Source organism: Schistocerca piceifrons, chromosome X (genome assembly GCF_021461385.2).
Source record: "Schistocerca piceifrons isolate TAMUIC-IGC-003096 chromosome X, iqSchPice1.1, whole genome shotgun sequence".
In the NCBI taxonomy this organism is placed as follows: domain Eukaryota; kingdom Metazoa; phylum Arthropoda; class Insecta; order Orthoptera; family Acrididae; genus Schistocerca; species Schistocerca piceifrons.
Genome location: NC_060149.1, coordinates 2776556 through 2920734, shown reverse-complemented (window position 1 = coordinate 2920734; position 144179 = coordinate 2776556). Strand labels below are relative to the sequence as shown.

Here is a 144179-nt window from a genome sequence, read left to right as displayed (position 1 = left end):
CCTTGGAGCATCTGCACTCTACAAATAGGTCTTCGGTCCTGTCCGGTCACGTCATCAATGGCGCCTAGGCGATCACTTATTTCGAGAGGAATTTCTGAGGTGTCAAGTATGAAGCAGATGCCACCACCACATGCTTGAGGGACCCAAATGGGCACCTGTGCATGACTTGGCAGTTGACGGCCACGTCACTTCGAGGGGGCTGCCACCAGCCTCCTGTGCGGTCCAGTGGACAGGTGGTGGCGGAGGGTACCTGCATACGTTGTTTGCGTGTGTGTGTCTGTTGCGTTATTTTGTGCGCACGTCTGTAGGCTGTGCTATGCGTTATTTGGACAGTTTACGAGTTGATTTCGTGTCTGCATAAGAGTGTACTGCATCATTTATGAGGAGATTGCATGACTGTACTGAAATTATTTTGGTAAATTAGGAGTTGTTTGCATGTCTGCAGAGCGTTTAGTTTACAGGTCTGTTGGCTGTGTGGCATGACGCCAAGCATGTGTTTTGTATCAGTGTGATAAATATACTAACTGAAATTGGACCCTAAATAAATTGTTTGAGAATAAAGTATACTCCTTCCTTACTGTCTCCAGCAGCCCAGCAGAGGTTGTGTCATTTCCTGCTCCAGACAGTCATCTTGGGTTATGTCACAGAAAGGACGACGGCTCCCCCTGGTGATAGTACTGTGTACTAGGTCCAGACTTCGTAGTGACCACACTGTTTCCCACCATTTTCCCACCATCTTGGCTTACGTCACGGAACGGACGACAGCGCTCTCTGGTGGCAGTACTGTGTAATAGGTCCAGACCTCGTGGTGGACACAGTTTCCCGTCATCTTGGATAATGGTACTTGTGTCATCAGTTGAAATTGACGTCGTGGCCACAATCTTGGATTTCATCACGGAATGAACGGCAGCGCCCTCTGGTGGTGGTACTGTGTGCTAGGTCATTTGTACTCTGGACCTCATGGAGAACACACTGGATGGAGGTTGTGCCTCAAATTGTTTAAAGACTAGATAATGATTTCGCCAGTTAACGATTAGCAAGCATATTTGCAGAATCTTTTAGATGGATTATTATTCTGACGATTTACGAGTTGTTTGGCTCTCTGGACAAAAATGTATTGCATAATTTATGACTGGTTTACAGTTCAGTAGGCTGTGTGTAGTGTCCGAGCTTGTGTTCTGTATCACTGTGATAAATATACTGTCTTTCAAAATCCATCCCTAAATAAATTACTCCAAAATAAATAAAGTACACTCCTTCCTCTTCCCAGCAGTCCAGCTCTGGCTGTCTTTTTCTACCCAATCCCTAGGAAAAGGTGGCGGTTGGGTGACTTGGGTTAGTTGAGGGAGTACAAGTGCCCTTTCTTTTGCACCATTTTCTTAGGTTAATAGAGACACGCAAATTGACCTATCTTCCCTCCAAAATTCGAACTTCCAGTCAGTTCGCAGGATGAGGTGGCCGTCAGATGACAGGTTAGTGGAGGTAGTCCGAGTGACCTATCTTCCTGTGAAAATTCAAACTTCCAAAAAAACAGCCATCTTAGATTACGTCATCGCCGCTATCTTGGATGACGTCATCGTTCCCATCTCAGATGACGTCATCGTTGCCATCTCGGTTGACGTCATCGCCGCCATCTTCGTTGACATCATCGCCTCCATCTCGGTCGATGGTGCTTTGGCGTATGACCGCCCTTTTCCCAATACTGACAGATACACTTGCTACCTTATCCACCCTTCTGGATTCCAGTCAGCAGTTGTAACAGCACACAGTATCAGCCACACCTGATGAGAGCAGTGAGCACTTACGGTGAATTACTCCCTTAACAAATTTAACTAATTCTACTAATATCGTTCGTCATCTCTGATGAAGTAAATTTTGTTCTACGATTCTGAAGAAAGCGGGAACGTATTGAAATTCTAACTTTAAATTATTTTTAGCGAACATTGGATGACTTTACTCACATTTTATATTCCTGAAAATTTACTTGCTCCCTGTTCTGCACTCATAGGCAGCACACTGCGCCTGGTACGTGCGGCGCTCGGGGACCACAGCACAGCTAAGACACATGAGGATGGGATTATAACAGTCCGAAACTGGTCGTGTGAAAATGAAGTAATTTACAACTGAAGCACTATTTTCAACCTCATCTCCAATTTTTTAAACAATTGATCTATGAAAAGCGACCATATTGTCTTTTCACTAATAGAGCTGTTCTCAAGGACCATATAACATTGTAATGTAACTCCACTTAAAATGACAAGATTTTGCTTTCATATTATGCTTATAATGCACTTAGTTGTTTATACTGATATTTCAATTGAATTTACTTTAGGAAAGAAGAATTCTGTTTAAGGTAAAATGACTTTACAAGAACGTCAATGACTTGTTATATGGTCTCTATATGATCACAAACTGAAATTACTGACTGGTGGTTTTCTGAACCTATCTGAAAGTTATTAAATAAGTTTTCTGCCTCGAATTTCGTTGTTACGAGTTGAGATGCCGTAGTTGAGGTGGACTGGTGGCTGGATGATCTCTTCGAATCTTCGTGCTGGCAGCCATTGTTACATGTACGACTTCGTACATTTAGACGCCATTACGACGTGATTAGGCACACGCCTAGTTGCCATCAAGGTGGTCGTAAATTGTTGCACTCCAACTATTTGCTTAGGGAGACAACTTTTTCTGTCATTAAATACAACAATCTTCTGTCCTGACGCCACTCACATTAAAAAAGGAACACTTAACAAAATTGTTAAGGCTTTCGTGGCCACTTGTTGACAAACTGCCTATTGGCTTCTGTCTCGGGTTCTTCAGGCCGACGTTCAACTAATGATTTTTCTGACGTTTCGCCAGCACGAGTGGCTGGCATTGTCAAAGCTTCACCCTCCATTGCTGGCGAAACGTCAGAAAAATCATTAGATGAATGTCGGCCGAAGAACCCGAGACAGAAGCCAATAGGCAGTTTGTGAACACTTAACATTTTGGCCAAGACGGATCTCGCTCGCTTTCACACTTGTGCGTCTACCATAAAGACTCTCCCACGTCTGACCACTACTACCCTGTCTCCGCCTTTGTTGGCTCTCTTTGCACAGGCACAACTCAGTCGCAAGGTCACTCAAACCTAACACCAGTACATTATTTTTATGAATTGGAATGCATTAAAAATAAGAAAGTGTCATCCTTTACGTTCTCATCAAAACAGTGTCTGAGCAAGTGAGTGCACTTAACCAAATTTTGGTTTAACACATCCACATTTTGACATGAATGACACCTTACAGCCAAGTGTCATGGTTTCCTCAGGTGCGACCATATGTACAGTTCGAAAAATTTTTCACACGATAAGTCACATACTATAAAAAATGTGACACTCAAAGCCAGGTTACGTTACAACCAGAAGTCTGAATAACCAGTCGTTACTGCCGGTGCCTTCCGCGTTACGTCGCGAGTATGGTAAGATGCACCATCGTTGCAATTGCTAATTCCTTAGAGGGGTGATATTAGTTCACTCCTTTCAGGAGCTAGTTATTCCGGTTCAATATTTTGCAGCCAGCTAAATTTGCTTTCAATATGAGCTTTGACAATCTCACTGTTGTCTGATCCTATTTGTCCGCATTCTTCTTGTAATTTATTAACCACACTGACACTGGTCGTATTCGTGTATCACCTGCCTAACTTTGCATTTCTCACGCCCACCCACCTGTGCTAACGTTATAGTTCACTGTCAGAACGCTGTTGTCCAGATATTTAATGTTCAGTTGTTGATGTCAGTGGGTAACTCACGTATTTTACTTTACAGTAATGAATGTAATTGTCATAATGAGCACTTGCTTCCGTTATAGAGTACATGATCCCGCCCTATGTCTCATCGGGCCACCTCTATTAATTTCTATCCAGTAAGAAGTTTGCGTTACACAACATTACATGGAATTGCAACACATTGTGACAGGTACTCGACAAGTCCCCCCTCAAGTACTGGCTCTATCGCAAGATTGTGGACGGGTTGCCGGTGCAGGATTTCGTGTACAAACTGACCTGTCGATTATGTCTCATAATGTTCGATGGGATTCGTGTCGGACGATCTGGGTGGCCAAATCATTCACTCGAATTGCCCAGACTGTCGTTCAGACCAATCGCGAACAATTGTGGCCTGGTGACAGGCCGTTATACATCCATCAAAATCTCATTGCTGTTTGGGAACTTCAAGTCCACGAATGGCTCCAAATGGTCTGCAAGTAGTCCAACATAACCATTTCCAGTCAATGATCGGTTCAGTCGGATCAGAGAATAAAGTCCATTCCATGTAAACACACCCTACACAAGATTATGGAGCCACCAAGAATTTGCACAGAGCCCTGTTGACAACTTAGGTCGACGGCTTTATGCGGTCTGTGCCACTCTCGAACCCTACTGTCTGCTCTTACGAACTGAAACTGGGACTCGTACGACCAGCCCACGATTTGCTGGTCGTCTAGGGTAGAGCCGACATGGCCACGGGCCCCCGAGAAGCGCTGCAGGCGGTGTCGGGTTTTAGCAAAGGCACTCGTGCCGCTCCTCACATTTGGCCGTGCTGTCCTAACGGATACGTCACACATGCATTTCTACGGTTATTTCACGCAATGTTGCTTATCTGTTAGGACTCACAACTCTACGAAAACGCTCCTGCTGATGGTCGTTAAGTGAAAGCCGTCGGCCACTGCGTTGTCCGTGGTGAGAGGTAATGACTGAGATTTGGTATTCTCGGCACACTCTTGACACTTTGGATCGAGGAATACTGAATTCCCTAACGATTTCCGCAATGGAATGTCCCATTCTTGTAGCTACAACTACCATTTCGTATTCCAAGTGTGTTAATTCCCGAGGTGCGGCGGTAATAATGTCGGAAAGCTTTTCACATGGGGGGATCACCTGAGTGCAAGTGAGAGACCTGCCAGTGCACTGCCTTCTGTACTCGATACTACCGCCATCTGCATATGTGCATATCGCTGTCCCGTCACTTTTGTCACCTCACCGTATTATTCCTTTAATTAAATTTCGTGGCTATTGGTGGTGCCTCCCTTCTCTGTAGGTCATCAAACATCGAACGCATCATTATAGCGGTGTGCAAATCAGCACAACCGATGCCCCACATAAGATTTTGTCGACTCTGGCCCATGGTTCCGCAACCCCGGCAGTTTTCTCACATATCCATTCGCCTGATGAGGCACCACAATAAGATTCTGGTCAGGATTAATTTCCGAAATCTCGTGATTTCCCGATTTTCGTGGTCAAAGTTTCTTTTGACTCATAGAAATTTTAACCGGAAAGATAAGGACGAACTCTTAATAATAAATGAAGATCAAGACTATTTAACTGCAAGCTGCATGCACTTTCACTAATTTGTACTTCTTCCTAGGATGTGTTAGTGAGTAAGAATCTAGCGTTGTCCTGAATTATCGTGGTTGAAATTTGGGGGAAGTATTTTTGTGCGTTTGTGTGATTAGGGTTTTTGGCCATCTGGACTGGCCGAGCGGTTCTAGGCGCTACAGTCGCAGGTTCGAATCCTGTTTCGGGCATGGATGTGTGTATTGTCCTTAGGTTAGTTAGTTTTAAGTAGTTCTAAGTTCTAGGGGACTGATGACCTCAGCGGTTAAGTCCCATAGTGGTCAGAGCCATTTGAACCATTTTTTATGAGGGGAGAGTTAGAAACTTGGCTAGCAGGGAGAGTTTGTCGTATTTGTGATCTGAAAGTGCAGTGCTATAGTGAAATGCCATTGGTAGAAACTTTTCAAGGATTGTGGTTAGTGAGGCGATAAAGGTCTTTTTACGATTCTCTGCCAGACTACGATTCCGTATTACGTGAAAGTATGTGCTTGTGACTCGCGTTATGAGAAAGAGAGAAGGATGTCAGGTTATTACACACTGCAGACATCATTCTTTTCATTCAATTTCGTGCAGTTTTTATGTAGGAAACATCTTTAATTTATGAAGTTTGTACGACATATTGTTACTATTTTATAGCGTGAAGGAGGACAGGACTAAGCATAAGCCCGTATTAGACGATGCGCCTACACCGCACACCTGTGCACCAGCACCCCTAACGTGCTTACCTGTAACTACAGACTGGTTCACTTCGGATCTATTACCCCATCCACGCGGGATATAAACAGACCACACGCACAGCGGCAGACGATACGCGCGAAATGGAAATAGAACTGTCTGATGTCTTGTACAGTTGACCTTCTACCGCGTGCAACTCAAGGGCTACTGTATGATATACTAGAAAGTCATACGTTCCAGTTGTTTCTGTGAGCTCAAGGTTCCCATTTAATAAGAAATTTTTTTTACCATTATTTATTAAATAATTCTTTTTCTCTTATGTAGGTTAGTACTGTTCTGAATTACAGACTCAACAGTTTTATATTACGACACTTCGTTACAGAGGTATATGTATATCGAAATTTACATTTATACAGCATATTGCACATGGAGGATCCATTTGCATTAATAAACTAAAAAACCGCCTCGACTGCGAAAAAAGCACCTAGTGTTAAGTGTTAACCCAGGTTTCGGCGTAGATAACTACACCTTCTTCAGAACAACAATAAAACCCACAAGTGCCTAACAAGACCTTTGTCAATGATTAAAAGAACACCATAGCTATACATTTATGAACGAAAAAGAAAAGGAAAACACAAACAGTACATACGTACAAAATCAAAACCACTACTTAACTTAATTGTGTGCGCTCCACGTCACACTGGCCTATGTTCGATGGGCCATGACCCGCCATAAACTGCAGCTACAAACGGTCGCTCACTTACAAGCGTGACCCACTATCTGTGCACATGCGCAAGACAAGGGCAGTTACTTGAATGCGCATTCAAAGAATTGGCTAGGAACCAGTGATTAATGTCCACAAATATTCTATTACCTGATCTTTCTAAGACTACACTTAATTTGCCATTTATTGCAATGTTTGTACCATCGGCAAACAAAACGAACTCGGCATCTGGTAATGTTACTGATGAAAGGTCATTGATATACACAAGAAAAGGTAAGGGCCCTAAAACGGAATCTTGTGGGACCCCACATGTAATTAGTTCCCAGTTGGATGATGCCTGATGGCTTAATACATGTCTCTTTCCTAATAACACACTTTGTTTCCTGCCAGAGATATAAGTTTAAATCATTATGTATTATTTCCTGTTACACCATAATATTCTAAGTTACTTAAAAGGATATTGTGATTTACACAGTCAAATGCCTTTGACAGATCACTAAACATACCAGTTGCCTGCAACTTTTTGCCTAATGAATTAAGCCCATTTTCACTGTAAGTGTAGATAGCCTTGTCAATATCAGCACCCTTTAGAAATCCAAACTGCGACTTTCACAGTATGTTACTTGAGATAAGATGGTTATAAACCCAATTGTACATTACTTTTTCTAAAATTTTTGAGAGTGCTGGCAAAAGTGAAATTGGACAGAAATTTTATGCTATTTCTTTATCTCCCTTCCTAAACCATGGCTTAACTTCAGCATATTTCAACCATTCAGGAAATATTCCACTAATAAAGGACTGGTTACACAGATAGCTTAATATCTTACTTAACTCAGAATCACATTCTTTAATTAACTTTGTTGATATTTCATCATACCCACTAGATGTTTTTGATTTTAAAGATTTTATGATGGACATTATTTCTGCTGGGGAAGTGAGGGTCAAATTCATACTGTGGAAGTTACTTGAAATGTCTGTTGTGAGGTATTTCATAGCTGCATCTACAGAACCTGACAACCCCATCTTTTCAGTAATAGTTCTAAAATGTTTGTTAAAAAGTTCTGCAACACTATACACATCTGTCACCAATGTATCATTTACTCTTAATGCTATTTGTCCCTCTTCATGTCTGGTTCTACCGGTCTCCTTCACTATATACCATATTGTCTTTACATTGTTATCTGATATGACTATCTTTTCCTTGTAATATATTTGCTTTGATGTCCATATTACAGTCTTTAATATTTTGCAGTATTTCTTGTAATGTGCTGTAGCACCAACATCAGAACTGTTTTGGATTGACAGATACCGTTTTATTCTTTTTGTTTTACAAGAAACCCGTTTCCTTGAGTAATCGACAGCGTAATTGTAGACTTTGCTCTAACCTTGGCTAGTTTGGGGCAAAAAAGTGTTCAAATAAGGTAAGCACTTTATTAACAAAAGTGTTATATTTTTCATTTGTGCCATGAGCACTGTAAACATCAGTCCAGTGAATGCCTCTCAGGAGTGTCCTAAGATAATCAATTTCTGGCTTATTGATTACCCTCTTGAGCTCAGATTTAACACATTTCATATTCTGTTCAGTATTAACATTTAACAGAAGGAGCTGCATGTCTTGGTCTGAGAAGCCATTGAATATTGGTTTTGTAACATAATTTTGTTCATTAGACTTTTCTATAAAGATATTATCAATGGCTGTTTGTGAGCAATTGGCTACCTAGTGGGGAACTTTACAGTGTGAATTAAGTTGAATGACAGTGCTACTAACTCAGATAAGTTCTTATTGGGAGAGTCTTTAAGGAAATCTACATTGAAATCTCCAGCAACCACTGTTTCTTTGTTCTTGGTTGTTAAATGGGCCAGTACAGCTTCAAGGTGCTTTCTGAACAGATTAAAGTTACCTGCAGGTGCTCAATATACACTTAATATTACGAAGGACTTTTTGTGATATTCTACTTCTGTTACACATGCTTCCATATGCTGTTCTAGGCAAAATTTGTGAATGTCTATGTTCTTAAATTTATGACAGTTCCTGATGAATGTGGCAACTTCTCCTTTCTCCATTTCAGCTCTACAAAAGTGAGATGCTAACCTAAATCCTGTAACACTTAAAAGTTCTATACCAGTGGTCACATGATATTCAGAGAGGCAGATTATGTCAGCTTGGTTTGAGGACTCTAATTCATCTATGCAGATAATTAATTCATTAATTTTCTTTCTCAGTTCTCGAATATTTTGATGCAATAAAGATAGCTGTCATTTCACATTGACTGAGTTAAAATTGGGTAGAGTTGAAATATCTGCTGACTGTTGAAAATTCTTAACCAATAGCTGTTTATGCTGATGTAATAAGAAATTGTGTTTTTACCATTATTTATTAAATAATATTTTTCTCTTATGTAGGTTAGTACTGTTCTGAATTACAGACTCAATAGTTTCATATTGCGACACTTAGTTACACAGGTATATGTATATCGAAATTTACAGTTATACAGCATATTGCACATATGCCTGTATATAAGAAGGGTAGAAGGATGGATCCTAAAAATTACAGACAAAAACCATTAACATCGGATTGTTGCAGGATTCTCGAACATATTCTCAGTTCGAATAAAATGAATTTCGTTGAGATAGAGAAGTTGCTGTCCATGCATCAGCACGGCTTTAGAAAGCATCACTCCTGCGAAACGCAACTCGCCCTTTTTTCACATGATATCTTGCAAACCATGGATGAAGGGTATCAGACGGATGCCATATTCCTTGACTTCTGGAAAGCGTTTGACTCGGTGCTCCACTGCAGACTCCTAACTGCGGTACGAGCATATGGGATTGGTTCCCAAGTATGTGAGTGGCTCGAAGACTTCTTAAGTAATAGAACCCAGTATGTTGTCCTCGATGGTGAGTATTCATCGGAGGTGAGGGTATCATCTGGAGTGCCCCAGGGAAGTGTGGTAGGTCCGCTGTTGTTTTCTATCTACATATATAATCTTTTGGATAAGGTGCATAGCAATGTGTGGCTGTTTGCTGATGATCCTGTGGTGTACGGGAAGGTGTCGTCGTTGAGTGACTGTAGGAGGATACAAGATGACTTGGACAGGATTTGTGATTGGTGTAAAGAATGGCAGCTAACTCTAAATATAGATAAATGTAGATTAATGCAGATGAATAGGAAAAAGAATCTCGTAATGTTTGAATATTCCATTAGTAGTGTAGCGCTTGACACAGTCACGTCGATTAAATATTTGGGCGTAACACTGCAGAGCGATATGAAGTGGGACAAGCATGTAATGGCAGTTGTGGGGAAGGCGGATGGTCGTCTTCGGTTCATTGGTAGAATTTTGGGAAGATGTGGTTCATCTGTAAAGAAGACCGCTTATAAAACACTAACACGACCTATTCTTGAGTACTGCTCGAGCGTTTGGCATCCCTGTCAGGTCGGATTGAGGGAGGACATAGAAGCAATTCAGAGGCGGGCTGCTAGATTTGTTACTGGTAGGTTTGATCATCATGCAAGTGTTACAGAAATGCTTCAGGAACTCTGGTGGGGGTCTCTGGAGGAAAGGAGGCGTTCTTTTCGTGATTCGCTACTGAGAAAATTTAGAGAACCAGCATTTGAGGCTGACTGCAGTACAATTATATTTCGCGAAAAGACCACAAAGATTAGATAAGAGAGATTAGGGCTCGTACAGAGGCATATAGGCACTCATTTTTCCCTCGTTCTGTTTGGGAGTGGAACAGGGAGAGAAGATGCTAGTTGTGGTACGAGGTACCCCCGCCACGCACCGTATGGTGTATTGCGGAGTATTTATGTAGATGTAGAGGATCCATTTGTTTTTGGAGCTATTGCCCTGGCAGTGACAGTAAATCTTCAAATTAGGGCAGAACGGCGGAGAAAACGAAAAGTCAGACTTAGATTAGATTTACTTTCATTCCAATTTATCTGTAGTGAGGAGGTCCTCCAGAACGTGTCAGACAAACAATAATTCATAACAAATATTTATAACTGAAACAAATAAGCTAATGTACCTTCCACAGGTCCAAAGTGGAATGTATAACTTTCCTTAACCACTCGTAATAATGGGGTTGTTCATAGTTACTCATGAGCTACTGTACTCGTCGGCCTGACTACATTGACAGTCACTGTAACACAACTACTGGTGAATTGATTTAGTTTAATCTTGTATTAAGTTTATTCATTTTTATTATGCTTTGAAAACAAAATAAAAGTATTATTACAAAGGCAAACAATACTTACAATACAAAAGGAGCAGCTACATGCTCACTGCTCAAAAAACCAAAACCAAACTGACCCTCTTTGCCAACATGGCTGTAACTATTTATACTTTCTTAACAATCCCGAATATTCCTTGGTATTGTTTAAAATTATTATTTCTTTAATTAAAAGTTAAAACTCACTTAGGTATCAAATGTTAACAATACACTTGTTATATTTAGTAATTACAGAGGATTCATATCATATAAAATATTCCTACTAATTAACAGACTTCTACACATTAGTGTAATTAAGATCCTGTAATTATTTTCTTTGTAACTTTTTCACAAGTATATATTTCCATACACCTCTACGTAAGAAATTACTGTTTATGGTTAAAATTTACGTGTTTAAATTGGTTTTTGTGTAGACTGTTACATTTCAACAACCCCAAAAGGGATTTGTGCAACTGAAAGTTGAACAAAACCTTTTCTGACAGATCTACGCAACAGTCCTCATTTTACAATAAACTAGAGGAACAAGCACTTTACTTATGGTATGAGATAAATCCTATGTTTGATTAAAAATGTAAATTAATTATGAAGCATTATGCAAAAATTATTACTCAATAGTACAAGGAAAGAACAAATTATTTCTTAACTGTATGAGCTAACATGTAACTTAGAGTTTCAAACTAGTACAAAATTCCTAAACATAAATGCACTAATCTCTGTACATTACATAAATGTAAATAGTTTTGATGTTTACAGTACTCAAGCTGCTCCATAGTGAATCTTGAAGTGTGCAGAACGCAGACTGCTTTTTGGCATGAAATGTCTGACCAATGACCAATCCTACTATTTTTCATTTGTCAAGACACTTCCAACGCCACTTTCCCACCTCTACAATCATTCAAACATTAATTAAAAGAATGATATGTAAGAGTGCAGGTACATATAACTCTGAGTGACAATATAAGTGACTAATACATTATGTTGGTTGTGTTTTATAAGTAATTGAAACAGCACCAAGAACTATGTGGTTGGGCCTTATATACAGGTATGTGTTCACCACTTGGGTGTGAATACACAACAAATGAATCATAAATGATTGGTACATCATGACGAAACATGGTTAGGTATTATACATTGGTAAGTGTTCACCACTTAGGTGTGAATACACGATAAATGAATCATAAATAATTGGTACACCACGACAATTACGTGGTTGAATATTGTACATTGATAATTGGTTCATAAGTAATAGATACATCACGAGAACTATGGTTGAGTATTATACATTGCTAAATTGGCACATAAGTGACAGATACATCATGACAATAATATGAATAGGTTTCGTACATTGGTAAGTTGGTCTGAGCATTAGATGTATATAACATATTTCAGTAAATTCAGTATCTTCAATAGTGTACAAATACTAGCTTGTTTCCCGCATTCTCCTATAAAATAGGTTATAGTCTTTTAATAAAGCTGACATGGAAAATTAGAAGGGTCTCAGCAATAGAGACATATGCATGTGGACTGAGGGAATGACAGCTTGGTACTCTAATGAGAAATAAGAAATGAAATAGAAGGTTTGGAATGTTGGAGCTGAAGAAGATAAGACAACAGAACCCAAAGACAGGAAACCCCCCTACCCCTATACCCAGAACCCCCACTGTTCCAGTACTTCACTGTGGCACCGGAGGGAGAAGAGTGTTCGGCATTTCCTGCAGAATGGACTTGCCACAGCTTCACCTTCCCAGTCCCCAAAAATTAACCCCAACAATCCCTACTGATTGACCAATGAAGGGTGAACAGAGCAAATGACAAATATAATGCTGTATTGATTGACCAAGTAACAAATGCTAGATCCTATCAGCTGACTTACAAGCAGTCCCTCCAGTATCTGTGTTTGATCAAACATAATCAATTACATAAACATATAATATTCAAAACCTGTGACATATCTGAGACATATACATGAAAATTACTAAGGCGAGGTACAGAATTACTATGTTCCTCTGATATCTGTTGCTGCTCAAACGTAAATTATGACATAAACATAAAAATATGGAAATAAGGTAGCCAAATGCATCTAGTTACAGCATATTTTATATCCAAAAAAAAATAAACAAAGTCACCTGCCTCATAGGGCAGATCATCCAAATGTTACAATGTTCACATTGTGTGAAGTACTTTCATATGCATCAATATTTTAGAAAAACACCACAGAGTCAAGTGTAATAATGACAAAAGAATTATTGTTACATTTTCAAAATTAAGCAAGAGGCAGGTGTGAGATATAAAATTAAAGTTACTGGAATGTCAGACAAGTGATGTAGAAGTCCCCTTTCCAAATGTCATGGCAACAAAGATGATGTGACTTACCAAATGAAAGTGCTGGCAGGTCGACAGACACACAAACAAACACAAACATACCCACAAAATTCAAGCTTTCGCAACAAACTGTTGCCTCATCAGGAAAGAGTGAAGTAGAGGGAAAAGACGAAAGGATGTGGGTTTTAAGGGAGAGGGTAAGGAGTCATTCCAATCCCAGGAGCGGAAAGACTTACCTTAGGGGGAAAAAAGGACGGGTATACACTCGCACACACACACACACACACACACACATATCCATCCACACATATACAGACACACACATATAATAATTGGGGTAGGCTGTATGCCACAAGAAAGCAGTTAACCACAAATACAATGAATAATTACAGAGAATTAGGTTGCATGTGACAGCACATCATATTATATGTTAATACATCAGTAGTTCTAATTTTGTGCCTGTAAGTTGTAGATGAATTATAGTGAGTGCATTTCTTGTGAAAGGAATAGAGCATTGATAATAAGTGATTACTGAGAACCATATTACATGTAACAGTATATCATTGTATTAAGTATAGGCACAAAATATTACTAGCAGCAGTGAGTATGAATAAACACTCATAAGTTTGAAATTACATTGACAATAGATGATTATAAAGGAATATATTTCATGTAACAGTATATCATTGTATTAATTCTAGACAGACCAGATTAAACAGATGATTATAGTATGCATCTTATCATGTAAAGGTAGTTGCCAAGCATTTTACAAGAAACAGTAATTGTTATAATTTTTCCATGAAAATAGATGTCTGAAAGGCTGTCAGTTTTCAACTGTTGAAATGCACATAGACATAATAACTGTACCACTTGTAGAACCACATGTCCTCATTTATTTACAAGTCAAACTCAGACTTTAGAACAACTGAACCGACATGAACATTTCAGGTCAGGAAACCACAAGGGTGGATAAAGGGATTTGCCCACAATAACTGTCAAAGCACCTTGTTCTCATACCTTGAAAGTCATCATCTCAAATTTTTCAGCATCTTCTTGTAGAGACTGAGAACCACCATGACCACATGCTACTGTAGAATCAGACTTACATTGGCAAATTAAGTACCAGCAAGTTATTTCCAGAATACATACTGCTCAACAACTAGTTGACAGATTTCCCATCGGTCATCACCACATTAGACTTGATGTAGTAACATCAGATCATATAGTAAATAAAATTGGGCACTGATAAGGTAAATTCCAACATAGGTTAATTATATGGTGAAGTACTAGTGGTTAAATATGAATGAGTTAAGATTAGGAGTAAAATGGTTAGTTCAGCCACTCTAAAGATATGATAAATATATATTTCCTCATCAGTTACATATTAATGAATCAACTAGACTTCAATTGAAAGTAGATGTCTGCAAGAACCATAACTATACCATGAATACGAATCCTCAGTCTTTAGTTTTTCCTTTGCCACTCATTACACATGAATCATTAGTGGTCATCAGAATATTTTCAATAAGATATTGGAGAAATTTAACCAGTTTTCGTTAAGAATGAGATTGTAAGCTAACATTTGTGTATATTGAAATGCATTGACTTGCTGTAACATGCAACAGTATTGAACAGTTCAGATTTGTGTAGACATTGCGACAAAGAACACCTCGTATCTATATTAAGGAGAAATAATGACTTATACAGATAACAGACATGTAGAAAACATTATCCATATTTTATTGTACTTAGCAAACATTATCCCTATTTTATTGTACTAGGATGGCAAAGAATAATTAAATACGACTACCAATGGTTCGGTCATTGAAGTGGTAGAAAATTACATCAAAATAAAACTGTGTGAGTCTTAAATCCTGGGAATCAGAACACTTTTGCCCCAATAACTATTTCCAACATAAAATTCCATTTTCTTTATGCTCCACAGATGGAGTCGTTCTACTAATTCAAACATAGTAAATTTTTTCTTATAATTTTTCCTTTTCCACTTACACGGTAGATCAAATGCATGTTAAGGACAAGATTATGATAAAGTATTTTCATACTTGATAGTAAATCAATGTCTATCCAGTGACTTTCACGTAATAGGCATAGTAACAGGTCAAACTAAATGAGAATACATATATAAGGGAACAAACAGTATAATCTAATTGTAACCACATCTCAGTTGTAAAGTAATAAATTGTCTCCATAACAGCACAGATATATTAAGTAAACTTCACACCAACTCTGAACATTTTCTCAACTTTTAACAAAGTCATCAGCACAATGAGAGTATGTCATCATCATCACAGTGAGAGTATCACATCCACAATGTAAAATAACAGAACCTCATTATAACTATACAGACATGATAAGTAAATATTACACAACTCTCCTCATAATTTTTACTCTTGTTGTATTATTAAACCACACATTATTAAACCCACCTAAAGTTTGTACTCGTATCCAGATAACCAGAAAAAAGACAGCTTGCTTAGTATAAAATATGTGCACCAGTTCCTTTTGGCATCCAGTCTCTAACTATTTGTCCGAACCAGAAAGTGGATGGGGTCGAGTTTGTACCGAAGAGTAAGAGAGGATGTGACTTAAAAAGGAAAGAGTCACACTAGCTCAGAGGCTCGGGTTTGCCACCCCCAAATTGCAAAAAGAGCTTGCAACCTCCTGGGAAAAATTTCGTTTGAATTATTTGAGGCTGTCATCATTTGAAATAGTATCTGTTCTTAGTGTCCTCACACAATTTTTATGCTTGTCACTATATGTTTCATCAGAATTCATAGCTTTGATAGAATCACAATATTTTTGAACATCATCTGTTGGATATTTAATATCCATACCACACAAACAGTCAGTCACATCATCTGCTTTTTCATTAAACGTTTCATGTAATAGCCAGCCGTGGTGGCTGAGCGGTTCTAGGCGCCTCAGTCTGGAACTGCGCAACCGCTACAGTCGCAGATTCGAATCATGCCTCGGGCGTGGATGTGTGGGTGGTCCTTAGGTTAGTTAGGTTTAAGTAGTTCTAAGTTCTAGGGAACTGATGACCTCAGATGTTACGTCCCATAGTGCTCAGAGCCATTTGAACCATTTTTCATCTAATAGATCCTGTTCCTTCACTTTGAATGACCATATACTAAATTACTCTGTTCATAATTTACTGGTACACAGTGGCAAAGCACTAGATGATGAATGTTAATTTAAAAAATGGATATCATATTGAAAATACTGGTTACCAAAAATAATTGAAATTGGTGTTGTTTTGTTCTTTCACACTCTAAGTTAAGTGTCTCGTCAAGATATAGACTTGTGTCTCTTACAAATCACACACTGTATACTCTAGGATATTAGAAGGATCCTAACTGCTCTTACTAAATAGGATAGTGAAAGGGAATTGGTTCCAGAAAATAAATATGGAGTCTCTGGCTGGGCAAGGCACTATATGCCACATGGTGTATCTATGAAAGTACCACAGATCCCCTACCTGTTAAATTTCGCCACAAAACTACTGGAGAAATGCTTCTGAGAGTATGTTCACCCCCAGATTTTGCCTTGACTATACAGTGCACAGAATATATTCTCGACTATTTCAACTCCTCAAATCACTATTTAATTCATAATTTATGATGGAGATAAGAATTCAAAAAAAAAGTTGAAGTATTCCGTGATAACAAAAATGAAAATAAATTTCCTCTTATTGGTTATTTCACTTTCACCGGGTTGAAGTGCTCACTGTAGAGTTTGCTAAAGTATCAGTATGACCTTGACTGTGTAAAGTAAGATGCATAACAAATAAATTTCCAATAGTATGTCAAATATCAAAGAAAAAATATCATGATGCTAAACAGGTGATAAAGGTTATCTGCTCAATTTCAGCTGTGTCATGTTCCTCCAAATAACAACAAATTCAAATGGTCCTTCATAAAATCAAACAACCCCCAATCTGTGCCAGGTAAAAGCATACACAAATGTTCAAATATACTCTTTCCAACCCTCACTCTATGAATAAACAAAATATAGGTAAAAATATGCAAATATTCACACATAAAAGAAATATGAATGTAAACTACTAAAGATATTTTACAGCATTAGCTTCAAATGTGTTAAGTTATCCGATTTCTCACTTGTCAGTGTTTGTATTTACAAAAAGCAGTGGAAATTAATTGAGCTTTTTATGAGTTGTAATTTTCTTTCAATTAGTATTTTCTTGACTACTGGATCAAAGTATTCATAGCGTGGCATGACAAGGTGTACAACATGGCTTTTTCTTTGTGACATAGAGTGTACATTCTTCAACACAAGTTTACTATTTGCTGGTTGTTTATTTGGTTTTGTGAAACTTTCATTAACTAGGTAATTGTTTTTGCAAAACTCCCTCAATTCTGTCTGCAAGCTACTGATTTCAACACACACACTCTCTCTTCCTTCACTACTTGTACACATTCACTAATTGAGTTACTATTAGATGCCTGTTCCAAATTTCAAAAACAACTTTCCTTTCCTACATGCACATTTTGACAAATTTCATTTATGGTTTCAAACTTTTGGCCACTATGGTTACATCTGTCACCATAGTCACTAACTATTTTCACCACTTTATGACAATCACTACCTTTTATTACAGATTCAACACATTTACTAATCATATTATCACCAGGCGACTGTTCCATATTTTTCATGGTAATTTTACCATCTTGACACTTTGACAAATTTCACTTAAGACCTTACAATTTTGATCACCATACTGACATTTGCTGCTATAGTCATTGACTACACTTAATACTCTGTCACTAATTAGATCTTCTTTTCCATTTTCACAAACACATTCAGACACAATACCACTAAAACCAACTGGTAACATAAATCTATCAGGCACTGGTCTACTGGTTTCTAACTCATTACTCAAACACACACCAGAAATTACAGAATCATTCAGCATCAAATCATCAACTTTAACTTCTACATATATCATCCCATCTAGTTCTGTAAGTAACATATCATCATCAACATCATTATCATCATCATCTGAAACACTCTCATCAGAAACATTATCATCACACTTAATATTATTTAAACACCAAACTCATATCTCTCTTCACACACTTCAACAACCTCAACACTGTGACTACTGTGTTCTACCACATCCTCATTTTCCTGTCTATTATCTACTGCAGTTTCATCTGGAATTACTCTGTCATTCTCACTTCCATTGCCTCTCACATGAACATCAGCTTACACAAATACACCACCAGTATCAGCATTTTCACTCATTTCACAGTCACTCAACATCCTCACGCAACCATACTCATCAGATATGTTCTCATCACAACTACTAATACATTACTATTGTTAAATAAATTTGTCAAAGTGTGTTCTTCTAATTCACATTCAGATTTTTTTACTTTTTCGTTGATCTTTCGTTTGCAGATAAAAAATTTTCCCAAAATTCCCTATCAAACTTCACTCTACTTACTTCAGGCTGTATTCTGGGTACAAAATTTTGATATGTTCTACTTGTTCTGCCCCTTCCCATTCTGAATTTACTACGATGTGCTTGATTGTAATTCCCATGACTATTTGTCCCATTTCGCCAGGCTCCAAAAGAGGCAGGTCTTAGTGTACCAGACCATTTCTTCTGTTTTCAAAATTGTTACTATTGTTTCCCTGATTTTGCCCCCACTGCCTATTTCTTGGTTCAAAATTCCTGTTCTCAGGTCTCTGCCTATCATTCTTCTCCCCATTTCTTCTGTCATCATTTCTAGATCTGCTATTGAAATGATCATTGTAAGCTCTGTTATTGTTATTGTTATTCCTGCTATCATCAGGTTTGCCATTACATCTCATTTCTCTCCCATGCTAAGTCCAGTTTATCTATATATCTAAGAAATTGTTCAATTGTATCATCAGGTCTGTAGACAAGACTCCACTGAACCCTGTTTGGCAATCTACGTTTTAAAGCATCTATTTGGATCATTTCATCGAGTGGTTTATCAAGATGTACTTAAGTTCTTAACTGTTGTTCACAAAAGGTTTTCATGCGTCCACTACCCGGTTTGAAATTTGGCCCATTCAAAAATTCTGACTTGATTCTGGCTTGTTTAGTTTCTGACCAAAATTTGTTCATGAAAGCTCGTTCTACCTCATTAAACTACAGTTCGGGCTTAATTGCTCAGTTCGCCCATGACAAAGCCTCCCCATCTAAAAACTTTTTTAAAAATTTAATTTTCAAATTATCGCTCATTATACTTTCGACGTTATCGTTAATCTGGTACATGAAATCAGCTGGATGTATATTGCCTTCCCCTGAAAATGTTTTTATGTTAACATTACTCCACAATGGACTGTAACTACATAAAGATTTCACGGCAACGGAATCTTCGATTTCTTGAAATTTAGATTTTAAGTTGGCAATTTCGCCTAAACAAGTGCCTACATCATCTTTTAATTTTAGTGAAATTTTGTATACTTTGGTTTGTTCCTGCGAGTTTCTTTATGAAATCTTTTTTGAGCTTTTTTAATTGTAACACTTCAACAGTAGCAACTTTTTCGAAATTTTCCACAGAATCTAGTCTCTCTTCGAATTTTTGGTATTCCTGTTTCAAGGTGACAATTTCCCATTCTATAGTCGACACATTTCTGGAAATTTCGTCTACTTTTCCCCAGCACTTTTCTAAACTCTCTTTTGTCTCCTGAATTTGAGTAAGTTGTTTGTCTAATTTTTTATCGATCAAATCAAGCTTTTGATCAAGAGTGATTCTATGCTCGTCAGTTGACCGTTTTTGTTCATACATCGATCGTTTTTGTTCTTCCATAAATTGAACTAACCTATCCAAAGCTGATACGTTGGGTTCAACATCACGAAAGGGTGAACATACACTACTGTGATCACTATCCTCTCCGATTCCATTGTCTCGATTGACTACATTCTTATCAGTAATATCTACGCTGTTTTGCAAATTTCCATTAATCTCCCTGTTATCGTCAACTTCCCTATTGTTGTTAGCTGGCCGAGGTGGTGGAGCGGTTCTAGGCGCTACAGTCTGGAACCGTGCGGCCGCTGCGGTCGCAGGTTCGAATGCTGCCTCGGGCATGGATGTGTGTGATTTCCTTAGGTTAGTTAGGTTTAAGTAGTTCTAAGTTCTAGGGGACTGATGACCTCAGAAGTTAAGTCCCATAGTGCTCAGAGCCATTTGAACCATTTGAACCTATTGTTGTTAACTTCTCTATTGACCTCCATAATGACAAAGCAGACGAAAAACAGTTTACAAAAGTAAAAATTCAAATAAATTTTGTACTTAGAATTGGTTCTCCAAGTTGCGTTTTCACATAAGTATCATTATGTCCTATGTAGTGTTACTCACTTTCTTTTCTGTCCCATTCTCGAAAAAATGGAATATTATTTCAACAAGTGGGTTAATTCTGAAACAAAATACAAGATTAGTTTACAGAAATACACCATATCCCAGTTCCATACACCAATTATAACTGTTCTTAACTACTTGTAATAATGGGGTTGTTCATAGTTACTCATGATTTGCTGCAGTTGTCGGCCTGAGTACATTGAGAGTCACGGTAACACAAATACTGGAGAGCTGATTTAGTTTAATCTTGTATTACGTTTATTCATTTTTATTATACTTTCAAAACAAAATAAAAGTATTATTACAAAGGCAAACAATACTTACAATACAAAAGGAGCAGCTGCTCAAAAACCAAAACCAAACTGACATTCTTTGCCAATATGGCTGTAACGATTTATACTTTCGTAACAATCCTCGGCATTGTTTAAAATTATTATTTCATTAATTAAAAATTAAAAACCACTTAGGTATAAAATGTTAACAATACACTTGTTATGCTTACTAATTACGGAGGATTCATATCATATAAAATGTTCCTACCAATTAACAGACTTCTACACATTAGCATAATTAAGATTCCGTAATTATTTTCTTCGTAACTTTTTCACAAGTACATATTTCCATACATCTCTATGTCAGAAATTACTGTTTATGGTTAAAATTTACGTGTTTAAATTGGTTTTTGATTAGACAGTTATGTTTCAAATACTCGCCATTTTTTTAATGAACATTATACGAAAGAATCATTTTACAAACACTAATGCATTGAATTTAAAATAAAAATGTTGTTTTTATTTATAAGGTAATAAACATGTAATAGAACTACTATAATACTTATTTACAATGAACACATTTCTGCACTGAAATGGTGCAAAAGTTAAATTGTACTTAAACACAAACACACACACACACTTATTTACAATGAACACATTACTGCACTGAAATTGTGCAAAAGTTATATTGTACTTATATATCTACACACAAACATAAATCAGTTGGTTCTACTGAGAAATTCATCAATGGAGTAGGAGTTGGCCACCAATAAATCCTTTAGGCTTCTCTTAAACTGAATTTCATTGGTTGTTAAGCTATTTATGGCTACTGGCAAGTTATTGAAAATGAGTGTTCCTGAATAATGCACACATTTTTGTACAAGAGTGACTTCAAATCCTTGTGAAGATTATTATTATTAGTAGTATTGATTACATGAGTTGAGCTGTTGGTTTGAAAAAGTTGTTGTTAGCTGGCGGAGGTGGTCGAGCGGTTCTAGGCGCTACAGTCTGGAACCGTGCGGCCGCTATAATGACAAATTTCATTAAGGAATAAATATATTAGGAAGCAGTAGTTAGTATCCCTGGTTCCCTAAACAGGCTTCTGCAGGATGTTCATGAGTTCACAACACATATAACTCTTACTGCACGTTTTTGTGCCCAGGAAACTTTGGCTTGGCTTGATGAAATATTCCAAAAAATAATACCATATGACATTATGGAATGAAAGTAAGCATAGTATGCCAGCTTTTTCATTTTTTTAACCCCTATGTCTTACATAATTAACATTGCAAATAGAGATTTTTTAAGACACTTCAGCATTTCTGTGGTGTGCTCGTCCCAGTCGAATTTATTATCCAGCTGTAATCCCAAAAAATTAACACTGTCCACTTCTTCTATCTGCTTGTCATCGTATGTTAGGCATATACTCATTGGACACCCCTTACAAGTTCTGAACTGCATGTAGTGTGTTTTTCAAAGTATAGTGACAAAGAATTGGCTAGGAACCAGTGATTAATGTCCACAAATATTCTATTAGCCAATCTTTCTAAGACTACACTTAATTTGCTATTTTTTGTAATGTTTGCACCATCGGCAAACAAAATGAACTCGGCATCTGGTAATGTTACTGATGAAAGGTCATTGATATATACAAGAAAAGGTAAGGGCCCTAAAATGGAACCTTGTGGGACCCCACATGTAATTAGTTCCCAGTTGGATGATGCCTGATAGCTTAATACATGTCTCTTTCCTAATAACACACTTTGTTTCCTGCCAGAGATATAAGTTTAAATCATTATGTATTATTTCCTGTTACACCATAATATTCTAATTTACTTAAGAGGATATTGTGATTTACACAGTCAAATGCCTTTGACAGATCACTAAACATACAAGTTGCCTGCAACTTTTTGTCTAATGAATTAAGCACATTTTCACTGTAAGTGTAGATAGCCTTGTCAATATCAGCACCCTTTAGAAATCCAAACTGCGACTTTGACAGTATGTTAGTTGAGATAAGATGGTTATAAACCCGATTGTACATTACTTTTTCTAAAATTTTTGAGAGTGCTGGCAAAAGTGAAATTGGATGGAAATTTGATGCTACAGGGTGATTCAAAAAGAATACCACAACTTTAAAAATGTGTATTTAATGAAAGAAACATAATATAACCTTCTGTTATACATCATTACAAAGAGTATTTAAAAAGGTTTTTTTTTTCACTCAAAAACAAGTTCAGAGATGTTCAATATGGCCCCCTCCAGACACACGAGCAATGTCAACCCGATACTCCAACTCGTTCCACACTCTCTGTAGCATATCAGGCATAACAGTTTGGATAGCTGCTGTTATTTCTCGTTTCAAATCATCAATGGTGGCTGGGAGAGGTGGCCGAAACACCATATCCTTAACATACCCCCATAAGAAAAAATCGCAGGGGGTAAGATCAGGGCTTCTTGGAGGCCAGTGATGAAGTGCTCTGTCACGGGTTGCCTGGCGGCCGATCCATCGCCTCGGGTAGTTGACGTTCAGGTTTCATAACTAACCTTTTTCGTAGGACTCTCAATACAGTTCATTGTGGAATTTGTAGCTCTCTGCTAGCTCTGTGAGTCGATTTTCATCACTCGTTCTCGGCCGTCCAGAACTTTTCCCTTTGCACAAACACCCATTCTCTGTAAACTGTTTATACAAACGTTTAATACCCCACCTATCAGGAGGTTTAACACCATACTTCGTTCGAAATGCACGCTGAACAACTGTCGTCGATTCACTTCTGCCGTACTCAATAACACAAAAAGCTTTCTGTTGAGCGGTCCCCATCTTAGCATCAACTGACGCTGACGCCTAGTCAACAGCGCCTCAAGCGAACAAATGAACAACTAAATGAAACTTTATAGCTCCCTTAATTCGCCGACAGATAGTGCTTAGCTCTGCCTTTTGTCGTTGCAGAGTTTTAAATTCCTAAAGTTGTGGTATTCTTTTTGAATCACCCTGTATTTCTTTATCTCCCTTCCTAAACCATGGCTTAACTTCAACATATTTCAACCATTCAGGAAATATTCCACTAATAAAGGACTGGTTACACAGATAGCTTAATATCTTACTTAACTCAGAATCACATTCTTTAATTAACTTTGTTGATATTTCATCATACCCACTAGATGTTTTTGATTTTAAAGATTTTATGATGGACATTATTTCTGCTGGGGTAGTGAGGGTCAAATTCATATTGTGGAAGTTACTTGAAATGTCTGTTCTGAGGTATTTCATAGCAGCATCTACAGAACCTGACAACCCCATCTTTTCAGTAACAGTTCTAAAATGTTTGTTAAAAACTTCTGCAACACTACACACATCTGTCACCAACGTATCATTTACTCTTAATGCTATTTGTCCCTCTTCATGTCCAGTTCTACCAGTCTCCTTCACTATATCCCATATTGTCTTTACTTTGTTATCTGATATGACTATCTTTTCCTTGTAATATATTTGCTTTGATATCCGTATTACAGTCTTTAATATTTTGCAGTATTTCTTGTAATGTGCTGTAGCATCAACATCAGAACTGTTTTGGGTTGACAGACACAGTTTTATTCTTTTTGTTTTACAAGATACCCCTATTACTTGAGTAATCGACAGCTTGATTACTTCCTGGCAGATTAAAACTGTGTGCCCGACCGAGACTCGAACTCGGGACCTTTCGCTTTCGCGGGCAAGTGCTCTACCAACTGAGCTACCGAAGCACGACTCACGCCCGCTACTCACAGCTTTACTTCTGCCAGTATCTCGTCTCCCACCTTCCAAACTTTACAGAAGCTTTCCTGTGAACCTTGCAGAACTAGCACTCCTGAAAGAAAGGATATTGCGGAGACATGGCTTAGCCACAGCCTGGGGGATGTTTCCAGAATGAGATTTTCACTCTGCAGCGGAGTGTGCGCTGATATGAAACTTCCTGGCAGATTAAAACTGTGTGCCCGACCGAGACTCGAACTCAAGACCTTTGCCTTTCGCGGGCAAGTGTTCTACCAACTGAGCTACCGAAGCACGACTCACGCCCGGTACTCACAGCTTTACTTCTGCCAGTATCTCGTCTCCCACCTTCCAAACTTTACAGAAGCTCTCCTGCGAACCTTGCAGAACTAGCACTCCTGAAAGAAAGGATATTGCGGAGACATGGCTTAGCCACAGCCTGGGGGATGTTTCCAGAATGAGATTTTCACTCTGCAGCGGAGTGTGCGCTGATATGAAACTTTCTGGTAAAGTTTGGAAGGTGGGAGACGAGATACTGGCAGAAGTAAAGCTGTGAGTACCGGGCGTGAGTCGTGCTTCGGTAGCTCAGTTGGTAGAGCACTTGCCCGCGAAAGGCAAAGGTCCCGAGTTCGAGTCTCAGTCGGGCACACAGTTTTAATCTGCCAGGAAGTTTCATATCAGCGCACACTCCGCTGCAGAGTGAAAATCTCATTCTGACAGCTTGATTGTAGACTTTGCTCTAACCTTGGTTAGTTTTGGGGCAAAAAAAGTGTTCAAATAAGGTAAGCACTTTATTAACAAAAGTGTTATATTTTTCATTTGTGCCATGAGCACTGTAAACATCAGTCCAGTGAATGCCTCTCAGGAGTGTCCTTAGATAATCAATTTCTGGCTTATTGATTACCCTCTTGAGCTCAGATTTAACACATTTCATATTCTGTTCAGTATTAACATTTAACAGAAGGAGCTGCATGTCATGGTCTGAGAAGCCATTGACTATTGGTTTTGTAACATAATTTTGTTCATTAGACTTTTCTATAAAGATATTATCAATGGCTGTTTGTGAGCAATTGGCTACCTAGTGGGGAACTTTACAGTGTGAATTAAGTTGAATGACAGTGCTACTAACTCAGATAAGTTCTTATTGGGAGAGTCTTTAAGGAAATCTACATTGAAATCACCAGCAACCACTGTTTCTTTGTTCTTGGTTGTTAAATGGGCCAGTACAGCTTCAAGGTGCTTTCTGAACAGATTAAAGTTACCTGCAGGTGCTCAATATACACTTAATATTACGAAGGACTTTTTGTGATATTCTACTTCTATTGCACATGCTTCCATATGCTGTTCTAGGCAAAATTTGTGAATGTCTATGTTCTTAAATTTATGACAGTTCCTGATGAATGTGGCAACTTCTCCTTTCTCCATTTCAGCTCTACAAAAGTGAGATGCTAACCTAAACCCCGTAACACTTAAAAGTTCTATACCAGTGGTCACATGATATTCAGAAAGGCAGATTATGTCAGCTGGGTTTGAGGACTCTAATTTATCTATGCATACATTTAATTCATTAATTTTATTTCTCAGTCCTGGAATATTTTGATGCAATAAGGATAACTGACATTTCACATTGACTGAGTTAAAATTGGGTAGAGTTGAAATATCTGCTGACTGTTGAAAATTCTTAACCAATAGCTGTTTATGCTGATGTAATAAGCTAGAATTATGTTTTTTGGTTTCTTTCTCAAACTGAAGGTTTGTCTGAGTCCTGACCTCTCTTAAAATTTGGTTTCTTTCTGTCCTCCCTACCCTAGAAGAGGGTCTTTTCCGAACCGTATAACCAGTGGTATTTTATCACTCGTAGCAGTGCCTGTCCCCTTTAACTTTCCTGCTATTTTCCCAGCCAGTTTACCCTTTCCTTTCCTGTTGAGGTGAAGGTCATGCCTAGTATAATCCCACCTATTGAGTGAATCGACAGGAACCAGACCAATGTGTGACCCTGCACCTGACATTAGCAGCTGTTCTAACTCCAAATTAACTCTCTTGACAGAAGAGTTCAAATGAGGTCGGTCATGGCGCCCAAGAACAGATACAAACTCAACGCTAGTATGCTTCAATGCTGATGCAATCTTGGCCAGGTCACATTCTATACTGTACCCAGGATCTCCGTCAATACTATTACCTGCCCCCACCCACTATAACCATGGTGTCTTCCTTAGTGAAATCTTTGCAAAGTGATCTTAAATCCTCTGGCACCTACACCAGACCAGCACTAGGTTTGTTGGGTTCGACCCTGGCTGAAAAGAAGGGACAAAGGTAGGGGAATATATTCATTGTTAACGAAAGAACTGTGGCCCGAAGATCCGCAAGAATTTCGGAACTTCGTTAGGATGGACATGGCCTGTTTCGAGGAGCTGCTGTCTATGATAGAAGATGGAATCAGAAATTGTGACACAGTCGTGGGGGAGGCTATCCAACCTTCTCGAAGGTAAGAATTATACGTTTTGTGATCATACTGATAAAATACCGGTAAACGCCCTGTTATGTTGCATGCTGGTTGTGACATTATGTTTCCTGATGAATGGGAGCTCTTAAGAGTCTGGCTTTTAGCCACAGAATAGCACAGCCCACCATTTCAAAAGTTGTTGTCGATGTATGCACTGCAATTTGCAGTACTTGACAGGACCAATACCTAAATGTGTACTTGTGTAATTTTTCCAAGTTTTGAAGATACGGTATATAGGTGCTCCTCAGAGGTGTACAGTGAGGGCCGTTACTGAATGGGTTTACTGGTATAAAAATTTGATTTTTATTTTTCACTCGACGTTCGTCAATGTCTTCTGCCTGGCGGTAAGTTGCAGCATCTCAGTCACGTTACCCAAAACCGGATAGAACCACCCTGAAACTCACGTGTTGAACCATCAGCAGGTAAATTCACGTGTTGCTGACGAACTGCGCGTCTTACGATCTGACAGAACAATAGGGAGGCTTGGAGGTGGTCGAGTGAGAGCGGAACGGCGGCCAGCTGCTGGCTCTCTTCTGCTGGCAGCTTCCAAACCGCCCAGACGCCCCCCTCCCCTGCCCATTCAGCCCCGCCGGCTTCTAGGCCTGCCACTTTCGGCATTAAACTTTCACGCATATAAAAACATGTTTTCTTTCCGGGTGCCTACAGCTTTCCCCTCCTGGCCAACCCTGCAGCATTAACAGAGTTGTTCAGTCCTCGTCTATCGCACTAGGCGAAACTGCGCAGACTTAGTCCCCAATCACTGCCGGTTTCTCTTTTCTGGCATGCTGAAATAAACAAGAGATGCAATCGAAACAACCACGAACCTTGTTAAGGTAAGGCATTACGATACAAATCGAAAATCACAGTGTGGCGTTATACGCATATTGCTCAGAAAGAAACGATTGCCGACTTATCGTATTATGATACAGCGAGTCACGTGTACACCTTTCCTCGCTGTATGCCTGAATTAGATGCTTAACGCATCTTTGCTCCATTTCATTTCCAGAATACGAAGTAATCGATAGAAATAATACTTTGACAAACAGCTAGTATAAAAGAAAGTCACTGGCAAAAAAGTTTTTTCTCTGCATTTATGAAAACCTACTTACTGAAAAAACAACGCTGAAAATCCCCAACACGAAAATCTGAAATGAGCTACTAGACACCAACCAGTAAGCAAATACAAGCAGCGAACACTGCGGTAGCCCCTTCAGCACGTGCGCGAGCAATCGCTGCCGACTGACGGCAGTTCAGAACTGCTCTCAATTCCGTTGCGCGAATAATATGTTTGCTAATTTTCATAGTTCACACGTTCTACCGCTAGATGGCTGTTGCGCTAGACCAGTACCGTTCGCGGCAGATCGTCGTGTAATAAAGGTTTTCACGAGCTACGTGCTGCTTGTGTCTGCAAGGCGCCACTCATTAAAAGCTTGTTTGAGCAATTTTTGGATTCTGTAGGGGAGGAAGAGGCTACAGTACTGCAAGACCAAATTATAAAACTTTACACGGAGCTAGAAGAAGATAACAGACTGATAACACTCGAGAAGGCTAGACAGGCAGAATTGCCAGAAACGAGGCCAGATATAGCAAAAGAACAGAAGCTAACGTTAATAAAATACTATATCTGCCGAGGCCCAAAGTCGTCCCACTTTGGCGAGCACAGTACGTACCGGCATTCAAATGGTGCGCTGTACGACAACTGAGGCCAACTCGGGCGTACTGGAGCCTCCGAGCTCTCGGTTGTCAAATTTATTCTAGTTATGTGATTAGCCTCTGTACACAGCAGTCATCCACTTGACAATGGCAGAGGAGATATCCACCAAAAGCTCGTGGGCAGTAAACCACTTGACGTGGCTTGAAACCCGAGAATGTTTTATTAACGGATATCACCGCGATAGCATGCATTCGTACATAAGGTACCTCTACGGGGAGGAGGCGTGGTGCAGTATCAAACGCCTGGGAAAGCGGCGTGTTAACAAGGTTCATTTACTAAGCTCGCTCGCCTTCCTACAGCGCTGCTCTGATGAGAAGACGGTTCCACGTTTTGCCATCGTTAACCGTCACATCGACACCGCGGCAGCCAGAAGAAGTTTTCGACGTGCTAGCTTCGCCCTGCTGCTAGAAAGGATATATTTCACCAGAAAACAGCTCCATACAAAAGGTCGTGAGCTTTTGGCTGTTCACCTGCAACTGACAAGGTCACTTTCAGCTTTGGATTGGGACTGGATCGACGCAGCAACAGTTGCACAGCAAACGTCATCGAGACGGAAAGCATCGGAGAAGCAGAAAGGGAAATTCAGTAGGCTTCTGCTGCAACAACATGGAGCAGAACATAAAATTACGGAATGTGCTGCGATCGACGTGACAGCGAGAAACACCGATGCAGGTGCCATCTCAGCACTTAAGAAGGGACTTAACTTTGCTCCTTCGCCACGAAGCATCCTCTTCACTGTCATATTGAGTGGTGTCGAACAAGCGGCTAGTAAATTTTCCAAGTGATGTGGCTGAGAAAATTCGTAGAGAAACGAGCCGTATTCTTTTAAAATCCAAACCACCAGCTTCAAACACGACTAGAGCTGACCGCAGTCGCCTCCGTGCTCTCTGGAATGATCCTCTCACCGTCGTCCTACCAGCTGACGAGGGCAATGCTGCCGTCTTAGTGGAACGAGCCGACTATGACGCAAAAATCAGACGGACGTTGGAGGAAGACACATACCAAAAATTACCTCGTGACCCGACATCCAGAATAGTGAGGAAGACTTCAGAGCTTCTCAAACGGTCATTGCTGGAAGAGAATACTATTAAGAACCTCCTCCCCAAGGCACCGAGACCGCCCACGTTCTACGGTCTGCTGAAGGTGCATAAGAAGGACACACCGTTGAGGGTGATAGTGAGTACCGTCGGATCGCCGACCTATAAACTTGCTAAACATCTGGCCAGCCTCCTCTCTACGCACGTTGGACACTGTGGACACCATACAAAGAATATGGCGGACTTCATCAATCGGATAAAAGGTCTGCGACTTGTTGAAGGGGATATTACGGTTAGCTTCGATGTGATTTCTTTATTCGTGGGTGTCCTCACCTCAGACTCTATTGACTTGCTGTCCCAGCTCTTTGACGACACCATCGTGGATTTATTTAAGCACACTCTGATATCATCATATTTCTTACACGACGGAGAATATTTTAACCAAACTGACGGCACGGCGATGGGATGTCCATTAGCTCCAGTAGTAGCCAACCTCTTTATGGAGCATTTCGAAGACATCGCCTCGGACACGGCTCCTGCAAAGCGTAGCTGCTTCTATTGTTACGTCGACGATACCTTCGTCATTTGGCCACATGGACAAGAAAAGTTAGAAGAGTTCCTGGAGCACCTCAACAGCATCCACGACCACATCAACTTCACAATGGAAGTAGAGAAGGGGGGTTCCCTGGCGTGCTTGTCCGCCATAAAGCCAACGGGTCTCTAGGTCATAGCGCTTACCGCAAGCCCACCCACACGGATCGGTATCTGCACGTCACCAGCTTCCATCACCCAGCACAGAAACAGTCAGTTCTGAGGACCTCAGTACATCGAGCTGAAACCGTCTCAGATGCTGAAAACTTGCCGAGAGAATTGAGGCACTTACGCAAAGTTTTTAAGGAAAACGGTTACAACAACAAACAGATCTCACAAGCAGTGTCATCCGAGCCTCAAAGGAAGAAGACCTCTGAAGAAGACACCGAGCAGGTTGCACTCTTAACGTTTTGTGGTTCGACAACAGGGAAGATTAGTCGGCTCCTGAAGAGGCATAAAATAAACACAATCTTCAGGTCGCCGGCAAATATCCGGCAACTAATGAAATCTGTGAAAGACGATGTAGGCCTCAGAACGCCAGGAATTTACGAGATACCGTGTGGATGTAGGCAGTTCTATGTCGGCCTGACTGTTCGCACTGTTGAACAGCGCCGCATAGAACGTGAAAGGTGTTACCGTCTGTGCTGTCCCGAAAAGTCAGCTGTAGCAGAACATGCTCTGGAAAACGCACACCGAATTGCATTCGATGAGACGTCTATTATTAAACGGACTAATAGCTTCTGGGATAGAGTAATAAACGAGGCCATAAAGATTAGAATTTCTGACAACACCTTCAATAGAGACGGTGGACTGCAGCTGAGTACAGCGTGGGATCCGGTGTTGAGTGAGCTGAAGCGGGCCCGGCGGTTGCGCGGCCAAAACATTACCGTATGTGGTGCGGGACCGAGCACCAGTGACATCACGAGCGACGGCGCGGCTATATAAGCACGGCCGTGACAACCACACGACAGTCATCCACTTGACAATGGCAGAGGAGATCTCTGTCGAAAGCTCGTGGGCAGTAAACCACTTGACGCGGCTTGAAACCCGAGAATGTTTTATTAACGGATATTGCCACAAAACCATGCATTCGTACATTGGCTCTACCATCAGTTGCTCAGCCGCCAGTTGCTCACTTGCTACCCCATCCCACCCCACCCCCCCCCCTACCCCCTTCCTTCGACGAATCTGTGGAAGACTGGGATACTTATGAGAAGCACCTTTGCCAACATTTTGCGGTGTTCTGCATCGTCGACAAGGAGATTTGTAAGGCTTTTTTCTTATCCTGGATATCCCTTTTTATATGTTACTTACTGAGGCAGTTAGCTCCTCTGCTGCAAGAGCCAGCATCATTTTCCTTTGATGTCCTCCTATCACCAAAAGCATATGCATGTTGTCACTGCACATGTTGGATTATACCAATGTTGCAAACAGCCGCAGCAGTTGTATTGAGCTTGTGTGGCCACGCTTCGTGGTCTCGGTTATAAATATTGCTTTATCACAGCTAAGTCTCAAGATTCATAAGCAGAAACCGTGGTCCAAGACGCAGACATTCGTTTGACCTCTGATAAGGAAGGGCATCAATGTGTCCTTGAGTTTGAGGACCCTGCATTGGAAGAAGTTTCAAATCTTGTGCAGTTGTTTGAGGTTTTTGAGGCTGCAGGCCGCCAATTAGAGGCTCAGTGTGTTGTCGCTGTCGTTGACAGTGTAGAGTCCCGGGGCACGGAGCCTAGGAGGAGGTAGCCGTGGCACAAACACGCTCACTGGGCTGCCGTTGGTAGCAGGAACAGTGAACGGCTCTTCCTTTGTGCCTCTCTTGTTTCGTACAGCACAAGTGGCCACCTTGCCCCAGGTGGCTCGCTGCTTGCCATAAACGTAAGAAGGAAAGTCACATAGTAACCCCTCAGGAGTCAGTGCTGGAATCAATGGATATGGATACTCGTGCAATTTCGTCATATTGTTTGTCATTTTCTGAAAGTGAGAACAAACTTTTCACTGAAGTTTAGGTGATGAATCACCCATTGCACATACCAGCCGACGCAGAAACTGCCGTGTCCCTACTCAGCTCAGAGATGTCACCAGGCTCGAGTCCCAACTGCTGGCACATGTCGAGCATTGTTTGGTAAGCTATAACAAACAACAGATTCCTATTAATGGACAACACAGTTTACAAATCAGTTGTCCATTCTGTTATGTATTTGATGGTGAATGGCGTGAGTACTGAAAATTTGTGTTAGATGCCTTTTCTAAACTTTTGGTTTTCCCATCATGGATGCAATGCATCTGGTGTTGTATCAAGTGCCTTATCGTGAACTGGGTTCCTTATGTTCTCAGTTTTCAGATCTGTTTGCCCCAGGGTTAGGTTGAGCAAACAATTTCACAGCATACATCACCCTCAAACCCCTCACCTGCCATCATTTTTTTCGGCCGCAGTCAGTGCCAGTAGCTTTACATGATCAGCTTAAAGTGGAGCTGGGTTGCTTAACGTCACTGGGAGTGACTGTCCGATTTCCTCAAGTGCGTGGGCTACACCCTTAGTGATTGCAAACAAAATATCTAATCAGCTTTCACTCTGTGGTAACTTCAAGATCACTGTTCATGTGCAGGCAATCATATACACTTGCCGTCTGCTTTACCTGGAGGAGTTGCTCTCAAAGCTGTCTGGGTGTCACTTCTTTTAGAAATTTGACTCGGCTGAAGCCTACCTACAAATTCCATATTCCACTGGATGAAACATCAAAACAGTTGCTTGTGATTAATACGTCTTTCAGCCTTTATCAGTATCAGTGGCTAATTTTTGGGGTAACTACTGCGCCAGCTATCTTTCAATGTTTTCTAGAACAGGCCACAACTCCTCAAATGTGATCTCCCCAGGTCAAATTTTTTCCAGCCTTCAATTGTTTATTTGGGTCATGAACTCTCCTAGCAGGTTGTGCACCCCATGGAACAGCACTACATCTTCACCCCCTCCATGTGATCTCAGAGGCCTATAGGCCTTCCTCAGCACAGTGGCATACTTTCACAAGTTCATCTCCAGATCACCTACAATCACCTCTCCCTTGCATTTGGAAAAAACCAGCCTGTGAGTATGCTTGTGTGGAGCTCAAAGATAGTCTTCACTCCACGTCTTGTCTTTCAACATTTCAACCTGGCAAGCATGTGGTCTTGATGCATCTCCCTGTGGCAGGGCGAGTGGAAGGGAGGGTTAGGGGAAGGTGGGTGTGTCCAGGGGCCCATCTCCATTCTGATGGCCCCAAACAGCCCATTGCCAATGCACCAAAACACTTAACTCGGCCCAACAACATTACTCCCATGTGGAAAAGAGAGCTCTTGCCACTGTCTATGCCATAAAAAAATTTCACGTTTTCTTGTACGGTGCAACATTTCATTTAATTACCAACCGTAAGCCCTCGGTTTCCCCGTGCAGCCTCTTGGTAGACAAAGTCAGCCATCATCTTCAGTGTTGGGTTCTGTCCCTGTATCAGTACAATTATGAAATCCATTTTCATCCCACATCACAACACGTGAATGCGGATGCCCTCTCCTAGGTCCCAATGGGCCCTCAACACCGAGGAGCTGCTTTGCTTCCAACTAGATATGGAGACAAGGCACACAGTGGATGGTTTACCCATCACCATTTACTGTATAGCCTCTGCTGTGGCAGCGAATCTGGTTCTCTGGTAGGTTGTGCACATGGTACAACACTGGTGGTCTGATGGGCCTAGCATTGGACCCACTTCAGAATAATTGTGCATTGCACCATCATCTCTCCCTCTCGGATGGCGTTCTTCTCTTGTCGATGGATGAGTTTACTCCCAGCACCACGATTCCAGCAGCTCTACTGTGAGAGGTCCTCCGTTAGTTACATCAGGGTCAGTGGGAGATCTCTCACGCGAAACTGTTGTGGTACGAGATGTTCTAGCTGAGCACTGATGATGAGGTTGAACACTTTGATGCAGCCTGCTTGATTTTGCTAGTCCGTTTTTAGACATTTGCTGGTTGTTGGCGACTGAATTTTTTTCTCATTTTCCTTATGTCGTTCGCTATCCGTCTGTGGCAGCAGATGTGATCGTCAAGGCCCTGTCAAAGATATTCTCCATCTAAGGCTTGCCTTGCATTTTGGTTTCAGGCAAAAGTCCTTAGTTTGTGACTTAGTCTTTCAAGGACTTCTGCACCCACAATGACTTCACCATGTCACGGCACCTCCATTCCGTCTGCAGTCAAACACTGAGGCGGAATGCCTCGTCTGGACATTTAGGACACAGATGCGCAAGTACGTGGCAGATTTTCCCACTGAGGAGGCTTTTAGATTTTTCTTAATCTCATACAGAACAACACCAGCTGGGGCCAAGAGTCTTGTCTAGCTCCTACTGTCAACTGCAGGTACTGCTCAATTTTTTGCTGCCAAGAGAGCATCCCCAGCAGTGCTGGTTTTGTGAAAAAGTTCATACCAAGCCAACCCATCTGGGCCAAAGGTTTTAGACGGCATCCCCAGTGAATCCCAGCCATCATTCACAATCAGCACGGCTGCCATGTCTTCGTGGTCCACAATGATGATTGGCTTGTGGCATGCCACCAGGACAAATTGGATTCCAATCATTGAAAAAACTTCGTGTCCTCCATAGCTGGTCCAGTTCTGTGATGGAATTGTCAGAAGACAGTCGAACTGATATTGATGCGGCAAGTTTTCACCACGAAGGGCAAACGGCGCAGCAGAATCGAACGTGCTCCAGTAGCTCACACGCGACACCAAGTAAACCCACCGTGCATGTGCCGGCGGGGCCTCAAATACCAGAGCTCAGTATATTTTCGCCAGTATCACCTGAAGATGGCCAGAAGACTCTGCGCTGAAATATTGTGGCAGGAAGTTACAAACATCCAGCAGTTTTCCCAAAATTTTGTGGAACAATATATACGCTGAGAAAGTTTTAAATCTCACAGGTACTCAAATGTTTCTACAACCTTCCCTAAGCATCCCCCCCCCCCCCCCCCTCCACCGTGGGATTCATTATTCGAGGTATTATTTTCAGTGTGCTGGTCCAATGATGCATGCAGTTTTACTGAAAACCTTGTTAAAGATATAAATCACTGAACAGTTTACAACAATATAACTTTGCAGTTTTCCTGTGAGTTACTGTGTATTTATGGACAGAGTGACACCACTCATTACAAAGACTGTCATTCTGACTTTTCAGTAATGTATTTCACTTCCCGTGAAACTAATTATCTTATGAGACAATTAGTATTAAAAGAATTGTGACCAGCTACATTTTCCATTGCAGATTTTGCCTCCGTGCTTGTTAGATTCAGACTTTTGCCATTATACGTGGTCTAGTTAAATTAATGTGACCACTGCCTATGTTTGATATCAATGTGCAATAACCAGCACTGATAGCAGCTGGCAGCTCTAACAATGGAGGGTATATAAAGCATGCCGAGAGACGCGGAAAACAGTGTAGTATTTGTCGTAATGCAGAAATAAGAGCAATTTATCTGACATCCAAAAGGGCATAATCATTGGCTTTTGGCCTAGGGTGGAAGCATTACTGAAATGGCTACTGACCGCCCAGATGAACCAAGGGGCTACCAATAGAGCCTTCTCAATGACCGTTCAGTGAATATTGCTGTGTACGGGCCTCTGTATCACGCACCTGGTTCATGCACCCATGCTGACTACAGTTCATTGCTGACAAAGGCCAATATTGCAACTGCACATCCAGTGAGTGGCAACAGGTAACCTTTTCAGAAGAATCACGTTTTATCCTCCATCGCACAGATGGGTATTGTTGTGTACAGTGTGAATAATCTAAAGCCACACACCCTCTCCAGAAGGGGCCACGATGGTCTGGGGAATATTTTCGTTACATTCCCTCGATTATCACGTAATTCTGGAAGGCACAATGGAGCAAAATAAGCACGCATCCTTCCTTGTCGACCACATCCACCCCTACATACAGTTTGTTTTTACTCGGCATGATGGCATCTACCAGCAGAACAATGCAAAATGTCACAAAGCTCACAGTATACGTGCATCGTTTGAAGAGTGCCAGAATGAGTTCACCATACTCCCCTGGCCTCAAAACTCCCAGGATTTAAACCTAATCGAGAACCTGCGGGACCACATCGATCGGGCTGCTTCCGCCACGGATCCTCGACCGAGAAACCTAGCAAAGCTGGCCGTGGAACTGGAGTTGGCATGACTCCAAATCGCTGTTGGTACTTTCCAGAATCTCAGTGACTTTTTTTCTTGCGCACCTTGCCCTGAAAAAGTAGGTTACTCAGGCTTTTGATGGGTGGTCACTTTAGTGTGACTGAATAGTGTGCTTTGTTGGCCTGGATTTTATACACAAGCTGACATACTTCACTAATTGATGAAGACATTAAACTAAATTTTTGCATAATTTTCAATATGGTGACGCTTGTACCCGTAAAAGGAGCATTCTCAGTGCAGATGCAGAAAATGGTTTCATAAACCTTTCCAGTTTCCTAAATCACCACAAATACCGAGATGGCAAAAGTTACGGGGTAGCAATATGCCCGTACACAGATGGTGGTAGTGTTGCACGCACAAGCTATGAAAGGATAGTGCGTGGGCAGAGCTGTATTTATACTCAGGTGATTCACGTAAAAAGGAATATGATGTGATTATGGCTGCACAATGGGAACTGACAGACTGAAAGCGGAATGGTAGTGGGAGCTAAACGCATAGGACATTGTATTTCGAAAATTGTTAGGAAATTCAATATTGTGAGAGCCACAGTGCCAAGAGTGTACCGAGAATGCCAAATTCCAGGCATTACCTCTCACCAGGGACAACACAGTGGCTGACATCCTTTGTTTAATGACAGAGAGCAGCAGTGTTTGCATAGAGTTATCAGTGCTAACAGACAAGCAACACTGCATGAAATAATCACACAAATCAATGTGAGATGACTACAAATGAATCTGTTAGGCCAGTGCAGTGAAATCTGGCATTAATGGGCTATAGCAGCAGGCAACTGATGAGAGCACCATTGCTAGCAGCATGACATCACCTGCAGTGCCTCTCCTGGGCTCTTGACCCTACTGCTTGGACCCTAGGGGACTGGAAAAGCGTGCCCTGGTCAGATGCGCCCTGATTTCAGTTGGTAAGAGTTGACGGTAGGGTTCAAGCAGGGCACAGACACCCACGAAGCCACGGACGCAAGTTGTCGACGAGGCACTGTGTGACCTGGTGGTGGCTCAATAATGGTATATGCCATATTTACACGGAATGAACGGGGCCCTGGTTATGTTCAGCTGTTCGGAGGCCATTTGCAGCCATTCGTGGACTTCGTGTTCCCAAACAATGACGGTATGTGCAATGTTGCTGGCCCACATTTTTTTGCAATCGGTTTGAAGAACATTCTGGATAATTCGAGCAAATGATTTGGCAGCGCAGATCACCCAACATGAATCCCATCGAACATTTACGAGACGTAATCGAGAGGTCAGTGGGTCTCGTGACTTTTGTTACCTCAGTGTATTACTTAAAGAAAATTACAGTTAATACTTACAGTCTGTATGGCATAGAAAAATTTAGCCAAGCCATTTTTCAAATGATTATGTAGTTTCCGAGATCACAATATGTTTGTATGCCAGTCTTTAAATAGTCTGATGCCACCCAAAATTTTGAGTCTGGGACCAGCTAACACTCGCACAACATCTATACGGGATCCTGAGAAATGGCAGCTAGTCTGGGTTGGGTTAAAGTTGAGTCTCAAGTTTGTGGCTGATTTGTACAATGTTGACTCTTGTACAGAAAAGTTGTGGCTCACTATATTACCATGTTTATATTGATAAAACTATTTCGTGTCCATGAAGTTCATATTTAACATTTCTATAGAAATCTTGTGATGGTGTGTTTATGACCAGCATGTAGGTATCGATTAAATGGTGTACTTTTCTAGAACAGTGATTGTATCAATTCCTTTGAACTGATGAATTCTGTTTATTTTGAACCAGTTTCACGTTATCATCTCAGTGACTGTCTCAAAAAATTAGAGTGTGTGCACTGTTTATGTAATTTGCAGCCAGTGTTCTGCAAATCTTGTGTCTAAAAAGGACTGTAACTTCAGATAGTGGTTATGTTGTTAATTCCACCTCTGTATATAGAGAAGTGGAGAGATGGAGATACATACTTTGTGGTGGTAATAAATGTGGGAAAAAGACACATTCCTGGGAAATTGGTGTAGTGTACATAATTTGCACAATACCTAGAAATCAATTTACAGCTATTCTATGGGACTTTGATAATGGAGACTCTGAGGGCATGTGCTGTTGCAAGAGCCTTATTGTCATTTTGTGTCCATACATCTAATCAGAATTATTAGTCACACAAGAGTTAATTTATAATGTTTACAATGTATTTTAGAAAAATTACTCAATTTTCGGTCTTCCATATATGCAGTGAACATTAACAACAAGCTGTACAGTGTCTGGAGACTGTTTTGTTGACATAAATAACATCATACATCTACAGTAATAGAATAGGTTCAGCATTTAGGAGTTCATAACCAGGGGCCAGTTTAATGTTGTTGAAATAAATAAACAGAACAGAATTAAAAATGAATGCACATTTTTAAAACTGTTGACAACTTCATTCCCTATCAATCAGTTTAGCACAGATCTCATAAACCATTAAGAATAAAACTGCTCGAAAAAAAGAAGTTTTGCATTATCCGCATAATTGAGAACATATGAGGGTTTCAAATCAAGGGGAGCAGGAAATGAAAGAGCAAGTGTACTGAAACAAAACAGTAGCAAAGTAAAGGCAGTCTGTTTTGAAAGTGCACAGCTTTTCAGTCGAAAGTTGTTGCTCCACCATAAGTATTATAACATGCTGTCCAGAAGATGGTCAAAATATTGCGATTCACGCCTGTCCCAAACTTCAATGATGGCCCTTGTGAAGTCATCCAGTGTGTGAGAAAGGTTCCCTCGATGATACATTCCAAGTTTCAACTGGTCCTGAGCATGCTCAATCTGGTACAAGTCAGTAGATATCAAGAACAGTTCCTTTTGGTTGATTTAGTGCCTCCTGGAGGGAGATATTTTAGAGGTGGTCAGCTAGTGAATTATCATCTTGAAAGATACACACATTGCCAAAGTGTTGACTGTAGGGTTAGACAGTATGTTGGATGAACCTGTTCTGACACTGCACAGCCCTCGCATTACTCTTGACTGTGATGAGAGGCATGTGACATCTGTGCATCATGCTGGCCCAAAACATGACTGACCCACCTCCCTGCTGAACCCATAAGATGTGCATTGGTACCTAGCCACTTCCACACACTTCTGTGATGATCATCAGGCATACGAAAAATCCTGCAGTCATTGGTGAAGTGAACCCAATGCCATTAACCCAAGGGTCTATTCTGTAGGGCACCTTCAAGCCATAATTTGCCACGAGCATTCATCATCTTGTGTTACTGATAGTGGGTGACCACTATGGGCAGACCTTCAGTATTTTATGCCCCATGGTAATGGTTGAATATTTGAATAACATTATTGTGGTGTACATTAATCTGGCAGGCAGCTTTCTGTGCTGACAACCCTTCTTGCCTTAAAGTGACAATAGGCACATGCTTTAAGCTCGAAATGACCATTTGAGGCTGCTTGACTGGCTGAACAACGTACACAAGGCACATTCTCCTGCTCATGACTCAATATAGCGCACTATAATGAATGTGGGATTCATTTTACCTCCACTGTTCAGGTGACTGATTTTTATTATCTCTTGTTATGAAAAGAGTGTTGGTAAAGAGGGTTTTTAAAAAAAAGAGAGAGAAACTTGAACTATGAGGGAGATGGATTTATGAGTAGCTCAGTTGGACAATATTCGTCTACACTGAGTATATATATGGTATACCACCTACACTTTTCACCGCCAATATCTCTGGAGCCACAATAGATATTGACAAACAGCATTCATGGGTATGAATGTACGGCAGGGGCTCATGAAAGTGCATACTATGAGACATTCTACACTGTGTGCAAATATTGGTTTCCACACAATCATATTTTTTTAAATTGACATCACATATTATTCCATATGCAATCAATTACATGAGAAATCACAATAATAATGGCATCCATTGCACTAGATTATGTCAATTACAGCCCAACAAATTGGGATGAGAAGCTGACGCATGAAATGTATGAAACATGAAGCATTTCACAAATCTGACTTGCACGTTGCTTGTAATTGTGATGTGATTGACGTACTACCATGAGGCAAATGCTCTACTTACATAATGCTATGTACTCCCTTAGTATGTGGCCTGGGAAAGATACGGATGTCCAACCACCCACAATGAAAACAAGGACACTGTTCACTTGTGCGTGCTTTATTGAACTTTTTGATAGCACAACAGTGGACATTACAATAACGAAATACCACCAACTAGAGTAAACAAAATGAATGGTTATCAAAGGCTCAGACAGAGGGACACATGCTATTTGTATATAGTTGTACTTCAATTACACAAGCGTACATGCCCTGTACAAAAGACATTACTGAAGATCTGTAATGACTGTGATACAATTGAGCCATTGCATACATATACGTACAGTGATATGAACAAAACAAACATATGTCTTCTCCATAAAACACAAAGCGTATGCCGATGTGCAATCACGTTTCACAGCCGAAAGGCTACACCATATGTTCGAGGAGATCACCATTTTCTTGGCAACACTGCTGTGCATGCTCCATCATGGATCCTTTCACGGCTGTCAGTGTTTGTAGTGTCATTGCAGCCCATGCAATGGTAATACGGGCTTTCATGCTGGTCATTCTCAGGGCCTGCTGATACGCCACTTCTTTCACATGACCCCAGAGAAAAAAGTCCATGGGAGTGAAGTCTGATGACCGTGCTGGAAATTCCGGAATGGGACTGCCCCATGAAATCCATCAATGTGGGAATTGTCGGTTTAGCACCTGTCATTATGCACAGGGTATGCATCATGTTGATACCACATTATTTGAATGGGTAGGTCTTTCATCAGTACAGACAAGATAAATCTCAGGAATGGCTCATACTATTAAGAGCACCATCAATTAAATACGGGCCAATGATTTTGTGTCCTACAATACCACAACATACATTGACACTCCACTGAGACTGATGTTCAACCTGGTGAATCCAGTATGGGTTTTCTGGTGACCAATAGTGCATATTGTGTAAGTTGAAATTCCCAGTTTGTAAACGTGGCCTCATAGGTAAACAGTTCCCTAAGCATAAAGTCATGGCCTTGCCGCAGAACCCACTGACAGTATTCCAGGTGATTGTTAACATCGTTGCCATTGAGGCCTTTATGTAGCACCATGTGATATGCGTGCAGAAAGGCCTTATTGCAGCGGCCACCAGAAGAGCTACCTCTGCTGTTTCATATGTTACGTCTCTGCTCCGGATCCGCATTTGTGGACCTGTCACATGAGCCTTCTAACAATATTCATGAAGGCAGGGTGGGTCAGATGACGTCTATTAGGGTACCACTGGGCATACACCTGTGTCGCATGTGTGACATTTTGATGACATACTCTGTACAGTAATTTCATGTCAGCCATTTCCTCATTTTTGAATACCATGGTAAATGCCTATAATGGATGGACAGGTAAATTAATATCATGGTTGCAACAGTGACACCAATTACAGTGTACAGTACACCAATGTCATGTACCTGTACGTACTTCCACACAGAACAATCTGCTTCATAGTGAGCAGTTCCCACACAATGAGAAACATTTGGGTCATGCTTGAATCACGAGAAGTGCAATAGTGGCACATTTTGGTCATTTCATACGTAAACTTTACATTCCAATTTCTTGGGATATAATTGACATATTGCAATGCAACCAATACTGTTATTATTGTGACATCTCATGTTATTGATTGCTCGTGCAAGTCATTTTTCTACATCTATTGTGGCTCTAGAAATATTGACAGCGAAAAGTTTATGTGGGACTGCCTGTTTAAGGATGGGGCAAACATAAATCATGATGTACCCAAGATGGAAAAATAGGTGCTAATTTTACACACTAGCATGTTGTGTGCATTTAAAGTCAGATGAAATTCTGCAGCAGCATTACCTCAGCTACTGTATACAGTTGTTAATGTTAACTTTCTGCTCATTCACAACTAGGGACCAGTTCACTGTTGATGAGTTGTCAACAGTAAACATTCATATCTGAGACTGAAAATATTGACCATAAATGGGAAAAATTTTAAAGTATCGTACACTACGCCTCAGGTAGTTATGTGCCAAACAAAGTTGTGAGGGATGGGAAAGCCTCACTATGGTTCAACAGTCTGAGGCATAGCGCTGTATACCGATCCTGCCTTGGAGGCGGTTAAGTGGGAGATGTGTCTCAGACCTGGACAGTGACAGATGGTGACACGAGACTGGACGCGCTATAGAGGACAGTATTGGATAGGAGACTGTGATTTAGTTTCGATTGTGCCCACTAGATTGCACCAAAGTAATAGAATGTTTTTCATAAACTGTTCCAGTATTTTCATAAAGTGTTATTCTGTCTTTTTGTGTATGTAAAATGTTATAAATGTGTTTCAGCAGTATGAATGATGCATGAGTGCGGTTTAAGATTAATATGAAGATAATTGTTTAACGAGTTATGTAGTGGGATTTAGCGTGGGAACATTTCGAAGAAGTATGGATGTGGACAAAGGGGATTTTTGTAGAATAGATTTGTAAAGTAAGTTTATGGTAAAGGGAAAGTTAATTCAGGTATAAATAACAATAGTAAATAACTTTATGCATAAGCAAAACTTCAGCATATTAAATAATTACGTCGGTAAAAAGTGCAGTCGTTAGGTTTACTATTTTGCGATTGGTTATTGAGGAAAAGCGCGGACTGATGCGGGAGAATGTTGTTTTGCTATTGGCTGTTGAGCAAACTGACCAATGGTAAAGCAATATTCTTCGTGCGCCTTTCTCTGCTGGTAGAGAAGATTAGAGTATTCTAAGGAGTCGGAGCCTAGCCATGAAACAGTTTGGGCGTGTGTAGTAGTAGTTCCGATGTAAATGATAAGTTGCCGGATCTAGCAGTGTTTCATACATCAAAAGTGTGGTAAAGTGACGGCATAATTATCCCGATGGGTGTGTAGAAATTTCGGAATTTTGTGACGGTAAAAGACATAAATTCTGCGTGGCTTATTGAGCAGGTCGGTGGCTAAAAACTGTGACTGCATTAGGTACCGACAGACTTAATATTTGGCGAGCATTCTCAATCAAAAACAATCAGTATTTTTGTAGCTATTACGTTTTCGGGAAATGCAACACCATAAACTTGCTGACATGAGGGAAAGGGATTGTGAGTGACTGTTTTAAGACTAGCACGGGCTTGGCAGTGATACTTGTTCACCTAAGTTTTAGAATTTATTAATTAAGGATGAAATTTCTAACCTTTCATTTCATGTGAAAACTTTCTCCCGAAACGTAGATTAGTGACTTTAATTGTAGCCTGGTTCACGTCGGAGTACAGTAGGGTTCACTCGGCTTCCCTACTGATGATCTGCAGAGACAATGTCCACCGGTAGTTGCAGGTTCATCGTACAGGTATGGAAGGAACCGTGCCGCTGCAAGTCATGTTAAAAATCCATTTCAAAATCAAAGAGAACTTCACCAAAGGTTTAAACATAGACAAAGGATTGTTGACAAATACAAACTGAATGAAGCCAAAATTAACGCGAGGAGAGCCATGTGTGAGGTGTTCAACGAATTCTAAAGTAACATTCTATATACTGATCAGAAAAAAGATCTGAAAAAGCTTTGGTCTAACTTTAAGTCAGTCAGTGCATCTTAGTCATCCATTCACTTACTCAGTAACCATACAGGTACTGAAATGGAGGATGACAGACAGGAGATCAAAATATGAAACTTCATTTCCCAATACTGTTTCACCGAGGACGATCATAGTACAGATACTATTCTCAGTCACTGCACAAACACCATGTCAAATATTGAGGTAAGCGGCTGGAGGATAGAAAATTAACTAAAATAGTTCAACAGAAGAAATATGACAGGGCCTGATGTGATACCTATACAACGTTACATTGAGAATATGCAAATGAATTTGCTCAGCTTCTAGTATCAGGGGGTGGGGTCGGGGACACGATTTGTACTCTAGCTTGTTGAAGGATTTCTTCCAAAAGCTAGTAAAGTCTTCATTCTCTTTTTCTGTGTGCATTTGTCTACGAATCAATGCTTCTGCTATTCAGTGAGTGGTCTCTCTTACTTTTAATGATTTACATTCTGCCCAAACCTTTCTTAAAATATGAAACATAGATGTAGATATAATTTTTAAAAAAAGCTGTGATGATCCTGACAATTGATTTTAACAAAATTATCTGTTACCACAGTTTCCAAGTCATTATGCCTGTGTCTGTGCAAGTATTAGGGTTAAAACAACAAAATCCAGACTAAAACTATGTAGTGGGCTGCGAACTGACCTCTGTTGTAAATAAAAAGTACTGTAGTCATCTAATGTCACTGTCACGGTCAATTCCAAGCCCTCTTCACTATCGAAAGTTATTCAACAAAGTGTAGGTGCATAAAGATCATCAGTACAGCAAGCAAAAATGAGCAGTAACGTAAATGTGCATCATAAAGGTAGTACTGGTCAAAAAGATTGCTTATTTGTGTTTTCTATTGTCCTTAGTCGCACAAAAATATAAAATAAGTTAGAAATGGCTGTCAGAAATCAATACTCCACTTTTATGGTATTAGTGATAGTAACACCAAGCAAGTCATGGCAAGCACTAATTATCTGTGAAGTACAAAAATTGACACCCACATAATCAAATGGACCATGAATCTACACCAATTGCCATTTGCCATTTAATGATAAAGACATTAGAAAACATGAACACTGATTATCATACACAAATTTCTACGCATGTGACAAGCACCTGGAAATATATCACAAACTGCAAAATTAATAAGAAATATCAAACTGTTTCAAATATGTGGTAGAGGAAGGTGAACCATATGCTGCAGTTAAACACCACACAATTGGCAATTTCAGTAAGGCAAGCAAAAACAGTTACTGATATTTCCAAACTTGACAACACAACTCTTTAATTACATTAGAACATTTGAAGTTTTGGACATAAGTTTGTGAAAACAACACATTACATAGCTATGATCCAAGCATATGAAGATAGACAACAGGAAGTTGATTTAATATTTGTTTCAGATGTTAACAAACATATACATACTGAAACTTTCTTAATAGGTTGTATGTGGAACTGCGATCAGCAGTTAAATCTGAAGGAATGTTGTCCAAAAATGATGAGAAAGACACGAAAGCTACAGTGTAATCACCTTACAGTGTACAATTGCATAACTGATATTCCTGTGTTCATGTATGGAAGAATACCAAAGGAAATGCACAGAAAGGTGACTTTCCTAACAGTCATCAAGTTTACCTTTGTCGATTTTTGCTACATAGGCATTAGGATATAATCAAAGGCAGAGCCGGCCACGGTGTGCTAAACTTCACGCGTGCGGGCCAAGGCCCGGCCTGTCACTCGGCTTTGCTTGGTCCTTCTCAAAAATGCCCAGAACAGCACAACATTTCATTTTAGCATTGCAGTGCAACATTTTTCAGTCTGTACAGCTCTCTTCAGTTCAGCAGAATAGTACTGTCATCACTGTTTACCCTTCGCTATTTGTTCGCCCTATGAACAATGTACACAGGTCCATTGGCTGTTTGCCCAAAAACAAGCAGTATCGTGATCTATCATCATAAGACTTTGAAAGTGTATGGGAATGACAGAAGATAAGGATGAGAATTCCCAATATCTGTTACACAGTTGCATAATCATCATGGACTGCAATATGCTATGAAATGGCAATACAATAGTGTGCTAAAAAATTTAAAGATTTAGTTGACAATGAGAGAGCAAAAAATTACAATGACTGGCAGACAGGATTCATTGCTCTGTACATCAAGAAGACCTTTGTGTTAAATTTGCAAGTATGGAGCACTTGAAGAAATTGGTGGTATGAATAGTAAATTTCTGAAGTCACATGCATTATTCCATTGTCAGTTATAACAGTTTTCAATGGAACTAAGAGTATGGAGATTTGATATCTTACTGCAAAGTACATTGATTAAGTCAAGAGACATGCTTGGAAAGATTTTTCAATTTAAGATTTGATATTGTTGAATTTATGAAGGAAAAAGGAGTGCAGGAATGAAAATTATAACATCCGGAGTGGACTACAGACTTCGCATTTTAAGTGGACTCGACTGCACATTGCCAACAGTAAGACATTGCAAGGTAACATCTTTCTGATTTTACGGGGATGTGTTTAAATTTGGCATTTCAGTTGAAAGCACTTGTGTGCATGTGCAGATGTAACTGATTTGACCTGCAAGATAATTCCAGATTTAATGAAATATCTTTTTACAGGAAATGGATTTGTATTTTGAATACGGACAACCATCAGCTGTACAACACAATGACGACAGTGAAATTTTGTCCCAGTTTGGGACTCAAACCCAGATTTGCCACTTATTTCAAGCAGTCGCCTTACCTTTTTATTTATTTATTTTACACGATTAGGCTACCCGAGCACATTCCACAGGCAGACACAAACTTCCATATGTTTCAACTATGTGTCTTAGAGCTTGCACTCGTACATTCATTATGTATGTTCCCATACAGGGGATACATTCGAATTGAAAGCTGCTTGCCTAGTGTCTGTGAATAAATATGATACTCCAGTGCGTGTGTTGTTCAGAATTACAATGCAATGTTATTTCGGACATGCATGCATGTATGTACTATTCAGAATTACAACACAATGCTCCTTCCTGCCATTTAAATGCAGTGTGCTCGTAGTTTGTCCCCCTTCCCCCTCCTTGCGCTCAGACGGCATGGCGTGGCAATGGAGGAAATGTGCAGCAAGGCAGAGCACTTTGGTGCTCATGCCCAGGCACAGCCCATGTAGAGAAATCCAGGTCGCCCCTAGTCTAAAGCATGTTTCTATGTGTAACATCTTGTCTCCTAAAGATGAAGACATCATCAGAGGCTAAGTTAGTAACTTCAAACTCACACAATCTCAGCAAGCCAAACTGTTTATTCATATCCATACACCAGTTGGATTATGACATCATCAGTCCTCTTCCTAAGACTGCAGAGTTGCACCAACATGTTATGGATCTTATAGTGCAGGAGAGTTGGTACTGTTTGCTTTATTTAGAACTAAGACCCCCAACTTGTCTAATTTCAATTTTTTTCTGTTACAGTAGCTTTGAATTTCTATGTTCTCTCTGTGAATCCTAGCATTGTAACATTTGGATCTTGATAATACTATAGCACCATACAAACTATTTTGAGAACGCCATTGTCCCAGTGCAAGATTTGATTCTGCCAGTTTATCCGTTTCCCAGACAGCAGTTCTAGCATTCCTTAAGCTGGGTGTTAATGCTTCTGTGGCAAGTGTAGTTACTATGAGCATTCTTGGAGACCACGATAAAAGAAGGTGGTACCCATATATGGATGAACAGTTATTTTTGCCCTTCAGTGATAATTTTAATCTCATTTGGTCACTGCATCTGCATGGTTGTCATGAATATGTTGTTAATAGGCATTTCATTTTTGGAGGGCTGATGGCTGTTGCATGAGATGAGTAGTTGAGAAAAAAGAATTTCAAAGTGTTTGTGCATCAGATGAACTGTGCTGTAAGGGAACATTCTTGTTATGTTGCAGTTACTGTTCAACAACACACTCTTTACTTCAGAAGGGAAATGATACTGATCATAAGAAACTCCAGCAGGTCACTTAATTTCTGAATAATTGGAGATTCCAGACTGTGGACTTTCTGCAACATATATTTATCTACCAGGAACTGGCATGGAATATAGAGAGAGAGCATTGTGCTGTTTTCAAGAGCAGAGCATTAGTCAATGTTGATGCTACCATTCTGAAACAGCAGTACTGCGTTTTGTTTAATTTGGTGAGTACTAACTTAGAGCAGTAGAGCAACTTGATTGCACCATAATATACCTGCACTTGCACCAATGGTGGAACGTGCCCCCCACCAAGTATTGGCCAACACAAGGAGAACATTTATTGCTTATCCTAGCCTTCGAAGTAATAGCCTTATGAAGATATATCACCTAAGTCGTGAGTCGTAAGTTAGGCCCAGGAATCATACCATCAAACTTACAGGTATGGTATAGGGTCCCAACCTCCCAACATCACCCAGTGTAGCAAAGTTCTGTACACGTATGAGTAACTTCGACTTGGGATCTGCCAAGGGATACTACAAGTCAGTTTTTAATAGCCAACCATCAAATAATATGACAGCATGATTTAGTCTTTGGCAAGTACCCCACAGATGAGTCGTAGCATTGTCAACATGCTGTAATAGTTTAACAGTTGGTCATAGAGAAATTTTGAGTTCAGGAGCATATATGGTATAAAATATTGGACTGATGAACATCCCTTCAAGTATGCTTTGTGATATTCAATAGGGGCCCACTGTTTCATTGCTTATCCAAATGTGATGAAAATATCTGTAATTCCACAAGCATGAAGCTTATGTATTACTAAAGCAATTTTTACATTGTCATACTCATTTGAGATCGATGAAGACCACGGCGAGGAAGCATCGATTCGTAAAACCGGCCAAGAATTTAAATTCAGTCATTAATATCGTATGATTATTGTATGCTTCTCTTCCTTTTCTGAAGACATTTTGGACACTTGGCAGTAAGTAATTATGTTCCAGCCACCATTCTGGCCATGTTTCAACAACTGAGGCACTGTGTACCCCAAGGGCGTAAAGTACACCATGTCAATTTTGAGACTGTAGCATGTACGCATGCTACTGGCATCTGTTGATCTTATGGCGAGTCAGGTTTATCTGTGCTGTAGGCCCACATTGCACATAAGAACATTCACGAAAAGCTGTCTCCCAATTTCTCTTATATTCACTTGCATAGGGGCCCAATGACAGTGTGCTTTAGGCCCTTACGATGCTCAGCGCCTCATTTCATTCCAGAGTTTTGCTGATAAATGAGCTTAGTACAACTGACCTCTAAGACTCAATGTGATCAGGCTATTTTCCTCGTTTCAGTATGAACTGATTAATTTGAATGATTCCTGTCATTGGAAGAGATTCTGTAGGCCACATTTAATTGAGGATGTGTAACAGCTGCTGTAATGCCTCTGATGGAAAAAGTGTAATCACCAGGTGACAAATGTTATCACTCTTAGGGACAGTGTTGAAGGTTTGCTTGGTTACCATTTAAAGTCCCCACAAAGTAATGGGGGTGCGTAGGTAGTGATCTGCCATGAAATCAAATTAAATTGCTTAAGGGTTAAAAGGTGGGGCAACTGTGCCACAAAGTCTTCACTCCTGCTTGTGGACACATCTATGATATTATGAGCACATTTTCTGCTTCTAAAACTTCCCACATTTGTCATATATGTGTCCCATATGAGTGAGGCACAGAATGACTTCAAAGTATCCCTACTGCAATGTTTCAAGAATGGCTTGACCCTGGGCATTGATGCATTTGTATTTTAGGTTCATTTCCTGCATGGGCTGCTGCCTTCATTCTCATAACACTGATATACTTGAAGCAATGGCCACTGAGCATTCCAGATTCCAATGGCCAATGAGCATTCCAGATTCCACCCTACTGTAGGCTGCTTATTACTGTGGCACTGATCCATTTTCCACAGGATGGGTGTAGAAGCTGCTGTCTCCAAACCAGTCATATGCAAATAGGATGAGTAGGTAAATTGTTCATTCATCCTTTATGCATGCTGAATAGCTTCTCTGTCAGTTTCTCCGCTGTTCCATTTGCCAGGCCCAGCTATCTAGAGTGGAGAACGCAAGTTTGTTGTCGAAATGATCTGAATGGGATAATGAGCTTACCCTATGGGGTTTTTCAAGACATCTTTCTCAAGCATGCATAGTGATATATGAAGGACTGCTCAAAATATTAACAGCTAAGTTTTTTTAATAAGATGAAGACACTGTCATGGGCAAAGCTGTGTAACAAAAGAAAGCATATGATCTTTTCTTACTAAATGAATAGTTACACAAATTTCGGTCTGCAGCCTGCATCCCCATGCTGTAACATGACCAATCGGGTTGCAGCAAATTAAGTAAGAATGCTGGGCCCGAGAGAAAACTTCCTTTCATAGTTCTTTTGATATGACTTATCTCGTGGGCAGTAAACTGAGATGACTGTAAATGACCCATCTGGTAGTTTTATAAGTGCTGCCACAAACTAGAGTGGTGACCATAGCAACACAGCACTGTTAATTGCTGGTACATCCACCCTTCACATCAATCTGTTCTTTTCGAAATATGTTGAATCTAGAGAATGTAACCTGGAATACAGTATTAATACAAAAGATCTACAGAATAGCAGCATCACTTGTGCCCTCAAGGGCTTGGCGACCCCAGGGTTCCTGAGCTGGGGTCTGGTAAACGATGCCAGTGCCCTATCACCATAAGCTCTGGGCATGCTTCAGCAACCATCGTGTGGTGTGGCAGTGGAACGTTGTGTGTCTCAGGGAACAGGGATCTCGGCTTGACCTCCCAGACTGCGAGGACGGAATAAACCTCCATCTCAAGCTGTGCTGTGTGTTGATGCCATGCATGACTGTTGAGGTGGAACAGTCATTAGTGGGCAATCTCTGGGAAACCTGCCACACCTCAGTTGTATAAGGCTTACTCAGGCATGCGGGGCTTTGTCTTAGTGGGCCCTTATTTCCCTAGTTGTTCGTGGGACCAAGATGGAACCTGCGAAATCTTCTTCTCTCCCCAGCGGAAAGGGTGTACTGCCTGGAAGCATTCACACCCATTCATCCAAGAGAATGAGATAGGCTAGTCCTCCTGATAATAAGTATACGTTGACCTTCGGTAACAGGGCTCATGGAGTCATGAACAAAAATGTTTTTTTTAGTGATAAAGAGGAAGGAGAGAACATTTGAAAAGATGTCCAGCTCCTATATCCATAAGGGTTTGGAAGACCTTGCTGGAACTCTGAAATCTATAAAACGACTGCATAATGACTCCTTGTTGGTCAAAACTAACGTGTCAAAGCAGGTGGAACTTCTTAAGAAATCGCAGAAACTGGATGAATATGATATTGTTGAGATGCACAACTCTCTCAACTCCAGTAAGGGCATTGTCACGTGTCGAGATATCATGGACATGGACATAGTGGAACTGAAACAAGAATGGGCATCCCAGTGGATAGTAAATGTGGAGCAATGAATACAAAGGACTAATGGAGACACTGAAGAGACTGCCACTTCCAATGTCACACTCAATTCTCCGACACTGGCTGAACATATTATGGCAAGGTTCCTTCGACTTAATGTTTGGCCATACAACCATGAGTCGTGGAGATGAAGGGATCTGCGAGAAGTGCGGAAAAGCAACTCATGATGCTGGGACTGACTGCCCGTCTCCAGCGATCTGTCCCAGCTGCTCTGGAAACCACCCAGTCTGGAGCCAAGACAGTCCTGTTTTTGCTGAGGAACGCAAAAATATGGGAAATAAAAGTGACCAAGCAGATCCCCTATGCTGAAGCCAACGAAGAATATAAGGTGATGAAACTCCGTCTCTGCCACCTCATTTTCTTCCATGATGCATAAATCTATTCCCAAGGTGGACGCTTCAAAGCAGACATCTAGCGTGCCTGTATCCACAACAAGCATTTGTACTTGTTTGTGTGCATGCCCAGGAAAAAACAGTAAGGACAAAGCAATCCACACTGATGCAACAGGGAAGACTAACAACAGTTCCGTACTGAGCATCCAGAAGTCGCACATAAAGCAGAGTGCCTCTTAACATCCCCTTTCCCCCTCATCCTCGATGGGACAGGATGCAGGGAAAGGATCCCAACGTTTAGCTCACAAGCTGTCCCGGGCACTGTCAGACGTCACTCTGGGAACCCTGACTGATGAGGATGAAGTCACGGAGTTAGATGCCTCAGATCCAGGCAGCCCCTCCACTCGCCCTCCCTCTACAAGAGCTTTGCCTCCCCAGTGCAAAGATAAGGGTAAATTAAAACCACACCGATGACATGGCTCTCATACTACAGTGGAACTTGACTGGGTTCAGGACTCATGTGGGGGAACTGAAACTCCTAACACAGACACGCCCCTTGAGCTTTGATTTACAAGAAACACATTTTAAAGATACAGACATCCCTGTGCTACGGAGCTATATGCTATACTGCAAGGATGACCTATCGGGTGAAAGAGTCAAGGGAGGGGGTCGCAGTGTTTGTCAATAATGTGCACCACTCTTCTGCTCTCTTCCTGGCTACCGACCTGCGAGCAGTAGCACTGAAATTTGTGTATGTTAGAGGCTTAGTTTGCTCTCTGTATTTACCTCTGCTTGATGCAATAGACTCTGAGGCTCTCACAGATCATACAGAACAACTCCTCAACCATTTCTCCTTTTGGGAGACTTCAATGCCCATCACGTCCTGTGGGGCTCGGCTTCTGCTTGCCCTCGGCGTCATGTTCGGAGAGCCTCCTGACATCTCAGTGCATCCTAAACACTGGTACTCCCAGTCATTTCTGTGCTGTTGCCGAGTCATTCTCGGCCATCAACCTACCTCTCTGCTCTCCAGCCCTCGTCGAGCCTGTTCTCTGGGCGGTCATTGTCAACCTTCATTCCAGTGACCACTTACCAATGTGCATTCATCTACTGGACTGTGCCTTGCTGAAACAGAAGCCCCCAACAAGGATGATTTGCAAGGCTAACTGGGTGCTGTTCAGCCAGTTGGCTTTCTTTGAACACCGTGACAGCGCCCAGGAATAGGTGGACCACATCACGCACGTTATCCATCTTGTCGCTTACATTTCTATACCACAGTCTTTCAATCCTCTTAGGAGTTGACCTGTACCTTGGTGGACAGAAGAGTGCCGTTCAGCCATCCCGGCCAGATGTGTGGCTCTTCAAAAGTTTAAATGCCGCCCGACAGGAGACAACCTCAATGCCTTTCGAGTCGTGAGAACCGATGTTTGATGCTTCATTAAGAAGAGCAAAAAAACAGTCATGGCAAGTGTTCCTGGACTCCATTAACCATTCCACTTATTCTATAAAAGTATGGGAAGCCATCAGGAGGATTTCCGGTAAACACAGGCGTTCACCAATACCGGCAGTTCTGAAACAGGAGTGTCTCCAAATGCCCAGACACACCACTGCTCAGAGGCTGGCTGGACATTTTGCAAAAACTACTGCCGACGCGAGCCAGGACCCGGCATTTCATCATTACCGTGCAACTGAAAAGAGGAGCAAGTTGGACTTCAGAGCCAACTGTTCTGAGGCCTACAAAGTTCCTTTCTCCATGTGGGAGCTAGAATCTGCACTGTCTGAGACTCACGATACTGCACTTGGCCATGACCAAATCCAGTACTTCGTGCTTCGACATTTGCCAGTGATGCCAAAGGAAATCCTCCTCAAATGTTTTAATCTGATATGGCAGACAGGCAACTTCCCCAAATCATGGAGGGAGGCAGTTCTGATACCTCTCCTGAAACTGGGAAAGGACCAACCGTCATCTGTCTGGTTGTTAGAGACCAGACAACTCCTTAACCGCTCTCAGAGTGGATTTCGGACCTGACCCTGCTAGAAGCGGCTATTCAGCAGTCCTTCCTAGGGAACCATCACTGTATCAGCATATTCGGAACCACCACTGTATCAGCGTATTCTTCGACGTCAGTAAGGCGTACAATACTACTTGGAGATACTGCATTCTCGCACAACTGCATCAATGGGGTTTTTGTGGCCACCTCCCCATCTTCGTATGGTCCTGTCTCCAGTTATTTGGAACCTGAGGTAGTACCTCACTCTCAGATCTTTTGGAGCAGGAGAATAGAGTCCCTCATGGCAGTGTTTTAAGTGTTACCCTATTTGCCATAGCCATAAACAGTATCACATCTACGGTAAGGAGCCCTCTACAGTACTGCTTATTTGTGAACAATTTTGCTGTTTCCTGTTACCCCTCCAGTGTTGCAACAGCAAGCTGTCAGCTGCAACTCAGCTGGTGGTGGTTAGACGTTAGAGTGGGCTGCAAAGACTGGTTTTCTGTGGATAAGTGTGAGAGTGTTCATGTTAATCACTCTAGTTTTTTTTTTTTTTATTTTTTTTATTTGCCTGACTTGCATATGGGGGACACCATCCTACATTTTAGAGACCCAGTGTGGTTTTTGGGCCTCATTTTTGACTCTAAATTATTGTGGTTGCCACACCTGAGAGATCTGAAAACCAGAACCCTCAAGGCACTGAATATCTTAAAAGTGCCTTAGCCACAGGTCTTGGGGAGTGGACAGGGTACTTATGCTCCAGTTTTATAGGGCTTTTGTGCATTCATGGCTGGATTATGGGTGCACAGTGTACAGATCAGCGAGGCCTTCGTATTTGAAGATCATTGACGCTGTCCACCATGAGGGGATTTGGCTAGCCATAGGTGCTTATAGGACCCAGACTCTGTGCTGAGGCCAGAGAACTGCCACTTACCATCCGGCAGCAGCTCCTCATGGTGCATCAGGCATGTAAGATCCCTGCAGCTCCGACTTTACCTAAACACCATATTGTTGCTTGTTTATTAGGAAGATAATAAACTCTCTCAAGAATAAAAGCTCACATGGAATTGATGGCATTTCCAGCAGAATAATAAAAGCTTGTTCCCAAGAGATAAGTGGGATTCTTAGCTACATATGTAATAGCTCTCTGAAGCAGGGTATTTTCCCAGAGAGCCAAAAGTATGCCGTTGTTAAACCACTGCATAAAAAAGGGGATACGTGTGATGTCAACAACTACCGCCCAATCTCTCTTCTGCCTGCCTTATCCAAAATTCTTGAAAAAGTGCTGTATTGTAGAGTAGCTTCACCTCTGTCTGTATATGTGTGGATGAATATGTGTGTGTGTGTGTGTGTGTGTGTGTGTGTGTGTGTGTGTGTGTGTGTGTGCGCGCGAGTGTATACCCGTCCTTTTTTCCGCCTAAGGGAAGTCTTTCCGCTCCCGGGATTGGAATGACTCCTTACCCTCTCCCTTAAAACCCACATCCTTTCGTCTTTCCCTCTCCTTTCCTCTTTCCTGACGAAGCAATCGTTGGTTGTGAAAGCTTGAATTTTGTGTGATGTTTGTGTGTGTATCGACTTGCCAGCACTTTCGTTTGGTAAGTCACATTATCTTTGTTTTTAGATATATTTTTCCCACGTGGAATGTTTCCCTCTAAAAAATATATATATATATATATATATATATATATATATATATATATATATACACACACACATACACTTACGAAATTTGTTATTAACAATCCGAACGAATTCAAAAGTAATAGCAGTGTACATGGCTACAACACTAGGAGAAAGGATGATCTTCACTACTCAAGGTTAAATCTAACTTTGCGACAGAAGGGGATATATTATGCTGCCACAAAAGTCTTTGGTCACTTACCTAATAGCATCAGAAGTCTGACAGATAGCCATGTAGCATTTAAAAGGAAATCAAAAGAATTTCTTAATGGCAACTCCTTCTACTCATTAGATGAATTTTTGGATATAGTAAGCGGGTAATTTCAAAAAAGTGTTATGTAATATTTTGTGTAATGTAATATTTTGTATAGACACCTTTTATTAACCTGGCACATTCCACATCATTACAAAGTGTTGTATTCATGATCTATGGAACAAGTACTAATCTAATCTCACCTCTGGAATGCCTTTTTCTTCAACCGTCCACGAGCCACACTGCCATTTGGAATCCACGTGCAGCACGTGCTCAAGTCACTCAGTGTTGAGCAAGTGCAACCCCAAATCCAGGATTTTAACTGTCTACTACCCTGGTTACTGCTGAGGCCCAGTGTCGTTTTACATTTCAAGCAGTACAGGAGAGATTGCACTCCTGCTTGTTTTTAATTCGACATTTACAGACATTTTATAAGTGCACTGCAACTATGTAGCTGTCTTTACAGGTGGGTCTAGTTCTTAAAGTGCTAAATTTCTTGTCTGAGCGCCTTTAATTTCTCAAACATTTGTACCCAGCAGATAAAGTCATCCAGAATACCCAGGATGCCCTCCTCCAACTAAAATAACTTGGAAATGAGGTGTCTTTCTGCCAGGTACCTGGGCACATGGGAATTGTGGGGAACAAAAGTGAGGATCATGCTCCCATGGAACTGTGTAAGGTTCCCCAGGTATTTCAGTGTGCCATCTCCCTGCGTGCTATCACTTCGCTGTTTAGGTAAAAGATCGTGTGTTGATGTGAAGACGGGTGGCTGGAAGTGACTGACAACAAGCTCCGTGTAGTAAAGCCCACAACTCAGCGACGACATACTTCCAGCAACGACAAAGGGACAAGGTCCTTCTTACTCATCTTCACATAGGCCACAGTCCCATGACTGATGGATCCTTACTCTGACAAGAGGACCCTCCAATGTGTGGTGCTTGTTGTGTGCAGATCACTGTGCGCCACATTTTATTGGACTGCATTTTATTTGCCAACAAGAACTGTGGCGGGTTTGCCGACAGATCTGCCCCTTATTTTAAGCAATATTCCAACAAATGTGGTTAAAGTTTGAAACTTTTGTGAATTGTCCATTTTTAACAAGATTTTAAGGAGATGTTTTTACTGTGTCAACAGGGTGACTGGTTCACCCAAGTTTTTTTTTTGTAAGTGTCAGCCAGTCACATTTCCCTGTGTTTTCTCTTAGCTCTCCTGTGTGGTAGTTTTATGTATAGCTACTTTCTCTCCTAATTGGTTTTAGAGCATGTGACACTGAGTGACTGTGTAGTCATTTCAAGTGCACGAGTGTACAAACAATTTTGTTTATCTCCACATTTGTTTCTTTTGATAAATGCAAGGGCATTTTGATGACCTCGCTGTTGGGTACGCCTGAGGGAGATGTTTACTCTTGAAGTTGTGAGAATGCTTCTTCCGTGAAGAGTCGAGAAATATGTAAATTCCTCCCACAAATATCTTCTGAAATGACTGCAACAGTAAAATTAGAGAATTCAAGCTCATAAAAGCAGTCTTCCAACAAACCAGACATGAATGCAACAGGAAACAGTGAAATGATAGTGGTAACACCACACACCATATGGTGGGTCATGCTGTATAATTTAGTTGTACTACTAGTATTGCTTCTTGTTGATTGAGTTGTTGCTGCACAATGCCACTGCAAATATGATCCACTGCAAATATGATTGGCCTCATTGTTGTTAACTCAATTTTTATGTCATTAATCCCAATTCTGTACATTACTTTTTGCGATTCATCTTCAGTCAATAATTACTGAAATATCAAGAAATGGGAGGAAAAAAAGATCACACTGATCATGGGAGATAGTAGGTAACATAGTGGTTTCAGTCAATGGACATACCACAAGGTTGAAAATAAAAGGGAGCTTGAGGTTTGGCATTCTGTGTAGAGTGTGGTCATTAGAGGTAGTGCAATAGGTGGATTTGAATCCAAAGCCTCCCCATAATGTGTCCACTGAATCAGCTAACCTGCCACCTTGCTTGGTCACAAATGAGGCTATAGTCTTATGCATTTCTTTTGGGACTTGAGAGGCAACATTACACAAGTGGATGTGGGAGGGTTTTTATTTACATTCACCATCAAAACTGAAGCTATTATATAGTATCTGTACAAGTTCTGGCAATTTACATCTGACCAAATAGTCACACCACCACCTAAATAAGTTGGAACTGTACTAACTTTTGTGCTTAGTCTTAATCTTCTGACCTCTGCAATAACAACACATTACAGATGTATCAATTGGCATAATTATACTGATATTACCATCTTCAATGCACCATGAACTATCTTCTTCACTAGACTGTTCTTGTACCATAACTACAAATCCAATAACTTATAATGTTGGAGACTTTCCTTAAGATTATTTCAAAATTTTGTTTAAATTCACAGTACGCTAATCAAAGAATGACATTTAACTTTTTTGTAGTAATGATGTGTTTTTATCTCTGTTTAACAGATGTAGTTCACACCTTTAAGAAAGACATACAATCACTTAATAATAAGGCACTGGATCACTTTTGGCTGTTTACAGACACTTATTAATGCACTGCCTGGAACACTTCATAAAATAATTAAAGAAAATGTTGACACAACATTCTCACAATAAGCAGTAGTTCTCTCAAAACCAATTTCTTTGTTTTAGCTATGTTGTTCAAAAATATTATTTTCATATATCTCAAATTCACACAAGGAAGTTGTTATTACATTGCCAAACAATTAGGAAATACTATCATGTCGTAACACAAGCAACCACTTCTGCAATGAACAAATCATACTTCATGAATTTTTTTAAACAAATGGCAGTCATTACATCTGGAGGTTTTATTTGTAGCACAACATACATTTACAAAACTATGTTTTCATTTGTTTTGTAACTAAGTCACAATTGTATTTTCTAGGTCATCTTTGTGACTTTCATTGTTGTCCCAGTCAACTATGTCATCACCCCAACCGTCACTTTCGGCCAACCACTTATCATGCTCTGAAGTATCAACAGCAAAGAGCCTGGAAGTAACCCCATGAGTCTGCATACCATGTTCAATGTCCTGATCTATCTGTGCAACTGGTGGCTTCGATATTACTGGCTCCATATCCTGGAAATAGTTGAATTCATCTTGACTGCTGGTAGGAGCACTTTTAATATCCAGGAACGAGATATCATGTAATGTCTGTGATGGTTTCTCTTGATGCCTAGTGGATGGCTTTGGTTTCTCTTCTAATACAGAATCTGGAACATTAATCTCTCCCTGAAACAAAAACAAAATATTTCAGTCTTATCAACATAGTGCACAATCTCTTCATCTTAGATTACATTTAAATACAAAAATAACCCATAATGAAGGGTAGTTGGCCAAGTACAAAGAGAAAATGTAATTGAATCTTTATCAGTAAACAGTACAAAGTTAATGTGATTCATCAATTTAGGGTAATTATTAAATCCATAAAACATTTCAAAAAATCAGTACATACAATCGTCAAGTACAATGTAACAAATGGTACAGTATGTGAATGTTTATAAATGTTCCGGGTGTGTCTACACTTCTTCACACAGCACACATCTAATCAGACCAATTCTGCCCACATTCGACCCCACAGTGACAGTGTGAACTGCTGCGAAGCGGTGTAGCAAATCTCCAAAGTTCTATGGTCGACGTGGAATATAAATGCTATCCTTGATGTAATCCCACAAAGAAAAAATAATTCAAAGCATCAAGTTCAGGAATGACAGTGGCCACTGGAGTAGTGTCAGATCAACAGCCTCAACATGACTTATCCTTCAATGTGGTAACATCTCGTTCAGGTAATCTCATACGCAATTGTGGAAATGTGAAGGGACACCATCTTGTTGAAACCTGAAATCCCTGCTATCAGTTTCAAGATGTGGCATTAGCCACAACTGCAGCATTTCAAGATAGGTGATACCAAAGGCTGTCCTCCAAGAGAAGAAAAATACATAAACTGTCTTGCTGGACACAACACAAAACAAATTAACTTTCTCAGAATTCTGGGAATGATTGACAGTTGCATGTGGATTTTCTGTCCCTAATATGTGGTGTTATGTCAGTTGACCTTTCCCAAAAGATTAAAAGTGGCTTCATCACTGAAGATTAATTTGCTTGCAAAATTGTCATTTTCAAGATGGTTCTCTGCGTATCAATGCAAAACTGCAGAGGGTGCAATTTGTTGTCATGGCTTATGGTTTGCAGGAGCTGCAAATTCACTCTCAATCACTTACACAGGATTTTCCACACTGCTGGCTGAGGGATGTTAGGACTTCATATAGTCACATCCCTCACAAGGTCCACTGTCTGTTGTGACAGGCCTGGTCGGCCTGAACATTGTGCATCACACAAACAGTCATCCTCTTCTGGTGTGCTGGGAAAGTTGGAATGGATAGCTCTGCCCACTGCCAATCAGTAATGTGTGTGCAAATTCCTACACATAAAATGCTTCATCTGCCTGGTTTACCATGTATTAAAGTGATAGATTGTGTTTGCATGTGACAAAAATAAAACAATAAAATATGTACTCAATTAGTAATGCACGGTATTTTGACAGTTTGTTTAATGTGAATTTGAGGAAAATGGTATGTGAATTTGAGGAAAATGGTACGATGATCTACATAGTTGTGGCATAAACCAAGTAGTTTGACACAAATCTAGTATATATACATAGCATTAACAAAAAGGTTCCACAAAATGTTGATTCATTTCAACTTCTAATTTGGGTCCCATATTTTTATTTTGGAAATCTGGTCGCACTAGACTACGGAAACTGACGACAAATGGGCAACTGGCTCAAATCCTATCTACAGGACAGGCAACAGAAAACAGTGTTAGATGGTAAAAACAAGCAGGTAGGATGGGACGAGTCTGACTGGGGAACAGTACATTATGGATTCCCACAAGGTTCTGTCCTTGGTCCCCTTCTACTTCTCATATATACACTCACGTTCAGAAAAAACAGAACACCTTGAGAAAGACTAGAAATAGGAAGTTCACATTCACACGACATATACCTTAGCATGTTCTAAAGAAATGATTAGCATTTTGTCACCTCGATTCAGCACGTATCCTGTTGCCTAGTAAGCACAGGGTTCTCTATGGGCCCCGATAACTTGTTCCACACGTGATGGCATCAACAAGTATAAAGTGCAAATGGTGTCCTGTTTTATAGCCACCCATGCTGCATTCACCTGGTTCCACAGTTCATCTGTGGTTGTTGGCACTGGGTCGCCAATCATAAATGTGTGGGATAAGGTGAAATGTGGAAAGGGTACGGCTACGGATCACAGGATATCAATCACATAGGTCAAACTGGTCACAGTGCCCTGGACACGCACCAACAGTGACTTGGAGTTGTACCCAATATCATCCCACACCATAAGGCCTCGAGTTGGCTCTGTATGTCTTGCACGAATGCAATCACTGAGATGCCGCTCCCCCTAACTGCAGCAAACCAAAAAGCGGCCATCATTTTCCAAAAAACAGAGCCTGGACTCATCCAAAACACTATCTGATGCCATTCCTTTCCCCAGCAACATTGTTCAATACAACACTGCCATCTAGCACGTTTCTGCATGTTAGTCAAAGGTTGGTGGAGGAGACAGCGATGTGCATGTAACCTACGCCATAATAAACAGTAATGGACTGTCACCCCTGATAGTGTACAACGTGTTAAACTTTCCCATGGTTGCGCCAGAGCTGGAAAGGAAGCAGATCTGACATGCAATACCATTTGGATGAGGTGTCTATCTTCTCGAGGGTGGGCTGGGTGGTGCGATGTGACCCATCTTGTCTTGTCCTACAGCCTTCTGTGAATCATTCTGACACACAACATGAGAGTATAAACGACCTACCACTGTCCTCAAACAAAGCAAGCAACTTTACAATGTTTGCAAATGACACAAATATTGTGACAGACAATAAAACATCCACCGAGCTAGAGTTAAATGCCAACCAATTACTTGCAGATGTTCTGAAATGGTTTACAGTAAATGCTGTATCAGTAAACTTCACCAAGACCAATAACATTCATTTCCATTCTGGCCACAAAAGCCCACAGAAGATAAACATTGCACATGAGAGCCAGCAGACACAGAGGGTACACTGCTTGAAATTCTTAGGCGTCTACATAGATAGCACTCTTAACTGGGAATGCCACATCCACCAAATCCTGAAAAGGCTTAGCTCAGCAACATTTGCCATCAGAATAACTCCCAAAATTGAGGACATCAGTGCCTCAAAATCTGCTACTTTGGCTACCTCCATTTACTTATTTGTTGCCTCCAAGAACCTTATGTTGTAATCTTTTTAAGCAAATAAGGCTACGAGCCACAACCTCAAATATCTCTTTCATGCTTCACAGTCACCTTCAATATGAAATGAATGTCATCCCATCATAACAAGAAGGAAATGTGCTATGTACTGTAACTTGGGGAAAACACAAAAAAATCTCTGGTGCAAAAAGATGTAAAATACATAAGCACAAAAATCTTCAACCCACTTTCAAGTAGTATTACATGTCTATGATGTAATAATATACTATTTAAAAACAACCTAAAGGAGTTCTTGCTCGGAAAAAGTTTTTACTCTCTAAATGAATTCTTTATCATAGTAACATAAAATAATTTCTGTGTATTACTGCTTTAATTTACCTTGCTGCTTTAATTACATTAATTTGTGTTCTCTAAGTTAAGATCATTTTTTTTACTTTTATAAATATCTGTTAAGATATAATTTTCATATATTACCTAAACACCTGTTTGTAAGTTTAATTAGAACTTACTTATAGTCATTTATTATTATTATTTTCTAATTTGTATTCTTAATCTGCATTTGTGATTCTGTTTGACTCATTCCACATCCATGCATTACCAAAATTTATCTACAAGATAGGTATTGTAATAAATAAATACACTGAGGTGGCACCCTGAGTCATGGCTAATAATGTTTTCCATGATATTGACTTCAACTGATTATGTTAAATAATGGAATCCTAAGGTTTGCATCAGTACCTTCGACTGATTGAAATCCATGGAGTGTTGTGTCTCCAAGCAAATGCTTACTGACCACCACTGATGTGCCCAGTTGGCCTAAGAGTGAGTGACTGCACACGCACGCATTCGTGTGTGTGTGTGTGTGTGTGTGTGTGTGTGTGTGTGTGTGTGTGTGTGTGTGTGTCCATGCACACTCGACTTTGGTATTCCAAGCAGCATCCTTGCACAACTTTGACAGTGGACTGCAGTTACACTTCATTGCAAATCACTATTGACACTGGGGAAATATAAGCACATGTCACATGCTTGTCATAGGAACAAATGTATCACTAGTCAATAATGCTTCTTACCAGGTGCCGCTGGCAGTAATACATACGTTCCTACTATTTACTGGATGTGACAACATAAAGCATCACAATACCAATGTTATTTTTCAATACTCTCAATGTGTGCAAACAATTTCTCCCAGTCTTCTACAGTTTTTTTTTTTTTTTTTTTTTTTTTTTTTTTTTTTTTTTTTTTTTTGCAGCTTTGTGTATATCTTTAATAGTGTTCTGTGAAATACTTTGGATGACTACTTCTGGAAAGTACTTTGTGGAATACAAATCATGGAAGGCATAAAAGTAAAAACCCTTCATATAGCTGAGGTGCTGAACAGCTGATAGGGACATAAAGAAAATTGAAATTGTTACCAAGCTTTCAGACAATGTCCTCCTTCAGAGCTAACTAGTACGGAATATTCTCTCTCTCTCTCTCTCTCTCTCTCTCTCTCTCTCTCACACACACACACACACACACACTGGATGTCAGGTGGCATTCCTCTGATGTTTCTACAGATCTTTTCAATTCTATTTTTACTATATGTAGGTGCAATGTGCCGAAGCAAAGACTGCTCATAGGGTGGAAGACAAACCCCAGATTAATACAGTGTGAAGTTCAATTGATGGTGAAAGCAAACATAGAGAATCATCAGCACTTTTGGCAGCGATGAGTGCAGCTCATATGCCGTGCCAGGTTGTTTTCACATTTGTTTCTGCATCTGCTTTTCGTTAACATCCAAGAAATGTGAAATTCACTAATTCTTAGTGAAAAATATGGTATACTCTTCTTCTGCTGATATGCCTATGTCACCAACCGTTTCAGACACCTTTATTCACATATCACCCAATTCCGTGACATCTTGCTTGTAGGTCATCCTCGAAATAAGTATGGCACATCCGATTCAGTAACCCATTTTCTAACTATTGAAAACAAAGAAGCAGACCCTCCATAAATGATAGTTGGGTGAATTTCCAGTGTCAATAACATTTTCAATATGAATTTTATGACACTACGTAGTTCCTCTTTATGCATTTGAATGAAATGGACTAAACATGAACAACGGATGGTGTAAACCACTCACACTGCATAGTTAGGGCACTAGTGATAGACAGACACATAAACATGACAAAATGCACAGTTAAGATTTTAGACAACACAGTAACAAAAACACAGAATGTCTGTTGGTTCTGAGGAAAGACATTATTCAATAGATTCCAACTTAATTATACTCCTGTCTACCGCTTAATGCCTCAACTACACAGGAACTGTTACCTTTACTCCTTCCATTGTTTATCTTCCACACATACAGTACTATATCATCATCATCATCATCAATAACCACAACGTTAAAAAGTCCCATAACAAAACTATTATTCAGATAAAGCTGACATTTTATTTACTGTATTTACTCGAATCTAAGCCACACTTTTTTCCGATTTTTGTTATCCAAAAAACCGCCTGCGGCTTAGAATCGAGTGCAAAGTAAGTGGAAGTTCTGAAAAATGTTGGTAGGTGCCGCCACAACTAACTTCTGCTGTTGAATATATGTAGCGCTACACAGGCATACTTTGCAGGCACAAAGATAAATACTGGCGCCAAAACCTCTATGTCAGTAAAAAAAAAAAAAAAAAAAAGGCTAGAAGACAAGCTTTTTTCTCCACCCCAAGTTTCAACTACTGCATTTTCACACATTATTCAACAAAGTACATAGAAATTCCATATGCTACATCTTCGAGTGTAGTAGCCTTTCAAATATTCGTAGCAACAGAAATAAATTTCTTTACACAAAAATACCAACAATGCACAAGGCTTTAGGATTGTTGCACGAGTTGATACGCTGGGGGGCTCATTAAGATTTCACATAGCGGCACCTATTGCTTCGTGGAGTTTTGTGAAGAACTTTCATTAAGGTGCCAAATTCAAGTTGGGAGTTATTTCTTTTGCGGAAAAAAGTTCTAATCATGCTGCAGGTCTGCAATACGGGATTGATGAGAGCAACGTCAGGCGATGGTGACTGCAGAGAGACAAATTATTTGAATGTTCAAGTAGCAGGAAAGCATTTAGTTGGCCAAAGTGTGACCGATATCATGCACTAGAAGTGATTTTAAATGAATTTGTTAAGGAATAGCATCAGAAATTCCTGCGCGTGAATGCCGAAATTTTAAACATTAAGGCACATGAAATTGCCAGAGAGCAAAAAATCGAAAATTTTAAGGCTAGTCGCAGCTGGATTGTGTTTATGAAGTTCTGGGGTTTTTCACTTCGGAGGTGAACTTCAGTTGCACAGAAGCTGCCGAAAAATTATGAAGAAAAACTTGTGGAATTTCAGCGCTTCCTAATTAGGCAGCGCACAGAAAAGCAATACTTTCTTGGTCAGATAGGAAATGCTGACCAAACTCTTGTATATTTTCACATGTCGTCAAATTATACGGTTGATGCCAAAGGAAAGAAAGACATAAGTGTTCTTACATCAGGGGGGTGAAAAACAGCGGATGTTCGTCATGCTTGCTTGCACAGCAGATGGACGTAAATTACCCCCATTCATAGTTTTCAAGCAAAAGACTTTACTGAAATTGGAAGTGTTTCTAAAAACTGTAATTGTATGAGCAAATGAAACTGGGTGGTTTTCGGAGGACATGGTGCTGGAATGGATTGGGCGTGTGTGGAATCTTTGTCCTGGCACAATGCTTGGTTTATGCAGTCTGTTGGTATTAGATGGGTACGCAGGCCATACAACACCTGTAGTAAAATGAAAATTAGAGGAAAGCAAAACGGACTTGGCAGTAATTCCAGGTGGGATGACTTCAATTCTGAAATCACTTGATGTCTGTCTGAATAAACCATTAAAGAGAAAGCTTAAACGCATGTACACAGACTGGCTTTCGAAAAGCGACAGACAACTGACACCAACAGGACGTGTAAAACGTGCAAGTTTGTCAAAAGTGCATCAATGGTTTTATGATGCATGGAAGTGTATTCCAAATCAGACTGTGCAACAAGCATTTAAAAAATGTTCGCTATCCAATGCACTAGATAGTATGGAGGACGATGCTCTGTATGAAGAAATGAGCAACAAAGTATCGAGTGATAGCAATTCAGAATCATGACTGAGATTTTAAACATTTCATATAAGATATATTACAAACCTAATAAAATTTTGTTTTAAATTTCATTGTTTAATTTCTAAGTGATTTTCATTCTTATTTTATAAGTGTTGCACAGGATAGAAAAGTGTGGAGAGCTGCATCAAGCCAGTCTACGGACTGAAGACAACAACAACACACACTGCATTTGAACTCATCACTAAAAATCTACTACAAAAATCCGACTGGCAAGGCTGTTTGTGATGTATGTCAACATGGCCAACTCTACATTCTGAATTTTTTCCTACCTGTGACAAGAGACAGTTGCTAATAGGAACTTTTATGAATCATGAATCGCATGCTGTATTCTCTTCACTATAAGAATAATACGAATGTAAACATTATGCCACGTACTCTTTCGTGTTTACTGCTATCTCATTTAAATCCTATCTGCCTAATCAACTATGAAACTAGAGTGAGATAACAGCAAATGCGGAAGAATATACATATCATGTCATGTTTATATTCGTATTATTCTTATACTGAATAGTGATACAGTCAAAAATGAAGCACGAGAACTGACTAGATTTTTAAATCTAAGATGACTCATTTCTGTGCAGAATTAATGTACTAAAGAGGCGTCTGCAAAGATTTTCAAACGGAGAAACATTTTTGCTAAACTCTCGTTCAGAACATCTATCATAAGCAGTCTATTATTTGGTTTTTGTTGATCATTATCACAGAAAGCAGCAGTGTAAGTAACAACAAATAGCAGTCTCTTGTCATTGTTTCACTAATGAGACAATTCCTCTCTTTTTTTATTGTAAGCAGCGGTAGCACGCACAAAAGTAAGCCGTACCGCAAGCGGCGACAAGTCGTAAACACTCATTATCAGAATGCGACAAACAACGCATGACAAGGTATGATAGTGCATTTTCAGTTTAGAGTGTTGTAAACACCTATAACAAAGAGAATGGCTCTTATCACATCAAAGCAAAATAAGCAATCGATTCAAACCAGACAAAGCACGTGAAAAAGGAAGGGTAACCGTATAAATACAGACGAAGCATTATAACAAAGAGAATGGCTCTTATCACATCAAAGCAAAATAAGCAATCGATTCAAACCAGACAAAGCACGTGAAAAAGGAAGGGTACCCGTATAAATACAGACGAAGCATCTGATGCATAACAATGGCTACCTAGTAAAGCTTAAATGCTAAGCTTATGGCTTGAACCAAACTACTGTAGCTGTATCTTCATCCACTCGACCTAAACTGTGTATCACGCTACAATGGACTAGCTCTGTTTCGATTTGGAGGTGCGGTCTAAAACTGCCCTTTCCCCTTGAATTTCGAGTCTCAAATTTCAGGTGCGGCTTAGATTTGGGAAGTTTTTCCCCTTGATTTTGAGTCTTATTTTTCAGGTGCGGCTTAGATTCAAGTGCAGCTTAGATTCAAATAAATACGGTATGTTATTACACAACATGTATGAACATAATTAAAACAAAATGTTATGGTTATCAACAGCATTTTTATGACAGGCCTGTAAAGTTTCTCCTTATCATGTGTACAAAACATAACAATGAAAGTTACAAATGAAACCTAAAAAACTTAGCTGGCAGTGCTGTGATTTCGAATCTTCACATAAAGTAGCTCATGAACAGACAGAAAAACATTTTCATAGCTCACAATTAAGCATACATTTTTCATTATTTCTTTATCATTAAAAGTCAAGCTTAATGAATGAGATGTAAGAGAAAATTTAAGGATAATCACAGCCTGCAGTTGATGTTATTATTAAAGGAAATTACTTAGGATGTGGTAGAAATAGCTCCCACATTTTCAGAGGCTGCTGACAAATTGTGGAAGTCAATAAGGTAATGAAAAAAGAACACAAAAATTTCTTTTATTTACCAGGAGTAACACATACAATTCTTATTATAGGCAATTTTAATAGTAACATTGGCCAAGGGGCCTTCATTGTTAATGTATGCAGCTACAAACAAAACTTTTGATACATATTGTCAACATCCACTCTGAAGACCCCTTGCACATGTCCAATGTACAACAAGTATTTAGTCCTTACTTTAAGAAATGGTGTTACAGCAATTTTGACACAAGATCACGATTGACCACTGTTTTGTGCAGCCCAGCTGAATTAATCTGCAGTGAACTTTTAGTGCAATATATGACTGTGTCATTGTATGCATTTCTCATCATTAATTCTCAGTTTTGAGTTAAATGTTCCTTGGTCACATGACCTGTCAGCATGTTGATATTACTAACACAGCCAGTAGTTTTTCTAAGACAATTTATGAGAAAAGCAATTTCAGTGAAATAACAAATTCTTCCAACATGAAAATAGAGACTGAATATTTGCAGTACTAATAGCTAAGTATGAGAATATTATCTATATACGTAGAAATAAATCAAGGAAAATGAGTTAGTAAGTTATATATGAGATATGGGTAAATAAAATAACTTACAACCCTCATCCCTACACACACACACACACACTGCAAGAGCACAGTATAACTTACATTGTTTTCCCAGTCAGACCAAACAGCAGTTTCCTCATCTGAAGAGCTATGATCTTCTCCACCGTCAGGGGAAGGTCTCTCAGAAAGCTGCACATCACAGCTAGTAATACCATTTGGATCACACTGTAGCTGTGTGGCTCTGGACTGATGGCCCACAACCTGTGTAAATTAAAAGATAATGCAACCAGGTTCACTTCACACGCACACTATCCACCCTTTTCTTAGAACGAATAGTTCAAGCTTAAGCAAATGTAAATCATCATTCCTTTAGAATAGGCATAAAGTAAAATTGTACTTTACCTATTTTAAATATCACCAGAGAAACTGTACATAATTCCTCATTTTTATAGATCTGAAGGCTTGTATTACACATTTCATGGGCTGAAGGTGGTGGTATCCCACCATTCAGTAATACTGATGTGTAAAAATATAGTTAAAAATTCTTGTAAAGGATTTTTGGCTTTTGGCTTCTGCATCCAAATAGCCTGCAAAAGAATAATATACAGAAGATTTCTTTCTTCTTTTTTTTTTTTTTGGGAAGGACCTCATCAACCAAAAGTTTGTTTCACAAGCTTTTTCCATCTCATTCTGTCTAATGTGTCCTAGTACCTTAGAACCAAGGAACATGTACATGTGTCTGCTATCCATAGTTGCTTCAGATACCAGTAGAGTGCCACCAACCTCAACAAGAAATTGTGCAGCAGCCTCTACCAAATGCTTTATATCCTCCACTTAGCTTTGGGTTGTGCTAATTGTTTTCTTATTCTGAAATAAGTGAAGAGACTGCTCTGGCAAATAACAGGATTCAAGTATGATTCCCACAACACCAGAAATGACTAGCAATTCCTATTACAATGTGAGAGTCCTGCTTTCAAAGAAGCATAATACATGGGTGTAGGGTGCCTGCCTATGAGAGGAGGCAGATAATATTCTCCCTCAGATCTCTGGTCTGAGTTCTCATTTGTTTATGCTTCTGGCCAACTGCCTCTTTATGGTGTCCGCACCATAGCAACTAGAAAAAAAAATCTATCAATATGTTTGAATGTCTCAAAAATCTTCCTGTAGAGCATCAATAGAGTTATTTATGGTTCTATTTCCACTCTAAATACCTTGTAAGTTCTATCTGTAGTGTTGTCACATGTGGGGTCACATGACTACAAATGCCAACAAAAGGTCACTGCACTATGTTAATCAGAGCTTTGATGTTACAGATTCAAAATCAATATTCCACAGATTCTGCAATTATCGCAATGGATAGAAAATAAAAATAGTGTCAAGAAAACTTATATAATGTCAAGAACAACCTTAAATCAGAGAAGCACACTGTTTTACAGAGGGAAAATGCTGATTTCTTCTTCTTATTATTATTAACAAAAATATTCATTTTCTTGCAGCTTAATTAGAGCCAAAAGAAGAAAATAAGCAAAGAACGTCTCAGAAAAAACTCTGTTGACAGTTTTTCAAAAGCAATCATTCCAATCAAAAACCTCTTATTATACAGAATAAAAAGTATTTATTCTCTTTCAACAGTATTTTTAAGTTTCTAATGTTGTTACGAGGGCAATAATTATGTGATGATGTCCACTTAAAACAGGCAAAACCCATTATAAAATCAAATTGTGTGTGGCTTGAAGTCATTTTATCTGTATATTATACAATAAATTTTCTCTGTTCAACTTTTATAAAAGATTTTAACTAACTTCAACATTAGTGCTAACACATGTTGATGTATACACACCAGTGGCCGACCATCAGTAAACAGCCGGGCCCGTTTTCCTCCTATGACAGCTGCTGCACCCAGTACAGGAACCAGTTCAGCAAGTGCACAAAGTGTTGCCGTTACTAATAGGTCATTTGTATCCTTTATTCCTACCAACAACTGAAAAATTATAATTTAATTAACTTACAGTATGAGGACAAGAGTATTAAATTATACACTTATGAAATTTGTTATTAACAATCCGAACGAAATCAAAAGTGATAGCAGTGTACACGGCTGCAACACTAGGAGAAAGGATGATCTTCACTACTCAAGGTTAGATTTAACTTTGTCTCACAAGGGGGTAAATTATGCTGTCACAAAAGTCTTTCGTCACGTACCTAATAGCATCGAAAGTCTGACAGATAGCCATATAGCATTTAAAAGGAAATTAAAAGAGTTTCTTAATGGCAACTCCTTCTACTCATTAGATGAATTTTTTGATATAGCAAGCGGGTAATTTCCCCAAACACACAAAAAATAAAAAAATTAAAAAATTAAAAATATTAAGTGTTATGTAATGTTTTCTGTAATGTAATATCTTGTATAGACACTTTTTATTAACCTGACACTTTCCACATCATTACGAAGTGTTGTATTCATGATCTATGGAACAAGTACTAATCTAATCTAATTACACAATATTAATACAATAAAAAATTGAATTGTAACAGAATCATTTTGGATTGTTCTCTACTCTACAAACAATTTATAAATACAATTGGGAAGGTGAAAAATCTAAGAATTTAGAGCTAGTGACCATATGGTTATGAACACTCATTTATAGACATGGATAATTATTATGAAATATATGACTTTTCTCCCTACACACTTCTGTAAAAGAACACAATAATCAAAAAACAACTTTAAATTTGAACTTAATTGTTCTTACTCAGGCAGTAACAGGTATCCAATTTCTGTAAATTCAATATATTTCTCTAAAATTTATCACACTTAGCACCTTACAGACTGCACAGGCTGACATAGAAGCTGAGATACCACCAGTACTACATACAGCACAACCTCATTTTCAAGTGCTCATTTCCCTAATGATGCACAAGTCTTCCATAAACAGAAAACATAAATCATGCAGATAAACAGCACTGCATGCTGATAACTACAAAAATTAGCTCCCAGTTTCATACAGGTGGGGTGCCTGTACCAGTACAGTAATAGTTCAAAAGGAAGTTTAAAAGGAAGTAAAACACATTCTGTTTGTAAGGAAAGACTGCACAGCAGGTTTCTCATTCAAAGATAGCACATTTGAACGATAGTTTTTTTTTTTTTTTTTTTTTTCCTCTGAAGGAGAAGCGTGTACCAGCAGGTGTCAGAATAAATAGTGGCAGGATTTTGGTCTACTGAGACTGTGTCCGATGCTCGCATTGATCAGGATCCCATTTCTGACACCTTCAGGGTGAAGGCCACGACCTTATCTTCAACATCTCCATGACATTATCTTTCCACAAGAAAACACCAGACCAAATGTTGCCCGCAATGCTCTGGCCAGCATGTCCTCTACATATTTCACCCATTGAAAATGTCCTGTTATGGATTGTTAGGAGACTGGTACACCACCACTCACCAACCACTACAAAAAATGATATCTGGTATACATTTGAAATAGCACAGAATGATGTATCAGACTTCAAAGCTCAGTTCAACTCAGCACACAACAATGTTAGAGTCAATGTTGCTACCAGAGGTGGCAGCTCTTGTATGCAAAACTACGCACCCAATACATCCCCAAATAACCAAAAAATTTTATTGTTTATCCTTCCTACTAAACTACATACACGTAATAAGTAACATTATGTTATTCACTATTATTCCTGGTGTTGCAATTTTAATGGGCAGCAATGTAGAAGTATGTTCACTTTCGAACTGCTCCAACAGGCAGCAAGAGTCTCTATCACTCACATCAGTTTCTCCCTATTTCTGTCAAAGTGAGGTCCTTTAACTTTAAACTCGTAGGTATATCTACTTTCCAGGAGCTTCCTTCACTCATTTCCTCTCATTTTTCAACAATACTTTCCCCTTATTCTTTCTCTTCATCTCCTGCCATCTACTTAATTAACATTGTGCTAACTGGAGAGGGAGTAGGAGCAGCTACTCATTTTGGGTGATGATTCATCCTGTCGCATGCCAGAAGTAATTTCTGGGAATTGTACATTCATCCGACTGCTGTGAGTAGATGCATTAATGCGTGTGTGTGGCTTTGTTTGCCTGTGTCCACTTACACTAAAAAAAAAAAAAAACCTGCAAGCTCAGGAGGTAGTCAAGTTCTTGTGCTGTTACTTGTGACTGTGTGTTGCACATCAATTATCAGTAGATGAGTTATGCCTCTCCTTACTTTGACTAATGCTTTCTATCCTGTAACAAAAGCTAAAGTATAGTAACAACATGGAAATCAGACTGTAACCTTGAAATATATTAGTCTTATTGAAGCCCCACCTAATTAGGTATGCCGATACATATTTATACTCTACTTTCACCACATCACAAACTAACTGCAGTAGTCCTTGAGAAAAAGTTCTATAATCCCTTTTTTACCAGACTGTTAATCTTTTTGCTCATGAAATAATGCAACTGACAAAGTAACACACTTCTTTAACAATGTTATATCTACAAAAGTTTTACTTCCTAAAACAGTTTGCACACAGTTTTCTTGATGAAAATTCAGTATAATATTATCTAGAATAATGCCATGCTCTGGTGATAATATACTTTGTAAATCACAGTGTGGGCATGAAATAGGTTGCTCACATGAAAATGCCATTTACGTTTTCACTCAAAGCACTTAATGTTTTAAAAAGCAGGATTACATTAGGCTTTTTTTACTTGTTCAAAGCACCTGACAATGAATCACATCTGTTTGTCAAATAGAGGCTTTAATAGCATTTGTGATTTACCAGAAGACTGATTCACATTGAAAGTGGCAAGTGAAATGAAGAAAGCTGCACTAATTATATCACCTAATGTAGACAGGAAAACGTTCTGACTAAGCTGAAAAGAGATGGATGGCTTTAGTTTCAGGGATGGAACAGCATGACAAACAACCCCCATTTCTCAAAGTAGTGGGATGAATGTACTTAAAATGGACTAAATACTACCAGACCTATTATTAAATTGTCACCAGAATGAATCTCTCAGTCTGCAGAATAAAACACTGTGCTGGACTAGGACTCGAAACTGGAACCTTGCCATTTGTGGATAGTACTCTTATTAACCGAGGTATTAACTCTAAGCTCATGAAATACCCACGGTGTTCCAGTTCTGTCAACACCTTTCTCCTACTATCCTAAGTTCACAGAAACTGAGCTAGCACGACTAAAAGAAAGAACATTGCAGAGAAATGGCTTAGCTGTAACATAAGGATTATTTGCAGAATGAATCTTTGACCTTGCAACAGAGAGTAAATTCCCATATGCTTTTAAACATAACTCAATAAGACCCCTACCAAGGAAAGGCATTCTTAAACATCCCTCCAATACTAAATCAATACCTATTCTTGCAGCATTGTCAAAGATACCTTTGTACAATGAATAAATACTTGTGGATGAGTGAGACATTTACTATCAATCAATCAGGTTTTCAGAAACATCACAGTGCAACAACTGATAAATAAAACCAAACTTGCTCTGGGTTGACAAAAAGCACTGTATGTGCCACTCAACTTCAGTAAGTCTTTCAACATTATCGATTTGAACATAATAACTGTAAAATTTAAAAAAAACTTATGATTCTCTATTATGGGTTATAATAGTATCCACATTTAGCAGGTTTTCATCATAACATAAGGAAAATAATACAAACATCACTATAGAGGGACAAAACAATAGTGCGCCTCAAGGCAAACTAAAGCAGATCATAACTTTAAAATTGGTGCAGAGAAAATCAAAACAGTAACTCACTTCACTTATTTTCGAACCCTGCTAACTACAAAACAGTGTTACAGAAGAAATAAATGGAAGAACACAAAAAAGATAATATATGTTATTTTGCTTTACTGGAAGTATTAAAAAGCAAACTTATTTCAAAAAGTTCAGAGATTTGCATATAAAACTCTTATCATACGTGCTCTGTCATAAGTTTATGAGACATGGACGTCGACACTGACAAAATCAGAAGGAGCATCTACACCTACATCTACATGACTACTCTGCAATTCACATTTAAGTGCTTGGCAGAGGGTTCATCGAACAACAATCATACTATCTCTCTACCATTCCACTCCCGAACAGCGCGCGGGAAAAACAAACACCTAAACCTTTCTGTTCGAGCTCTGATTTCTCGTATTTTATTTTGATGATCATTCCTACCTATGTAGGTTGGGCTCAACAAAATATTTTCGCATTCGGAAGAGGAAGTTGGTGACTGAAATTTCGTAAACAGATCTCGCTGCGTCAAAAAACTTCCATCCCAACTTGCGTATCATATCTGCCACACTCTCCCCCCTATTACGTGATAATACAAAACGAGTTGCCCTTTAAGAATCCTTAAAAGAAAAATTTTGAGGAGGATACTTGGCAGGATTCAAGTTAAGAACGCAGTGGACTGGAGAATATTAACAAACAAAGAAGTATTATGCCCTACACTGAAGTGCTAAAGAAACTGGTATAGGCACGCATATTCAAATATAGAAATATGTAAACAGGCAGAATACAGTGCTGTGGTTGGCAACACCTATATAAGACACCAAGTGTCTGGCGCAGTTGTTAGATTGGTTACTGCTTCTACAATGGCAGGTTATCAAGATTTAAGCGAGTTTGAACACCGTGTTATGGTCGACGCACGAGGGATAGGACACACCATCTCCAAGGTAATGATGAAGTTCGGACTTTCCTGATTTTCACAAGAGTACCGTGAATATCAGGAATCTGGTAAAACAACAAATCTCTGACACCGCTGTGGCCAGAAAAAGATCCTCCAAGAACAAGACCAATGATGACTGAATAAAATTCGTTCAGTGTGACAGAAGTGCAACCCTTCCACAAATTGCTCTGCAGATTTCAATACTGGGCCATCAACAAGTGTCAGCATGTGAAACATTCACTGAAATAACATCGATACGGGCTTTCGTGTACCCTCGACGACTGCACGATACAAAGCTTTACGCCTCACCTGGGCCTATCAACACTGCAATTGGACTGTTGACTGGAAACGTGTTGCCTTATCACACGAGTCTTGTTTCAAATTGTATTGAGAGAATGGACGTGTATGGGTACGGAGACCACCTCACGAATCCACGGACCCCGCATGTCCGCAAGGGACTGTTCACGCTGGTGGAGGCTCTGTAATGAAGTGGGGCATGTGCAATTGGAGTGATATGGGACCCCTGATATGTCTAGATATGACTAACAGGTGACACATACATACGCATCCTGTTTGATCATCTGCCCCCATTCATGTCCACTGTGGATTCTGACGGACTTGGGCAATTCCAGCAGGACAATGTGACACCCGAGTCCAGAATTGCTACAGAGTGGCTCTAGAAACACTCTTCTGAGTTTGAACACTTTTGCTGGCCCCTAACTCGCAGGACACGAACATTATTGAGCACAGCTGGGCTGCATTGCAACATGCTGTTCAGAAGAGATCTTCACCCCCTCATATTCTTACAAATTATGGACAGCCCTGCAGGATTCATAGTTTCAATTCTAATCTAATCTAACCTCCAGCACTAATTTATACATTAGTCGAGTCCACGCCATGTCGTGTCTGACACTTCTGTGTGCTCGTGGGGGGGCCTACACGATATTAGGCAGGTGTATCAGTTTCTTTGGCTCTTCGGTGTATACGGATAACCAGACATTCTCTATAAAATTAAAGCTAGGAGATTTCATCGAATTGGATACGCACTTTGAGCTCCACGGAGAAAGGACAAAGGACAACCCACCAAGTACGTACAGAATATACTCGAGGAAAAAGATCTCTCGGAAGACCGAGAGTATACTACTATGACAACAAAAGAGAAGATGTGAAAATATTACATATGGTGAATTGGTAAATTAAATGCCAAAAGATGGCAGAGCATTGTGACATTAGTAGCAAATAGTTTTCATAGCTTGTGAAACTTGCAGCTGCTAATAATAATAATGGAAATGGCACTTGTACCCTCTCACTCGACTACGTGGTTGACCTCGACCGTATCTGGATGTCAGATCATAAAACGTAACTGGCCCTATAAACAATATTACTGATCTTCAGGCTTTTTATGAATGGGCCAGGAAACTGAGACTTCAGCTGAATCCTACCCAGTCACAAGCAATCCTTACACCTCAACAAACACTCAGCAGCTTACACTTGTGAAAATTCCTTCCCCGTGTCATTCTGAAGAACACAAAAATCACGTTTTAGTTTATATGTCAGATACCTCAGTGTACAACTGGACAAAAACTGGAACTTCAGTGAAAATAGCTGCTGTGGGCTGGGAGGTACAGGGTGTTTCACATATACCACAAGTACTACTTCCGACACTGCACGACTATCCGGCCCTTTCTCAAACAGTTTAGCAGGTGTCATATCGATTTTAGCTGAGAATAAACTAAATAAGAGAAGGGCGGTCTTCGGAAAAAAAATAATAATAAAGAAAATTGTTGCATTCGTGCTGATATCTGTACTGTAATTAAAGGCACTGTAAATTTCAATCCCCATAGCATATTTTCCAACTTTTTTAGTCTTTAAGTAGTTCAGGTGCTGGACAAGATGTCAGTGCCTCAATTACCGAGGTGCAACTAGGCAATATTTTAAGCAGCTCACCTAGCCAGTGTGTGTGCTTTTCTATCAGCACCATCTTTTTGCCGGGTGTGCTTGCCACCCCTTCTGCTGCAGGACAACTCCTTACTTGTCCCCCTTCTTTCCCACACCTGGCCCTCCAGCCTCTGTCCTGTTCTCTCGGTCTTCTCCACACTCTTCTTCCTACAAGGTTCAGGTCCAAATATTTTTCGGCAGGTCTCTCACTGTTCGTCCTCATGTGCCCGTACCACATTTCTTTATGGTACTGCTAAAAGTAACCTCAGTACCGGCTACTTTCTATTCACCTCGTTCCCGATCGTGTCCTTTCCGGTTCGACGCACAGTTCTGACGAATCTCATTTCCGCCGCCCGAATTCTGCCGAGGTCTCCGTTCGCCGGGATACGCATCTGTAAACCGTACATAGGGATCGGTACGAAATAGGTGATGTCTACAGTCACTTTTGCTTTCCGTCCCAGAGAAAATTTCTGATTCGACTGTAAAAATTGGTCAGCTTTCTGTGTCCTGCCAAGTACTCCCCGTTTAATACATATGTTCTAGAATCTGTTCCGAATTGAGGAAACGCGTGCAATCCTAAAGTAAAGCTCTCGTCGAATATTGAAAAATTTAAGTTCCGTTACAGCATTCTGCTCCGTCTGCTTCGTGGACACGTACACAGTGTCCTCTTTTAAAAACTCGGATTAATGGTTCTGATGTCTGCTTCACAGATGTGTGTAATTTTTTTATTCATTTTAAGTTTCAAGCATTAATGTTTCACTCGTGTGCTTTGATAAGTTATCGAATGCACTGTTGGGTCTGCTTCACAGATGGGCACAATCTGCTGCCTTCAAAAATTTGTTTGCATTTACGGTTTCACTACACGCATCGTACCTTAAGTGTCAGCTATCTGCTCCCGTCAATTATGCCGATACTTGTAATCGAAAGTTTGCCCGTTGTGGCAAATCGATTTTACTTGTTTTGATACTTGAAAGATGGGCCTCTGTTGTAAATAAATAATTATTTATTTTAAAAATTATTATGTTTACGCTCGGTACCTCGCTATTCCCACACCTCAGCTCCCCACCAGTTCGTCGGCGGCTGACAGAAGAGAGCCCCAAGTACTCGAGAAGGCTAATAAAACTGGGTTGCAGTAGATGCCACAGTGGCTGCCTGTTACAAATGTTTTTCCTCGACATTTATCACCTTGCCAGCACACAGATCGTCTCGAGCAAAATGAGGCTCAGCTTTTACCGATACAGCTCTTATGTTCTCCTCACTTTGTACATCGTGTGCTGTTTAGCTTTGAAGGTAGCAGAAATCCTTTACTTCGGCTACCTCATTGTCACCAATTTGGATGTTACATTTAATGCTAATCTCATTTCTGCTACTCCTCATTACTGTCGTCTTTCTTCGGTTTACTTTTAATCCGTATTCTGTACGCTGAGAACTGTTCATTCTATTAAACAGATCGTATATTTCTTCTTTACTTCCACTGAGGATATCAATGCCGTCACCGGATCTCATCATCGATGTCGTTTCACGCCAAATTTTAATCCCACTCCTAAATCGAACTTGGCTTGGAGATTTTCTGTGCTGCTCGTATTTGCTGCCAACAGAACAGTAACGTGATCTATGCTTAATTTGCCCGCATGACATTTTTCTTCTAGAAAAGTCAAAGTTTTGTCTGAAAGACATTTGTAAAAAAGTTCAAGATCATCTGCATTAAAAACAACATCTGGTTTGTAATCCTGAATGATCCTCTGCAATTCTGACTTCTACTGATCACAATTTTTTCTATCTATACTGGCACTTTCCCCACTCAGCTGTTGCAAAATAATTTACCGTTTCTTTCAAAATAAGTCCACCAAAATTCACGTTATTGTTCCTCTGCTGTCGGAACCGCTGCACTAAACACTCTTCTAAATCTGGAAATTCGTCCTTTTGTCGTCATTTCCAGTGCCCCTTCATCTGTGGTAATCACACAGTCTTCATTCTCGATTATTGTCGGCAGTGTGCTTGCCACAACCCCTGACTCTGCAACTATGTCTTTCTTTTTCTTCACTCCTGCTTTCACATCGGCAATTAACTTTTGCTTTTCAGCTACTGTTAGACATTTTCATGTAGAGCTCATGACTGACACAGCTAACCATCGAAACAAACACTCCCTCAAATCACACCTGCACGAAGGGTGAGGGAACTTCCACCACGACACAGATCTCACTGACACATCGATGCAAGGAGCAGAGGGACTGGGATTTCCCTATTTGCGTGCAATTTGAGACACAGACGTACCGTATGAAAGACTTCAATATATAGAGGTGATTTTGATATTAAGAGTTTTGTCCATAGAACTTCAATATATAGAGGTAAAATCTGCCCTTCTTGAACCTTCCAAAAACTTCGATACAATGGCAGGTTTTCTTCACAGTATCAAGGTTTTGGGGTTCCAAGAGAACAGAATGAAGAAAAAATTTGATAGAGACAGGTCTTCGATATATCGAGGTTTGACTGTATTTAATGAAATGGATTCCATTGTCTTCTGCATCCTCATGCTGTTAATCACTGCTAATTCTTCTCCCTTTTATGGGCAGTTTCCTACCCCAAAGTCAAGAGGGTGTCCTACATCTCTGTTTGCTCCTCTGCCCTCTTTTAAAAAGCCTTTGGCAGAACAAGGTTGGCTATTTATAATAGAAGTCTTCAGTGGTTATTGCTTATGATTTTTATTCTAAATTCAAGCAGTTGCTGAGATCAAACCCAGGACTCGGGAAGATATGATTATGAGTCAAAGACCCTACCCCTAGCCCACACCAGAGATGAAATCAACCTCGGAGTTTCAATTTTACTGTTCATCAAGAGATCTGCGATGAATGCATGTGGAGACTTTAGTGACAATTCAACCATCGCAGTGGAGTATTGGTTTTATGTCCCTATTTCATAAGATGCACAGATGAGGAAAAAAATGTGGTTAAACCGAGACACAGTAAATGGTATACCGTGTTCAAGATTTCACATCAGATGAGTATGCTGACAATAATGTTGATGCTTTACATCATTGGCATTTAAACTGTTAACTTTAACATGAGTACCAATACTGATGCACAATTTAATTCCAGAAACTCCACCAACGTATCAGTCATTTCCTCAGACAATACTTCAAAAACTTTTGAGTGTGCTTGCACTGAAAACATATTTTTTTTTTTTTTAGTTGGATGTGAGATAGTAATTCCTACCCAGAAACTTTTACAGATTACAAAAAAACAGAAAGTCTTCTGCAGAACAGACAGATTTATCAAGGAGAAACTGTTTCAGTTTGTTTCCAAATTTAACTTTGCTATCTGTCAGACTTTTTATATAAGTGATCAAAAATGTTGATTGCAGCATTGTGCACCCCTCTTTGTGCTGAAGAAACATTAATGAGGAGTAATGAAAGCCATTTTCTCTTCTCGTATTGTAATTATGTACATACTTGTTCCTTTTGAACTGCAGTTGGTTATTTACAGCAAACTTGACGAGGGAATAAATATACTGTGAAGCAATAGTCAAAATGGCTAACTACTTAAACAAATGACTATACAATGATCATGGGTGAGCACCACATATTATTCTTATAGCACATTTTTGAGTAATGAAGACATTTTTCCTGAAAGATGAGTTACCCCTGAAGATCATTCTTTATGACATTCCTGAATGAAAACATTCAAAATGTCAACCAACTGATTTCTCTCCCCCCAAGATCTGCAATTATTTGAAATGCAAATATTGCTGAACTAAGTTGTCTTAGAAGTTCCAAAATCTATTCTTTCCACTTTAAATTCTCATCACTATGGATACCTAAAAATTTTAGAGTTTCCAGTTTCCACCATGTCTATTATTCCCTTACCATGTGTTACACTTATCATTGTTGTCGTACCTCCAGTTGTGCCCAACTGGATATGTTGTAATGTTTGAGAAGTTTTTCATGGAAAACAGCAGTCTGGCAAAAAGTACTTTAAAAATGGCCACAAACAGTCTCAACAGCAAAAACATTTATTCTGATGGTAACCAGTTTTGGTCAGTTTTTTACCTTTCTCAGATCTCCATACTGAAATATGAACACACATCGTAGAATGAATTTAGAGGGATATCTGATAACAATAGTAACATGTAAGATACATCATATATAACATTATAACAATATACACTCCTGGAAATGGAAAAAAGAACACATTGACACCGGTGTGTCAGACCCACCATACTTGCTCCGGACACTGCGAGAGGGCTGTACAAGCAATGATCACACGCACGGCACAGCGGACACACCAGGAACCGCGGTGTTGGCCGTCGAATGGCGCTAGCTGCGCAGCATTTGTGCACCGCCGCCGTCAGTGTCAGCCAGTTTGCCGTGGCATACGGAGCTCCATCGCAGTCTTTAACACTGGTAGCATGCCGCGACAGCGTGGACGTGAACCGTATGTGCAGTTGACGGACTTTGAGCGAGGGCATATAGTGGGCATGCGGGAGGCCGGGTGGACGTACCGCCGAATTGCTCAACACGTGGGGCGTGAGGTCTCCACAGTACATCGATGTTGTCGCCAGTGGTCGGCGGAAGGTGCATGTGCCCGTCGACCTGGGACCGGACCGCAGCGACGCACGGATGCACGCCAAGACCGTAGGATCCTACGCAGTGCCGTAGGGGACCGCACCGCCACTTCCCAGCAAATTAGGGACACTGTTGCTCCTGGGGTATCGGCGAGGACCATTCGCAACCGTCTCCATGAAGCTGGGCTGCGGTCCCGCACACCGTTAGGCCGTCTTCCGCTCACGCCCCAACATCGTGCAGCCCGCCTCCAGTGGTGTCGCGACAGGCGTGAATGGAGGGACGAATGGAGACGTGTCGTCTTCAGCGATGAGAGTCGCTTCTGCCTTGGTGCCAATGATGGTCGTATGCGTGTTTGGCGCCGTGTAGGTGAGCGCCACAATCAGGACTGCATACGACCGAGGCACACAGGGCCAACACCCGGCATCATGGTGTGGGGAGCGATCTCCTACACTGGCCGTACACCACTGGTGATCGTCGAGGGGACACTGAATAGTGCACGGTACATCCAAACCGTCATCAAACCCATCGTTCTACCATTCCTAGACCGGCAAGGGAACTTGCTGTTCCAACAGGACAATGCACGTCCGCATGTATCCCGTGCCACCCAACGTGCTCTAGAAGGTGTAAGTCAACTACCCTGGCCAGCAAGATCTCCGGATCTGTCCTCCATTGAGCATGTTTGGGACTGGATGAAGCGTCGTCTCACGCGGTCTGCACGTCCAGCACGAACGCTGGTCCAACTGAGGCGCCAGGTGGAAATGGCATGGCAAGCCGTTCCACAGGACTACATCCAGCATCTCTACGATCGTCTCCATGGGAGAATAGCAGCCTGCATTGCTGCGAAAGGTGGATATACACTGTACTAGTGCCGACATTGTGCATGCTCTGTTGCCTGTGTCTATGTGCCTGTGGTTCTGTCAGTGTGATCATGTGATGTATCTGACCCCAGGAATGTGTCAATAAAGTTTCCCCTTCCTGGGACAATGAATTCACGGTGTTCTTATTTCAATTTCCAGGAGTGTATTTTACACGTTACTACTATTATCAGACATCCCTCTAAATCCATTCCATGTTCTTGTTTCGGTATGAGGGTCTGAGGCGGGTGAAAAACCGACAAAGTGGTTATCACCAAAATAAATGTTTTTGTGAACGAGACTGTTTGTGTCCATTTCTAATAAATATGTCGTCTTTTTTTGAAACTGGGGAAAGATTGTTCACAGGAAACCACTTGATAATACTTTTAAGATTTCTATTTACCATTTCTTCTGTTGCTGTACATACATTTGAACTGATTACAATATGCTTGTTGCATATTAAGACAAAATGATGTTTCATATATATGAAACAATAGTGGGCCTGAGACAGAGCTTTGTGGAATGCAATAATTTATTTCTCCCCAGTCAGAATAATATCTCCTGCTTACATTGGTTGACTTATTAATTACAACTTTTTGCATTATTTCGGTTAGGTACGACAGTATCCATTGATTGGCTATACGATCAATTTAATAAAACCTAAATTTATCTAGGAGAATATTGTGATTAACACAGTCAAGTGCCTTAGATAGGTTACAAAAAATACCAACTTACACTATTTCATTATTTAATGCTTGTAACATTAAGTCAGTGAATGTGTAAATGGAATTTTCTGTTGAACAATTCTTCCAAAATCACAACTGTGGTTTAGTGCAGATATTATTGCTGCTCAGGTTGGATACTATTCTGGAATACCTAACCTTCTCAAAAATTCTGGTAAAGAGACATTTCATACTGGCATATTTTAACCTCTTCAGAACAATGCCCTAAATTAGGGATGCATCACACATTTCAGACAAGACTGCACTTATTATATGGGAACACATCTTTCGTACCCTCCTGAAAGCAACATTGAATCCAGGTGAGCTATTTTTGAAAGAATACATGATTTTCTTAAGTTCAGAACAAGAAGTTGGTTAGACATTCATTAACTGAATTTTATGTGAGTTGCTATATCAATACACTGCTTTGATTCATCTCTGTAACTGCTTGTCCTTATATTTTCTACATTTAAGAAATTATTAAATGTATCTGCCACCCGTGACTTATCATTTATAGCCCTTCCATTTAAATCAATAGTGAAATTGTCTTGTTTTGTAGCCTGTTGCCATTTTACTACATTCCATACAGACTTGTTTGTTGTCAGAGTTACTGAATTGTGACATAGTGTGCATGTTTATTGGCTTTTTAATATTCTAGTAATTTTGAGTAACTTTTGTAGTGTGCAATTACTGTGGGATCTTTAGTTGTTCTTGCCAACAGATACATTTCCCTTTTTCTTTCATAAAATGCTTTAATCCCTTTCATGATTCATGGTTTGTTAAATGGCTGTTCAAGGTCTTCTCTGATCAGTTAATTTGGAAAGCTATTTTTAAACAATGATATGAATTTATGAATCTATCATGGATGAGATTAAATTTTATGGTGTATGTAAGGCAGCATTTGGTTCATTATAAATTTCATCCCAGGTCATCTCTTGTGAACTATTCTTAAAAACATTTGTCTTAAAGTCATTAGTTATTCTAACTGATTTCTACTGAGTAATATCTATCTCTACTGTCACACACTATATTATTTATCCTAACTAACTGTGCATCATTATCAGATCAAGCATTTGTTACTGGGTATACAGTTATTTTCTTGCTTTGAGCTTCATCAAAGAAAAGATTAGCAATTAGTTTTTTGAATGAAAACAGTCTCAGTTGCAAAACTATTTTTATTAATAACAATTCCACATCATATTATCTGGAGACAATAAAACAAAAATTAGTATGACAAAATGGGAAATAAAATGAGACATGGTTCTATGCTGTGCAGCCATGTGTACAAGGGAGAGTAAAAAATATATATATATATATATATATATATATATATATATATATATATATATATATATATATATATATATATATATATATATATGTGTGTGTGTGTGTGTGTGTGTGTGTGTGTGTGTGTTCTCATGTAAAAATGTAGTAAGATAAGCTTCATTTGTCAACTGCTGCTGAAGGGTATTAAATAAAGTAAGAAGCAAGTGGATATAACATCTGATCAACAAATGTCTTACCAGATGTGTGAAGGATCTTCACAGGAATTAAAAGTGGAATGTAAAATTAACACAATTACTGGTGGGTGGCATAAGAAATGGGAATCTAAAATACGTAAAGTACTAGACCAGTTAGGTACATTATGTGTACTAAAGCAGGCTCAGTGTGGTGTACACACCACAGAGCCATGCGTACATGTGATCAGCTACATAAGTCTGCCAAACAGAAGAACAGAACCAACTGTGAGGTGTGCTGCTGGATATGCCGCACTTGTATCATGGACAAAGGCTTTATGGCACAAAGGCTCAAATGTAACAGACTGCACTAATTGCATTGCTTAATGTCAACAATCTAAAAACTTATTAGATATATGTGAGACCACTTAAAATGTGAACAAATCACATTACTGTTACAACTCGTGGTTAATTTAACTTTTCTACTTTTATTTCCCACTTGGGTCCTTCACGTATCTGATAAGACAGTTGATGACTGGATGTTATATCCAGACACTTCTTATTTAATGCCCTTCAGTGGCAACTAAAGGATTAAGCTTATCCTACTACACTTTTATGTGAGTTTTTGCATATATTACTGTCCCTTGTATGTGTGGCTGCACAGCTCAGAACCCTACTCATTCTATTTACTGGTTTGTCATATTAGTTTTTGTTCTATTGTCTCCAGATAGTCTGATGATGCCTTACAAGTACAAAGCACATAATTGTTACTAATAAAAAAATTGCAACTGAGATTGTTTTTGTTCAAAAGTATTTGTTGGGACTGAAGAAGAGAAACCAGGATAGGAAAGTGGTCGCTACCACAGAGGGCGTCGTGGACCCTCCAGCTGAGGTATGGAAGAGGACCTGGGCTACCAAGAGAGAGATCAATGGCCTAGTATGTGCCATGAGTCAAGCTAAAATATGTGGGAGCACCAGTGTTAAGGAAGCAAATGTCCTGCTGTGCCAAGAGAGCCTCAACGTTCCTACCCTGGCCCAAGATCTGGGTCCCACCCCATAAAGGCTGGTGGGCATTAAAGTCCCCCAAAAGGAGGAATGGCAGGGGGAGCTGGGCGAACAAGGCAGCGAGGTCAGCAAGAGGGACAACCTCATCCGGGGGAAGGTAGAGGGAACAGACGGTAAGCTCCATTCCTGCCCAGATTCTAACAGCCACAGCCTCAAGAGCCGTGTGAAGTGGCACTGGGGCACTAGGAACAGTCAGACACCCAGTCGTATTCTACGCGGTTCTTATAGTAGCCACAGAGGGTAGGGGTCTGCCGAACAGGAAACCAGGTTTCCTGTAGGGCCAGACAGGTGGCAGGGAAGCGGCGCAAAAGCTGTTTCAACTCAGCAAAGTGGTGGAAAAAACCACGGCAATTCCATTGAAGGATAAGGGTATCCAACAGTGAAGACATGAAAGAACCTGGGGGGGGGGGGGGGGGGGGATAGGTTACGCCTTGGAAGCGCTCGCCGCCACCAATTGGAATGTAGCCTGATCAACTTCCACAGGAGCTGCAGGTCGAGCAACATCTAACTCCTGAGGGGACGCTAGATGCTCCACATCATCTTCAGGTGCAGGTGCAGTGGTGAACTCCTTTTCTGTCTCTATGTCCTTCTCCTTTTGCTTTTTCTTCTTTTTGGTAGGGTCCCGTTTGTCCTTTGGTTTATCAGGCTGGGTGGGCTTTTTCGACCCAGGCTCATGGGCCGAGGAAGACCTGGAAGCCCTACGGCCCTCAGGTGGCGGCTGTTTCAGCCACTGGCTGACATCTGGAGGGGCAGTAACCGTGGAAGGGAGGGCACCAAGCGATCCCTTCCGCGTGAGGGGAGCCGGAGGAGGCGCACACTTCTCCGGCTTAGGGGTGGGGACTGAAGTCCCCAAAGAAGGAGGGGTTGTTACTCTCGATGTTGATAACCGGGGAGCAACGTAAGAGGGTGTTCCCACAACTAGCTGGGGGGCAGGAATAGACGGCCGGGCTGGAGGGACCACAAAAAGTCGCTGATCTTGGGGGCTCATCGCCAGGGATGGCAACATCAAAGCTGCTGCAGCAAACGTTGATGAAATGCGCACAAGGTGAAGTCGGTCGTACTTGCGTTTAGCCTCTGTGTAAGTGAGCCTGTCCAAGGTCTTATACTCCATAATCTTCCATTCTTTTTGATAAACCACGCAGTCTGACGAGCAAGGTGAATGTTTCTGTCCGCTGCTGACACAAACGGGGTGGCGAACACGGGACGTTGGGGTGGGAGGCACGTCCACAATCCCGACAGTAGGGTTGGCGTCACATCTCGATGACATATGCCCAAACCTCCAGCGCTTAAAGCAGTGCATGGGAGGAGGGACGTAAGGCTTAACATCACATCGATATCGCATCACCTTGACCTTCTCGGGCAGGGTGTCTCCCTCGAAAGCCAAGATGAAGATGCCGGTGGTGACCCTACTATCTTTAGGTCCCCTGAAGACACGTCAAACAAAGTGGAAACCGCGGCATTCCAGATTTGCACGGAGCTCGTCATCAGACTGCAACAACAGGTCACGATGAAAAATAAGTCCCTGAACCATATTGAGGCTCTTATGAGGTGTAATGGAGACTGCAACGTCACCAAGCTTGTCACAAACAAGCAATGCCCGTGACTGTGCTGGGGATGCTGTCTGTATGAGGACTGCTCCAGACCTCATTTTAGACAGGCCCTCAACTTCTCCAAACTTGTCCTTTAAATTTTCCACAAAAAACTGAGGCTTTGTGGTCAGAAATGAGTCCCCATCTGTTTGGCTGCAAACCATAAATCGAGGAGAATACGTCGCACCAGGTAATTTGGACTGCCGTTCCTCCCCTGGTGTGGACAGGGAAGGGAACGATTGGGGGTCATACTGTAAAGCATTAAACTTTCCTTTCTTAGGGACTCGTGCTTGCGCACTACTCTTATTTCATTTCATGGTGGTCCCAAGAGCAGCTAGGGGAAGGAATGTCCACCCAGACAGAGTCCCGCTTGCCTAGGTAAGCCTAATACAAACGGGGGGCAGGTTCCCCAGAGGTCGCCCGCTAGCAACTGTTCTACCTCAACAGCCATGCGTCTCCTCGGCGCGCAGCACACCTTGAGATTGAGGGGTTTCTTATACAGGTTTATACCATCCTCGCGACCCAGGCAGTTAAGCCAAGATCCCCGGGCTCTGTACCGTACAACGTTCCACCGTCGCACCTTACGGTGGTTGTTGAAGCACGCTCAGAGCTTACGGTATTGAGAACTGGTGGCGCTTCCCAGTCCCCAGCTCAGGGACCCCGGGGTCGCCAAGCCCGTACCCAGCAACTAAATGCTGAGCCCCCTGAGGGGGGAAATCCTGGACACATACTTCAGGAAATGGTGCCTCCGCCTAAACCCCCAGGAAACTGTTACTTCAGTATTCCACCTACAGAACAGACACTCTGACTATAAACCAGAAGTTAAACTCCGAGGCCAAACCTTGAAGTACTGCAGCACACCGAAGTACCTCGGAATAACACTCGATAGGTCCCTAACTTTCCGACAACATCTCTCCAATGTGGCCGCAAAAGTGAAGACCCGTAATAATATCAGTAAGAAGCTTGCTGGTACCTCCTGGAGTTGCAGCGCTCAAACCCTAAGATCAACTGCTTTGCACTATCATACTCTGTCACTGAATACTGTTGTCCAACTTGCATGAACAGTGCTCACTGTAGCAAGATAGATGCGCAACTCAACCAGACAATAAGACTTATCACAGGCTGCATACGTAGCACTCAAACTGCATGGCTACCAGTTTTAAGTAACATCCAACCTCCAGCTCTACGAAGATCAGATGCTCTCCTGAAGAAACATTCAGAAGAACCCCCAGCTACCTGTACACAGCGATATATTAATAGCAGAACATCAGCGTCTGAAGTCAAGAAAACCACCTTGGCGAACTGCACGACATCTTGAAGCCTCCGACTTTAACATCAACGAAGTATGGAGCAGTCAGTGGGAAGCATCGTCAGTGTTCAACGGTCATCTGGTTGAAAAGCCTTCCATGCGAGTTCCAGGTTTCACAGTCCCCAGATGGCAGTGGAGAACCATCAACCGCATCCGAACAGGACAAGTGAACTGCGGATATCTAAAGCACAAATGGGGCTGGGCAACATCTCCAGATTGTGACTGTGGAGCTGCCCTGCAAACAATTAATCACATTGTTGGTGAATGCCCGAAATGAGCCTTTGGGGGATCACCAAATGACATCCACCATCATCACCTGAAGGGCTCAACTGGATCGACAGATTGGACTTAAAAATCTAAGAACTTCTGTAATGTGTAGGTAATTTAGCATAATACTTTGAACATTTGATTCTGTACATGTATTTTGTTTGTCATTTCTTACATTGTATACTCTTAAAATTATGTATTTGATCCAAGCTCTGAATCATCATATGATAAATAAATAAACTTCTGTATGCTGATAGCTACAAAATCTACTTGTTTCAATGCTTTTGAACTTGTGTTCTGTCTTAAATACAACAACAATTCTTTTTCCCATATTAGCTCTACATGAATAAAATGTTAGTTTTACAATTAACTTCTCGAATCCTGTAGTTATATGGTGCCCAGGTAGGCACAGGACCCCTCTATCTTTTCAGACAAGAAACTCTTCTACCTTATTCTTCAATCCTCTAATATTCTGATTGACATAAGCTAACATTTTTCTGTTTATTCTTGAGCATTTTGTGCAGCTCTTCTGTTATTTTAGTTTATTTAGCAATAGGGTGCCAAATCCCAATCCTAAGCTAAAAATGGTACCCTCAGACACCAGTAACCACAGGAATCTTGCTTTGTGTGAAGCTGGCTCCCTGTACACACTCTGCAAGAAGCTCAAGCAACCTGTCTTTCCCTCTCTAGGACATGTCTAGAACATCACCATCTTCCAATTGTAGCAACAGGCACAGTACTCTTATGAGAATTCATTTCAGTTAGCAGCAGTCTGCTCAACTCAGTGGTCACATGGCTCACAGCAGTGTTAACCCAAGACCAGTCATGGTGCCATTAAGACCTCCACAAAATTCACACTTGTGTGTATGATTTCTACTTCAATTTTATCCAGGTCACCACTAATCCTGTAATTTCTGCCTTTAGCCACACTGTTCCCTATTTCACCTACTGCCAAAGTCTTCGCACTAATTCCCTATGTCCTCTGTCACTTGGCTACACAATACTTGTTATTTGGTACCCTATTTATTTATTTATTGCAATACGTATTCTGTAGATCCAGTTCTGCGTGTTAACGCATGGATGCAGGAGTCAAAAACATTTAGTTCATTATTACATTAGTTTACATAAGGACAATAAACAAACATTAATAATACAAGTTAGAAACCCAATCGGTAGGATAAAATTACACCCACAAGCAGAGTTCCACATACAACACACTGATTTTGTCCAAGCAATTTTTTACAGATCACCAATTAATCTCAATTTTTTACAGATCACCAATTAATCTGATAACACAGCAAGATATACTGAGGCAGGAATATACAATAGTATTTGGGAAATAAAACTAGCTATCTCTGCTATAGAATTCTTCTAGAGAATAGAAGCTTTTTTCAAGCAAGAACTCCTTTAGCTTATTTTTGAGCAGTACTTTTTTATCTTGTAGACACTTTATATTACTTGGAAGTGCATTGAAGATTTTTGTGCTTGTTTATTTCACACCTTTTTGCACCAGGGACAGATTTTTCAGGTCACAGTGCACGTCACATTGCCTCCTTGTGTTATGGTGATGGTACATTTCATTTGTTTCATGTTTCATATTGAGAAGGATTGTGAAGCATGAGTGCCATGGTTGAAAAGATATATTGTGAAGTAGTGGTTAGGATCCTTATTTGCTTAAAAAGATTGCGACGTGAGATTCTTGGAGACACTCCACACACAATTCGGACAACCTTTTTCTGACTTGTAAAAACATTTTTCGATAGTGGTGAATTGCCCCAGAAGATTATTCCATAACACATAAGTGAATGAAATGAATGGCGAATGTTGCTGAGCTGAGCCTTTTTCAGGGTTTGGTGGATGTGTTGTTCCCAATTAAGCCTGATTTCAAACAATCTGCTCTCTGGCTCTCAAGTATAATGTTTATTTCCTGTGGACTTTTGTGACCAGAATGGAAATGAATATAATTAGTTTTGCTTAGGTTTATTGATAAAGAATTTACTGTGAACCAGTTCAGAACATCCTCAAGTAAATGGCCAGCATTTAATTCTAGATCAGAGGGTATCTTACTGGTTATCACAATACTTGTGTCATCTGTAAACATTGTAAAGTTGCTTGCTCTGTTTGAGGACAATGGTATATTTGAGGACACTGATATATATATATGAGAGAGAGAGAGAGAGAGAGAGAGAGAGAGAGAGAGAGAGAGAGAGAGAGAGAAGGGGACCAAGGATAGAATCTTGTGGAACTCCATATTTTACTGTTCCCCAGTCAGACTTTACTCCTCCTGTGTGACTATTGTCTGTTTTCTGTTGTCTGCCCTGTAGGTAGGATTTGAGCCAGTTGCCCATTTTTCCTTGGAGTCCATAGTGGTATGCTTTCTCTGTAAGTATTCTATGACTAACACAAAGGCTTTAGACAGATTGCAAAATATGCTCACAGGCAATGTCTTTTTGTTGAGGCATTCCAAAATGTTATTCGTAAACTAAAATATTGCTTCGGTTGTGGAGATACCTTCTCTGAATCCAAACTGGTTTTAACTAATTATTGCATGTTTTTCTAGGTGGCCGACTATTCTGGCATACATTAGCTTTTCGAGAACTTTAGAAAATGTAGTCAAAAGAGAGAGGGGCTGATAGTTTGTAACATCTGAGGCATTGCCCCTTTTGTAGAGGGGCTTTATAATAGCATATTTCATCCTTTCAGGGAAGATACCTTGTTTGAGAGAGACATTGAATATATGAGCTCTGACTTCACTGAACTTGTTGCAGCAGGCTTTTACCAATTTGCTAGAAATGTCATCAACACCAGCTGAATTTTTTGCTTTTAAAGAAATAATGGTTTTTCTTACTTCCTGTACTGTTATAGAGGTTATATCTATCTGCTCTATGGAGTTTGGGAAATGACCTTTCAGTATTTTTAATGCTTCTTCTATTCCTAATTTGTCTCATACCATCTGCCCTACATCCCTGCTATTGTTACTACCTAGCAGCAAGACTCTTCTTCCTTATCTCTTTTGGTATCTATCTACACTCAGTTTCTTTTCTAAAAAGTCTGCTACACCCTACTGTGACCTGCAACTGTATGAGGCCCTTCCCCTCCTATTTCAGGTAATAAGTCAAACTTATTAGATACTGTAAGCTCAAAAATAATTGAGGAAGCTGAAGAGCTGTTTCCCTTTCGCCTATTACTAGTTACCTGTACCTAGTTCTCATGGTCTTCCCCCAACCCCACCCCCCTCCCACTACAATTGCCCCAACCGAACACTAACCCACAATCTTCACGTACCACCTTGTTGGACTACCCTGCACCAACACCCACACTTATCACACATTGCAACACATCTTAAACACTTAAAAACAGAACTAAGTCCCTTAACACACTTTATACTGCATGAATTGTTGTTTACAAGCCACAAAAATTAGGTCTACAGGTTAGAGCTTCAGATCTTTAATATCATGTAAAAAAATATAGAAAACATCGAACTAACAACAACGTCAGGAGACAACAACAATCACATTCCAGTGAAGAGTGGTGCAGCCCACGCCCTCATCGATGGACCCTGTGTATTTCTTGGATGTTCCCTTAATTTTAGTTTGGACGTAAACGATACCTTCTCACATGGAAATGGATGGTTCACCGTTGCCATAGTAAGAGGTGGTAGCGGAACTGCAGTATCTGCTAATTAACTTATTCATAATAAAATGTAAGTTTTCATTACTACATATCACAAGTGTCACTTGATATTAGACAATGTTTATTATCGGCAAAATATGGCCTACTATGTGGATGCAATTTATGTGATAATTTAAATACAGAACTTCAGATCAAGAAATCTTCAACTGCTCAAATGTAGGATATATAACGGAACAAACTTGTGTATAAAGCATGCTTCAAACAATCATTCTTCCCTATGAACACTGTCTATGTATCGCTATTAACACAGATGTACCTACAACAGGCATCAGTGCGACCAGCCTCTATACAACTGGAAGGTATGTGGATATTGAACATTCATTATGGTATTAAAACACCTCGTATTTCATAATAATTTAATTCCCTCTTCCATCATTTGTCTCCATTGACACCTATGGCTTGTCTGCAAATGAGCTGTCTCAGCCCTTGAGTATATGTCCTGTTCCCCCCCACCCCCCATCACTGTGGGTTCAAACAATTTGTATTGGAAAACACAACTACAGTTACTTTTATCTTAAATTCTGTGCCATATAGTTTGTTTACTCAGTTGTGGAACTGGTGCTCTGAGCACTGTCTTCCGATCTTTTTAGTTAATATAGTTGTTAACACTAAGAAATGTCTTACATAAAATTATTTCACAAGAAAGTATAAGCATGAACTGATTAATCATCTAGTTTCAGATAGAGCAAAATTACAACTTCACTGACACACAGGACAAAACTTCGTCTAATTGGAATGATTTGGGGGAAGAGACCAAACAGTGAGGTCATCGGTCTCGTCAGATTAGGGAAGGACGGGGAAAGAAGTCGGCCATGTCCTGTGAAAGGAACCATCCTGGCATTTGCCTGAAATGATTTAGGGAAATCATGGAAAACCTAAATCAGGATGGCCGGACGCTGGATTGAACCGTCGTCTTCCTGAATGCGAGTCCAGTGTGCTAACCACTGTGACACCTCGCTCGGTAAAACTTCCTCTAACTGTTCCATACGCCTATTTGAAAATCACACACAACAGACATATATTACACTGAAAGAAAACAGGAAAATTAGTGTTAGACATCCCATCCCCAATGATGTCATTAGAGATGTACAAGTAATTCAGTTATTGCAATGAAGGGAAGGAAATTGAGCATGTCATCCTTAAAGGCACTTTAGAAACATGGACAACATAAATTTGGATAGCCAAATGGGGATCCGAATTCCAGTTCTCTCAAATGCAAGCCTAGTGCATTTCCCACTGTATCACCTCACGAGTAATTTTACATTGGTTTGTGACAAACAGCTGTGACCCCCAATACTGTTAATACTGAGATGTGTTCTTATGTTCTGTAGGACATGTTAAGTGACAATATACTTTCCCCTGGAGTTGTAAAACTTATCAATCCTTTGAACGGTGAAGATTTTACACACTGGCATAGAACTCCCCACCACTTTACTAAACAAAATACAGCAAAAAACAGTGTGTTTTGGAAAGATATTTGATGTGTGGCAATGTGTACACTGCATATTTTCATATTACAAAAGTAGAAATACAAATTCCAGCGAATAGAACATGGTGGCTTCCAAAGCACTGAAATTGGATTTACACTATGTGATATGCTTCTGTCAACCAATCACAGCTCACATCACATGATTGAACCAGACACTGACAACATATATTCAGAGCATATGTTTTTAGGCAACAGCAACAACACTTAAGTAGTGTGAACACACAAATAGCAAACGTCAATGGTTTAAATTAATACACACACCATATAGCTACAAGAACAGCTAAGCTTTCACACATATCAAACAGAAATGTATCTGTAAAACTTTAAATAATGGCATAAATGGCTGATCTGGGCCCAAAATTTTTCTAAGTGGCCGATCCTCAAAGTGATAAGTTTTGAATGAGAGTCAAACTCTCTGCAATTTAAAAAATTAATCACACATTGTCACACGTAGCATAATTCACCTTATGTAAAAGGAAATTTACTTTGAAAGTAATGCTTCTCGAACCATCATTTGCAATATTTTTCCCGGCAGACACTTGTATGTGCACTAAGTTTTGCTATCGTAAATGGCACATTTCCTTTGCAACTAAAGTTTTATTTTGGTGTTATTCTCACGTTTATGTTTTATCACTGCAGTATTATTCTGCAGTAGAGGTCTAAAGTAAAATTCTTTGTTGGAGCATCAGCTCTTACCAGTCAAAACTATAAAAATTTACTGAAAACTAAACGTAAAACAACGAAAAATTCCTGGAATTTTACAAAATTCAAGGGTTTTTCCTGGAAGACTAATACCCGTGCTTTTTTTCCACATGTCCCAGTTGTCTTGTGGTGTCTACACCCTGACATATACATGTTTTTAAACAACAATGTACAGGTTTTCTGTTAAAACTGACTGCGAGAAAGAAAATGCTGTGTTTTGTTCTCCTGTGAGTGTGTTACATATAATTGTATACACAACAATGTGCTGTTTCATTTTCTTCCTCACTGTTAGTTTTCAAAGAAGACCGACAAGTTTTATTTATGACTTATCAGCTTATAATTAGAATACTATTATGGAATCTGAATTTGCAATAAAAATAAACAGGGCTCAAGACCAGAAATAGGGGGAGAAGTAGATGGACAGAGAAAAAGGGGGGGGGGTGAAATGGACATAGCTGGAGGAGGAAATGGGCAGAGAGAGGGGGGTGGGGGGTGGAAGACAAGATGGGCAGAAAGAGGGTGGAGAAGGAGATTAGTACACTTATCCAGTTTCTGTACATATTTAGCAATTTTGAAGCACTGGCAGGTACACTAGTCAAAAATACAACTGTGAACCAAGTACACAGATGAAATAAATCCTCCAAATTGTGTATCATAGCTTCTTTTCTCAAAAACTAATAAAAGCTATAAATTAATATGAAGGCTAAACTAGTTTTGAGGCCACGGAGCAAGGAAATAAGTAGGTAGAGAAAATTACCCCAATAAATTCAAGTATGAGCAAGAGAAGCAATTTGAGTCTTGAACATACCTCAGGCAGTATTTGATTCTTCAACTGTTCCAAAGTAAACATGTGAAAGTAGTGCTTGAAATGCTTCAACAGAACCAACCGAATCTGTGCATCACGCACACAGAATATCTGTACTAGCTGTGGTACAATATATTGTCTGTACATATTTGGTGACAGGAGACCATTACCTCCATTCTCTGCACAAAGACACATGAAAGAGTGGTAAGCTCTACTGTGTACCAAGAATATAAAACTATTTAAAAAACACTTCAGTGAAATAAAAGGTAACCACAACTGAGTAAAATAGCTTTCACAGGAAAGTGTCACCGATATCAAACATTTCCCAGAAACATTCTGCTTCATTAACACTACAGTGTAAAAATAACACATTGCAGATACCTGAATAGAAAAGTCACTAAACATCAGCAACAGTTGCTGCAGGAGACGGGGGGAGGGGGGACGAGGAGACCGGGGGGGGGGGGGGGGCGGCAGAGGATACGGGGGGGGGGGGGGGCAGAGGATACAGCAGGGGGGGGGGGCGGGGGGGGGAAGTGTGTCAGTGTGTAGATTTCATTCACTAAAACCACAGGGGCGAGGAGAGTGTGTCAGACGGGGAGTGGGGGTGGGGGTAGATTTCATCCACTAAAAACACCTTGTTGCTGTTGACAATTGATAACATCCAAGACTGTTTATGTGCTAAATGGTGTCTTACAAGCTTATGACATCTACATACAGGGGCAGGTAATAATATGGAAATATCCGCAACACAACACACTACCAGGTCTATTATGGTGCATGAAAACTGTTGGCTTTCAGATCAGCTTCCAGTAGTCTCAGTTTTGATGACTACAGGTCCTTTATGGTGTTCGAGGGAATCTTATACCATTCTTCACACAAAATAGTGGCATGTTCAGGTAATGATGATGGAGGTGGATAGTGATCATGCTCACTTCTCTCCAAAATAGACAACAAGAGCTCAATAATATTGAGATCTGGTGACTAGTGGGCACTGAAGACGTGACATTTATGTTCAAGCATTCATTTCTCGTAGTGTTTCCATATTTCTGCCCAACCGCCTCTTAGTGCTCTACAAATCTACGGATTATGTGAGAAAAGGTAAAATGATAGTTTGTGTGCCTCTAAACAAGCTGTTAGTCTAATTGTATCTTCATAGGATCACTTAATAGGAGGCTGAAGTGCAACCACAGTTAAACCCTAGAAGCTGGTTCTTGAAATTTTCAAAGCAACTTTTTGGGAGAGAAAATGCCTTTCTTTAACTGCCTGCCAGTTAAGATTTTTCCATCACTGCAGTTACACTTTCATGCCAGTCCAACTAGCCCGTGACAATTTGTTCCATTCTTCTTTGGAGAGCTCCTATTTCCTCTATTAGGATAACCTATAGACAGGGACATGAAAATTTACTGAAAATTCTAACACGAAAGGTAATGCAAAGTAAGTTGTTTTTGCAAAACAATGCAAATTTGCCAAATTTATGAGATATCACAAAATTTGTAATTTTTCCTTCTCAAAATGTCATATAGCTGAGTATGGCAGTTTACTAATATTCATAATTGATAGTTATTGAATGTCAAAATTGAATTTTGACTTCTAATCGCCTCAAGGTTGAGATTCGTGTGTACAGGTAATCTTAAAATTACAGTTCATTTCCCACGTAATGAACTTTGGACTGACAAAGAAAACAGCACCAAAACTGGAAAAACACTGATTTGGCAAAAAATAGCAACAAATATCACAAAAACATAATCCCAATTTTGGCAAAAATAACACTCACTTTGGAACAAAAACGAATTTGAAAACAGTAGCAAAAAGGAACACCAAATTTGGTAAAATGTAACACCAAATTTTGACATAAAAATTTTTTCCTATCACTACCTACAGACCCTCTATCTACATCTACATACCATACTCTGCAACCCACCATATCGCATATGGTGAAGGATACCTTTTACCACTACCAGTCATTTCCTTTTCTGTTCCACTTCCAAATGGAGTGAGGGATAAATGACGGTCTATAGGCCTCCATACGGACCCTAATCTCTCTGATATTGTCTTTGCAGTCCATACATGAAATGGATGCTGGCAGCAGAAGAATCATCCAGCAGTCAGATACAAATGCTGGTTATCTAAAATTTCTCAACAGTGATTTGTAAAAAGAACACCATCTTCCCCTACAAGGAAGAACACACAAAGCATCTCCGTAATTCATGTGTTGATCAGACCTACTGAAAACAAATCTAGCAACAAGGTTCTGAATTGCTTTGATGTCTTCCTTTAATCCAACCTGGTGGGGATCCAAAACAATCTAGTTGTACTCAAGAATTGGTTGTGCTAGTGTTCTGTATGCAGTCTCCTTTATAGATGAGCTATACTTTCCAAAAATTCTTCCAATAAACTAAAGTCGACCAGGTGCCTTCCCTAACTCTGTCCTTATGTGTTCATTCCATTTCCAATGTTATGAAATGCTACTAGACATCTAATCAGCTTGACTGTGCCAAGCCACAAATCACTAACACTGTATTTGAACATTAGAGGATGGTTTTTTCCCTGCTCATCTGCATTAACTTATGTTATTGTTGTGGTCTTCAGTCCAGAGACTGGTTTGATGCAGCTCTCTATGCTATTCTACCCTGTGCAAGCTTCTTCATCTACCAGTACCTACTGCAAGCTACAGCCTTCTGCATCTGCTTAGTGTATTCATCTCTGCAGGAGCCTCCACGAAGATTGCGTTCACCACTCGAACAACAAGCAATCTGGCGTCCCCTGGAAACGACCTAGTCGGCCAATCCTGCAAACACCGGAGCACCAAAACCAAAGAGGACAAAACAACTCTCCGAAGAGACTCAAAAAAGGCCTTATCAAGACCATCACTAGTGACAACTTCCTGCAATATTGAAGGCATATCTGTAAATAAAGAAATTTTATTATCTGACATGTGCAAACGAAACTACTGTGATGTTTTAGTGATACAAGAAACACACAGAGCACCAACTAGCCATAGACCGAAAATACAGGGCATGAAATTAGTTCTTGAGAGACCACACAAAAGGTACGGAAGTGCTACATTTGTGAAACCGAACTTAGATGTATGCTCCTGTGCTCTGACCTACGAAGAAAATATAGAAATTTTAACTATTGAGCTACATTCATGTACTGTAACATCCGTGTACAAACCACCAAGTGCGAAGTTCAAATTTACGGAACCTGGAAATTTCCATTCAAAAAACATTAAAGTTGTACTAGGAGATTTCAACTGTCACGGTCTCGCATGGGGTTATAAAGAGACAAATGACGATGGCGAAATGCTGGAGATCTGGGCAGATCAGGCTAAACTGAAATTGATACATGACCCAAAGTTGCCTGCATCATTTAACAGCGGTAGATGGAAATGAGGATATAATCCAGATAACATCTTTGTCTCCGAAAAGGTATCACTGCAAACTGTAAAGCAAATCAAGGACCCAATTCCAAGATCGCAACACAGAGCAATAACCTGCTGCATTACTGCAGTAATCAAATCAGATGTAATGCCCTTCAAGAGACGCTTCAATTTCAAAAAAGCTCATTGGGAACTTTTCACAGAGGACCTTGATAAGGAGATCTTGGAAATTAAACCAGAGATACAATCATATGAAACTTTTATAGACCTTGTTAAGAAAATCTCTCAACGGCGCATACCTAGAGGGTGCCGCACCCAGTACATCGCTGGACTCAATGGTAGCAGCAAGGAAGCTCTGAAAAAGTATGAAGAACTGTACAATAAGGACCCCTTCTCAGAGGAAATGATCCAGGCAGGTGAGGTACTGATGTCTGGTATCTCCGAAGCGAGAAAGGAAAAGTGGAGTAACCTCCTACAAGAGACGGACATGAAGCACAGCAGTAGGATGGCATGGAAACTGGTCAAAAGTCTCAACAATGACCAAACAGAACCACGACCAAATTACAGTGAAGTTACACCTGATCAGATAGCTCACCAACTACTCACGAACGGAAAAACTAAAAGGAAGATCAGGAATGGCAAAATTAAAAGAAAATTGAATGAGGAGATTAGCTTCCTAGCTCACCCGTTCTTTATTCAGGAGCTACAAGATGCCACCAACGATTTGAAAAACAATAAGGCCACTGGCCTCGACGATCTGAGATCTGAGCAAATTAAACATTTTGGACCGGGAGTACAAGCATGGATCCTAGAGCTAATGAATAACTGTATTACAACAATGCAAATTCCTAAACTGTGGAGGAAAGCTCGGGTTATTGCGTTACTAAAACCAGGGAAAGACCCAGCTGAAGCTAAAAATTTCCGGTCTGTCTCACTGCTTTGTCATTTATTTAAAGTGCTGGAGCGAATGATCCTCAAACGCATAGCTGATTATGTGGACAAAGCCCTCATTAACGAACAAGCTGGATTTCGACCAGGAAAATCATGCTGTGGCCAAATCCTTAATCTCACACAGTACATCGAAGACGGCTATCAGAGAGGAGAAGTAACTGGGGTCGCATTCCTGGATCTCAGTGCTGCTTATGACACAGTTAACCATAAGTTGCTTACCCAGAAAGTGTATAATGTCACTAAGGACTACACCCTTTCTATGTTCGTGCAATGCATGCTACAGAACAGATGCTACTATGTAACCTTACAATCTAAAAACAGCCGACGGAGGACACAGAAAAATGGACTTGCACAGGGTAGTGTCTTGGCTCCAATATTATTTAACATCTATATCAATGATCTTCCCATCAGTCACCAGACACGAATGTTCATATATGCTGATGATGCAGCAGTGGCCACACAGGATAAAACCTTTGAACAAGTGGAGGAGAATCTCACAGGAGCCTTAACAGAACTTGCTACCTATTACGACGGCAATAATCTCAAACCAAACCCTAGTAAATCTCAAGTATCCGCCTTCCATCTTAGGAACAAACAAGCCAAACGGAAACTCCGAGTCATGTGGCAAGGGGAAGAGCTGAAACATACAAACAGCCCAAAATACCTGGGAGTAACATTGGACAGAGCACTTACTTTTAAGTAGCACTGTCACAACACTAAAAAAAAGGTCTGTGCCAGGAACAACATACTGCGGAAGCTAACAGGTTCATCGTGGAGAGCTCAACCACATGTTTTGCGCACCACGGGTCTGGTGCTGAGTATCTCAGCAGCGGAATATGCGGCGCCAGTTTGGAGGAACTCTGCTCACACTAAGAAAGTTGACGTTGCCGTACACGAAACTGTATGTATTGCCACAGGATGCCTCAAACCAACTCCCACAGACATCATTTATCCCGTCATAGGCATAGCACCACCCACTATCCGCACACAAGTAGCCGCCGAGATCGAAAGATCAAAACAAAAGAATGATCCTCGACACCCGATGCATATGCACCGAAAACAACGTGTCCGGCTGAGATCCCGCAGGAGTTTCATTGAAACTACTGAAGAGCTCGCCACCAAGCCCGTCGCAAGGCGGCTATCTCTTTGGGAAGAAATGGTGCCACACTCCACAATGGAACTACTTGAGGAGGGATCTGCAGGATTTCTACTACCTTTTACAACTTGGAGGTCATTAAACCGGCTGCACACTGGAGTAACTGGGTGCAAATCAAACCTATTTAAATGGGGTTACAGTGATAACGATAGGTGTGAATGCGGAGCAATACAGGACTTGGACCACCTACTGATTTGACCAGATATATCTATAACATGCACTAAAGATGATATTTTGAAAGTCAATGACAAAGCAAACTACGTTGCTAATTACTGGGAAGGGAAGATAAAATTGGTGCATCCGGATACGGAAGAAGAAGAAATCTCGTGGTCTCCCTCTACGATTTTTACCCTCCATGCTGCCCTCCAATACTAAATTGGTGATCCCTTGATGCCTCAGAACATGTCCTACCAACTGATCCCTTCATCTAGTCAAGTTGTGCCACAAATTTCTCTTCTCCACAATTCTATTCAATACCTCCTCATTCGTTATGTGGTCTACCCACCAAACTTATACATCTCTGTATTAAGGGCAAGCTGCCATTCGTGGCACCATACAGAAATTCCGTCCAAGTCTTCTCACGGTCACACAATGACAATACTTTCCTGCTCACCTAATGTGTCAGATTATTTACATGTGTAGAGAACAAGAGGGATCTCATCACACTTCCCTGGGCCAATCCTGGCAATACCCTTGTGACTGATGAACACTTGCTGTCGAGTACAATTTACTTGATTTTATTACTTAAAGGCACTGTTGAGTCATTCACATCTCTGGAAACCTATTCCATATGCTCAAACCTTTGTTAACAGATTGCAGTAAGGCACCGTGTCAAACATTTCCAGGAAATCTACAAACATGCAATTTGCCTGTTACCTTTCATCCATGGTTCCCAGGATATCAAGTGAGAAAGGGGGCAAGCTGTACTCTGCCTTTCAATTTTCAGTCCAGTTGCAGGTCTGATTAGATACTGCATACAAATGTATTTTCTTAAGTAACTGTTGGTGTGGTACTGTAACAACAGATTTGTGCAAATCTGGAAGCCCCCAACTCCACCAGGAAACCTGTACCCATTGTTCTTAAGATATTGTGTGTAGAAAGTGCAAGTCAAGTTACACAATAGTCGTGGTTTTGAAGTCAATATTTCTTTCTACGGAGAAAGAAATTCAGTTCCAAGGAGGACATTTTGTTTGAATTCAGAACATGTTCCAGAATTTTGCAACAACAAATGGTGTCTCATCTAGAACAGTATTTCTATGAATTGGATCTACTGCATTTTATGCAAACGACTTTAGCCAGAGCTGTTTTGGAATTGCTTGGGAACTGTTCTCTACTGGAGAGAACTGCTCTGAATTTGCCATGGAATATATGATACCAGTCATAGCAAGTAGCTTCAGTAATATGAATATGACCGTCACTACACCAGTAGAAGTAATGCCCACCATAAAATCTTTAAAACAAAAAACAAAACAAAAATTAAAAATGTTTCTCATTATGACAAAATTTCAACAAAATTACTTAAAGAGTGTGCTGCTGAGTTTCATAATATATTATGTTATTTGTGTAGCTAGTAATTTATCAGTGGATCATTTCCTGAATAGTTTAAACATGCTGAAGTTAAGCCTTTGTTTAAGAAAGAAGATGAAGAAATACCTTTAGATTTCCCTTCAATTTCATTTTTTCCAGCATTCTCAAAAATTTTAGAAAAGGCAATATTACAACTGGCCTCATAAACATGACAACAAATACAATGTCCAGTCACATTAATGTGACCATCTGTCAAAAGCCTGAACAATCACCTTTTGCGATGCAGACTACTGCAAGACATGCAGGGAGAGAGTAACTGAGGTTCTGGAAGGTACTGACAGGGATATGGAGCCGTGCTGACTCCAGTGCCACAGCCAGCCACACTAGGTTCTGGAAAGTACTGACAGGGATATGGAGCCCCTGCTGACTCCAGTGCCACAGCCAGCCACACTACGTTTCTCAGCTAAGGATCCACGGCGCAAACAGCCCAACTGCTGTGGTCCCACAGATTCTTGACTGGATTTAAATCCGGGAGTTTGGTGGCCAGGGAAATACAGTAAACCCATCCCGGTACTCTGTAAACCGAGCACATACACTGCGAGCTGTGGGATACGTTGTAGTGTCCTGCTGGTACATTCCATTGAGCTGAAGAAAAACAACCTGCACGTAGGGGTGGACACGGTTGCCAACAATAGAGCCATAATTATGTCGATCCGATGTTCCCTCTACAACAGTCAGCACGAGTGCACGAACCGGGTGCCTACTGTGAAGGACCGTACGCAGCAATGCTCGCTGAACAGTCGTACGGGAGACACTGTCGGTTAGTGCCCCGGTTCATCTGGGTGGTCAGTTGCTCCACAGTTGCGTATCTATTTGCCACATCTCCACAACCGTCGTTCACATGTCATCTGTGGCTCATGGTGCACCACAATTACCTCGGCATTGGTTTCGGATAGCACCATTTTGCCATTTACAGTATACATTAACCGTGGTGGCACGTGAACAGTTGACAAACTTTTGGAAATGTTTCCACCCTCGGACAGAAAGCCGACGACCGTGCCCTCAAGGATGCCAGGTAAATCGTCCCGTTCCTGCACGACAACAACAACTGCAACGTTTTCCACATCCCCGAGACACTTAATACACCCTCCACTGCTTATTTTGCCACCTGCTATCTGTGAGTGCTTACTGCACATTGTCACTGAACATAGGCAATGGTCACATTAATGTGGCTGCACAGTGTAATATATTCACCATGCCACAATTTGGATTTCTAAAGGGTTCAAATATTACGAAGGCTATCTACAAGTATAGTGAGAATGTACTTAATTCATTAGACGACAAATTAGAGGCTACTGTGTCCGAGACATTTGACTGTGTAAATCACAATTTTTTTTAAAGTAGATTACAATATTGTGGAGCCACAGGAAAATCTGCAAAATAGTTCAAATTGTGGAGCTCTGACAGAAAACAAAGGGTGTCCATAGGAAAGAGATGTGCATTAACCTTCCAAGAATCATCCAACAGGGAACTAATTAAATGCTGAGTTTTACAAGGTTCCATCTCACGGCCCTTACTTTTTATTGTGTTTATCGATGACCTTCCATCAGTAACATTACCAGATGCCAAGTTTGTTTGGTTTTTCAGATGATACAAACATGGCAACAAATAGCGAATCAAATATAGTCTTACAAAGATCAGCTGATGAAATTTTCATGGCCAGTAATAAATGTTTCCTCACCAATTATATGTAACTAAACTTTGAAAAACACACTATATGCAGTTCAGAACTTTCCAGAGGTCCCCCTTGTATATGTCTAAAATATGACAAGCAGACAGAAGAATTTGACACTTAAATTCTTGGGATTACAGATTGCTGATAAATTCTGCTGTGAGGAGCACACCAAAGAATTGCTAAAGCACCTTACTTAATCTCTACGTGCAATGTGTTGTCAGAAATGGGTGGTATAAAAATAAAAAAGCTAGTCTACTTTGCTTACTTTTGCCCCATATTTCATACAGTATATTTTTTGCAATAACTCATCAAGCCAGCTAAAGTTTCCATAGACCAAAAACTTATAAAACAAATTACTTGTGATGTAAACTCAAGAATGTCCTGCAGAGGCCTCGTTTAAGGATCTGTGGATACCAACTACTGCTCCTCGATGTATTTATTCCATAATGAAATTTATCATTAAAAATAGCATATTTAACAGACTGTAAGACGAGGGTTTTTTTTAACCAAAATTCATCTTTTGAAAAATGCAGAGTTATCTTACATTCACAGGTTCACCTATTGCTGTTGAGATCAACATTATTATATTGTGTAATGGATTAATACACGGTTATCAACTTTACAGATGAAGCTTTAGCAATTAAGATCACATGCAGACTAATTTTAAAGAATGTTGCTACATTATCACATTGTGATGCCACCATTAAAAATTAAATAAATTTTTTTAATATTTTTTAAACTTTGGTTTTGGGTATTGGTATGCTGAAAGATCGATATTAGGTGTTACAGAGAGATGCAAAAGAAGTCAACAAATGAATGTGTAAAAGTGTTATGTTTGTATGCAAAGATCTTTGACATAAAAGTAATACTTCATACCCAATTGTTAATTAACGATAAGGAAAATTTTATTGTCATTCAATGAAACAATTGTAATGACTGTAACCCCCTCAGGTCAAATTTTCATGGTTACTATGTTAAACAAATGTACAGGATAAGATGAGGGAAAGTACAAAGGGTTTTACATGACCAGTTTTGGTGACCTTGGTGAGAGGAGCGCCAAGGGAAAATACAGTGGAAAGAAAGGCAGTTGTGTGGGAGCCTTCACACCGTATCGGGCTGTGATAGGTCCGCTGAAGTGAGGCTTATATGGTGCTAAAGTTGTGAAAAAAGTGCAACCAAATATTCGGATGGCAGCGGCTTTTGTGCCCCAAAGTCGTCTCCAATGTGTATCAATTCGGAAAGCAAGGTAATCCGAATAATTTTATGATGGAATGCAGCCAACGCTCTGATGAGTAAAGATGGCTGCTACTTGTGATGTGGCTATCAATAAGGAAGTCCATCACTGGGGATGTGAAGAGCCAACCAAAATTGTTGTACCAACAGTACTATGAGCCCTCCAGCACGCAACTCAAGGCAAGCACTAATTTTGTAGACTTGTTTGTTTGATGTCAGAACATGTGAGGGGTTACAGTCAACTTACTTTGAAACGAAAAAATAGAAGTTGTGCAAACTTATTCTCTGAAAATTTCAGCCCCAAGCCATCACCAGTCATGTTTCCTGGTCATGTTTCTTGTGTAATGATGGTTTGAAAGTTAAATTGTTTGTTTGTTTAATAATTGAGTAAAAGGTACAATAAGTAAATTTATTATTATTACGAACTGCTTCATAGTAGAAAGAGGGAGACATTCAATTTAAGAAATTGCTTTGGTTTATAACACCATCTTTAAATGTCGTCACTTTGTTCAGAGAAATAAACTACATTCCACTGAATAACATTAATTTTGCTACAAATTTAAATTTGCCTTGCTAGCTAATTCATGATTTACATAACAAGTTTTTCAAAAGTAAAGATGGCTGCCACTTGGCCAGTCCCAGTTGGCTTCCATGTTGTTTCAAAGTAAATTCATGTTACAGCCATTGAAAGGCACTGTCACCACTAAAAGTAATTAAAAGAAACACGTTTAAAGATTTCAAAATTGCTCCTTCAGAGCTGGCGACCAAAAATAAAATTTTGGGAATAGTTTTTCTTACAGTGGGCCAAACTAAGGTAAGGTTTCAAGTCTACTGTGGTGTGCTACTGTGGATGGATCCTGATAGCACGTAGGTCAGACATTGTACAATTCTGTGTGCCCCACCGAATCTGCGCATCAAGCCCCTTCACGCACATTGTGCTTTGGGTAGAAGCCCACATTAAATGATCGCCTTGCAGTGTAAAGTCCATTGGGTTACACCGGTCATAGGTTTTGTTTAACTTAGAAAGTTGAATAACAATATTTGCAGTAACATTTTTCAGTGTAAAGTTTACATTAGCGGGAGTGAGTGAATGGCTGTATTGTGTCTTGAGAAAAGCAGCGGAACGTGGTCGAGGAGACATCGTTAAGATTTTTTGTGCCAGTGTTCACTAGGCACCAGAGGAGAGGCGGCCGCTACCCGCTTCCAAAGGGCTTTTGCTTTCGTCCGGGCGGCTAGCGCGGGACTTTCACTCAGCAGCAAACAGCTAATGTTATTATGTGTACTGAAAATGTATTTATTTAAACAAAATTAGTAGAAAGAAAGACATAAGGAAAAACGTATGTAGTTAACAGTTCTCCCCCCTCCCCCCCCCCCCCCTCTCCCAACTATGTTTCATAAAGACAGTATGATTCTGCATGGTTTCGTACGAGAATTATTTAATACTACAAATCTGTCACACGTGGAATCAGCAGGTTCGGTCACAACATCCCATTTGCTACGTGCAGCTGACGTGTGGTCAACCTGTGAGCATTAGACACACCAATGTGAATAGTGGTGAATACAACCAAGACTTTAGCCCAGGAGACAAATTAATGCTACCAACAATACATTTGCACAGAATACTTGAAACAAATGGCGCATGAGCTTCAACAATGGCACTAAAGCGGTCATTGCTCTACAGCACCGTTGATTTTGAAGACTGGCTAATGTGTTAATCTGAAGTTTACAATTTCTGCCAAATCAGGTATAGGGAGCAGGGAAGAAAACATTGTTGTCAATCAGTTCACTCATATTGTAAGAACTGTAAACTGTAGCAGTCAATAATGGATAATTATTACAGCCCAACCAGTGGTGATTATTATTATTATTATTATTATTATAAATTTCAATACCACAGTAGGCAGACAAGAAAAGAAGATAAAAATTGAGGTAAAACCATGTATTTTAATGTATTTTATATCTCCTTGTATTATTAAAATGTTGAAAGTAAATAAATGGCACCAGTTTATAATATGTTTAATTTTATCTTTTTACAGAAACTTAATACAAACAAAAACCAGTTTGTAATTTTGATTAGTAAGAATACATTAAAAATAAAATTTAATGAACCCGAAAAAAGGGAGGTATCATTGTATACTCTGGTAAATACGGTACATCTCTTTTTAAAACCAACAGCTTAGTTCATAGAATGAAATCAGAATAATCTTCAAGATTTAAAGTCACTTACTTTGATCCAGAAAGGTGTCAATTATTCAGGAACACACATTGTCAATAACTTGCCATCAAATAAAGTTTAACTATTAATAAATTTCGGTTGAAGAGGATCCTAACAGATTTATTGGTGGCAAACTCCTGCTACTTCACTGTTGAATTTCTTAGTAGGACAGGCTGATGCATATATGTTATTAGGGTGAGATTGGCAAAATAGGACACACAATGTTAAATTATCAAAATTTGTGAACCATTATTTTTAAGACACCAGCTTCCAATTTTCCATAATTAAGGAATGTACTTTGGTGGATATGCTGATCTAGAATTATTGAAGAAATAGAATTATTAGGTGTGTTATGTTTTCTCCAACTCTTAATTTTTCTGGCAGAATTTTGTAAATGAAAGAACATAAGAACTAAACAACATAGGACCTTTTATTTTTCTAGTTCCATGTATGTTGAATCTTATTCTTGGAATGCTGTGAAAATTTCATGTTTCTCCACAAACAGTTTTGAGATATTGAGGTTCAAAATTTCTTTTAATCACAAACTTTTATATAGATTTAAAGTTGTGACTCTTTCAGGCACCAGAATTGTCCTGGCCCATTATCTGTGTCCTTGTAAGTGTCACAACTCCTCAATGGTTTTTTTTTCTTTTATCATTTGCTGAGCAGCAAATTTTGCTTGGCCTACATGAAGCAGAAACAGTTCTCACAGAGCTCTTGCTGTGTTTTGCCCTAATCGCACACCTACCTTTTCCAGGACCTTCAGTCTTTTGTAGTTTCCACCTTTAAAAGTTACTACATCATCAGACACTGCTAACTAGAGAGTCATGAGGCCAACAGAAACATTTTTAGGCACATGGCACCACACAACATTATTGAAGGATTCATTCAGATTCTGGGTCTTATGTAAACATTTCTTTAGTAGCTCTGCATTTACCAAATCTTTGAATATATGTTTGATAGCATCACTGCTGCCAAAGATTACCAGAAAATTCAGCTTGTCTACACTACACTAGAGGGTGCGGTCGCTTCAGACACAATAATCTGGTTATTTACACTTCCTTCACTGTCTGCATACATTTTTTTCGAAAACTTAAGACACAAATTCGTATGTGACGTACCTGTCAACCCCAATCTTGACTTTGTTAAACATACTTTTACAGTCAGTCATTTTACTTATGTATAAAAGAACAATATATGCAATTACATTACAGAAATTGCTGGCTAGCACACTATTTTTGTACAAACTAATGCCAGAAACAAAGGTCTGATTTGTTTATTTGTAATGGCAACCTCTGTGATGTAGCAGTGGTAACAAAACAGGCAATTCACAGGCTTCTAGACTGTTGGGTTCCCAAGATATGACTCTTCAACTCTGGCACTGTATACGAGATGCCGAAAATTATCTATAGTGTGTCACATTTAAACTATTATTTGAAGGACTTAAAAGTTGTCTCTTTTTAGAGTCTGATATACCAAACTGTTCAGCACAGTCTAAAGTACATATGGAATAAGAAACAGAAAATGTCCAATTTTATACAATCTGACATACAATTTTCCCTTAAAAATATCAAACAACACAAGCATTATGTATGGCCTCACTTCTATACCAATTCAGAGCAGTAATGTAGTTAATATAACTAAGTATTGTAAAGTAATTTTGTAGTGCAACTACAACAGCCTAAGAATTATCATATGCACCTCAATCTGTTGGACATTTACAGGTTTTGTGACAAGTTTGTTACCACCTTTTAAATGAAAACACTTAAAAGATTTTTTGACTTATTCCATATCCATCAGGAAAATTTCATTTGGGACCTGTGGGAGGTACATTAGCATATCCTTTTTTTTCTTTGCAAATGTTTTTTGTGTGTTCTCATTTTCTGACATACTCTGCATCCTGTATGATCTCCTCACTATGGATCTTTTGGAACAGAAAGTCCATCAAATCTAACTGCATCAAGCTCTCATTTTACAACTGTTAAGTTGAAATCTCCACCATTATGATAGCATGGTCAAGAAGTTTACTCACATCCTGCTTCATACTATACCTGAAGTATTCTGCCACTGCAGCTAGTGAGGAAAGTGATGTTTCTGATCCTTCCCTTCACTCAGAATCCACGACTTTCTAGTTAGACATGTCACCACTGGCATCCAGCATATCCTTTCGACATAAATGCCAACCGGAATTTAAGATTTCACTTTATCTTGTGCTGTTACTTTGCATCCATGTTTTCTAGTAATGAAACTATTAGATTGCTCATTACTTCATAAAGTACCCTTGTTTTTAGTTGTCCAATGGGTTTCTGGCCATCTGCAGGTACTGTTGTTTCTTCATATCCATTTTCTTGCTGTGTTCCTTAGCCACTTCACCATGCTTCCTCCAATCTTACACAAGAGCTACACCTTCTCATGTTTACCAACTTAATCCAAATTTATGGTATAAGCCAGGCCAGAAATGAAGTATATAAAATATGTGTTAATTTGGTAAATTTATTATGTTGGTTCATGAGCTTCATTGGGCATGAAAGAACACTTACTAGTACTGTAAATGCATTTAAAAGTGGCATAAAAATCAGTACTAAAACCATCACAGTTTCTCATCTTCACTGCGACTGAAGTTAATGCAGACCACAAAAAGCATACACTGATAAAAACTATTGGTTACTTTATTATATGCCTAACACTTATTCCCAAATTGAAGTAATTGTAAATGTACATTCAGTTTATACACACACACACACACACACACACACACACACACACACACACACACACACACACACTGTTCTCAGGAGGTCGTAGTTTGTCCCTGTAAGCGTATAATTGGCCATGTCTTAAAGAGTCACACTTACTAACAAAGTATGGCTGAAGTAGTTGTGGTTCACTGAAGTGTTTTCTTTGTGAATAGCCACTATTTACTGTTGTTATTTTTCTTTCTCTCAATATTCTGCTATTCATTTTAATGCTCTCTTTTGAAACTTCCCTCTCCTCTTCAAATTGTTACTGACAATAGCTGCTCCTCTCCTGCTGCTTTCTAATTTTCTGCCCAGTTTATTGTCTTATTCCCCTCACTTTCCTTACTTCAATCTGTGTTGTTGTTATTGTTGTTATCATCATCGTCATCATCATCATCATTTGTAACATCAACAAGCAAAATTACCCTAATTGTTTGATGTGTAATAGTTAATCTGAAAAGTTGCATATGTAAGTGATAGTGCCATAGCCACTCTAGATGAATTGAACAAAGGAATTTAGCAATCAACTAAGCCAATAAACCATTATAGTTGATTGAAACCTTTCTTGAATATGTTTACTTGTATTATTCCCCTGAGCAAGATCTTTATCGAACATGACTAAAGCTGGAGAACATTAAAAATGAGAGTAGCTTGATTTGTTACAAGTGTGTTTAGCTAAAGCAAATTTTTACACATATGCTCCACAAACTCTAGTGGGAGACACTAAAACATCGAGGTTGTGTTCTCAGACTCTAAGAACTCACATATTAAGAGGAGCCAAGGAATACATTACTATCAACCTCATATGCATCATGCAATGACAATGAGGGTAATATCACAGAAGATTGGGCCCATATGGTAGACTACAGCATCAAGCAATTTTTTCTTTCCAAGGAACATGCGTGTGTTAAATATGAGGGCGACTAATGATACTGATACTCTCAGCCACAAACTTCCTCCAGAAATTTTACAGTTTAAAAGTTGCTCAAAGCATTCTTTCTACCATTCTATAATTCTGGTCCAGCAAGTAATTAGATTCCATACTTCTAAATTTCTGGAAAGCATTCAACACGGTGCCCCATTGCAGGCTGTTAACAAAGGTACAAGCATACGGAATAAGTTTACAGATACGCGAGTAGCATGAAGACTTCTTAAATAATAGAACCCAGTATGTTGTCTTTGATGGTGAGTGTTCATCAGAGAAAAGGGTATCGTCAGGAGTGGCCCATGGAAGTGTGATAGAACTGCAGTTGTCTCTATATGCCTAAATGATTTGGCAGACAAGGTGGACAGCAATCTGCAGTTGTTTGCTGATGGTGCCGTGCCATACAATAAGGTGTCGAAGTTGAGTGACTGTAGGAAGACACAAGACAAAATTTCCCACTGGTGTGATGAATGACAGCTAGCCTTAAATGTGGAAAAATGTAAGTTAATGCAGATGAGTATAAAGATCAAACATGTAATGTTCACATACAGTATTACTAGTTTCCTGCTTGACACAGTCAAATCATTTAAAATATCCGAGCGTAACACTGGCAAAGCGATATGAGGTGGAACAAGCATGTGGGAACTGCCGTAGGGAAGGTGAATGGTCAACTTTGGTTTATTGGGAGAATTTTAGGGAAAGAGTGGTCCACCTGTAAAGGAGACCACAGACCTAATTTTTGTGTACGGTTAAAGTGTTTGGGATCCGTACCAGGTCAGATTGATGGAAGATATCAAAGCAATTCAGAGGCAGGTTGCCAACTTGTTACTGGTAGGTATCGAACAACACGTAAGTGTTGCGGAGATACTTCGGGAACTCAAATGGAGAATCCCTGGAGGGAAGATGATGTTTCTTTCAAGAAACACCATTGAGAAAATTTAGAGAACAGACATTTGAAGCTGACTAGCAAACGAATCTACTGCCACCAACATACACTGTGCATAAGGACAGCGAAGATAATATATGAGAAATTAGGCCTCATACGGAGGCGTACAGACCGTTGTTTTTCCCTCGCTGTATTTGCGAGTGGAACAGGAAAGGAGGTGACAAATAGTGGTACAGGGTACCCTCCGCCATGCACTGTATAGTGGCTTGTGAAGTATCGATGTAGATGTAGATGTAAATGTAGATCATTAACAAGTATCACAGAAGAGTAGTATCTGTTTCCAATTCCCTTATCTCCCAAACACATGATCACCATTTCCTTCAAAGTTTTATTCTGCTATCATACTAAAGAAATTACCAGGTAATGAAGAACAACAGAAGTCCAGAAGATGGAATCCAGGCAGAAGACATTCAAGCTGGAAGACAGAGACCCCACAAGAAAATTCACTGACTTATCTAGAGGATCTGGATTTTGTAGGGGATCCCAGAAGACTGGAAAACAGTGGTCATCTGCCTAAACACAAGAAAGGTGACAAATTGGACTGCACGAACTACAGATAAATTGCCTTCCTGAGTGTTTATTATAAGATCTTGTCAAACCATATACTAGATAGAATCCAGCCGTTTGCAGAAGAAGTTATCACTGAATATAAGGGGTTTTTCAGAAAGGGCTTTTTGACTGTCGACAACATCTGTAAGCTATAAAGCTATGACAACTCACTAAAAATATGTGGGAATATTGCAAAGATCTGTACGTGCTCATCACAGATTTTAAGATGGCATATGATTGCATCCACCGGGAGAGCCTGATGGATTGCCTAACTAAGTTTGGAATACCTAAGAAACTTTTACCCATAGTTTGTCTCTGATTCAAAAGTTGAAGTGAAGCTTGAGAACCTAGTCATGAAGAGATTTGACGTAAACGCTGGGTTGAGACAAGGAGATCGCGTGTCACTGACATTGTTCAACTGGTGCTAGAAAAGATAATGACGGAAGATTTCTTTAATAACGTCCAAGGGATTGAGGGAGAGAGTGAGGAAAATCGCACATCTTGCATTTGTTGATAATTTGGCCCTGACGTGCAGATCTATGGAAGAACTGATGCAGATGAGCGACAGCGTGGAGGCGGTAGGGAACAGATTCAGTCTCCTTGTGAATGAATCGAAGTCCAAGCAGCGTCTGGTAGTCTGAACGTGACCATAGAAAAGGGTTCATAATTTTAAATATCTGGGGGGGGGGGGGGTTTAATCTTTACAGGAGCCGCATCATGTGAGGCATAAATCAAAGTGAGGATTGAAGCCACAAACCGATCATACATCAGTCTGGGTCAGCTTTTTGAATTGTACAGTCTCTCAAGGAATTTCGAACTCCAGTTGAACAAAACAATGATCAACCCGAAGGGCTGTATGGTTGCGAAACTTGCAGTGTCTGAAAAAAGATTTTAATCTTTTCATTTCTGAGCAAAAAGTGTTAAGGATACAAGATACAATCACTGGAGAAAGGAACTGGCATAACTGTGAGCTGGATGAAATTTACAATGGACCAAACACTGTAGGGCTTGATAAGAAGCAAGCGGCTTGTATGGGTAGGACATGCCACTCGGATGGACAAACACTTATGGCCTTTGAAATCCCTGTTGAAGAAGACCACTAGGAAAACCACAGAAAAGGTGAAGAGATAGAGTCCATGAGGACTTGTCGCAAATCATCATAGAAGGTATTTGGCAACATATGGTACTAAACAGTACACGGTGGAAAAGGAACCCTGTAGCTGTGCACAGTACTCTGGGCCTGACACTGTAAAGTAAGAGCCTACCAAATTAAAAGGGTCTTGTACCATCTTTATCTCCTTTCTCATTGTTTTTGCAGAGTGATGGACAGTTTTATCATTGACCTGTCCATGAACAACAGCTTTAAATCAGCCGAGAGACAGATTTCTTCACAATAAATCTCAAAGTATGCTTGTACTGTTACCACATAAATACAAAAATTTAACACCAGCCCTCTATAAAATTTAAAATATCAAAAGCACATCATCATGTTGCTTTGAGCAAAATAGCCACTCAAAGAAAACATAGAAGTTTCAGTCACATAAAAGGCTTTAAATCTCAGTGCATCAAACAGTCATTCATCCTAAATTTCACAAATATGTGACAACTGCATAACATAAATGATAACAATATACTGTAAAGCAAAAAAATTGTGGAAGAATGAAAAATCTATAAAAGTAGCAACTGGAGTACAACTAAGCACTTAATTAAAAATGTAACTGAATGAACAGCTGGCAGTAAAGAACATTAGGCATTTGTTCCTTTCCTATATATCCATCAAAGCAGATAAATCCATAGAATTCAGAATCCAAACTTACCACTCCTAGGGCGCAAAATGTGAGGAAGAAGGCATTCCTGTGCTGCTGAATCCAATAACACAAGACGGGCCAACAATAAACCCACTAAGCTGTTTTGCGACAAGAGTTTCTGGAAACGTCAGTAGTTGGTCTACAAGACAACTGAAAAACAAAACATTTGAAAACAGTAAATTATTTAAATAATTTTTATTACACACACACACACACACACACACACACACACACACACACACACACGTGCATGGAAAGGGATGGGAATAATCATAAATTTGGAGTAAAAATAAGGAAATTAGCAAGAGGTGGGTGGAAGCTGGCTAGTGTGACTGGTGGCTGGGGGAGGGATGGGGGGGGGGGGGGGGGTTGAGGGTTTTGGGAAGCTTTAGAGGGGTAGGGAGAAATCGTTAAGTGGAAAACCACTTATTTAACATTAGAGTATATATTTTTTCCGGTGCTGTATTTGCATTTGAATTGCTCGTAATACCCGAGTCTCTTGCAAAAATGACTAATTTGCTTCTTATATTACTTTATGTGGAAGGTCTTTCTTGTATGAAGAACTAGGCACATGTGAAAAATTTATGTTCTTAAAATGGAAAAAAACTGATTAGCCATTGCGCCCTGAACAAATTTGCATGTGCATAAGGCAACAGGGTTATCCTTTTCTCTTTTTTGTTTACTTTTATACAACCAATCAGAAAACACTCACAAGGAGAGTTATTTGCATTGGAATCTCTGAAGAGGAGAAAATGACAGGGGGAGTTAGTGTATGAGTTTCTCAGGAGCCCCATTATACACAAGTTCATAAGGTGGGACTAACGTGGAGCACATAACACTGTGATGCAGACTGTTTATGAAGGATTGATCTATTATATGAATCCAGCTTTGTGACTGAGCATTGTTTCTGTAATTTGTTAGTGACCTATGCTGGAACTGGTTCAAAAGCTGCTGTGGACTTGTTAACCAGGGCACTGTCATACGCACACTTGCATGTACATGTACAATATCTTCATTTGCATGGATGCACTGACTTTTGCCACAGCTTTTCTCAGAGTTTTAGTGTAAGGAGCCATGAAACAAGAACTTGCAAGGTCTTTTATTCTTTACTGCCTCAATATGAAATTACTTTGATCACTCTTTTTTATTTTATTTTCTCGTAAAAAATATTAGGCAATTCTTGCTCCAAGTGGAGCTATCACCTGCACAATTTTCACAGTCGGTCACTGAACATGATGGCCTTGTGCTGCCTGTTGCCTTGCCATTACAACCTACTGTGGTGTGACCATATCTTTGGCATCCATAGAATCACACCAGATTGGACACATAAGGTGTCTTATCTTCAGTCGAATAAATCCAGCCTCAATTGAGCTTTGGAAGTATGGGCAAATTGAAGGTTAGGATGAAGAAGACAGTCTTTTGCAGCTCACTATTCCCTCTGCTCATGATATTGTCAACTTCGTTAACCTTCGACTTCCCATTCTTTATACAGTTGGGTGAAAAATAGCATTTTTCAACCACAAGTGTTCCATTACATTACACTGACAGGTTTTTATAGTTACAGCAATATTTTCAAAAGTGTTACTTATGTGAAAGGGGGATACTTGAAATGGAAATCATTACACAGTAGCCACACTGCAACTACCATTTCAATACCTCAAATAAATAAACGGCAATGATTTATCTATTAAAAGATACCAAAAATCAGGAACTACAACATCTCATAATCCATATGTTAGAAGTCACCAAATTACAGTTGAACACTATTCTGGAAGTGTGCTACAAGTAAAGTCACCATTTGTCAAAATGCTTGCTTAAGTGGGATGGATGTGCCACTCAATGAACAGTTTCTTTTTTGACACAATGGCTGAAGAATATTAAATGTCTCCTAATACCTATGAGAACAAACATTTCTGAATGTTTACATCCAATATAATTATATCACAGACAATAACAAAATAATGTTACATCATTAGAGAGCATTTTCATTACTCTAAAGGAAGAAAATAAGAAAGAATGCAATATTTTCAGTACCTGAAGAAAGATTTTTTTTCTTCTTCTGTTTTAACAGGCAATTCCACAAGAAAACTATAAACTCTAATGAAGTCATGACTGAAGAAATCATGAGTCAATAATGTAGATAATGTAGGACGTGAAGTATGTCTCACATTCTGAAGCTGTGTCTTTGCTAGTTCAAGGAACTCTTTCAAGGCTGGTACTTCATCTGTAAACAGCAATTTTTTTTTCAAAAAAATACATATCATGTAAAGATGTTATAGTGCAACTTATATTTACAGGACCTTTTTATTATGCGTTCTATCACTCATTCACATGTACATCACATCACACACCGATACATTTCAACAGCAGTGTTAATCAAAAGATAATTTATATAACTTTCCTTCCTTTCACTTCTTCATTCAAATTCTTTTCCTGATTTGATTTATACTCGGGAACACTTAAGCTTAATCAACAAAAACATCTATTAATACTTTCATTTGCTTAAAGAGCATCTCATCAATCAACAGTTTTGTTATAGCACAGCTTCCGATGCTTTCAAGTAGTGTCGCTAGTCAGATGTGAATAACTGTAAAACTATATTGCCAACGTCAATCTATAGCAGAAACATGAAACATTTTATGCTCATATTTTGGAGAGTAAAAATCTCCTCTGCAAGACTCAGTATGTATCCTGAAAACAGTTATCTTTAGAAAAATAATTCATTCTGTTTGTCCAGGAAATCTAGAAGGCAGTAAATAGTGCGAACCAGTATCATGTGGTGTTCTTCAGCCACCAGAAGGCATTAGTTACAATTCCCCACCAGTGGACAGTAATTTGAGAATACAGAATATCAAACCTTTTTTATGACTTACTTGAAGACTTTCTAGGAAACAGAAATAAGTACTTTGTTCTTAACAGGATAAATGGTCATATAAGAAATTAGTTCTGGGAGGACCACAAGGAAGTGTTGCCATTCGCCATATACAGAGTGAAGTAGCTAGAACATGCCATCCTAAATATATCAAGAAAGAGTCAATATATCAAGGTGCAGTTTCGGCTAAGGTGTTGTGGGGAATGAAGTGAATGTTCTCATTTATGCAAGAAATGTTTAATGTTTACAGCTGCCAAATTATGACATCAAGGATTTTTTAATAGAACTTTATCCTGATATATTCGTAAAGAACTATACACTATTTCTGTGGAATTTGAAAGGACATCAATAACAAAACGTGGATGGAGCTTGATCAAACAGTAAAAACACAACAGTGCTGCAGTTCACTTCACCACTGTCCCAAGAAGAGAAGCTCTCTGGTCTGTCCACAGGCCAGGTCCCTTTGTGTCTGGGAACAAATTGGTGGGTTCTAGTTATTTATTCATGGACCCAGGTCTGCCGTGCATGCACGACAGGTCAGAGGTCACGTGCAACACATTTCAGAAGTTGCTACTGTGTCTCACTGCAATTACTTTGCACGATGTGACATTTTACAATCATTTTACTTACTGCAGTACATTTCTGCACTTTGAAAGTAGTTCATATCATCAAGATAAAGTACGAACCACGCTAGAAAGAAAACTGTGGCAGTCGCTGACTCTCTGAGGCTTTGTTAAGTATAGAAATTCATAATACTTGTAAAATAATGGACGTAACACAGTGATGGGTAGTAGCCTATAATAATGAACATAGTACAAGAAACATTTTATTGGTGCTCACTATAGCATTGCTTTATATTACTCATCCCCCCCCCCCTCTCCAACCACCATCTTTTACCAATCTTTCAAGGCACCTACATCTTTCTGAGATTATTTCCATAATTATTGTCAGAATTTTAAATTTTTCTTTGCAACTACAAGAAAATGGGTATTTTTGTCACCAACAGCATTTCATTTTGTTAAAATAAAGCATCATCAGTGATCTGTAATGAAACTTTTTTACAATCTGGCTTGCCTTCTGCACCTTAAAAGATGTTTTGTGTTACTAATAATACATTATGTCCTATTTTTGCTCACATCAGGAAATGCTGTCTACTTGCATATTTTTGAGGTATTCTCTCATTTGGCAATGTTGTTGGTTTTTATAATGCTTTGGTCCACAGTTGGAATAACATCTAGTAATGTTTTAACAATCTCTCAGTACACCATATGTTTTTTTCATATTCTTGCTTGTCTAATATCCATGTGTCAATTTTCGCAAACAACGTATTTCACGCGGTACAGATTTATAAGTTTTTCAATGTGTTCATTTTACTATACTTGTAGCAACTAAAACTTGCTGTAACCTGAAAACCACACACTCATCAGTTGGTTGGTTGGTTTGGGGTGTAAAGGGACCAAACTGCAGGGTCATCAGTACCTACACTCATTAGTGGCAAATTTCGAGTATCACCTACATTCCCTTGTTGCCATGTTAAAATTTGCTTCTTTTGTAAAAATAAAGAGCAATTTTCACACTGTTACCTCGCTAACATCCTAATGAAGTTGCAAATGTAACGGAATCCTGAAACAATAGTTTGTTAAATGAGGAACTGAGGACAAATCAGGTCAAAAGCTTATGCAAACGCACATTCTTGGTATAAATATGCAAATTCTTCACTTACCTTGTTGCAAAGCCACAGTAACCCTTATTTCACCAGCTGCAGATGACCCAATAAATTACACCATTCCATTGCGAAAGTCTGTAGTTACTCATATATTGCAGTACATAGGAAAGTTCCACTTGTCTACCATATGGCAAAATACTCTTCTCTTTGTGCATTGTCATTTGCCAAAATGTTGTTTCAATATCTCAAACCATTTCTGAGATATGAGGGGTGTTATGAGCATTTCATTCTAGCTTCATTGCCTGCGCGCGTAATTGCAAATGAGTCTGATACGTAAAATCACTATTTTCGAGATCGGCAAGGAGACCAACTCTCAAGTCTAAAGATATATCCAGTACATAGCAGAGATGCTGAGTCGCAATAGGCACAACAAAAAGATACACACAATTATAGCATTTGGCCATTAAGGCCTCTCTCATCAAAACACACACACACACACACACACACACACACACACACACACACACACACACACACACACACACACACAGTCTCAGACAACTGACACCACACTGAGAGCAGCAGCACTAGTGCATGGCGGGAGTGGTTGTTGGTTGGTTGGTTGGTTTGTTTAAAAGAGGGGGAAAAGGCCCAAACTACGAGGTCATCGGTCCCTTGTTCCTAATAAAGCAACGCCACAAGTCTGAGAATAAAACAGACGAGACATATAACACAAAACAGAAATAAAGTACAGACAACAAGAACGAAAGGCAATGAACACTAAAAGGAGCAAAAGAGGACAAGAAAACAGAGATATGCAAGAAACAGTTAGAAGAGAGTAAAACAAGGAAGCAGATTACAGTGACTGGGCAACCACGAAAATAAAAACGAAAAGCCAGTCATCCTGCAACATATTAAAACCTTCACCCTAAAAGCACTAGGGTGGAGGACACAGAGGGATAAAGGACATGCACTAAAACTCAGATTGAATGATAAAACCCACCCACATGGATGAAACGTAAAAACAAATCAGCTGATGAGGCATTGTCTGCTAAAATCAATGATAACGAGTCCAGCAACCGGAGATGAACTCGCAGGGAGGCCAAAGAAGGACAGAGCAGTACATTTCTGCACTTTGAAAATAGTTCATGTCATCAAGATAAAGTATGAACGATGCTAGAAAGAAAACTGTGGCAGTCGCTGACTCTCTGAGGCTTTGTTAAGTATAGAAATTCATAATACTTGTAAAATAATGGACATAACACAGTGATGGGTAGTAGCCTATAATAATGAACATAGTACAAGAAACATTTTATTGGTGCTCACTATAGCATTGCTTTATATTACTCATCTCCCCCCCCTCTCCAACCACCATCTTTTACCAATCTTTCAAGGCACCTACATCTTTCTGAGAAGTTTATCCAACCTCCGCAGGCAACGATACATTTCCTCCCTGTAGAGGTAAACAATGTGAGACCTTAACTTTTCCCGGCGAATTGAATGTTCAAATAACTTACGGGTTTGCTGCCGGCAGCAGTAGAGTAAGGTTGGAATGTGCATTATCGTTTTTATTGAAGTGTCGAAATCATAGTGTGGTTCCAACGTTTGCTAAGGTTGTGCATCATATTAATTCTCCTGCCGCCAATCGCACCAAGCAACATGCTGGTTTAGCTCTTCTCCGTGAAAGGATCCACTATACTCGCCGTCAATTAGATTTTGTTTCTAAGGAATTATTTCAGCTTCATTTAATGATGGTGTCTAATGTTTCTGAATTTTCTTGGGATTGGGTGGATGGTGCCTCTTGGTCGCAGTCTGACTAGGAATTTCAATCTGTAACTGCTCGTCATTCGGTGAAGCTTGACCGTTTCCTTGGCTCAGTGTCTAATTCTAATTCTCGACATTCTGTGACCAATCTCATTGAGAAAACGTTTGACGACGCAGCTTTGTCTGTGCTGGGGAAATGTTTGAACTTCGCACCTATGCCTAAGAGTTTGCCAGTCGTTGATTTTATTAGTTCTATCGAACGGGATGTTTATAAACTACCTTCCGAGGTTGTGGAAGAGGTTAGGAGGGAAGCTTGTGTGTTGACTGGCGCCCGTCCACCCCAGTGCAACATTACAGCAGCTGAGGCGGCTGCTTTACGTTCACTTAGAATGGATCCTGATATTGTTATTTTACCTGCGGACAAGGGTAACGCCACCGTTTTGTTGAACAAGCACGATTACATTCAAAATATGCAGTGTCTACTTTCTGATTCGGCATATCGCAAAATCGGTGCTGACCCTACTAAGAGTGTTGAGAGAAGGACAAATAGCCTCCTGAAGAAAAGTTCTTTGTCAAAGGAGACTATAAAGAGTATTAATTCTTGCTGTGCTGTATGACCTAGATTATATGGCCTCCCTAAGGTCCATAAAGAGGCTGTCCCATTGAGGCCTATTGTTTCTAATATTGGTGCTCCGACATATCGTGTAGCTAAACATCTTGCTAGTTTGTTGAGCCCACTAGTAGGTAGGTGTGAACACCACATTAATAACTCTGCAGATTTCTTACGTCGATTGCAGGGATTGCGTTTGAATGACTCTGATATTTTAGTCAGTTTTGATGTGGTTTCTCTTTTCACTCGCATTCCTCTCTCTGATTCGTTGCAGCTAATTGAGGTTAAGTTTGGTGTCGAATTAATAAATTTGTTTCGACATGTGCTGACTTCCACTTACTTTTTATTCAATGGTCAGTACTACGAACAGACTCGTGGAGTTTCAATGGGAAGCTTGTTGTCACCTATTGTGGCCAATAAGTTTATGGAGGACTTTGAGGAACGCGCATTGGAGTCAGCGACCTTGGAACCTGCATGTTTTTTTTCAGATATGTAGATGATACTTTTGATGTGTGGCCTCATGGTAGATAGAATTTAACCTGGTTTTTGGAACATCTGAATTCAATCCACCCGAATATTCAGTCCACTATGGAGGTGGAAAAGAATGGATGCCTTCCCTTCCTTGATGTGTTGGTCAAAAGGAAGACTGATGGTACGTTGGGACATTCTGTTTATAGGAAGCCCACCCACACTGACTTGTATCTGCGAGCTGATAGCTGTCACCATCTAGCTCAGCGTGAAGGAGTACTTCGCACCTTGGTTCACAGGACCCACGTTATCTCAGACCCTAAAAGTTTGGCAGCTGAGCTAGCACGTCTCGAAGTCACCTTTCGTCAGAATGGTGATAGTGAGAGGCAGATCAAACGTGTGTTGCGCTATCAACCTTCTGTACAACGGTTGAGTGACGATAGCAACGAAGTGGCACCTAAGTCTATGGCCTTTTTGCCTTACGCAGGAAGCATTTCCAACAGGACTGGCCGTATTTTATGGGAATTTGATGTGAAATGTGTTTTTCGACCACCTTCCAAGATTAAGGCCCTGTTGGCGTCTGTAAAAGATGATCTTGGTTTGCGTAAGGCTGGGGTCTATCGTTTTCCTTGCAGTTGTGGCATGTCATATATTGGTCAGACAATCAGGACTGTGGAAGACCGGTGTATTGAACATAAGCGTCACACACGCTTATAACAGCTGAGCAAATCCATTATTGTAGAACATTGCCTTGACACTGGTCATCCTATTGAATACAACAACACAGAGATTCTGGCTTGCATGTCAAACTATTGGGATAGTGTTATTAAGGAAGCTGTTGAAATCAGACTATCAAGCAACCTTATTAACAGAGATGGTGGATTTTGTTTAAATGCTGCTTGGAATCCGGCTCTGTCTCTCCTCAAAAAACAGAGGGTCAAAATTAGTGCTACCTCACCTGTTGATTAATAGTAACCATCGATATTTCTGATGTTGGTTATCTTAGGTTGTGTTGACACTTGTTCTGTGTGTGGTATCTTCCTTGTTTCTCCTCTATGAACCGAGGTATTAAATTTGCTTGCACATTTTTCTTCCTTGCATTTGTGCCTTGAGAATGGCAGGGTGTGCTCCTGTCGAAATATCGGCGGTTCTGACGACGTCACCCGGCAGCAAACCCGTAGGTTATTTGAACATTCGATTCGCCGGGAAAAGTTAAGGTCTCAAATCTCCAATGTCTTATCTTTGCACTCTCCCACCACCTCCGAAAGTACCACAGTCCGGCCACAGAGGAGCATTCCCCTCATAACTCAGTACCAGGTGGGGCTGGAGCAACTGAATTACATTCTCCGCCAGGGTTTCGATTATCTTTCGTTGCGCCCTGAAATGAGAAATGTCCTACCCACTATCCTTCCCACCCTTCCTGAAGTGGTATTCTGCCATCCACCGAACCTATACAATATACTCGTCCATCCGTACACAACCTCTGCTCCCAATTCCTTACCTCATGGCTCATACCCCTTTAATAGATCCAGATGCAAGAACCTGTCCCATACATCCTCCTACCACCACCTACTCCAGTCCGGTCACTATCACCACCTACCCTAGCAAAGGCAGGGCTACCTGTAAAACCAGTCATGTGATTTACAAGCTAAGCTGCAACCATGGTGCTGCATTCTATGTAGGCATGACAACCAAAAAGCTGTCTGTCTGCATGAATGGCCATCGACAAACTATGGCCAAAAAACAAGTGGACCACCTTGTTGCTGAACACGCTGCCAAACATGATATCCCTCATATCAATGACTGCTTCACAGCCTGTGCCAAATGGATCCTTCCCACCAACACCAGCTTTTCTGAATTGTGCAGGTGGGAACTTTTCCTGAAATGCATCCTACGTTCCCGTAACCCTGCTGGCCTAAACCTTCGTTAGTCACTGTCCTTACCCATTCAACCCACTCCCTGTTCCCATTCCAGCACTACACAGCCGTCATTTCACTGCCACACCCAGTCTTAATTTATTTTCATTTCTCTCCTTTCTGCTACTTACCCCCCTCCCCCCTTTCTCTCCTGCCCTCCACCTAAACTGCAGCACTTCACTGTCCGCTAGCCCCACCATACTATCCCTCCCCCTCCACACCCCAGCATCTTCCTTACCCCCAACCCAGTCACCATTCCCATCATGCACTGGTGCTATTACTCACAGTGTGGTTCCAGTTGTCTGAGACTGCAGACGTGTGTGTGTGTGTGTGTGTGTGTGTGTGTGTGTGTGTGTGTGTGTGTGTGTGTGTGTGTGTGTGTTTTGCTGACAAAGGCCTTAATGGCCAAAAGCTATAATTGTGTGAATCTTTTTGTTGTGCCTATTGCGACTCAGCATCTCTGCTATATGGTGAGTAACAAATTTCCTTCTCTAATATTGTTACAGTCCCTCCTGGATTTTCCATTGCTTGAAATATCCAGTATGTTAGCTAAATTTTATATGCAGCAATAAAAGTCTACTGTGTACCAAACATAAACTCATAGTGGCCCCTTTCTTTCATTGCAAACTTTTCAAATTACTTACATGCAAAATATCATAATAACTATGATCACTATTTGGGGAATCCATGTGGTACCAACTTGACAGTTGGATAGCCATGTGGTCCCAGCATGACAGAGGTCCCACTTATTCTCCACAGACAATTATAGACCTTATTAATGGAATGTTTGGAAAGCATTGGATCATTCAACAGGGAAACAAAATGGCTTGCATGCTCATCGGACTTAACACCTCTTCATTTCTATCAGTGGACAAAGTTAAAATAAGATGCCTATAAGAAATATTAATCATGCCCGAGGACTTTAATGCAGTATAACATGGACATATAAGTTTCTAACTAAGTATTACAAGGGGCTAGGAAGTGGTAAGGCCTGGTGAAATTCAAGGTACAGTATTGTGAATCCAGAATCACTTTATAGCATATAAATGCTATTGGGATAATACTGCCTACTGCATGTGATACAATTATACATGATTATTTACATGCAAAATCTTAGGCCAAGAAATTTTTAATTATTGCAACGATGAAAATATAAAGGAAGTTCATTTTTCACTAATAACACAGATGCAGGTACACACAGGGTCCAGAGCAGCCAACCGCATTGCAGTTGCATATCTCTGATCAGCTGCTATTTTTTATGCTGGATTTTATTTTCTTCACACTTACAGTTTCCTGAAATGTTTATGTGATGTTCACAAAGACAGACCATGAGGGCTTGGCATGATCAGGATGCCGTTCAGGATACAGCTACATGAATGTTCACTTTCACCACAAATAGAAACCATATGCACTTTTTCAACTGCTGTACATACTGCAAAAGTCTGAAAAGCATCATAAGCAAGTTGCCTGATCACTACATCAGCAGAATGGACTTGGGGGCTTCAAGTGCATAGGTGAACACATGAAATGTGCCTGAGTTAAGTGTTTGCATATATTTAGTGAAGTTGGGTAGACATTTGTGGAAGTTTCTGTCATGCCAGTGGGGCACTGGTTTGTGGTACTCGAAGGGCTCTTTCCAATAACACAGAAAACAGTATATAGTTCTTTTCTTAAGTTGGTGTCATAAGTTGCCAGCTATAAATGTTGAAAAATTTCTTGTGTATATCAGAACATTCGCAACATTGTTAACCATAACTTGTCAAAAACAACACACCTTAATAATCTTTTTTGTTTTGACAGTATTTTGGGTGACCTGTCATACCTTCCTCACTCTCTATACACAAAATACATTATATGTTGGATAACATTAGAAGCTTCCTGATATATAGAGATACAAGTTGTGATGTCAGAAAAGTATAACATAATGTAGGAAGACATAAGAATCTATGCTTGGTGCATGGACCGACAGGTGACACTCAACATAAATAAAAGTTACTTATTTCACATAAATAAGCATGAAATGTAAACAATGAAAACCTTTGCATATGACATATGAAAGAGTGGTTATTTAAAGTGGAGTTAACACGCAAAATTACTTGGAGGAAAGGCAGATGCCACACAGAGATTCATAGGAAGAATACCAAGGAAATATAATTCACTCACAAAGAAAGTAGCTTACAAAACATTCATTCAACAAATTCTCAAATATTGTTCATGAGTCTGAGATCCTTAGCAGGTAGGATTAATAGAGGACATGCAGAACACCTTAGCATGCAAGTATTGCTGAGATGCTCACCTGCCTCCATCATCAGTAGATGTTACAATAGAGGTGTTGAGCGTCACAGAGAGGTTTACTGTGAAAATTTCACATACACAGGTATCGAGAACGGTTCCGCAATATTTTACTTCTTCCCACATGGATTTCACAAAATAGTCATGATGACAAAACCAGACACATCTCATTCTACATTCTTCCTTTCATCACAACTTTCACTAACAGAAAAAAAACTGGTGTGTGTGTGTGTGGGGGGGGGGATCAAATTACAGTGGTGAATCAAGTGGTGTAGTGTAGTGTATGGAGTATAGCTGTTCATGCAGATTACAAATGGCCATCATTACATTCAAACACTATGACAAGGCTCTCAAAAATTTTCAGGTAAATTTTCTACTGTCAAACCAATGAAGTCTTCCTCAAGCAGCATATTATCAAACACTTTCAGGGAATATTACGAACTGCATCTCTCCGTCTACAGTAAATAAAATCAAGTAAATTCCTTGTTTCTGGTAGCAACAACACACAACATTTTCTTAATTAATATGATCCTCTGAAATCCTTGCTGGAACAGTACAGCTAGACTGTTTGGACATCAGAACCCTAACTGTATTATTCCATCAAGGCAGGGGGGGAGGGAGGGAGGGAGCTAGTTGTGAACTGAGCTATTATAAGTCTTCGTTTGCATGCTTATTCACCATGGAGCATATTCACCAAATGGTGAAACTCTAGAAAGAAGTCATTTTCCTGCTTATGTTGTTTGTTATTTTTAAATAAAACACTTTATTTCCATTATTTAGTGATTAGCTAATTTCACCAACATGGACAGTATCAAGCTACATATCCCATTCAATCGCCAGTGTCATACCATGTGACAGGCTGAGATCCTTCACAATGCTCACTCACCATTTTATGTATTGCATGTTCATTATATGCCAAATGAGATCATATAATGCAATCATGCATTGTGATAGCTGTTCTAGCAGTTGTACGCTCATTATATGCCAAATGAGATCATGTAATGTGATCATGCATTGTGATAGCTGTTCTAGCAGTAACAGATAATTGCAATTCGAATAATTTACATATTAACTGATGGTATGTGTGTCTGGTATTGTAGATACAACAGACAATTACTTCAGTGTCCAACGTTTTTTTCTATGAGTGTACATGTTTTGATTTACATCAGCATGGAAGAGGTACTTTTTGTTATATATATTTGACTAGTGATCTACCCTAGCTTCTCACGTGTAGCACTAAGTATATATGGTTCGACAATTTGAGTGGTGTAACAGTAAATTTGTATGTGGGTCTCTGCGTAGAGTTACGCATAAAATTCTAAGAATAATGTTACATAACCGAACATCATAACTTTTATACAACTTAAACAATTTAAGCAGTACACGCCAGGAAAGGTGTTAGGAGGCATGAATGTTATCTGTTCCTTATTTAATTCGTATTTGGAGCGACCTCTTGTCGCAATGATGGGAGCACAGCGTGATTTAATCAGTATGTATACAACAAATGTAACCATGAGCATAAGCACGTGGGCACAATCAGATATGTCAAATCGTAGCATATCATGTTTTGGAGGCTGGTTGCGTGTATCATGTATGAACGCCACAAACAAAACAAAAGAAAGGAAAAAAACCTCCACAACTGATCAGATGTGTATCCCATGACAGCACCCCTCCTTTAAACCTTAATAAGCACTGAGTCAATGTTCAGACTGGCGCAATTCTTGTCGGAGACTCTTTGCACAATACTTTTGAATCCGGTCATGAAAAGAATCACATCCATATCCAGGCTTGATGGTAGAAAGCAGAAAGTTGAGTCATCTGCTGTGCTGCTGAAAAAACTTACTTTATGTAAATGAATCAAAGCTACATACTTTGGTGAAGCACTGTTTTGGAAAACGTTTTACTTTTGCACACAATATTAAACTCCACTGATTTTGAATTTGCATGTTCCTTTGCTACATAACTGTTCTCAAATGTCTGCTTACAATACTTTGACGTTAAGTAAATCACTGCCCATTGTTCGAAGACTGTGCAGTGAATTATGAGTACAAATTGCAATTGCTAATCTGAGGGAAGCAGCAATTGACAGTCTGAAATTCAGAATGTGTCCCCCAGCTGTCTGTAGAAGTCTTTTGAAATCTTTTAGTCATTCATTAGGAATTTCTGAATCACTTTCCATTCTCTATTTTTAAAGTGCCGCAAAGATCATACCCATGTCTGTTTCCTTCTTTGAGATGCCCATGAACCCATCATGATAATAAGCAATGCTGCTACTTTTCAATTGATGCACTTTAGGTTTACATTGCTGCATACCAAATGTAGCTAGCATATCTAAATACTTTTATGATCATAAAGGTCTATACCCATGTCACAACATCGGAGATTCGTTTACCTAGCTTACACGTAATTTCAAAGTGTCCAAACAAATACTATCCGAATATGTTAAGTCACATCCACACTGAGTGCACTGCATTGAACACGTTCCACTTGTTGTCGGTACATCGAAGGAAGAGGAGTGTTCACACATGTTTGGTTTGGTAGTGGCTGCGTTGTGCTGCACAGAGCTGCGATTGCAAGGAGTTCTACCATTCATTCACCACTAGATGGCAATGATATTTTCGAAGTGGAGAAATTCATGTAGTTCAGCCTATTTGCATGAAATAACTATAAAATTATGTACTGAAACCTTCATCATAAATGAATGTATGTATTAGTGAAAACCTGGGTGATTTAAATTTATGTTTCTATAGATATTACAGTTCACACTATTTTTTAGAACACTGCATCAATGCAGCAGTGCCCAACTGTAATCAGACACCTGTAATACCATTCTGGTAAATTTATATGAATGCACATGCATTTGATCACAAGCCCAGCATTTTGTTGATATTTCATGTTTCTATCCTACACTCACAACAAATGAAACCAAAAACGCATGAATTCATATTATACAGAGTGAAACAAATGTATCAAAGAAGAGCTTTCAGGAATAGAAATATTAATGTCTTGTGGATAACAAAGTCATTTGGTACAGGACATCGGTGTAATTAGGACAAGAATGGAGAGGATATTGGTCATGTCCATTTTAGGACCTCCCGAATTTTTGTCCAGTGCCTTAACCACTGATCTACCTCTCTAACGAAGAGCTTCCAGTTTGTATTTTTTAACTCTCGTGATTAGTCATGTGAAAACATACTGGAAATAGTTTTTACAGACTACTTCACATACACTGAATAATAAGCACACATTTAGTCCCCACAAGCTCACAAATTCTCTGGCTTGTGTTCACTAAATACAGCACTTCCTGTTCAACAAATGTTATCAACAATAAATCCCACAAGAGTTCAAATACATAGTGGTTTTGTAAGAATTCACTGTCTACTGACACAGGTATATAAGAATCACAAATTATCACCATAATATATGGACCTGATGACTCAATTTTGCACAGGAACATAGTAGAGTCACAGAGTTATATCTTACAATACTGAAAAGTGAAACATTATTCTTGCACTTATCTGCTTGAGTCACTCCTTCCCACTGCAAACAGCATTAGAAACAGAACAATTAATATTTCAACTAACCTTCACTTTCACAGTTCAGAACTTCTTCAACTAGAACACCAAAGGCAAACTGGTCAATTGAAGTAGGCAAACTGAGTAAACTTTCTGGTGACTCCTCCTCTGGTGCTATAGCTTTCTGATACCTGCTATCACTTGCTTTTTGCAAAAATGCATGGCTTAGTTTTGAAAAGCTGTGGAAATAAATGATATTGATAATTCAAAGAAAAATCTGCATGTCAATGTGTCATTAATTACAGTCGGTTTTTAAAACAGTGCTAGTTACTAGGTTCATCTTTCTGTGCTACAAATGGTCCTGAACTATGAGGAATCTACTATGGGAAGCACATTCAACACTGCTCTCATTTTGTCTCTGTGTGTGTGCATAGGGAGGGGGGGGGGGGGGGCGGAGGCAGGTGTGGCATGCAATCTTTGAAAATGGAATGTTTTTTTTTTTTTTTTTTTTTTACAGTAAATGTATTGTATGCCATACACCTGAAAAAAAAAGTAGTACACAAACAGTAAAACACACCAATCAAGTATTAAGCTGCTTGTTCATTTTGTTTTCTGATCACACAAGCAGAGTTCACGAGTGGCAGGTAGGTATTATTACTATTTTAGGGTCAAGTGAAGTGTCCAATCCCACTCATCTGCTTGGACCCATGACATAAGTGTGTTGTGTTGTGTGACATCATTGTGGCACAGCATTTTCAATCGGGTCATGTTTGTATACAGCGTGTCGTCGTATTTGGTGGTGTGTGATTGTGTTGCAGGTTCATGTTTGAAGTCTGTTGTGTTGTGTGTGGTAGTGGGCCATTTGACTTTTTACAATCATTATTGTGTTTGCAAGGGAGTTAATTTGATTTCTTTTATTGGGGGTCATGAATTCACATTTGGGTGAGGTAAGATTTATGCTGTGTGTTTTTTGATGGTCTGAAATCTAATAGTGTTTCTCTTTTTTGTTAATGTTGGATATGACGGAAAATTTTAAGTCATTCACTCATGATTGCACTGGGGAAAGATGTGATAGCTACCACAAAGTGTGGTGACGATGTGTATGTAATAAGCATACGAAGTTGACTAGAGTTCCGGCTTCTCAGACCAGAGACCTGTATATGTGGTGTTGTTGCCATCATAACAATGGGTGATCTACATGAAGAGAGACCTAGTTTGAGAAATTTAGGTTGACCATCAAGGAGAGAGTTTTAGTGCCCTATTGGTTTTGTTATTGTTCACCTATTCAATTTTGTGTGCATGAGTCAGGAGTGAGTGTGCAAAGTGTGTTGGAATGATTTTCATTTTGCAGGGAAGGGTGTAGTGAGAATGTGCAACGTAAGGAGAAATTCGGGGCGGGGGGGGTGGGGGGGGGGGGGCTGAGGTAGGAATGGAGATTGATAAGTCACAGTTTGAGAAGAGGAAATATGGGAGCTGTGGTTCTCATGTTTGTTAGTGTGTGTGTGTGTGTGTGTGGGGGGGGGGGGGGGGGGGGGGGTCTGCGGAATCGAACTGAGAGGGTACATGTGGGGTTGATGGGCGAATATCTTGAAGAGGGGAGTACTGAAGTGTGTGATGCCGTTTCATCCTATACGGCGAAAGGGGTTACAATCATTTGATCATGAATCTTAGTATGGAGTCTACAAATAATTCCACCAGGGCTTGCACTAATACAACAGGGGGGTTTTGGAGGCCCACCAAATCTGTCACAGGGAGCGGAGAGAGGCGCTCTTCCAATTTGCAACCTCTTATAGATGACTACTGCTGACAGAAGATGACTATTGCTGACAGACAATTATGGAGAATGTCTAGGCTACAGGCTGTAAGTCAAGTTACGTGAGTGGGATTGGAGAAGGGGTTTTTAGATGGGGTTTGGGGGGTAATGGGGCAGGTTCTGAGAGGTGGGTAGGGCAGGTTGAAGAGTTAATTTGTTTTAACAATAATGGAAATTCCTGGATGGAGCAATACGTAAAATAAGAGAAAGGTAATATATAGCACATCTTTGGAGCACAGTAGAACACAACAGAAAACAGCTTTCACACTAGCTTTTGACCACTAGCCCTCCCCCCACCCCATCAATAGTACACACACACACACACACACACACACACACACACACACACACACACACACACACACACACACACACACACACGCACGCACGCACGCACGCAAATGCACACTCCCGTGGTCAAGGAAAGCTCCTTGCCTATCCCTTATTTTATTTATTGTTTTGTCTTCTGAGGACTGGTTTAGGGTTTTTTTTTTTGTTTTTTTTTTTAAGGTATGAAAGTTTTTAATTTTTGTTTGTTGTATTTTTTGTGGGTTGTGTTTAGGAGTGGGGGTTGATTTATTGGGAGGCAGGGGGGTTGGGGTTCTTTGGAAAATTTTGTTTTTATGTAGTGTGTTTGTGTGGGGGGGGGGGGGTGGTGGTGTTGGGGGAGGAGGAAGGGTACCAACTTAGTTTTATTTTTCCCATGATGTATGTTTTCTTTTTCTTTTGGCTTACAGGTGTTAGTGTGTATTTTATTTGGTCAAAAGAATCTGGGGGTTTTCTGTTTGCATGTGTTTTTTTTTTTCCCCCACTGGCTTTGGCTGAGCTACATAAGTCAAGCGAAATCTGTGATACTGCCTTTTTGAGTTGTGGGTTGTTTGTCAATCCAATTGTTTGGGCTATATAGGCCAAGCAAAATTTACATTTAGGAGACGAGGTACCGACAGAATTAAAGCTGTAAGGATGGGGCGTGAGTCGTGCTTGGGTAGCTCAGTTGGTAGAGCACTTGCCCGCAAAAGGCAAAGGTCTCGAGTTTGAGTCTCAGTCCGGCATACAGTTTTAATCCGGCAGGAAGTTTCAAAATTTACAATTCCAATGGTTTCCGTTTTTGCATCTTTGTGTTGTATGTTGAGAATTTTTTGTGCTTGATTTTGTGGATAACTTTTATTTTGGGATGGTGCTGGCATTCATATTGTCATACATTTAGCTTGTCCCTGCCCTAAACCGTCTATTTCCTTTGGCTGTTCTGCTAGTTTCATTTTACTGCTTGAGTGAAATATTTTCTAGTTTTTTTTTATTTTCGTTCACGTTTGTATGTGGTGATGTTATGGTTATCATATTGTATATGGCGGAAGAGGGTCTGTCCACTATCTTGGTGACATCATGAATCAAAGCAGACAGGTGGAATCAGATCTCTCTGTAGTTCCCTGTTTTCAAAAAGACAAGCTGTTAAAAGTATTTTATGCAATAAATTCTGAACTGTTAACCATTAAACATGTAGAAATTTTCTCGTAACATGAAAGAATCTGGCTCTGTCGTAAGTACCGTAAGGAAGACATTAACAATGTGAATGTATAATACGAGGCAGATATATTTTCTAAATCAGTTCAAAACGAAGTGCAATTAGCTGCACTGCAAGCAATTTGAAATGAATGACTGATAGCTTCAGTGTTCCAACAAACAAGTCATGTAGGATAAAAAATAAGTGACAAGAATGGAAAAATCTACAGCTACACCTAAACTATGACTGATAAAAGACTCGAAAACAAAGGTAAGAGCAAAATAGTGCTATTATCTGACAGTCATTGATACAAGGAAAAAAACATGAGTCATATATACAGACTCATACAACATTAAACCAGCCAAAGTTGCAAATTTAAATAAATAAATAATTTTTTCCATTTACTTAATGACTAGTTTCCAGCTGGGACCCATTTTCAAATAATCCAAATAACAAAATGGTATTTCTAAAAATACAAAAACCATGTCAAATATATATATTTTATGAAGTGCAAATGAACAGTACAGTATATACAGATATATGCTGGAAGTTCGTACATACAGAAGTTCGTATAAGGAAAAGGCATGTTGAAAGAACCGTTCTGGCATTTAGTGTAAGTGAAGCTACATCAAGATGGTCACACAGAGCAGGAGCCTTCATCCTCCAAATCTGAAGTCGGTCTGATGTCAGTGTCTTAACAAAGGCACCACCTCATTGAGTTCGTACATACTATAGTGTACAATGCTCTTATGTTTAAATATACTTGAAATAATTTAGCTTGATAAGATTGAAAATAATTATAAACTGTTCTTTTTGTCCCTCAATAGTTACAGTATCATTTGTCCATTGAAAATATAAAAACCTAATAGTAACGAATTTGCTCTTGCCATCTACCAATCATATTCACATTCAATACTTCCGCTCAAACACAGAAATTGTAAAAGTGTTATATAATTAAAATATGCTATAAAAAAAGAAAAACGAACAGAAACTAAAATAAATAAAAACTGTATTGTGGTTTACTGATCACTTATTCAATGAATAATTAGCCAGTCAAGCTTACAACACTACCTAATCCCCACACTAACAGCAGTAGCAGATTATACATAAAATTGCAATACATGATCTATTCATCTCAATGTCAATGTTCCAGATCAACTGTGATTGTCTTCATCTGGGTGTGTAAATGTGTGCACTTTTGTTAGAAAACAAGTGAGCGTTAGAATATTGTTTATTATTAGACATATTTATGCACCACACATCAGTGCATTATAGGTGAATGGTTGCCTTTCCCTTATTTTATGTATTGTTCCATCTGTGACTTTCCATTATGCTTATAAATGTTAGTTAACTTAGAGGAGTAACACCACCTCTACACACCAGTTCAGTTGTTGGTACCAATAAGATTTCTGTAAACTGCAGTCTGTCTATGAAAGAGTGTAGAACAGGGGAACTAACACAGTTAGGCCTGCATGACTTACAAATCAATGCTGGCATCTCTCACTGTAAGGCATGATAGGCACAATGTGGAGTATGACCACAGCTAGTTGGAAGGATCCCACAAGAGAGCAGCAGGCAAATTGCGTGTTTCATACAAAATAATGAACTAGTAACCTACGTATCATAGACTAAAAGCACCCTGAATGCTACTGCCCCTATTCTAAATTTAGCCCTGAAAGAGCTTCCTTCAACTTATTTATTTATCTTTATTTGTCCAAGTATCATCTCACAATGATCATATCAATATGAGAGTTGTCAGGGTGATACAGTGTCAATCAGCAGGCCAAAATATAATACGCGGCATACATATCATGCTTTAAGATGAGAGTACTGGTGGCCTATGGTGATAGAATGGGCATTTGGCCGTGGCCTAGATTAAGAAATCATACCAGCGTTTCCCTTAGCAGTCCAGGAAAACCAAAACCACAAAAAACCCTAATCAGGTAGAATGGGCAGAGCAACTCCATCTTCCTGAATATGAGGTCAGCATCCTAACAGCTGCTCTCTCTCATTCAACAATTCTCTATTGTATAATGTGGTGTACACGTAAGGTAAGACCAATAAACATTTATAACAAAGGCAACTGAATGGCTGCAGGGTTATTTAGCATGCAGACTAAAAACAGGAATGGTTAAAAAACTCCAAATGCTTAATATCTGGTGAAAATCTTAGAAAATCCTAACAACTGGTTTTCTGGGCAGAATCTGCACATATATTGTAGCCTACTAGATGTTGCTCTTGTAGATATCGAAAACATAAAATTACACTAATAACAGCATGCACAGTCATTCAAAAGATACCTGGTCGTTCATAAGTAAGAATAGTGGAAGTAACAAAGCAAGCAGTGGACATTTGCCCTCTGAAATCAAAGCAAACAACTACGAATTAAATAAGTAGTGAGTTTAACTTACGGGCACATGTGTTCAAAGCCTCCTAGCTTCCACACGCCATCAGGGCTAACATATATAGCAGCACGACACAAATTATTGTGGCTTGCTTGTGCCTGAAAACAGATACTATTAAAGAAATATACAAAAACTGATGGCAGTGCCACTGTAGTATTAAACATTTGGGTTACCTTCCGATGTAGAAAATTTATAGCCTTTAGAATAGAATGCAGTCCAACACAAATCTGCAAAGGAGACTGGCTTTGCAGTACATGAGTAAGTGGTTTTGCTACTTCTGTCGCCAAGTAGAATGAACCTTTTGACCAATATGAAGAAATGTACTTCAATATGCATGGATGGCGGTACTTTAGCAAATTCTGCAAGACATCAAAATGAAATGTATCTGAAAGAACTCAACTGAGTTTCTGTAACATTGACGCAGATAAAGGACTCACTTTTGCACAGCGTTCCAACAGAACTGTCTTCTTCACATTCACGTCATTACTCGGTTCGAATACAAATAAAGATACACTGTAAGGTTTTTCTGAATACACGTGCGCTCTATGCATTGTCCAGTCAGCAGTAACTTCCACATTTCTCTCTTCAATTTCAAGATCTGGTAGTTTACTCGTTTCTGACCCCATTTTAGTGTATGCTACAGTAATGCGTCCTGTGATACAAACAGGTACCCAGATCTATCATTTAATGCTCTATTTGCAACAAAAAATATTCGGAATAGCACATCTGCATCACATACATGGAATCTAATACACATTTCACTGACACTATATTCAACGGTTCATACAGGTATTTATAATATTTATACGATAAATATACTGATTGCGAATCTTCGCTTGCCTAATATTACAGATTGCGCTGCCAAAATAACTTTCGAAACAGAAAGCTTTATCGAATTTTGGAACAAGCCACGAATTACTTTCGTTCACAGCTCCAAAAGCTTACATAACAATTTTTTCTGGCACGTACACGGCGCTTGTCTGCAAACGCAAAGATTACTATAATTGGCAAGAAAACCGTACTTGAATGACATCACAATACCCAGCAGTCTATTGTTGAAGTGTGAAAACACCGGTATGCTCAAATGTTAGTCAGCCTAAGCCAACGCAAAAACTGTAAAAGTCAGTATCTGGCCACAAAAGAATACTGGCCCATGTATATGAATCAAGCGCTTGGAAAATTTTGCAAAAAGCGTGTATTATGTTTATTGTCAACAATAGTTCTCTGCACTCGTTCTACGTGCAAAGAAGTTCTTTTGATATTCCTGCATACTAGATGACAGTTAAAATAAATATCTTTGGTGAACATCTTTGTTACAACTGACAACTATAGCTATAGACCTATCTCTTTCTTTCTGTATCGGTAAAGCTTTATAATGCCTGGTAAGAAATCGCTTGGAATGGTGGTTGGAATCAAATCAGACACTGTCATTGAGTCAGTATGGGTTTGGAAAAGGCAAGGGAACAATAGATTATTTAAATACCTTAAACCCAGAGATCTATGACGCAACAGCAACGAAAGAGAATGTAATAGCTATATTCCTGGATATAATTGGAGCGTATGATAATGTTCTTATACATGTGTTGCTACAGAAGTTGGAAACCATTAGAATCCCGCCACAACTGATTTATGGAATCAGCACTTTCCTCGCTGAAAGACACATAGGGGTTCGGTTCCAAAATCAATTAACTGGACCACGTCGTCTTACAACAGGTCTTCCACAAGGAGCTATCCTCAGCCCCTACTCTTTGCACTATATACTAACGAGCTGGCGAGGATTATCCCTTTTCCAGTTAAAATGCAGATGATATTTGTAAGTGTCGACCAAAGAAATGGATCACGCTGTGTGTGAGCTATCAAATGTGATGGGCACACTGGATCAAACATTATGTAGCGGTGGGTTACAGATTTCAGCAGAAAAATTGGTACTCGCTCCTTTCACCAACCAAACTATGCCAGGGTTCTTGGATAGTGTAAGACTTTCTGGTCATAAAATACCACTAAAATCCCAGGCGAGGTTTCTTGGTGTCCTCTTCGATTTCAGAATGAGTTGGATGCCTCATATTCAAAACGTTGTCACTACATGTGAAAAAGCATTGAACCTTATCAGATCAGTGACAAGAGTATGGTGGGGGGCTCACCCCAACGCTCTGCTCACCCTCTACTGCACGTTGATACGTTCCCGTATAGACTATGGATGCACATCACACTGCTGCTAACAAGTACCTAGCACTACTGGATAAACTGCAGTACAGAAGCTTACCCAGCTGCCTCGGGGCTATGCATTCTCCCACCAAGTCCCTTCTCCTGGAAGCATCAGAAATGCCTCTTCATGTTCATATAACAATTATGTGTGATCATTATATCTTACAGCGGATGGCAGATACTAAACATCCACTGATAAAAAAGTGCGAAACGCTCTCTCAAATCAGGAATAACAGAAATGTCAGGAAACGGCAGTTTTATATCTACAAGCGGTACGACGACTGGAAATATCTCCAAAAGAAAGTATATCGAAGTGAGGTTCTTCCAGTGTTCCTATATGACTATCACAGCTCTTATCTCGATATTCCTGTAACATACGTCGACTATTCAAGCAAAGGAAGAGGATATGGGCAGTTTTCACCTACATCGCACCTGGCAGAAAAGCGGGCAGCATATCTTAAACTATATACAGATGGCTCAAAAATGGGGAAGAAAAATCATAACAGATGAGCTTTCATCTGTCCAGAATCTGCAGGAGAAAGGAAGTTTCCACTACCAGTTGATGCTTCCATATTTCTTGCTGAAACTTTCGTTGTTATAGAGGCAATCAAATATGCAAGATCTCTCAAAATCGCAAAGGAATAATAATCACTGACTCTAAAAGCGTTCTGAAATCCATTAGTTACAGGAATTGGGACAAAAGAACTAGTAAATACACCCTCGACATACTGGATCAATACCACAACGCTAGGAAGACTGGTCAAATTATAGAATTCGTACGGGTCAAATCACATTCCGGCATTCTATTCAACGACAAAGCAGATCAACTAGCGAGAGATCCGATTAACAGTGGAAGACCTATGGGCATTAAACTACCTTACACAGAATACCTCCTAAAAATAAAACAACAAGCGATTATCTTATGGCAGGAAGAATGGAACGAAAGCCAACAAACAAGAGGTAAAAGCTATGCACACATACAGACATTCATACCAAGACAGCCATGGTTTGCAAACTTAAAACATTCAAGGAAAATTATAACGTCCATTGTGAGAATGCGTCTCAATCATGGATCTTTCCCTGCCCACTTACATAGAATCGGCATATCCGAAACACCCTACTGTCAATATGAAGAGGATATAATTGGAGACGTAAGTCACATCTTATTTTATTGTAGGCGCTATGAGAAAGACGGAGACGACTTTTTAAAGGAGCTCTTAAGACTTGGTCACTGCCAACCGCTTTGCACGATCCCAATTCACGGAGACACAACCAGGAGTACATATGATGCCATATCCCGGTTTCTAGCGAAAGAAGACATAAAAATCTAAAATGAATTGAACTTAAATAAAAACTTAATAAACAAATAAATTTTTAGCAGTCAACTGTGTTTTGTAATCTGATTACAATAATTTTGATCTGAAAACATACGAATGTATGCCCTAAACAGTATGTATGAGAAAGGAAAAAAAGTTACCTTGTTATGTGTGTCAGTACATTTATTTGTGGCGGCTAAAAAATTAGTGTGGTAGAAGCCAATAAAAAAAGACAACTATAGTGGTGTGTGGACTGGCCCTCAGATTATCATTTGCTAAAAGGGGACTTACAGTTTTCTTCTTCGCAAAGTAGGCCGTCGCTCCACTAGTTAGAGTGATTTATTCATTTATGATATTCTTCCGTCTTCTCACCAAAGTGGATTTACTTCTGAACAAGTCAGGTTACAAAATCGAAATTTTACTTTGATTTCGGAAGAGGTAAAAGTAAATCTCTCGACAACCTGAAGATTGATTTAATCACTGCAGTTCTTACTGGGCACGGTCCTAGATGGCGTATGCCCTTGGCGTTCTCCAGCCTTTGAACTGAATTATCCATCTAGTTGTAGGGGGGCCCACAGCTCAACGTGGACTTTGAACTACAGTGCAAATCGGTAATTTTTCACAGTAACAAACATTGACAGAAGGGGAAGAATTGATATCTGACATATCAAAATTGTGGGACAGGCTGGGGATCGAACATATGACGTTTGGATGCATAGTTTGGCACTTTACAACAGGGCTATCAAGACAAGAGGCAGGGGGATGTGAAACACGAATACGATAAAATTTAAGCAGTGTAACAGTCAGTGTGATAACGAAAGAAACAATGCTCTATTGCTAGATAACGGTACGTAGACGTGTGGAAATAAATGTAACAGCATTTGTAAACCATGTGGTAAAGACGCGAAAAGTGGTATTGTGTGTGTTGTGACACAAAAGCGGACGTCCTGTTGAAAGAAAACGAGTACTTCACGAAAAATTGAAAGTGTAATGTGTGTAGGAATATTTTAAATAGGCCTGTAAATATTTGTTATCGAAGAGATATGAAGTGCCCAGTGACGATGGTGTTCCATACTGAAGGTACTCAGATATCGCTACCTCAAGCTGCAGTAACTGTTCTCCAAAACACTAGTACATCACAAATTCAGAATGGAGATATGAGAATTCCGCGTGCTGCTGTTCACCAGAATATCCATCAATATGATTCAGGTTCTAATCGTCTGAGAAAGCTTATGATTCTTCCCAATAACCATGGGCATTTGAAGACTTCTTTGTAAATAAAGTGGAAACTATAATGGCAACTAGTTTCGTCAAGACTGCGGCTTCTCTCTTTGAAATAAGAAAGGATGTCCATTTGGAGTAAACCGGAAAGTTGTCGAATGATGTCACCGTTCTATTTGGCGGCTAAAACGACGTGTACAGTAATGGAACGTCAGTAGCCTACCAAGAAGTACCAGACTGCTTGGGATAGAACTACTTGACTCACAAAAGTTTTATTTCTAAACATGAGGCACCGCTAAGACTAACAGCCTGGACCTGTGTGAATAAAGTGGTTAGTGCTGCAAAGGAACAGCTTTCAAATATACAGGTTGGTCCATTGATAGTGACTGGGCCAAATATCTCACGAAATAAGCGTCAAACGAAAAAGCTACAAAGGACGAAACTTGTCTAACTTGAAAGGGGAAACCAGATGGCGCTATGGTTGGCCCGCTAGATGGCGCTGCCATAGACCAAACGGATATCAACTGCGTTTTTTTAAAATAGAAACCCCCATTTTTATTACATATTCGTGTAGTGCGTAAAGAAATATGAATGTTTTAGTTGGACCACTTTTTTCGCTTTGTGATAGATGGCGTTGTAAGAGTCACAAACGTATAAGTACGTGGTATCACGTAATATTCCGCCAGTGCGGACGGTATTTGCTTCGCGATACATTACCCGTGTTAAAATGGACCGTTTACCAATTGCGGAAAAGTTCGATTTGTGCCCGAGTAGGTGTTTTACCTGTTGTCGCGGGTGTGTGTGCTATGTATGCTGCTCGGTATCCTGGACGATATCATCCAAGTGTCCGGACCGTTCGCCGGATAGTTACGTTACTTAAGGAAACAGGAAGTGTTCAGCCACATGTGAAACGTCAACCACGACCTGCAACAAATGATGATGCCCGAGTAGGTGTTTTACCAGCTGTCGCGGCTAATCAGCACATCAGTAGCAGACAAATTGCGCGAGAATCGGGAATCTCAAAAACGTCGGTGTTGAGAATGCTACGTCAACATCGATTGCACCCGTACCATATTTCTATGCACCAGGAATTGCATGGCGACGACTCTGAACGTCGTGTAAAGCTCTGCAACTGGGCACAAGAGAAATTACGGAACGATGACAGATTTTTTGCACGCGTTCTATTTACCGACGAAGCGTCATTCACCAACAGCGGTAACGTAAACCGGCACAATATGCACTATTGGGCAACGGAAAATCCACGATGGATGCGACAAGTGGAACATCAGCGGCCTTGGCGGGTTAATGTATGGTGCGGCATTATGGGAGGAAGGATAATTGGCCCCCATTTTATCGATGGCAATCTAAATGGTGCAATGGATGCTGATTTCCTACGTAATGTTCTACCAATGTTACTACACGATGTCTCACTGCATGACAGAATGGCGATGTACTTCCAACATGATGGATGTTCAGCACATAGCTCGCGTGCAGTTGAAGTGGTATTGAATAGCATATTTCATGACAGGTGGATTGGTCGTCGAAGCACCATACCATGGCCCGCACGTTCACCGGATCTGACGTCCCCGGATTTCTTTCTGTGGGGAAAGTTGAAGGATGTTTGCTATCGTGATCCACCGACAACGCGTGACAACGTGCGTCAGCGCATTGTCAATGCATGTGACCACATTACGGACGGCGAACTACTCGCTGTTGAGAGGAATGTCGTTACACGTATTGCCAAATGCATTGAGGTTGACGGACGTCATTTTGAGCATTTATTGCGTTAATGTAGTATTTACAGGTAATCACGCTGTAACAGCATGCGTTCTCAGAAATGATAAGTTCACAAAGGTACATGTATCACATTGGAACAACCGAAATAAAATGTTCAAACGAACCTACGTTTTGAATTTTAATTTTAAAAACCTACCTGTTACCAACGGTTCGTCTAAAATTGTGAGCCATATGTTTGTGACTATTACAGTGCCATCTATCACAAAGTGCAAAAATTGGTAAACTAAAACATTCATATTTCTTTACGTACTACACGAATATGTAATAAAAAATGGAAGTTCCTATTAAAAAAAAAACGCAGTTGATATCCGTTTGACCTATGGCAGCGCCATCTAGCGGGCGAACCATCAGGTTTCCCCCTTCAAGTTAGAGAAGTTTCATTGTTTGTAGTTTTTTCGTTTGACGCTTATTTCGTGAGATAGTTGGCCCGGTCACGATCAATGGACCACCCTGTATGCAGACACTTTCCAAACGTAGGAGGGTGGTTAGATAAGTTTGGCAAATTTCCATGAAGGAATGGAATATTTTTGTTGTGCCTTCGTTGTTGCTAAGCTTGATTATTCCAAGGATCATGTAAAGAATTTCAACAATGTGCGGCATACAGTTCATCGTTGACAGCTGTCTGAAAAGATTGCTGTATGGTGTGGCAGGTGGCAGTTGACGCTAAATAACGAAAAGTGTGAGGTGATCCACATGAGTTCCAAAAGAAATCCGTTGGAATACGATTACTCGATAAATAGTACAATTCTCAAGGCTGTCAATTCAACTAAGTACCTGGGTGTTAAAATTACGAACAACTTCAGTTGGAAAGACCACATAGATGATATTGTGGAGAAGGCGAGCCAAAGGTTGCGTTTCATTGGCAGGACACTTAGAAGATGCAGCAAGTCCACTAAAGAGACAGCTTACGCTACACTCGTTCGTCCTCTGTTAGAATATTGCTGCGCGGTGTGGGATCCTTACCAGGTGGGATTGACGGAGGACATCGAAAGGGTGCAAAAAAGGGCAGCTCGTTTTGTATTATCACGTAATAGGGGAGAGAGTGTGGCAGATATGATACGCGAATTGGGATGGAAGTCATTAAAGCAAAGACGTTTTTCGTCGCGGCGAGGTCTATTTACGAAATTTCAATCACCAACTTTCTCTTCCGAATGCGAAAATATTTTGTTGAGCCCAACCTACGTAGGTAGGAATGATCATCAAAATAAAATAAGAGAAATCAGAGCTCGAACAGAAAGGTGTAGGTGTTCGTTTTTCCCGCGCGCTGTTCGGGAGTGGAATGGTAGAGAGATAGTATGATTGTGGTTCGATGAACCCTATGCCAAGCACTTAAATGTGAATTGCAGAGTAGTCATGTAAATGTAGATGTAGATGTAGAATTGATCAGTGTATCGACTGCATTTGAAAATCGAGAAAAACCGAGTTTCATGCTGTTACTAAACATTTCCTTTGATGTGTTGCACCACTGCACGAATCAAAACAGAATTTGATTAAGTTATCATGGTTGGGATTCACAGACATATCATATTTCTTAAAGGACATTATA

General features: G+C 40.0%; 1 protein-coding gene across 1 annotated transcript; it reads right to left on the bottom strand.

Moving 5' to 3' along the window:
• Positions 1 to 58188: 58188 nt before the first annotated feature.
• Positions 58189 to 137338, bottom strand: LOC124721923 (protein-associating with the carboxyl-terminal domain of ezrin). Its single transcript, XM_047247076.1, is given in 11 exon segments — positions 58189 to 59388; positions 69086 to 69244; positions 70824 to 70964; positions 96114 to 96289; positions 115282 to 115363; positions 115365 to 115422; positions 117307 to 117496; positions 130445 to 130614; positions 136101 to 136192; positions 136268 to 136453; positions 136532 to 137338. Coding segments are annotated over 11 exon segments (1815 nt in total). The 5' UTR covers positions 136721 to 137338; the 3' UTR covers positions 58189 to 59016.
• Between the last annotated feature and the right edge of the window lie 6841 nt (positions 137339 to 144179).